This window comes from Natator depressus, chromosome 19 (assembly GCF_965152275.1).
Source record: "Natator depressus isolate rNatDep1 chromosome 19, rNatDep2.hap1, whole genome shotgun sequence".
NCBI classification, from domain to species: Eukaryota; Metazoa; Chordata; order Testudines; family Cheloniidae; genus Natator; species Natator depressus.
Window position 1 is genome coordinate 9,347,247 of NC_134252.1, and position 115,208 is coordinate 9,462,454.

Sequence of the window (115,208 nt, forward strand, 5' to 3'; positions counted from 1 at the left end):
AGGGTGGGTGACCACCAGGAAACAGACGGCATCATGCTGTTCCAAAGGGGGTCGCCACTCACCTGTGCTCCAGCACCATCACCAGAAAGCCACGGGAGGCCATTTCTGCACAGACAGCCGAGTAGACAGTTCTGAAAACATGAGGATGCAAAGGGAAAGCAGAATGAGGGCTCGATCCTCTGGCTCCCAGAGATGCTGAGCACCCTCCACCCCCACTAGACTCAGCAGAAGTCCAAGGCACTCAGCACCTCCAGGACTTGCTCCGCTCCTACACAAGTTTTGCTGCAAGTCTCCTCCCTGTTGAAGAGTGAGAGAGTCATAATCTGAGCCCAGCCACGGGAGTGAGGGACTCCTGGGTTCTAATCCCGGCTCTGACATTGACTTCATCTCTGGGACTTGGCAAAGCCACAATGGCCCCGTTTTCAAAAGGTGCTGAGCACACACCGCTTCCATTGATCTCAGCAGGGGCTGCAGGTGCTCAGCACTTCTGATAATGGGGGTACAGAGAGGCTCGTGACTTGGTTTCCGCATCTGTAAAACGGGCAGAATACCACCCAGGGGCTTTGTGAGGATGGGGTAACATCTGTAAAGTGCGTTGAAGATGAAAAATGCCAAGTGTTGTTATTACTAATAAAGCCAGATACAGAAACACTGTTTGTGCAGTGGCTGAATGTACGGAAAAGCTGCCTACTCCGGAGATCTATTAGACTGTGAAATAGTCTCTTAAGGGAAGTGGTGGAAGCCCCATTGCTTGAATCATTTAAAACTAGATTGGACAAAACACTAGGAAATACACAGTAGGGAACAAAAAGAAAAGGAGAACTTGTGGCACCTTAGAGACTAACCAATTTATTTGAGCATAAGCTTTTGTGAGCTACAGCTCACTTCATCGGATGAATGCATCCGATGAAGTGAGCTGTAGCTCACGAAAGCTTATGCTCAAATAAATTGGTTAGTCTCTAAGGTGCCACAAGTTCTCCTTTTCTTTTTGCAAATACAGACTAACACGGCTGTTACTCTGAAACAGTAGGGAACCAGTTTCCACTGCCCAGCAAGAGGTGTGAGATGATCTAATAGGATTTTGCTGTCCCTAGCATCCATGTTTATATATGCAGTAACTAGGGATGACTTTTTACGTCCAACATAAGGTACTAAGCTATTGGCACAGTATTAAACATAGATTTACAGCAGACGTCAGTGGCTCTGAGAGCCGGGGATCACAGGGTCTCATCCTACAAGAGTGGAGTTTTTGCTGACAATGCCATTGTATATCCTGGTCCTCGGCTTTTATAAGGGATTTGCTGTTGGGGAGGGAGGAGGGCTGTAATGGGACTGGGAGCCTTTCACCTCTAGGTCATCAATTTAAATCCAGAGAAATGGGCCAAAGGGGATTATCATCTGCTGGCTGTCTAGTGTGAAACAAACTGGTGTGGGCCTCCAGCCAGCTCCTTGTGGGAGGTGTGTCCACGCTGCAAAAGCCATCCTCACAACTGGCACCAACTGACTCCCACTCTTGGCTGTCCCAGGACAGGTGCTGAAGATGGAATTGGCCGTAAAAACTAAGCGCTGCTCTTTGCACTAGAAATGGTCCCTCTAAAACAGAAGTAAGATACTTCGGGCCAGATTCTCCGCTGATGTAAACGGGCAGAACTCCACTGCAAATGCTGATTTACACCAGTGGAGGATCTGGCCCATCGGCCAAGCAACATGGAGGCAGCTTGCTCTGCCCCTGCTCTGTGCACAGAACTCCTGTCTCCAGAGCTGCAAGCCTGGCATCTTTCACCAGCATTCCAGTCACTTCCTAAAACAATGACAAGAGACTTGCTTTGGGGGGAATCTGGGCGAGTCTCAGCCTGGGAGCAGGAAACTTTTTAGCCAATCCCTTGGCAGAAATGACTGAGAAGTCCTAACCTCAGCCTGTTGTCTGCATGCATTTAAACCAGCCCCTTGCTGACAGTGCAGACCAGCTGAAAGTTCTGTAAGCGTTATAGGAGAGGCAGCCTCATAGACAGAATACGCCTGAGATCCCTCTCCTCTTTCACCCAGGACCAGGGGTGTGGGAAGTGAGGCCGCGACTCTTACCGAAAGGCTCCCAGGCCATGGGAGAATATGATCAGCGGGTACCTGCTGCCACATGACTTAAAAGGCCCATTCCAGCTCACTGGAACTCTGTAGGACCCTGAAGGAAGAAGTGACAGATGTGAGTGGAGTGAGCCAAGTTGTCAGAGGGTTACAGCTCTGACTCCTGCAGTTGCGGGGCAGCCCCCACGCTCTCGTTTGGTTCTTGGGTTCTTCAGAATCCTGACCCCCTTCCAGCCTCATGTAACCTTCTGTACCAAGGGAACAACAGGAGATCGAGTGGGAGAGGAGTGAGCATCTTCCCAAGCCCTCGCAATTTTCTGTAGCCCAGAGAACATTTCTAAGGCACCCTCCATCCCAAAGCGCTTTGTCACCCTGCTGAAATGCAGCTACCTCTGAGGAACAGGACAGCAGCCAAGCAGTACGTAGCCCGCAAGTGGCGGGGGAGGGCAATTTTGGATGCCACAGCAAGCGTCCACACTAATGGAAAGTGCCAGGGGCTCCACTGTCCCCGTGGCTCTTGCCTTTGGACGTCTCGTTGGAAACTCCTGCACGTGCAGCAAGCTAAACAGTCCACATTTTACCTGCTGCAGAGACCCCGGGTGGGATTTGATCCCAGGTGTTCCAGGGAGTCTAGTTAGTTCAAACCTGAGGCTGTGGTCTCTAAACCACCCGCTATAGTGTTATATTATCCAGTCCTCTCCCTTTCTTGTGGCTAACCTGTAATCATGCTGCCTTATTAGCTTAGAACATAGACCAACCGCTTCCTCTGACTCTGGAGCTAAGGTGGCAGCATGGGGCCGTTTTCCTATGACCGCACTAATCGCATGCTGTTATAACTGCCTCCGTGCATGCTCCCAGGAGGCAGAGAGAGTCTGGGGCAGCCCCCCAGGGGCTGAGATCTATCTGAAGCCATCAGTCCTCTCACCAAAAGTCACACTGAGTAGAGGGGTGCACCACTTCCTGTTCCAGTTGATGTAGTCGGCCAGCCCTTGGCAGTACTCACGGCGCGGGATCCAGAGAGGCTGCTCTGCCCCCTCCTGGGGAAGGCAGGGGTAAAACAACCGGAAGAAAAGCCCCTAAAGAAAAGAAGGGAGGATTGCGGCTCAAATATCACACGTGTGAAACACCCCATCCCACCTAGATCTGAACAGAGAATGTCACAGATTATAAAACCAGAAGGGGCCATTGTGATCATCTGCTCTGACCTCCGGCATCCACCCTTCACTCCAGCATGCAGCCCACACCCTCAATACAGACGTCAAACCAGGTGATCCTCATCTAGCACGTGCCTCTATCCCTGCTCTTTGGCTACGCTGTCAGTAAGTTAGGGGGTTTGATTCACACAGCTCCCAGAAGGCCGGATCCACTCCTCTCCTCGCTCTGCCCATGCTACAGGCAGAGGGATAAGCCCCAATAGTGCCGGAGCTATGTGTGCAGAAGGCGCATGGGAGAAGGAACAGACGGAATGGAAAGGGGACATACAGGAGGAGTGTGGACAGAAAATGGAGAGAGTGGATCGGAGTGGGTGGGTGGGAAGGAAGGAAAAGGAACAAATAATGGGAGGAGAAAATAGGTATTCTTCCTCTCAGGAGTTAGTGCCCCATCCTGCAGAACCGGGACCTAGAACACTAGGCTGCCCAGTTGACCGGGCTGGTTCTAGAACCCAGACCAGCCAACCCACCACTTTCCGTGTGCCCTGATCATCTTCTGCCTACGTTACTGCAGCCAGCGTTCACATCCTTCTCCAGGACTGCTTCCACGTCGCGCCTTATGCATGGAACAACCTCCTCTGTCAGGTCATCAGGGCACCCCACCATTCAAATCCATCCTATTCCCTGTTGTTATAGTGAGGCAGGAGGACTACTACAGTCCAGGTTGAGAAGCTGACGGTAAGACAGCTGATTTCTCTCTGTGCTCACAAATCCACGTGTATTCAGCCGGGTTATATTGCCTGCCCTTCCTCAACTCCACTGGACTTGTATTATCAGCAAAGGCAGAGGAGTTTTGTTATATATAAAAGATCCCTAACGTTCAGCTGAATTGGACTCAAATTGTGCCCTCGCTGGACTGTGTCGCCAGGCAATCTTCTCGATATGACCTTTGCTCTTCCTCCCTCTGTTGGTTAAGCTAATTTGCATATTTGATGAAAATTACACAGTAAGCTGTAGGGGAAGAGACTATGTTGTAATGTGGCTGTACAGCAATGAGCACATGGGGGCCCTGACCCTTGACTGGTGCCTATGGGTGCTACCGTAATACAGATAAACTATAATTATTCACTTCTGTGATGCCAACAAGAAGTAAGTTCATCATGGCAATTTAAACACATCTCAAAGCAGCTCTGTCCCCAGGTTGCCCAGCATGTCCTGTTTACTCTGCATCTCAGGCCTTGTTGCATTGGGAATGGGCCCTGATTCCAGCTGTGGTGCAAACCCCGAGAAGAGACTAGGAAAGCTCTGATTTGCAGCAGCTGAGCTCACCCTAAGCTTGCCCTCTGTTCAAGCTGGGCTTAGCTGGTGCAAATTCTGGCTCTCCTTCTCTGTGCTCAGATGCTGCTACATCAATGGCTGGCCAGTGACTGCTCGAACAGGGGCAAATTCTCAATGCATACAAGAACTCAGACTGAGGCTGGGACACTCTTTACTTCCACATCTTGTACAGCACCAAGCACAGAGTCATGCTTAGTAAATAACAACTGGAGACATGTGCAATGTCAAAACTAACTAGTTTTAAAATGCAGCTTGGTCAGTTTACAAAGGGGATAACATGACGGGATTGGCTTCTATAGCAGGAGACGAGACTCAGTGACCCAGGAGGTCCCTTCCAGTTTTATATTCCTTTGTTCAAGTATCCAGACACAGAATTCAGTTTAAGGAGAGACCAAGAATCCAGTCGGGTCAGCAGGAAATCTGCAGCTGTAATCTCCTTGCTCACATGCCTCACCCCAGCCAGTCTTCAGAGTGACCCTGAGTCACACAGCAGGCAATCTCAAGTACCCCACAGGCTGCATTTACAGGGCTTGCTGCAAGATCAGTTCCAGCAAAACAAATAATCCAATAGCTGGAAACACCATTGCCTTCCTACTCGCTGATCCTCTGTTTCACGCTGGTACAACTAATGAGAAGCAAAACCCCGAGCAGCTAAGCAGTGCTCATTACTGTACCTTCCGGTTGTGGCCCACCATCACATCCGTGCAGCCCACTTGGTGAGGTCCTTTCCCTTGGGGCAGCCCGAGGGACTGCACTCCCCCCATGCCTTCCTGAGCGGGAGACAGTGCCTAGAAAGGGAGAGAGGAGGCTGCAGTGCTAGAACTGTTTCACCCAATGGCTGGTGAAACAGAGCCAGTTCATCTCACTTCCTTCATCTGTTTCCTGTTGAGCAAAACCTCCAACCAAAGCCCAACCTACTGGACTTTGAGAGCTGCAGAACATTGGCTGGCGAGCTTAGCCATCAGGCAGAGAGAGCAGAAGAGTAAGCAAGATTTTATCAGAAGGCCTATGCCACAACCCAGCGGGACAAGGGCAGTGCAAGGAAGCTGCCTTTTGACTCCCAGAATGATTATGGGCAGCAGGGGCAAAACGAACTTATCGTTCCAGCAGGGCACTGGGAGACAGGACTGGGAGATTGGTCCTGCTTCGAGCAGGGGGTTGGACTAGATGACCTTCTGGGGTCCCTTCCAACCCTGATATTCTATGATTCTATGATTCTATGACTCTAGGTTTCAGTCACTGACTCACGGTGTGACGGCAGCTAAATCATTTTTCTCCATGATTCACCTCTGGAAAGTGCTTGAGCTCCTCCAATGAAAGGAAATGCAAGTGCAAAGTACGGTATTATTATTTAATCCTACAGCCACAGAGATTAGAGATGGAAAAGACTCCTATCCATCACTGTAGTATCTAAAAGAGCCAGATTTTGAAAGGTTCCTAAAGATGTACATAGACACTAAGCAGGCTTCACAAAGATGACTAGTGCTCAAGTCCTCAAAAGTGTTTAGGAGCTTAACTCTTATTGATTTCCATGGGAGCTAGGCGCCTTTCAGGGTCTGGGCCATGGTGCCTAACTCCCACGGAGCGGTGCACGACTGTTCCCCATTGTGTATTTTCTAGCACTTTGTCCAGTCTCCAAGCAAAGGGGCTTTCACCACTTTCCTTAGGAGACCGCTGCACTGTCTTCAAGGCTGCTTATAACAATGGCTAACATTACAGCAGGATTTGACCTGCAGCCAGGACCAGGCAAAGCCCCGCTCTGCGCTGATCCCTCTTCACTCAGCCAAGCACAGCTTGTGCATTTTGGTGGCTTGGCAGGGCAGCAGCTCTTGTGAAAGTGCTTTTTGTTGGAGTATTAGCTTAGGTGCATCTTGAAAATGAATTTACAGAACACTTTACACCAACCAATGTCCTGCCCTGGCTGCTGTTTATTGTGGCAGTCGCCTCTCACATGCTTTTTAAGAGATTAACCTTACACCATCTGGACATCTGTAACATGCTAGGGTCGGGACAATGGGGTTCTGTGACTCAGACTGCGGGACTAGACCAGGAGGCAAAGGGTGACAACGCAGGCTTGCTTTTTTCTTTTAAATTGAGCGACATGAGTGAGATTTTCTGATTCTGGGAGCTTCACAAGAGCAATACCTGAGTGATAACACTTGGCTCTTTATATAAGACCTTCTATGTCGGGCTCTTAGGGTGCTGACACCAACCTACAAGGCAGGGAAATATTATCCCAATATGACAGGTGGGGAAACTGAGGCACCAAGCAGGACAGTGACTTGCCCAAGACCACCCAGACAGCTGGAATCGGAACTTCAGCACGGCCACAGGCAGCCCCCCACGCCAGCCCCCCGCAGCCCCCGGCCCTGCTTCCTCCCTCCGTCCCACTCTCCCCCCAGTCCCGTGTGCCCTGCCCCACTGGCTCTTGCTGGCTGCCCCACACCTGCCCCCCTTCACGCCCCCCACCTGTGTCACCCTCCAGCCAGACCTCTGACCCCAGCCCGGCTCCCTCTCTCCCCTCGACAGCGGCCCCCCCGGACAACAGGCCCCCCCAGACGCGGGGGGGGGGGGGAGCGGGAGCCGCCCCCGGGAGCTCAGCGGAAGCAGCAGGGGGCGCGCCCGGCCTGAGAGGGATGGTTCGGGGCGCGGGGCTACTAGGGCCACCCAGGCCGGAACTACAGCGCCGGCACCCACCTGGGCTCCCACCGCCCCAGGGAAAGACGCGGCCGCCCCCCTCCCCCCCGGTGCCTCCTGGGACATGTAGTGTCATTGCCACGCCCAGTGTGAAGGGTCCCGAAGCTCAGCACTACAACTCCCAGAGCTCCCCGCGGCCTGGACTCCTCCCCCCTCCCCCAGCACTACAACTCCCAGAGCTCCCCGCGGCCTGGACTGCCCCCTCCCCCAGCACTACAACTCCCAGAGCTCCCCGCGGCCTGGACTGTCCCCCTCCCCCCAGCACTACAACTCCCAGAGCTCCCCGCGGCCTGGACTGCCCCCTCCCCCAGCACTACAACTCCCAGAGCTCCCCGTGGCCTGGACTCCTCCCCCCTCCCCCCAGCACTACAACTCCCAGAGTTCCCCATGGCCTGGACTGTCCCCCTCCCCCCAGCACTACAACTCCCAGAGCTCCCCACGGCTGAACTGTTCCCCCCCTCCCCCAGCACTACAACTCCCAGAGCTCCCCGCGGCTGGACTGTCCCCCTCCCCCAGCACTACAACTCCCAGAGCTCCCCGCGGCCTGGACTCCTCCCACCTCCCCCCAGCACTACAACTCCCAGAGCTCTCTACTCCAGGGAGTTTCTCTCTTTTCACTACCTCTCATACAGGGCGCAGGGACAGTGAGTGAATGGGTTAGAGCAAAAGGCTGGGAAATAGGACTCCTGGAATCCCACTGCCCAGGAATATAGTTCTTAGCTCCAGGGAACTGGTCCTCACCCAACCCACAGGGCTACAAGCCCCAGAGTTCTGTAAGGCACAGAGACCTCAGGACTGTGACTCCCAGAATTCATTGCTGCAGGCCATATTTTTCTGCAGTCCTAAAACCGTCAGAGTGGGATGCATGGAGCCCTGCCCCCATCAAGGGTACCACAGCCACAATTCCCAGCTGTTTATGTATTCTCCACCTCTTCCTCTCCTCTTTTCACTACAACTCCCAGAGATCTTTGCATGCCAAAGTCTGGGCTAGTGAATGACAATGATACTAAGATGTCTATCTGCTTCTCACCTGTGGATCTCTGCTACCAGGGTTTCTAGGTGCCATGGCACTAGTTAGGAGGGCACAAGCCTAGTGCAGGCACCAAGGGCCATGTTCTCAAAGCGCTTCCTAGCCTGACCTGTAATATGTGCAAAGCCTTTGGGACAGGCAAAGGGTGTGTGAAATGGTTAGCTCAGCTTGAGTCCCTATTTGCATGTACTGTTACCAAATGGTCTTGTACATTGAGACACTGAGGGTCCAGGTGTGCAGACATGTTTCCAAATATGGCCTGGTTAGGAGCGCCTTTAAAAAATGTGGCCCACAATGTGCTGTGTGTACTAGTAAAAACCTTTCGTCGAGGGATTTCCACCTAAACTCTAGGGTACTTGCAAAAAGAAAAGGAGGACTTGTGGCACCTTAGAGACTAAGAAAGTTATTTGAGCATAAGCTTTCGTGAGCTACAGCTCACTTCATCGGATGCATTCAGTGGAAAATACAGTGGGGAGATTTATATACATAGAGAACATGAAACAATGGGTGTTACCATACACACTGTAATGAGAGTGATCACTTATGGTGAGCTATTACCAGCAGGAGAGCGCGGGGAGGGGGGGGGGGACGACGGACACACACCTTTTGTAGTGATAATCATGGTGGGTCATTTCCAGCAGTTGACAAGAACGTCTGAGGAACAGTGAGGGGTGGGGAATAAACATGGGGAAATAGTTTTACTTTGTGTAATGACCCATCCACTCCCAGTCTTTATTCAAGCCTAAGTTAATTGTATCCAGTTTTCAAATTAATTCCAATTCAGCAGTCTCTCGTTGGAGTCTGTTTTTGATACTTGGGGCTCTTTTGGTACTTGGGGCTTTCCCCCAGGCTTGGACCCTGCTTTTCATGCATCAACTGCTCTTCCTCTCCCATCCTCCTTGAAATCTCTTTTCAAGTCCCTTTTCATCACTTACCATTATGACTACCTGATCTCTCACTGTGTCTGCCTTATGTTTGTATATATAAGGGAGAACTCCCCCACTCACACCCCAACCTTTTCCTTTCCCACTTCATGTTCCTAAATACAAAATTATCTCTGTGGTCCCAAAATTGGGAAGCCGCTGCTCCCCCTTTCTGAGCCCCCTCTCAACTCTACCTGCTTTTGCTGCCTTCCTCCACAGCCTGGGGCTCTTTATCAAGTTACTATAGACTTGGCCAAACTGAGCTTGACCCTGTAGTTCTACTCGGCAGGTGGGTGAATCACAGATCGGGCTCCTTGTCTGAAAGGGTTCTCCCCATAACTACAGACGGCATGTGGGATTGAAATGCCTGTATGCCCAGAGTTATTGCATTGATGTCACTGAGAATGAGTATGCAGCTGGAATTTCCTGGCCCTTTGGCTGGTTCCGGAGACCCAGTGACTGACAGGGAAGGCTTATATATGTTTACTTTGCTTAGCATTTTTGTCTTTACTGAGAAACTGTTCATTTGAGGGAACTGCAGAAAGGGGCTCAAGCCACAGAATCTATCTTCAGCTCTAGACTCTGACTACCTTGGGCATTTTGGGGGTGATGACCTAATCCCTTCATTTCCAGCTCTGATTTTTATGATCTGAGACAATATTTTGAGCCCACATCCCTCTATTTTAACAGCCTGAACGTGGCCAAACCCAGTGGGAGTGGAAGACACAAATAAAAGAAAATGATTTTTGAAAACCAGCCCAGGTTTTCAGCTTCTAGCAGTGAGGAGCTGTGCAAAACCCCAGCAAACTCACTCTGTGCATCTGGGATCCATTTTCTCATTTGGCAGCCTCTGTTGGATTCATTTTGTGTGTGTGTGTGTGTGTGTGTGTGTGTGTGCAGAAAATGCTTAGCCCACAGTTAACCAGAGCACATAATAGAGTCATCATATGAAAGATGGCAAAACTAGTCAAGATAATTACATTTTGGACTTAATTAAAATCATGGACACTGATGGCAGCTTAGCCCGAACTTAGCCTGCTCTTTCCAGCTAATTAATACATTTCATTTTGCAGCTCGAAGTGTGCCACAATAAACAGCATGAACACAGACCAACGCAGAGTTGTATAGTGCAGAGCGTAGGTTAGTTCTTGGTAGCGACCTTCATTGATTATCGTTATTCTGATTATTTAGTATTTATCTTACTTATGGGCTCAGTCAGTGATTGTGCCCCATTACGTTAGATATCACCCCAAAGAGTTTAGTGCAGTCACTTTGCAGAGGACATTTCAAACTTGTAAAGTTTTAACCCTAAACGTTTGTGAATCTGGCCTTTTAAAAAGGAAAGGTGCAAAAAACGCAACCACCCACGACTGTTAATACAATAATAGCACAGCATTATTATTCCTAGATTTTTAAGGCCAGAAAGGACCCTTATGATCATCCTGTCTGATCTCTTGCGTAACAGGGGCCACCAAACTTCACCCCATTAGTCCTGCACCAGGCCCCTATCTTGTAGCTGAGTTGAATCATGTTTTTTAGAAAGACATCCCATCTTGATTTAAAGAATTATACACACGTAAAGCTGCCACCTTATCCTCTCTTAAATCCCTTCTTAAAACCTACTCGTACTGTGCTATCTACAAATCACTCCTGTCTGGACTGGTTAGGCAAGCAGCGAGCTGTGTCTTCTGCATTTCTGCAAAACTCTGTTTGTTTTATTGTTATCTTGGCCTCCCATCTCCCCATCCCTACCCTGTTTGTCTGGTTCATCCATCTGTTGCATTCAACCTGACATGTAGATTTGTGAACTCTCTGGGGTCCCTGATCCTTGGCTGGGGTTCATAATGCAAATAATTAACAACAACAACAATAGCAATGACCATGGTAACTGGTGCACAGAAATGCCCATCAGGGAGTGGGGGAGTCTGAAAGTATGGGAAGGGTGTAGACTCCACGGTAGGAGGGGGATTGTTCGGGGTGGTACATGGGGGTGTAACTAGCAGTAACGGGATGAAACGGAGCAACCAGAAACTGAAGGGGAAGTGTCCTGCTGTGAGTAAGAGGCTGAAATTAAGAGGAGGAAATTTAGGCCGATTATCAGGAAATACCTCCTGGCCCTGAGAAGCCCTGGACTGCAGATTCATCGCCAATCGCATGGGTACATTTAAACCAGCTCTGGAGAGAACACACTTTGTGGGATCCCTTCTTGGGACCCCACACCCATCTACTGGGATCTTGCTAAGGCCACCTCCCCAGTTAGTAATGTGGGAAGGGCAGGGAGTTGGTGATCCCCTAGTGTCTATTCACAGCCCTGCCTGGGTGTCACACCCCCACAATGAACCCATACCGTAGCACATTCCTGCTGAGGTACTGGGGGGGCTGAGCCTACTCGGTCTTTTCCTTCTTTGGCTTTTATGGTGTCATTTCTACTTTGCCATTTGTGTAAACTGGGCCAGAGACAGCATAGCAAGGATCAGATCAGTGCACTGGGTATTTGCCATGTGACTCGTATTGCGTAAGCCCCTTTGGCCCTGCGGTGAATGGTGGTATGAGTGGGAGGTTGTATTGCAGGGGATGATTCGATGAACCTGTATGGGGTCTGGTAGCCAAAGCAATGAAGAGAGAGACGTGCTAGACATAAAAAGAGGTGGAATTAGGACTATTATGGTAGTGGCTGATGAATGTAGCTACCATCTGATGGCTGTTCTGGGGATTGGAATTAACTGATTGGCCTCAGTCTACTTCCTGGTGGACAGGTGCCCTCATTTAAAAAAAAATTAAAAAATCACTAATAACTCCTTTGTTAGGCGACCCAGCAAAGAAGCCAAAACTTGAATGGGTCATGGAAACTGAACTGTGTCCCTGGCACAGGTGGTCCCTGCAGGCCGGGCTCATGATAGCAGGGCAAGGTTTGGAAAGGGTTAGTAACTTTAGGGTGACCAGATGTCCCGATTTTATAGGGAGTGGGACAGCCCCAATATTTGGGGCTTTGTCTTATATAGGTGCCTATTATCTGCCACCCCGTCCCAATTTTTCACACTTGCTGTCTGGTCACCCTAAGTAACATGTAGTCTAAGTAATAAAATCATAACTAATATTTAATAATTCACTGTGCTCTACAGTGCATTTCATGCAAGGATCTCAAATCATTTTGCACACACTGAGCTAGATTTTTCCACTACGTATAGGTCCAAGGGTGCCCTCAGTCCCCACAACTAGTCTTTTAAACACGCCCATTAGAAAGTGGCACCTGCCCCTGGCTGTGGGTTCAACAGGAGTTAAGGGTGTTTAGCACATCACAGGATCAGGGTCACAGAGATTAGAGATGGAGAAGGCATGTTAGGTCCGTCTGGCCAATTCAGGATTGTTCCCCCCAGTCTGCTCTCCAGGGCTCTGTCCATTCTGGTTTTAAATGACTCAAGTGATGGGGCTCCCACCCCTTCCCTGGGGAGCTGGTCACACAGCTGAACAGATTTTACTGTCAATTTTTACCTAATATTCATCTTAAATGTTCCCTTTCTTCACTTGAATCACTTACCCCTACTAATACCTCTTTGTGCCATGCTCGATAATGCCTCTCCCTCCCTGGCAATTAATCCCTTCAGATGCGTGTAGACAAGGGATGTCACATACCTGGATCCAGCCTGCTCGCTGTATTCATTTGGCCCATGTGACAGTCAGCTTCTGCACAAGATTATATTCCAGTTGATTTATTTTATAATTCTATGGTACAAATGAGAAAGTCAGCAATTTTTCAGTAATAGTGTGCTGTGACACTCTTGTATTTTTAGGTCTGATTTTGTAAGCAAGTAGTTTTTAAGTGAGGTGAAACTTGGGGGTACAAAAGACAAATCAGACTCCTGCAAGAGGTGCAGTTAGCCTGGAAAGGTTGAGAGCCACTGACAACCTAACAAGACATATGTAGCTTGCTGGCTTTAATCTTTCCTTGTTAATTCATTAAGCCTCCCCACCCCACTCTGATGTACACAAGCATTACTATAATCATGGGGGAACCGAGGTGCAGAGGGAGGTTGAGTCCAGGCTGTACAGCCAGTCAGTGGCAGGACTGGGTGTTCCTTCTCCAAGTCCACCCCTGCTTTGACTACTAGATCACACTCCCTCCCAGAACAGAGTCTAGAACCCAGGAGTGTTGGCTCTCAGTCCCTGTGCTAAACTCTGGACCTCTCTCCTTGTGGTGGGAAGAGAATTCAGGATTCCTGTCTCCCACCCAGCCCCCTACTCTAGACCACACTCTAGACCTCCAGCTCCCAGGTGTTAGGAGGGGTTCCAGCTCCATACAGACATGGCTGCTGTTTTTCCTGGAGCAGACAGGGTTCCAGAATGAATCATTGCACGGGAACATGTACATAAAGGGCAGACTGAAATGAATGTTTACTAATGAGAGCTGCTTGGCTCTCTGGAGACCAGTTTATGAAAAATAAATCACAGTGCCCTTGCTTTGGAAAACAGGCTGTTAATTACAGGCAGCCTCCCTTTGGGATGTTCACACTAGGAGGCTGAGAATAAATCGCCACAGTGGTGAAAACAGTTACGGAGCCCCTCAGAGTGGTTAACTGTTTAACCTCCACTTTGTCTAGGTTTGGTCTCTTCCTGGAAAAACTGTGGGGGTCTTTGATCCCAGAGGTTGGCAAGGGGGTCAGCAGCCTACAGCATCAATAGTAACGCATTGTGCCTTGTGCTTAGATACAGTGTTGCCTTTCATCTGAGAACCTTCTCAAAGCACTTTAGCAGCAGCATTGGTCCGGTTTTACAGGTGGGGAAACTGAGGCACGGGACGATTTGGCCAAGGTCAGACCACGCATCAGTGGTGGAGCCAGGAATAGAACCCAACAGCCTGATTCTCAGACACCCGGTTTCTGGGCAGCAAGTTAAGGTGGCTTGAAGCCCCCTTTGGGCTCCCTGGACCGTTTCCTCAGCTGTGTGGCTGTAGGGCCACTGATTTCACTAGAGCAATGCTGGTTTAGATCATCTGAGGATGTGGCCCCTTGTGCTCTGGGATCAAACAGGGGTCTGCCAGGCCCCTGCTGTAAGTTAGAGTAGCTTCAAGGCTGCTCTAACTTATGCTCTGATTCACATGGTCCCTGGCTGTAGTGCAGTGTGCTCTGGACATGCCCTTAGTCTGCCCCCTCTGCCAGGGGGTGGGAGTAGGGCTGATGTTCTTGCAGTCCTACACCCTCTGTGTGGGGCTGAGAGGGTGCAACCCAGCATAAAAGGGCCTTAGCTGAGAACCAGGCCTCCAGAATCCAGAGAGGGGGAACGGGGCACTGGGCTGATGTCAGAGCCTGAGGATGGGGATGCAGGGAGCATGGGGATGGGAGTGCTCTGGGGTCTCCCAAGTGTTTCTCTAGCTGCTTAAGGGCCAGCGTCACTGGTCTCTGGGGTAACCTGTAAACACTGGACATGAGGAGCCGGGTAGGTCCAGAATCCTAGTCCCTTGGTGCCTGATAAATTGTGTAGCAGTCTAGGGGAACTGACTGGATGGGTCTCAGTCCAGTCCCCACCCTGACCAGTATTGTCTCATTGTTTCCTGGTGCTCCCCCATCTCTCTGGCTGTATCCACCTGGTGTCTCTCATCTTGTCCTTAGATTGTCGGCTCTTTGGGGGCCAGCTCTTTGTTCTGTGCCTGTACAAACACCCAACCCCGCAGATTCTTGGTCCAGGTCGGGGGCTCTGAGGTGCTAACAGAATACAAATAAGAAGAAATAGTTTCTCGAGGTTTTATACTGCTGCCCATCCCCGTAGTGTCTGAATGCTCACCATGGTGTCTTCCCTGACAGTGCTCAGCCAATGTACCTCAGGCATGACCCCTAGGAGTGAAAGGGGAGTTAGGGTACCAAGGTTTATTCAGGCTGCCAGTCGAGAGCGAGTAAGGACTAAGGGGGGGGTGGGGTGGGGTGGGCACGATGGGGTCACCTGACCCTGGCACCAGGCCTGAGATCCACCAGCTCACGTCACATAGGTCATCAGAGAGGACAACGATCAGTCGTCGCCAGCCCAGGCTGGATTGAAATGGACTTATAGGTGACAGATCTCCATAGTCCATTACCAATATCCTGAACCATCCAGTGCCGGCTCACAGGTCCTGTGAGTACAAAGCAGGCTCAGTCCCTGCTGGCTTAGCGGGCTCAGGAGCCAGTGCCTGCCAGTCTAGGTAGCCAAACCCTAAGGGCCTTATTCTGACTGAGCCGGCTCCCGCTCAGGTGGAGTTTCAGGCTAAGGCGTGTGCAGGGTGGAGGGTGACTCTCCCATCTGATTCCTGCACCGCTGGTATGCAGCCAGCTGAAAGGCTAGGGAGGCACCAGGGCAGGGCACGGGAGTCACGAGGGGAGAAGCCAGCCCAAACCTGCAAAGTACACACAGCTCCTGGCAGGATGTTTAGAGAAACCTGCCCAGAAGACGTGACTGGCTTGTACGCGGCCAGCGAGTCCAGGCCTCCCTTACCCTGGCAGCTCTAGAGTGGCTCACAATGCCAGCTGTGTACACCTCCCGGCTTTTGGCCAGGGCCGAGCATAGGTGTCTGATGGGATGAGAGTGTCTGGCACTCCAACCTTTCCCTCTCAGTTTCCTTCCAATCCCCCCCCCCCAGCACAGCAACCTCTGGACTGTGTCATTCTGCCTCCCAAAAGCCATCTCTGCTTCTGTGCCCCGTGCAGCAGGTGCCTGGCGTCTCCCAGAAATCTTTGCAGCTGGGAAGCACAAAAGGATTGTGGGGCTCAGCTGAGCCCCAAAGGCAGAAATTGCAGGGAGGGAGCCAGAAACATACAGCTAGAGAAGGGCAGGTTGGGAGTGGCCTGTGAGGGTCCGTCACCCCACCCATTGTCACTTACAGGGGAACCCGAGTCACTGGGCCCCTCAGGCTGCCCTTGTCTCTCCTTTTTCCTGTTGGGGATGGGAGAGGACGGGAAACCCCCAAAGCCCCATTTCTCACCATGTCAGAATGATTGCATCCCCGTGGCTCACACTCAGCTCAGTAATCTGGGAAGCGTTGGTCCAGATGCGCTTGCTCTCTATCCCCAGGGCTTTCTTGGTGGGCACCCCTTAGCTCAGCAGTTCTCTTCCTCTTCAGCTCACGTGCAGGGAGAGGTGCAAGAGGCATTTGTGAGTGGGTTTGGGTTGGCATGATCATGTGTGTGTGTGTGTGTGTGTGTGTAGGGCAGGGTGGGGTGCCTGGAGGACCACACACATTGTGATCTTTACCAGCTGCTGGGAACGGGCTCTGAGCAGCATTCTAACTTGTCAGTTTCACCTAGCTCTTCCTCTGGGGCTGGTAATGTTGGGGAATGGTCTGTGTTTTGGGGACCAGTTGATTCAATAGCAATGGATAGGGCCTGATTCTGCCCCACCTCCTCTGGGTTTCTGCCTGTGTAAGTGTGCTGACTTCAGGGGGTTTGCACGCAAGCGTAAGCGACAAGAGGCTCAGAGCCTTTGGTTTTTATTTTGTCAGGATGGTGCGTGAATGTGTCTGTATGTGTGTGCACACCGGTGTGTGTCCACACCCTTGTGCATTGTGTGTATAAAACAAATGGTAAAATGATCTAAATAAAACCAAACTTTTTAGCCATCCCAGAAAAATGTGTCAGTGCTTAGGGAGAAGCTTTAATCAGGACACCTGTCAGTACACCCAGCTTCAAAGGACTTCTCTCCTCCTTAATTCCTGAAGCCTCACAACACCCTGCAAGGAAGGAGAGAAGAAGTTTGGTCTTCCCTTGTTTGGCAGATGGAGAAACTGAGGCATGGTGAGAGGAAGTGATTTCGGGGCTGGGATTAGAGCACAGCTCTGGGCACCCCAGGGCAGCCCTGCATCCTTGGCCAGGATGGAAAAGCCCGTGTTTATGAATGCCAAAGCAGAGTCTTTCATACGACCTTCCTGCTCTGATAACGAGCCCAGAACGCAGACGCAAGCTCAGCGCTGTGTACACAGGCGCGTGTGTTCGGGAGTCACTTTGTAAACAGGGGGCCGCATTCATGCACTCAAGAATGTCCCCCCCCCACTCTCCTCTGAATTCACCACTCCCCAGGTCGCACCTTTGTTTATACATTTCCCCGCACGGGCCTAAGAACAGGGCTCTGTCTGCTGGGCTTCGCCGGGCCGGGTCAAATTATTTTGAAGACGGCTGCTTCTTTGCCACAGTCTCTGATAGTTTCGGAAACAGGCTAAGCCTTCTAACGGAGCATAAGGCGTCAGCTCTGTACCCTAGTCCCTGAGGAGGGTCTGGGTGGCCCCAGCTATGGGGCAGGGGAGAGCGAAGAAGAGATCTGACCCAAAGCAGCAAGTACATGAGCCAGTTATTAATGAAGCCACACATGGCTTCAGTGAGGCAGGACAGTGCTATCATCCCTAGTTCACAGATGGAGAAACCGAGGCACGGAGAGGGGAAGCAACTTGCCTAAGGTCAACCAGTGAATCAGAAGCAGAACTAAGAACAGAACCCAGGTGTCTGGATTCCCAGTTGTGAGCTCTAAGCACTAGACGGCACTCCCTCTCCTCTGCAAGGGTGTTGCAAGCCAGGGGTGAGTGGGCCTGGCAGGCAAGGGTCCTCGAGCCATAGGAACTAGAGAGGAGGTTGCAGTTACAATGCAGGGATAGAAGGATAAGTGAAGGAGACAGGCAGCAAGTACAGAGCTGGGGTGGGGGGTGGTGGCAGAAGGGGAATAGAGAGCAGGAAGGGTGGGGATAGAAGGTGTATGAAAGCTCTGGGGAGGGTCAGAGAGGAAGCTGGGGGAGAGAGCAGAGGGATGGAAAGCTCAGGGTGTGGAGATGAATGGGAACGGAGAGTTGAGGGTTGGGAGCAAAGAACTAGTGCGCGGAGCAGAGTGCTGAGGGGTACAGAGAGCTGGGGGTGCGTGGCAAGGTGCTGGGGTGCAGAGCAGAGTGTTAGGGCCAAGGAAGGGAACGGTGCATTGGGGGAGGGGAGAGCAGGGTGCTAGAGTGCTGGCCTCTGCAGTTTTGTAACATTCCCTGCTTTCTTCTCTTTCCCCAGCTGCTGATTTCCCCCCCACCCCTTCCCTTCGCAGCAAGTATTTATGTGGCTGGTACACACCAAAGTAATGCGGTGTCGCTATAGATCATTCTCAGCACCATAAAGCTGGCAGGATGAAATGAGTTTAGTGCACAGGAGAGGAGAAATGATTGAAAATGTTGCAGATTTGTTCAAGGCCTCATCTCACTTTTGCCCAGAATGACTCCCTTCTCTAATCAGCCAGTCCCAGGGCGGCTTCTCTTCTCCCTGCTCTTGATTAAATCAGCCTCTGCAGTTTTTTACATATTTATTCCATGGCCAGGGGAGGGGATTTTGTGTTGTCCCCGGTTGGTTTCTAAGCACAAGGGCAATGGAATTGATCCTCTCTGTACGGGTAGGAGATAGAAGGGTGCTTGCTGCAGTTGACCCTTCTGCACTTTGATAGATTTAATACTGGCTGCGCAGCCAGAGTTCAATCTGCAGCAAAATCTCCCATGGAGGAATCAGTTTCTGTGTGTGTGTGTGTATATATCTATATATCAATATCTAGATATTGACATCGATAATGTCTTTATTGTTATTATTTGTATTAACGCAGTGACTGGGAGCCCCAGCCATGGACCTGCATCCCATTGTGCTAGGCGCTGTACAAACACAGAACACAAACATGCACCCCCCTGTGTGTTCACAGCCCTTCCCCTTGTGCTGGGATTGATCCCCCCGGCTTTACAAACACAGCCCTCGAGCTGTGTGGCAAATTACAAGTTTTCCCCTGGGGGGGGGGGGGGAAATCAATGAAAATTTCCCCTTTTTGTTGACTTTTTTCCAGGTTTTCATAAAGACAAACAAGCCCCCAAACAGAAACATTTGGGGATTTCACTGTTTGGATGAAAACCTTGATGAGGTTGCTGTTTCGCTGAAACTCCATTTTTCATTGGGAAAAAAAAGGGTTGACCAAAAAATGTCAAGCAGCCCTAACTAATCTCCCTGAGTCCTGGTCTGGGATGGGGGAGCTGCCAGGATTGGTGCTGAAGGGAGTGGGGTTGGGGACTCAGGAGGTGGCCCTCTTCCCTGTAAGTCAATGCTGAACCAGCGTTCCCTGCCCAGCTCCTGGTCCCCCTGCCCGGAGTGGAGTGCATTTGGGGTGGGGGGTGGGGGACTTTCTTTGTGTTTATGCTGCTGCTCACATTTCACTCACATAAGCGATCCTTTGGCATTTACAAGCACTTTCCTTAAAAGGATTAACTTCAACACATGCATTCTGGTCCCTTTACGGCATGTGATCTTCAGGCACAATAACGAGATTTAAGTGCCAAGGCAGATGCCAGTTTAGATTGGGCTACTGACTGGGATTCATTGATTACAGAAGCCAGGCCAGGCTCTGGCTTCTCATCTGATCTGTAGAGACACACAAGGGACAGTAAAATCTATGTGGATCTTTGACATCTATCCTCTTTCCAGTGAGACTTTTGGACATTATCTGAAGGCCTGACCATAGTGACACTCAGTGCTAATTGGGCTTCTGTCTGTGCCATGGAAACCCACCTTCCACTCAGCAGCTACATAATTGGCAATGCTGAGTATGTAGCTGGAGGACATTCTGCCTGGCAGCTCCGATGAGGAGACTCCTGGAAGCTGTTAGGTCCTGTTGCAGGGGGGCTGGGAACCTGCCAGCAAGGAGCTGAGGTGCTAAAGAAAGGAGAAAGCTGCCCCTTCCTAAAGTGCAGGGGCTGAGAGGTTTCCTAGTTGCGGGTCTCCAGCTATTAGCAATAGGATGAAAGCAAGCAAAAGGGAAATTAAAGCTGGTTGTCGGGAAACATTTCCTGAGAAGTAACAAGATCTGTTAGACTGTGGAATGGTCCCCCAAGTGGGAAACTTGCAGTTTCCACCGTTAAAAACTAGACAGGACAGTCATTTTTAACCTGTTTCCAAAATGCCACATTGATCTCACTTCTACTATAGCTCAGCTGAGCTAACAGGGTGTAAGAGGAAGGAGAATCAGGCCTCGGCTATTGGTTTGATTTCCTTCACACATTGGGGTTTTGAAAACCAGTTTAGCCTTTTGTTTTTAAGATGGCACTTAAAATATTGATAACGGTTTGATAACGGCATGGTGCCAACTGGCAAGGATGCCAATGTAACTTCCCTACAAATCAGGTCAATTGCGTTACCATGGTGAAGGCTGTGATCTCATAGAGAATGGAATTATCAGATCATGAGCAGCACTAAGTGGGGCAGAGATTCCAGTCAGAGAAAGAGAGCGGAAGGGAGGGAGGGAGACCAGGTGATGGGTGACGCCTCAGATTCCCGATATCCCTGTCTGCTCATGTTCTAATGAAACCAAACAACCCCCGCCCGCACCGGAAATCCTCCATCACTTCAAAGTACTGTTAGCAAAGGGCTCCAGGAAATGGATCTGACTCCTGTGCTATTTTATCTTTGTGTTCTGGAGCACTGACCGTGAGTATGGGTGCACACACAGCTTATTGTGACTTTCGTCTTCCGTTTGAAACCCCATCTCTTTCCAGCAGATGCTAGAAACGAGCCTCCTTACAAATAAAACTGCCACAGGGGATAGATAGATATTTGATCAGCATGGGTTTTGAAATCAATACATTAACACTAACCACACGTCACTTAAGTTTGTTAGGGGTGAAACAATGCTGATGAGGACTCTTCCTTTGCTGGTTATCCAATATGTATATTCCTTTCTGGGGCCCCCAGGCAAGGGGAAAAGGGGGCAGTAAAACTAGGTTCACCAGAAACCTGGTAATGCCCCCCGCATCTTGACCCAATTAACTATATCTACGTATCTATGGGCTTGGGAGACAGCGGTGGGAGAATGCTTTTGGAAAAGCTGGACCAAGATTTGAGCAGAGCCCCCAAATATCCTCAGTAGGTGTAAATCAGCACAACTTCACTGAAGTCAATACATTGATTTACACCACCTGAGAATCTGGCCTTGTTTTTAATGACTCCTTGTCTGCAAATCCAAAATGACTTTATATTCTTGCTAGAATTAAACATTTTTCCTGCAGGGAAAGACCATGCTGACTGACTCCATCTATTTCCCCCCACCATCTTCTCTAATTAAATTTGTTACAGTAATTAGTTGGGCTCCCTGTCTCCTTTTGCTTGAACAGGTTATACAGAGTGCTCGCAGAGAGGAAGGAGAGTTTTGTGGCTAAGGCTCTAAACTAGGACTCTAGACAGCCAGGGTCAGTTCTTAATTCTGCTCTGCCTGTGTGACCTTTGGCAAGTCACTTCTGTTCAGTGTTCTAGCCGAAGAAGAGGCAGGATGGTGCAGCATTCAGGCTTTATTCCTTCCTCCACATATACAGGCTTCTCTTTCCAAGCAGTTCCTGAAAGTAGAGGCCTCTAAGTTCCTAGACATTACCCTATACATGAGCATACTGTCATAGTATATAAGGGCCCGTATTACAATTTAGGCCTTCTGTGACGCATGGCTAGAAAGGGTTAGACATCCTGCAAAATAAATTACCCACAAAAGACTTGTAGGGAGATAATGTTTGTGTTTTTACATATGTATGAGTAGAGTCCACAATGTAATTAACGGTCCCTGTCTATGCTGTATTCTGATACTTGAGGTCAAAAGAACATCCTAGCGTTTAAATGAATTGTAAACATGGGATATCTCGGTATTCATCTCTCTTTGAAATGTACTGTGAATGGTGGAGGAACAAGCAAATGGCCTTATGTTAATTCGTATTGCTAAGTATTGGTGATGGACCTCCTTCAAAGTCATCCTAATTACCTTTTGTTCCTGGAGGAAATCCCAACTTGTCAAAGAGGACATGAAATTGTATAAAAGATCCTTGGGTCCTGATTCTGTCATCTCAGATCTGCTTAGACCTCATCAGGGGAAGTTTGAGTCGTAAGACTGAGGTCCCAGTTATGCCGGTATGCCCGGAATATAAGATTTGGACATTGGACTATGACCTATGAACTGAATTCTAAAGGAACTCTTTGCAACTACAAAGCTCACCATCTCTGCTATGAATCTGAACCTCAATGAATTGAACTCATGTCTGTACGTATATCGATCTTTTAACCAGACTCTCTCTCGTTTTTTTAATACATTTTAGTTTAGTTAATAAGAATTGGCTGTAGCGTGTATTTGGGTACAATCTGAAACATTCATTAACCTGGGAGGTCATGTGTCCGATCTTTTGGGATTGGTAGAACCTGTTCTTTTATGTGACGAAATAAAATTTACAGAAATTTTCATCATATTTGACATGTGTACCTGGATGGAGGCCTGAGGCGGGATCACTTTAAGGGAACTGTGTTGTCTGGACTTCTGAGTAACCAGTAAGGTAATAAAGAAGCTGTTTCATGCTGGCTTGCTGAATCTAAGTATTGGAATATCCAGAGCTTTAGGGGGATTGGCTGCCCCATTCTTCACAGTTCACCCTAATTGAGTGACCACAGCTAGCTCCCCATTGGGACCCCAGTCACACCTTCACACACAAGTTGGACTGCTTTATATAGACCAGTATTGTTAGTTACATAACCTTTCTGCAGGTGTTGTTGGCAGTAAAAGGATCCAGGTTCAATGATCATCTAGGGATTCTGAGACCTGGAATAACACTGGCTCAAGCCCCCACTTAGAAAACTGGGGAAACTAAATTAGCTTCCCTGGCAATACTTCCCCACTCACAAGCACTGAGTCCAGGGGGTTCAAGCAAAGCAAACTTGTGGGGGAAGGGGACACAGAGTTAACTTGGGAAAGCCAGCAATTAACAAATCAACACTTGCTATTGGGCAGGACAGACTCCCCTGAAGACCCCCCCCCCACCCAGGTGCCCTGGCAATAGTCTTAACCTCAGGCCTCCTCTCACAGTTGCAAGGGAGTAAAGAGGCAACACGTTCCTTCCAGCACTAGCCCCTGCCCTCCTCCAGGCTGCTCCACTTAGTTGGGGATTGGTCCTGCTTTGAGCAGGGGGCTGGACTAGATGACCTCCTGAGGTCCCTTCCAACCCTGATATTCTGTGATTCTATGATTCACTTACAGTTTGTCATCCAGGCTTGTTGGAGTCCAAAATCCAGGCAGGTCCACCTCCAGCCCCGAAGGGAAGCGTTGCTTAGGTACTCCAGGAGCTGCTGTACCCGACCACCTACCCCAGCTGAAGTGATGGACAGCTTTCATGCTGGGTAGGAAGGCTGACACCAGAGTCCTCAGTTTGAATGTAGCTCTCTGAGGTTTGCACCCAAGCCACCTTAGACTCATCCCCTACACAATTTATTACACATACTGAAATACAGCCTTTGCTCTATGCTATGTATCTAGAAATAGAGATCTTACCATGAAGAAAGCACTCCCCACAGAAAGTGACAACTATCTTCCTGCTATCTTTTGTTAGCTTTAGCCAGGCTCTGGTACCCAACCATGCCTGATTGTGATTTAGGTTAGGGTGACCCCTTCCTCATGCACTATGGGTGCCATTCCCTTGCCCCTTTTCCTCCTTGACAGGGATAACAACATTTAATTCCCCCCCAAATTAAAACTTAATTGAAATTTGATCAAAACACCCCCAAACTGCCATCTAATAGAAATGCAAATGAGGCCTGGCCTATTCCCATGTTTCCCCTTGTTTGTCAACAAGTGATGGCAGCTCCTTCCATGATGGAGCTTCTGTCCCTCTGGAGTTCTCAAGAAGCCGTGGTCTGTTCTTCCCCCTATTCACTCCCCAATAGGTGTCAAAAGCAACGTGGTGCTCCAAAGATGCAGGCTCCTGCCATCTGAGTCAGAAAGGAATCCCTTTTATACGTAAAAGGGATATTATTACTTAAAAGACAGCTTTAGCTTTTTTTTTTTTTTTTTTTGTGCAATGCACTTGCCGGAGAATAAAATTACCCAAGTACAAACTTGGCTTTGGATTCCTTTCAATATTTTATAGACATCAAACACAGCACTTCCAAAACACTGTTAATTAAAATCCTGATGGTGTCATTTACATCTCGTACTTCAAAGGAAGCGATGAGGTCAGTTTCCTTGTATCTTTAAAACAGCTCAAATGTAGCAGGGGTGTTAGGAGCAGCCCTGGTCTCTGGAGAGCAGAGGGGCTCCAGGATGGGACTGTGACTAGCCAGGAGCTCAAGGGATGCACTAATTACTTAGGGATTGATTTTCCAGGGATATAGGAGCACAAGTCCCCCTGACTTTCAGTGGGATTTGTGCTTCTAAACCCCTTAAATGCTTCTGAAAATCCCACCCTTAATCTGCCCAAAAGGCAGCAGATTGGACCTGCATTTATTTTTAATCCAGATGTTGGGCTCTAAAGACTACTGATCCCAGCATGCAAAGCTTCAGCTTAATCCAAGCGGCTAAGCCAAGACGGAGCATTGCACAATGGGACCTGTAGTCTCTGGGTGCTGCATCTCTGTATTAAAAACACAGTCACAGGCTGCACTGTGGAATTCTGTGGCCTGCACTGTGGCCCCCTAGAGGTGTAGATGTGGGCCAAACCCTATTCCCTTTGAATGGCAAAGAGTCCATTGATTTCAAGGATCTAAGATTTGGCCCCTTGGGACAGAGTTTCCAGATCTGGGCCACTAAGATGGGTTACCCGGTTCCATATATGGACAAACACATGGGGGCAGAGCTTGCCAGAGGAACTGACCCTGAGAGGTGCCGAACACCCAGCATCTCTCATGATCCATTGGAAGGTACCTATTTGAGCACCCAAATGTGAAATGGGCCCCTGACTTACAGTCCTAAGGATGGAAGCTGGACTCACTGTACCTTAATGCCAGCAGAGAGATCACACCTGCCCTCCTAGTCTGCATCACTCTGCCACCTGGACAATTGCCTTGCTTTCCAATCCATTGTTTCCAGCCGAGTCTTTCCTGTCCCACTTCTTTACTGCAGTGAGCCCTGATGCCCATCAAGCCAGCTGTGCCCAGATTTACTCCCATGCAAGTTGGATTGTGGCAAGTCTGTGAATGTCATTCCATTTTTTTTGTACAGCATGGAGGTGCCGTGGGGTCAGAGATCTATCTGTGAATTCACTGGGGCGGGCAGGCCTGACACTCTCTTCCTATGTGTTTGTACAGATCCTAGCAGAGCGGTCCCCATTCTCAGCTGGGGCCAGGTCTATTGTAATACAAACAACAATTATAAAAATAATTAACGTATTAGGCTAAACCAAGTGTTTGCTCAATAACCCCTTCCTATTGTGTGGTTTATCTGTTCTCTCGTGCTTACCTAAAATGTGGGTTTATATGTGGTTGGACTACTAATAATCAGCATTCCTCTGTTACCTTCCCTTACAGGATCTCAAAGCTCCTTCCAAACATTAATTAAGGCTCACAACTCCACTGTGAGGGACATATTATTCCCATTTAATAGCTGGGGAAACTGAGTCACAGTGAGGTGAAGTAATTTGTTGAAGGTCACACGTATAGTCAGTGGCAGAGACAGGAAGGACTCCCAGGTACTTTCCAGACCCTGGCTTAGACTGCTAGGCAACGTGAAACATGCATTTCCAAACTGTTAGATTATTTCCCTTTAGTGCTTCTGTTAGAAGCTGAGGAAATCAGCGGGTTATCAAAGCAGTCTCTTCTTCGTACCATTACAAATAAGGGCTGCTTCACATAAACATCATTGTTCAGTGAATGCCAGGGTTTGACGTGTGTCATGGGCTCATTCTTGCACTCATTGAAATCAGCAGCAATTGTCCCACTGACTTCAGACGGAGCAGGAGCAGCCCTTAGAAGTACAACAGTCCTGCTCGTTTTCTCCCAGACTCTGAAGAGCTGCAGCTTCCCATGTGCTGAGCTCAGATCCAGCCAACATGCAGGGAGGGTTTGGTTTGTTTTTTTAAAGGTGAACTTCAAAGGAGCAGTAAAGGGCATGAAGAAAAAAAAAAAAACATCTTTGCTCTGCGGTTTCTCTTTCAAGAGAATTTCATGCTCGTGAAGGATGCTGGCTTCACAGCCCTGGAGACCATGGCTCTGAGTTTATACCCCGAGCAGGTACAGCCCAGGCAGTGGCAGGGCAAACTGCCCCCATGCCATGCTGCCAAGGTGCCTTCACCTGGTTCTGGAGTGACCCCACATCTCAGGGCAAGAGGGGAATTCATTCTCCATGGCCCAGCCCACCCTTGGCGCTGCTGACACTTGGGAACCAGGGCAAGATGGGAAGGGGGGCAATTAATGCCAGTTGCCAAGTGAATACCTCTCTATTAGGAACCGGACTGAGACCTTCCACTTCATCTCACTCATGGCACGGAACAGCCTCAGCCGGTAGAGTGTGTGTCCCTGCTGGCACAGACTGTGAAAGCGAAAGGTTCAGTAGCCCACAACTAATGCCCTGAGCCATCCAGCTCTCACAAGCTAGCCTGTGTGCCATCGAATCAATGATGAAAGACCTCCCCATCCCCCAATTTTAACACAAGCCTTTCAACCCAGTCAGGTGGCGGCAGAAGTCGCAGAGGGTGCGGCACGATCCTTGAATCATCTTGGTATCAGCCGGTCTCCCTTACAAAGGAAAATCCCCACTGTGACCGGTGTGACCCTAGCAGCCATTCATAAAGGGACTTGCCAGGCAGGGAGGCTTGAGAAGAAAATGAGAATAAGGAGGATTAAGAAGGCGAATAGGAGCAAAGAGTGGAGATTAATGACATGGAAATAGACTGATGAGAAAGGCAGGAGCAGGGGATGGGAGCCGGGAGCCCACTCAGAGTGCTTGCAGCAAGAGGTGTGGGGGCAGCTAGGCAGCTGGATGGCAAAGATTTGATTGAATTAGCACCAGGGGAAGAGGCATGGGACGATCACTGCTTGAAAGGATAAGGAGGAACAGAGGACAGGACAGGGAGTGAGTAGAGCCAGGGACCCAGGATCTGGAGCTTGAAACCAGGAGATGTAGTGACACTGGGATTGCAGGGACACTCCACGATCTTTCGGAAGTACTGAGCTTTTGAAGCCTCGCTGAAGTAAATGGGAGCTGCAGGTGCTCAGGGCCTTTGAAAACCAGGCCATCATCATTGGTGTTTGGGATACCTGCACAGTCCCTGCCCCCACACTTTCCCTATAGGCCAGGGGGCCAAATTCTGCACGCCCCAGCGAGATAATCCCATTGACTTCACAGACATAGACAGCAGAATCTGGACCTGGGAAACTAACATCCAGGAAACTAGCCTACAGCCTGCAAAGACAGCGGCAGATTGAATTCCAGATCTTGTGAAGCTTTGCAAGGCGCTGGAAGGCTGGGAAGAGGGGGAGAAGGGAATTAGTAAAAAGGACAGAAGGGCATGGAAGACTGTGATCATCGGAGCCCAGGAAAGAGATGGGAGGGGATTCTCTTTCATCTCAGGATCTTGTTCCCTGATCTATTGACTGTGTATTACTTAAGAATTCCCAATTAAGACATGAAAAGAAAAGGAGGACTCGTGGCACCTTAGAGACTAGCAAATTTATTTGAGCATAAGCTTATGAAAGCTTATGCTCAAATAAATTTGTTAGTCTCTAAGGTGCCACAAGTCCTCCTTTTCTTTTTGCGGATACAGACTAACACGGCTGCTCCTCTGAAACCAATTAAGACATGGAAGTTTGGTGGGTCCTTGTCCCAAGGTCAGGCCCAGCATTATTAGAATTACTGGTTAGCTGGGAACCTCGCTGTCCTGCACGGTTGCCACACTCACACTTAGGAAAAACCTTCTGAATCTGCAATTGTCTTATTAACACAATTAATAAAGTCCCAAACCCAGCAAGGCAGATAGAAATCACACAGCATGTGTGTCTGAGCATCCACATCCTCCCCCCATCCCTTGCAAAAGGGCCTGAAGTGTCCGTCATCCTCATCCTTAACATCATCACCACCAGTGGTCATCATCTTGGCATCTCCCAAGAGTTACATCTCCCAAGGCACACAGGCCGGGATACAACTGTTAGAACGTGTTTATAATGCTGATGTCATTCTGCCTAGGGCACATTCGGTAGAGAGTTCAGCCCTTTCCCCTGATTTGTCGGTCCATTCCCTAGTAGTGGTGGGGTGCTCTTCTCCCTCAGCTTACTAGGCCTTTGCACTCAAGCTTCTCAGTACATACCTCGGTTACCACGGCACGCTTGTGGTCAGGCATCTGCTCATGTTCCTAATGTAAAATATCCCAGGCTGGTATAAACTAGCATCTTGTGGTTACCTGCCAGCAGTTTAGTCATTATACCATCCTATTTTGTGATATCTTACTCCTGGTTAGCTGCTTATTCTAAGGGTTTTGAGCCTTATGCCTGGTTTAGCTAAGTTCTTGTAGGCTTATTACATTACTGCCTTAACTTACACCCTTGTAAATACCTCTCCCTGTAGGCTACACTCTTAAGGCACTTTACAAATATTAATTCTCACAACTGCCCTGTGAGGCAGGTGGCGACAGTGGGTATTAAATATATATGCATGGTATCTATGAGGAAACTGAGGTTAAGGTGGGTTAAAGGTTAAAGTGTCAGTGGCACACCTGGGAAAATAGCCCAGGGGTCCTGACGCTCACTAGAGTCTGCTTCTTCCTAGTTAAAGTCTGCGAGGAACACTGGTGCTCCCACATAACAAACAAGGTGCTGCTACCTTGACTTTAGGAAAACCTGGTGAGACACCACTGGGGGTCTCTCATCAAATTACTTTCCAGTCAGGAAGGCAGCTCCCCAAGCCGGTGTAAACCAGAATAGTTCCCTCTGGCCCAGCGGGGTTTTGTGGGAATCCAAATGACAACACTGAACCAAAGAAACGTTATTATGAGTTGATCAGCAGAGAATTTAGTGTGTTAAACACAGCCCCGGGCCTGCATCTCCTCTCATGTACACCGGGGCAAATCTGGATCAACTCCATTGAGGTCAATGACATCACCTTGGTCAGATAGGAGAATCAGGTGCACTGAATTCAAGGGAGTTCACTCGGCCCAGTGCTTTCAGGGCTCCTATCTCTAAATAATCATTTTCCAGAAAGTTTGAGAGCTGATTCTTCCTCCCTCCTGCTGTGCCCAGAGCTCTGTAATCAGCATCAGGCTCCAAAAGGGAAACTGAATTGCTGGCACAGTGGCTGGCTGAGGGGAGCGCAAAGAAATCGCTGACAAGGCTACAGGAGTGTCTGTGTGGTGGGGGCAATGGGGCGGGGGGAAGAAGGTTGGATTTCCTGGCATTCTCTCTCCCTGATAAAAGACATCTTATGGGGACTTCCCTGCTTCTCCTCTAAAACCAGATCTCTGCTCTGAATACTCAGAGGCCATGCGGGATATTTTCCCTCTTCCTGCCTACAGTGAACGGCTAAGAAGATGCCCGGGGTGTGTGAATTTTTCCTGCTCATCCGATTCTGTGAATAAATCGCTGCCAGGACTCTTTGGTGGCAGGGCGTGGGGAAAATCCCCCTTACAAGCAAATCACTATTAAGTCACCTAGGAGGTGGTGGGGGTTATTTAGCTTTCTCTCTAAATAAAGCCAGGTCTGATTCCATGCTGGCTCGGGGGGACGGAGAGAAGATCCCCCTGGCACTTCCCTGGGCCAATCACATCACTGTAAGGGGTGCAGGTGGGGAATGAATCACCTGGATTCCCCCTATATATGAATCCCTGTTACGACTAGCCGGTGCGTGTGTGGCGGGGGGCGATTTATAGGCTCTCTCCCGAGTCCCGACCAATACAATGCCTTTGTCAGGCTTAGGCTCCCCTCCCAGGCGCCTACTGGAGGGGGCGGCTGCACCCCCATTGGGACGGGATGAGACAGGAGCAGAGAAGACCCCCCTGCCGCACACGCAGCCCCGCAGAGCCCCTTCTTGCGGGCGGGCGCCTAACAGCCAATCGGAGCGCAAGCCCAGGATCTTTCCAGGCCCCTCCCCTCTTTTGCGGCTCGGTTAGGAAGGAGTTAAGTAGAAGCCCCGCCCTCTGAGGGGCTGGGGGACGAATGAGAGACGAGTGGGCGGGGCCGGGATGGAATGTTGTGAAAGTGGCATTAGAACGCTGTGTAACAGCTGCTGCTTGGCAGCCTGAGAGGGAGAGAGGCAGAGAGAGAAGTAGAGAAACAGATGACTAGACCCAGATAGGTAGCTAGAAAGAAGCACAGAGGGATCAGAAAGAAATGGAAATCAAAATAAATAGAGAAAGAGAGAGCTCACGATAGACACACACAGAGAAAGAGACCAATGTAGACGTACTGAGAGACGAAAGGCGATCAAGCCAGATACATACCCAGAAAGAGAGCAGGATAAGTAGTCAGCAAGAGAAAAATAGAGGATTGGGGAGAAAAAGGTATAAATGTAGTTTAATAGAGAGTGATAGAAGAGGAGGTGAGTGGAGAGCAAGAAGAAATTAATCATGGATTAGAGAAGAGGACACGGAAACAGAGAGAAAATAGGCAGGCAGAGAGAAAGGTGACTAGGTACAGTAACTAGGACATGTTCTGTATAAATATGTACATGCCATACATGCACACAGAGGTAGAGGGGGCTAATTACAGAAGGTAAGATGAGAGAGCAAGTTCTTCATACACCCAGAGAAGTGGGAGGTAAAAAAAAACCCCATACACGTACAGAAATAACTCTCCACTCAGAGAGAAAGGGCTAACCAAAGGGGATAAAGAGAAAGAGAGAGCTTAATAACAGGCAGAAAGAGCAGAGAGCTTACTCCTAAAAGACCTCCAAAGACTCTAATGAGACTGAGGATGTCAGTATAACTCCGATCAATTAGTGACCAAGAGCTGCTTTGATCATCTGTGGAAAGGGCATGGGGACATGCCTTCAGCACTGCGATCTCTTTAACTGGAAATGCTCCCCAAACACAGCAAGAAGCTAGAAGTCAAAGCTCCACAGACAGAACAATCGAAGGATAGCAGATTGGAGCCCCGGCTGCTCTCTTGAAGCTCTTCAATGGCAGAGGAAGTGGTGATCTCTATCTATGGACCATTGAAGGTAAAGGGGAGACTGAGATTAAAAGCTGTCAGAAGCGGAAAGGAAAAGATTTCTAAATGAGAGCATTAGAGTGAGCCACTCAGAGAGACATTTATCTGCTGCCTGCAGGAAAGTGTAAACTTTTGATACATAGAGAAGTCTGAAGGGACTGGGGCAAAAAATCCTACATCTGAACTAAAACAGTGAAGTGTGGGGGAGCTGATTAAAATGACACAGAGTATTAACCCAAGAGAAAGGAATGGTGTAACCTTTCTCTCCAGGGGTTTAAGAGCCAGGCCAAGCAGTGGTAGAAAAATGATCATTGCTTAACACAATTTCATGCTGAAATAAATATTGCATTATAGAAGACAGAATCAGACAATTTGGAAATCTTATATGGCGTCAAGAAATTGAAGGGTACAGAACCGAATGGTGCTGGGGAAGCTTTGCTATTAAATCTCCATGGGAGGAGAACAGATTTTAAATAAGAAAAGCAAGAAGAGTCCAATTTGAAGTGTGTGGTGCTGGAAATGCTGGAAGAGCCTACAGGTTAATACAGTGCTCCGAAGTCCTGAAAAAGACAGGATACAAAACACATGCTCCGAATTGCTCCCACTCCAGTTCAGAAGCTGGCATTGGCTAGTGGACTTTGGATTGCGAACTGAGCCCACTGGAATGATCTTCCTTTCTGAATCTACCTGCTGATTAAATTCACCTCCTCCTGGTTCAAATGAGGAGTCAGGGTCCCAGATGAACATATGCAGACCAGGAAGAAATACATTTTCATAACTTTCTTTGCCTCTTGGCTTCTGCTTTTCTTCTTTGGAGGAGACCAACTAAGACGCCTGGCCTTCCTCTCCAGAAAGAAAGCCGCAGTGCTGAAGAACTGGCCCCGCTGGACGGACAGGTCCCTCCTCAAGAGCTTTGCAGATCCCAAAGAACTTCAGAGTGATGGAGGCCACCACAAACAATCCGCCAAAGCCAGAAGGGAGTCAAGAATGAACATCTATAAGCACAGCAGGTGCCGCATGGAAACTTGCTTTGATTTTTCGAGGTGTGAGAAACATGGTTTCAAGGTCTTTGTCTACCCCATGGAGAGAGAGGATCCGGTGTCAGAAAGTTACCTCAAAATAATCACATCCATTGAGGAGTCCCGATACTACACCTCCAACCCAGAAGAAGCCTGCCTCTTTATCCTAAATATTGATACTTTGGATAGGGATCATCTCTCCATCCAGTACGTTCACAACATCAACGATAAAATCCAAGGTTTCCCTCTATGGAACAACGGCCGAAACCATCTGATATTTAATCTTTACTCAGGCACCTGGCCGAATTACACAGAGGATCTGGGCTTTGACATTGGACAGGCCATCCTGGCCAAGGCAAGTTTTTATGTTGAGAACTTCAGGCCTGGCTTTGATATCTCCATCCCTTTGTTTTCGAAGGAGCATCCTCAGAAGGGTGGAGAGAGGGGCTGGCTGTACCAGAACTCTGTGCCTCCTAAGAAAAAGTACAAGTTGGCTTTTAAAGGGAAAAGGTACCTGACTGGCATTGGTTCTGACACCAGGAATGCATTACACCATATCCATAATGGCAAGGATATCATCTCCCTGACCACCTGCAAACATGGCAAAGACTGGGAGAAACACAAGGACACACGCTGTGACAAGGATAACTCTGACTATGAAAAGTAAGTCATTACTGATGTTAAGATGTACTCCAATCATTACTGATGTTAAGATGTGATTTATGGGTGAAATCCCTAGGGGATGGAGGAAACTCCATACGAGCCGAGGCTCTGGACCAAGATAGATAGTGCACTGGAATGTAGTTAGCCAATGAAAATGCAAAGACAGAGGAAGAGGGGAGGAAAAGATGTCTCTCCTGGCTGAGAATCAAATCCTCCGCTGATGTGAATGGCCACTGCTTCATTGGCTGTGATGATTTACACCAGCTGAAGATCTGGCCCTGAAGATTTCGAGTCACATAACAGACAGGGGTAATTTCTCTAGTCATCTTCCCCCTTCCCATCCCGCTGTATAAATCACTGCTTAATTTCCGTGATGGGAAGTGAAATGCAGGGCGTGCCTGTTCTGTATTAAAGTTCAAATAATCTAGTGAGAGCTGCTCTTATCTGCGATCAGCGCAGCTGCCCCCTAATAGGAGATTTGCTTTTTTCCAGAATTCCGGCAGAGAGGAATGATACTTTCTCCCCTCGTCCCCCGCCCCAGTATAAATATTTTTATTGGAGCTGAGCCCAGACTAAACCCTCAGAGCTGAACACCCCCTTAACGTGGTGGTGCTTGAAATCTGGATCCAGGCTTTCAGCCCTTGGCCCATAGCAGTGCCGTGGCTGGTGGAGAGGTTGTTTTATCGGAATACTGATTCTAGGCAGAACTTCTTAGTTTGGTAATGACGGGGATTACTGCTGAGCTGTTGCAATGCCGTGGTTGTTAGAGTCTTTACTCACTAAGATCACATCTACACTCAAGCTGGAGGTGTTATTACCAGCTCAGGTAGACATAAGTGCGCTAGCTTTAATTGACCTCGCGGCTAAAGATAGAAGCATAGCCATGGGGGTGAAGGCAGCAGGATGGCTAGCTGCCCCAAGTACAATCTTGCCTGGGACACTAGGTACTTACTCGGGTGGCTGGTCTGTCCTGTGTGCATCTGGCTACCCAAGCTGGAAATTCCACCTTCAGCTTGAGTGTAGCTGTACCCGTAGGTGCGTCTACACTGCCAAAAAAAACCCCAATGCCCCTAGCAGCAGTGAGTCTCAGAGCCCGGGTCTACAGACTTGGGCCCATGCAATGGCACTACGAATAGCAGCGTAGACGTTCCCGCTCAGGCTGGAGCCGGGGCTCTGAAACCCAGCCAGGGAAGCGAGTCTCAGAGCCTGCCCCTAGCCCAAACGGAAACATCCACACCTTAGATGTCATAGCGCGAGCTCGAGTCTGTAGCCCTGGGCTCTGAGACTCGTTGCCATGTTTCTGGGGTGGGTTTTTTTTTTTGCAGTGTAGACGTAGCCATAGAGTCTGATCCTGAGCGGTGCTGAACGGCTACGTGTCCCATTGACTTTACATTGAGAGCGCTTAGCATCTCTCCGGAGCCACTCGGCTCCTTGAAGGGCTGTAGCTGAGCGTGCACTGGTTCAAGTGGGATTTTCCAGCAGCGCTGTGTTGTGACGTCAGGCTCAGCTCAGTGCCACCGGGCATTCTTGTGACTGCAAATGATCACTGACCGAAGGGTTCCAGCAGCAGGAACATTCAGGTGAGGCGAGATTGGCTCCAGGGCATGAGCCACCCGCTAACCGATGGTGGTGGTTAGGCAGACTCCCCCTGCGGGCAGGCAATTCTATAATTGTTCACTTTGGAGTTTCTTGGCCCCACAGTGGTGCTGGTCCCCGTTGGAGACAGGATTTTGAATTAGATGGACCCCTGGTCTGCTCTAGTCCGGCAATTCCTGCATTTTAATTTTCCTCTGAGCTGTTATTGATGATGGTTGTCAACAATGAGTCACTCTCCTGACGGTCTATGTGTGTGCGCACTCCGATCCAAGGTTTCGGTTCAAGCCCGTTGCTATCAGTTAGCAAGACGAGACCCAGCAGAGGGAGTCATTAGACATAGTGGAATAATGAGAGGAGAATAAGGACTGTTTTGTCCCCTTACTTTTATACTCCATCAGCAGGGATCCCAGTGGGAGTTGTTCAGTCAGAAGTCCTGATGCCTCTAGTTTTAAATATAAGGGATGAAATTCTGCCCAGTAGATTCGAGTGGGCATTTTATACTCCACAGGCAGCCAGGCACATAGCAAACAGACTTCTGGCACTGGTTGACCACTACAGCAGTGCAGGTCAAAGTGTGCGATGGATCCCAGGATGCGCCTGCCCCAGCTGTGGGTAGCTTCAGATCAGCTCCAGAGGTTTGAGAGGCCATGTCTGTCCCAGGGGTGGGTAACTCTCATCTAGACCCGGCTTTGCAGTCTGAATGTACCTCATCCACCGAGCTGGCGCTCTGAGTCCCCAACAAACATCTGCACTGACCATGTTCCCTGCACTGCTCTTCCCTGTCTGTGTTCTCTCCATGCACCGTCCGTCAGGGTGTCCCCACATCATGCTACTCCCCGAGGCTCTTGGTGGCATCACTGCAGTGGTCCCCTTGCTACGCTCTCTCTTTCTCTAGCCTCCCCACATCCTTTTGCTTTACCTCCATTTCTGCCTTTGCTATGCTGCTTCTCTAAACCCTCACCCGGCTCCCCATGACGCCTCCTCTCCATGCCCTTGCTGGGGCACCTTAGATGGCTGAGACGGGATGGATGCAATGGCTTCCTCTGGAGTATCTCAATGCCACTCTGAGCAGCACCTAGTAGAGGTCATGGGGCTCTGCACAGAGTCCTAATGAGTGAGGCCCCTCTGGACTTTCATTTCCTCCCCTTTCCTTGCCCTGAAATCCTGCCCAGCACCTTCCACACAATCTAACTGAATGCCAAACTCGGCCACTTGAGCCCACCTAGGTAGCAGTTGCGTTGGTCGGCTCCTGCTCTCGTTGAAGCCAATGACAAAGCTAGCACGGGATGAAACCCTATACGTACAGCACACCAGAAACACAGCCGCCTCTGAGGCGGGGGGCAGCACCCAGTGTGCCGTGCAGTGCTGGGGGGAGGGAAAACGCTGGTTAAAGACCCCCTATCCTCTCTCAGAAATAGCCTGGGGACCTTTGACCTTTGCCAGCTCAGTTCTCAAGGACTGAAAGACCCTCACACAGTAAGGTGCATGGGACTCAGTATAGCTACCTCCCAAGGCAGAAAGGCTGAGACAGCCTTGGTAGGGTTTGAAGAGGTGCATCCAGGGAGTATCGCCATCCCAAACTGCACACCTAGCCTATTGAACTAACTCCTCCAGCTGGGGTCGGGGTGTCATTATGGATCATAACAGCGTCACTAGGTTTGCACATCCCAGGGATGGCTCCGCCCGTCCGCAGCAATTATATCCTTTAGTGCAGCACTGGGAAGAGTTTTTTTTTTTGTGGGGGTGGGGGGGTCCCATTCATTCTCCGCTCTCTTCCCCAAGGGGAGGGGACAGTTGGTGCTTGTCAGATCATAGGAGTCTTGGTAGTGGCAGCTCCCAGGGGCCACACTATGGCTGCTAAGCCCTGGGGAAGATATATACGTTGGTATTTTTTAAAGGTCTGTTCAATATGGTTTCATTAACTAAAGATCATTAGTTCCTCGAGCCGACTCTAGCTAAGGTTTAATAAGGCTACTGGCTCTTTCAAACACTGAGGATCTCGCATTCAAGTAGTGACTGGGTTCAGAACAACGATTCTGGGGGTTGGCTGCTATGGGTACAGGATAGAGTGCCTTCCTTTGCCTCTAGATCACTGGTTGGTAGGGATAAAGCCCATAACCGTCCGAGGGCTGGTGAGCTTCCTAGCTGTAGGACTCACACGGCTCCCATCACTGTCATGTCCGAGCAGCTCCTGATCTGTCATGTGTTTGTCTTCATACAACCCTGTAAGGCAAGGCAGTGCTGTTATTCCCATTGTACAGATGGGAAACTGAGGCAGAGAGGGAGGAAGTGACTTGCCCAAGGTCACCCAGGGAGTCTGTGGCAGAGCTGGGGATCACACCCAGGCCTTGTGAGTCTCAGGCTGGCACGTTAATTGCTGCCAAGCTCTCCCTAGTGGCCAAGTCTCCACATCAGAGCCCCCTTTGTTGGCAGTCTCAGAAGATGCCAAGGCTGGAACAGGCCTTAAGGCACTGAGCTACCTCCCAGGCTGAAAGGTGGGTCCTGTCTAGATCCGGGTGAAGGCAGCTAGCCTGGGAAGCGGGCACTTGCTAGTGCTCTAGCTTCTTTTGATGATGGGTAGAAGGCAGCGCTCACTGAGAATATGAGGCCTGGCACCAACACGGGCGGAGAGGATGGCTCTCTCCAGAGCCCACCAAGGCTTTCTGTCCTTGCCCTTCTCTGCCCAGCGACAGATGCCCTTCAGCAGCCTCATAATAGATTCGTAATATCTCCGTCTCGCAGGGAGATCGGATCAACAGGAAAGGCCTCTCAGGGCAACAGCATTAGAGCCATCGTCGGCCGCTAGCATTAGGAGGTAGCGGGAGGTTAATATGTGGCCTGCGTGTGTCATCAGGTGGAGCAGATTATCAGGGGCTGCAGGGAGACTCCGAGGAGCCAGGGAAATGAGAAAAGATCATCAGAATTCCAAAGGCGCCTGGCAGTCTCGCCCGCCTCGCAGGACGCAGTGGCTGAAGCAGGAACTCCATGAAGGCCTCTCCGTAGCCTGCCCCCGTGGGGGGCGTTTCCCTGTGTGGCTCAGAGGGCCGAGGCGACCGATTCTGTTAACTGGAAAGCCACCAGAAACCCAGCCTCCCAGGTCTCGTGCGGACTGGCGAGAGGAGATCGTGGATGGATCAGAACGGCAGAGACATCCAGGGCGGTGTCAGATCCTGCCCGCCAAGCGGGTGGCGAGAGCTGCCACATCAGGTCCCCGGAGCAGTGCACCCTGGTGAGGCTACCAGGTCCTGCAGCTTGGCATGGCAGAGGGAAAGAGGAAAGCAGCCCTCGCTGAGAAACAGGACCATGGAGCACAGGGCAGCCCTGATCAGGGTTCTTGCGTGGAAAAGACTAGAAGGGAAAGGGGCCCAGAAAAGGAGAACCCACTACAATGGAGTAAAGCATGACCAAGGCCCTGAGAGCCTGCAAGTGGATATGGAGAGTCGCCATGAAGGGGTCCCCATGGGAAAGGGGGTGCTGTGACTGGACAGGGCTGGGTCTTCCTGTTCCTGCCTCTGCCACAATCTCCCTGCGAGAGTTTGGGCAAGGCAGCTCTCTGCCTCATTTTTCCCCTTTGTAAAACGGGAGCAATAACACTCGCTCAGGGTGTGCACTGGGGCCTTGCAGCAGCTCAGCCCAGGCCAGGATTTGGCCCAGGGTCTAGAAATGACTGGTGAAGCCTCCCACTCAGAAGGGAATGGGAGCAGCCTAGACCCACTGCCAAGCCCGGTTGAGAATCAGAAGGAAGGAGTGGTTCTTCCCTCTCTGAACACAGACGGTGCTCACGAGAACCTCATTGCAGTCAATGGATTTGCACCAGTGCACGTGAGATCACAATCAGGTCAAGGGTGTTTGTGTCAGGGGAGCTTAGGGAGAATCAGGACAGGTCACCCCCTGATGTGCGTTTCCCGATCTATTTTCCAGGGGCTGGGGTCGGGATGCCTTTGAGGATACCTGTGGTCTTGGACAGGCACATCCTAGGGTGGCTAGCCCCCCGCCCCCGCTGCTTGGATAGGTCGCTTCGTGCTGGGAATCAGACCCGCAGCTCAAAGTGCGGATGTTCCTGAAGATCGGGGGAGGGATAGCTCAGTGGTTTGAGCATGGGCCTGCTAAACCCAGGGTTGTGAGTTCAATCCTTGAGGGGGCCATTTAGGAATCTGGGGCAAAAATTGGGGATTAGCCCTGCTTCGAGCAGGGGGTTGGATTGGATGACCTCCTGAGGTCCCTTCCAACCCTGCAATACTATGATCCTGAGTCACAGAAGGTTTAGGTACTCACCCTCTCTGAGCGCATCTGTGTCCTCCACCTCTGGCGAGCGTCTCTCTCTGCAACTATTTCAGGATCCCTTGTACTCCCAAGAGACAAAGCGAGGGTTTATTTCTTGTGCACATGACAGAGGCATTGTCAGCCTGGAGAGCTCTGCCTCGTGCATAATTAAAACACCCCTTGCCCTGGAGCGCTAGATATGCCTCTAGCTCAGTAATTGCTATCCCGAGAATTAAAATAAATGGTGTATTAGTTTAACTACCCGGCCACCTGCTGGATTTCACCTCCTGTCAGAGGCCAGGCGCTCTTCATGTCTCATCCATCACAAAGGGAACAGTTCCCCAGGAATTAAAATGCCAGCCCGGCAGGAAGCGTCCTCGGTACAAGGAGGAGAGCGTGCACGTGGGTAGCAGCTAACGTGCGTTGGTTTGGGGAGAGGCTTATGAGAGCATGAGTCCGAACGTTTGTGCAGAGGCCGCAGGAAGCTGGGACACAGGCCAAAGGAGTAATATGGCATTGATGTGAATGTCCCAGTGAAGGAAGGGAGTTGTTTCTGGTTCCTTCCTGAGAACAGTAAGCTCGGACTCCTGGGTTCTGTTCCTAACACACTGGGCAAGTCACGCAGGCCCCCATTTACAAACTGGGTGCCCAGATTCCCAAAGGTATTTAGGTGCCAACTGCCATTGATTTCAGTGGGCTTTAGGCACCTAAATACCTGTGAGGATCTGGGCCTGGGTGCCTAAGGTTAGTCCATATTTAGGCACCTGGATGAGGCCTAAATAGGGGGCAGGCCTAAATAGGGGGTGGGCAGGGATAGCTCAGTGGTTTGAGCATTGGCCTGCTAAACCCAGGGTTGTGAATTCAATCCTTGAGGGCCCATTTAGGGATTGGGGGCAAAAATTGGGGATTGGTCCTGCTTTGAGCAGGGGGTTGGACTAGATGACCTCCTGAGGTCCCTTCCAACCCTGAGATTCTATGATCTCACCAAGCACTGAGCCCCAGCTGTTTTCAGGGGGAGCTGCTGGGCACTCAGTCCTTTTGAAAAAACTAGGCCACTTATTTGTGCATCTAAATGTGAACTTAGGAAGTTGGCTTTAGGCATCTGCAGTTTAAAAATCTTGACCCAGGACTCCTGGGTTCTGTTTACGACTATCACCGATCCGAGGCAGTTCTTTTAGGCCAAGCTTGTCAAACCAGGCTACCTAAATGCATATGCAGGCCTGCTTTTCAGCCACACTAAGCACCTGACTATAAAATGTGGGTAGTATTTCCCTGTTTCATAGGGGCTTCATTCATTAGTCTGAGCAGGGCACGTTGAGATCCTCAGATGAAAGGCATCATAGAAATGCTAGGGTTAGTACAGAAAGAGAAAAATCACCGTTCGGACAGGACCAAGCTCAGATCTTCACCAGAAGGAGCTTTGGAAAGTGAAACGCCTTCCCCTCCCCATACTCAAGTAATCCAGTAAAATGGTTTGCAAGCACAAGAAGATTTACATTGAACAGAGGATGGAATTAGACTTATGATACATGGGGAGCACCTGGCCGACTGGCAGACTGACATATGGGATGGAGTGGAAGGGTTCACTCCACAGCTGGGATCAAGGTGACAAAGGGCTCTGAGAATGGGTAGAAGGTAGAAAACTTTGATACATTTCCTATTTCCCTAGCCAACAGTAACCCTTGCTGCGCTGCACACTTTTAAGAACTGGCAAGGTTAAGAATTGACATTTGCATTGCACCCTTCCTCCCTGAGTCCTCCCCAACATTGGGCCAGATTCTGGTGTCAATCCAGAAGAAATCATAGGATCATAGTAGTTAGAAGGGACCGCAAGGGTCACCTAGTGATACAATGTGAGGGAAAGGGGAGATTTTGACTAAGGAAGCTGAGGCAACCCCCCTGCTCCTCTGAAAAGTGCCCTGGGATCTTTAAAGTCCATATAGAGCAAATGGGAGCTTGGTTTTTAAAGGTTTCATTGGAAAGATCTGCACCCAGTAAGCTGCCTGGAACCGAATGCAGATCTACCCTGGAAAGATGAAGGGCTGAGCGTGTGAGGAATATCTAAGAGTTACATTATTTAACAGGGTTATCCAACAGCCATCCTAGGACTCTGCTGAGCTGTGGGCTCGATCCTGCACTCCTTACGGGGCCAGACTTCTATTCATTTCAACTGCCGCAGCAGGCCCTGTGTGAATGCTAAGTGCCCATGTGATCATGCACGGACACTTGCAAAGCAGAGCAAGTGAAATCTTCACATTGATACGGAGGGCCAGATTTTCAAAGGAGGCACAAGGCCAGGGGAGCAGCTGGAAACCCTATCCGTGCCTGTGGGCCAGCCCCCGTTTGGCACAGATTTGCCAGCCCACTGGGTGAGGGCTCATTGTGGCAGCACCACTCTGGACCTTCGTGATGTGCAAAGTTAGGCCCCAATCCTGAGCATCCCCCACCAACTTCCGTCGGTCGCAGCACCTTTGAGGCGCCGCTCCGCGCTCTGCAGGATCAAACCCAATTTAACCCAAACCAGATCCTTTCAAAAAACAAAACAAAAACCACCTGGGAAAAACAACGTACATAAAGAAAGACAAACATTTTGCAGCCTCCTGAACTAAACAGGCAACATGGGAGAAGGCCCTGGGAGAAATGATTGATTGAGCTTTATTTCAATCACAGCTGTATCGAGTTAATCCTACCCTAGCCTTTCTGATCCTCAGTGAAAGCCAGTGACGCCACAAACATGTTCACAAGTTGCTCCTGTCTTGGCAGGACAATACTGGACCCATAATGCGTAAGTATTTCTGTTAACAACAATAATTTGCCTTTATGCAGCGCTTTAATCCCAAAGGCTCTCATGGCACTTTGCCAGCTCTCTGGGCACTGCCTTGCAAAATCATCGGGGCAGCCAATTAGCCCAGGTAGAAGGGGGGGGGATGAAAACGTTACAGGCCTGGTTTCTTTTACACCAAAGCTCCTTTACGCCACTCTGCCAGTGTAAAGGGGCCTTAAAGTGGACATCAGTGTAATTTACGCCTATTGGAAAGGAGAATCAGGTTCCCCTAACACACTGTATTTCTCTAGCACCTTCCACCTGAGGACTTCAGAGCACTTCACTGGAATTACTTCACTCCTCTCTTTAAAAAAAAAAAAGGTCTTTGCCCTCTAGCTGGTGGGGATAAATGTTGGTTTTTAAGAACAGATTAAACACCTGTCAGGGATGATCTAGATGTACTTGATCCTGCCTCAGGGTGGGTGAATGGATCTCCATGACCTTCGGAGGTCTCTTCCAGCACTCCATTTCTGTGATCAGTGAATTCATGCCTACCTGGAATGTGAGGCTTACAACCATTTTACAGCTGATTAATGGAGGTCAAGGACTACGCTGGCCAAAGTGGCCTCATCAGATACGCCTCAGTTCTGGGTGTCCAACTTGACACCCCTTGGGCCTGATTTTCAAAGGTGCAGGGCCCCCGCAGTCCGCGTGGACTCCAGTGGGCCTGGGGGAGAGGGGGGAGAGGGTTCAGTGATTCTTAAAGTCAGGTCCCAGGTGGCCGAGGTTGGGTACTTCAAATTCGTGGCCATTTAAAAAGGGATTGTGGCAGCACCTCTGTTGACCCACTGCTTTGAAAAATGTAGGGTTCAATCAATCCCTACCATCTTCCACTCCCACAGATGTCAGCAGGAGGTAAAACAGGGGCATGTCTGTGCTGCATGCTTACCGCGTGTCCTTACACATGGTTTGGCCCAACCTCCCCAGCCACCATCCACACACACGCTTATGTGGCCTTTGAAGCCATGTTTGCTTGCCCAGAGCAGGCAACAAACCCCAGCTTTCCCGCTTCCCAGTCCCCTTGTCTTTGACTAGCAGCCAGACCATCCTTGCTTCCCAGTAATCAGTTGTATTGCGCTCACCTCGTTAAAATATCCTTCCCCGTGCGGGGATGGGTGGGAACAGGCAGGTCGACGCCGGTGGAATTTTGCTCCTGTAGCAATGCTAACAAAATTGCTTAATGGAAACGGCCTCACCCTGATACCACCCCTCCCCGCCCAGCACATTACACATAACTGCGCCTGGCAATGCATTTTGCATACTAGGGTATCTTTGCATGAGCAGCTGAGATGAGGCCAGGACCATTACGAAGGGAAGATGAGCAATCGTCTTGTCTGAGCTGGGAATGCGACGACGCTGTCCTCTGAAAAGAGACACTGTCCGTAGCACAGATTCATTAAACACCCGCAGATCATCGGCGTCAAGAATTAAAATGGGCCTTTGCTTGCACGTGAGTGCTGGAAAGCGCCGGGCTGCCCCTTTGGCTGACGTAACATCGGTACATGCCTTGTGAGCCCTGGTTTGAGTGAGCCTAAAAAACTCTTTGGAGGCTAATCTTGTGAGGCTTGTGAGGAAGAGCGGTGAGAGAGGCATGATCTAGCAGGCTGCATGCTGACGTGGGAGCCAGGTACTCCCGAATCCTAATCGTGGCTCTGACACACTCCTCTGTGACCCTGGGCAAGTCACCATGGCTCCCTGCCTCGGTTTCCCCACGTGTTAAATGCAGATAGTAACCCTAAAATCCTGACAGTCAGGAATCAGCTTCTCCAGGGTCCCTCTCCATCCCCCAGGGGTTATTGTACAGTGTCCTAGCTAGTTGTAGGGCTGGAAGTGCAGGGAAGCCAAGAGCCGGTCCTCAAAAGCCCTATTCCTCAGTGCCCCTCAGCAGCTTGGTGCCCCATAAACTCTAAGGCTACTCCTCACATGATGGCCTGGACATATGAGCATGATCATTGCTGGCTGTATCTGGGGGTAATTGGGTGACATTGGGGTCGGGGGGTCTGGGATCACTGGGTGCTGCGGGGTTGCTATTGAGTAGTTAAGTACTCAGTGAAGATAAAATGCATCTCATTACTGCTAGCCTGTCCTAGGTACAAGGCTTGATAACACTTCCCTGGCAGCTGGCCCCTTGGAAAAGAGAAATGTACCAGATTTACGTACCTTCTGCCCAGCCACCTGCAGAAACCAGGATATTAGTAACAGTCGCCATATGGCGTTTAATGAAAATATCACTTCCATTAGATCTAGGCAGGACACGCACTGGCCCGGCTGTGCTGCTTGAGGAGGCAGGCGGGATCAAATCAGGAGCTGGTAATCTCCAGCTACAGGAAGAAAACACTGATTAAAAACAAGAGCCAGGGCTGGCCTGATGGCCCAGTGTTCGCTCTTCCTAAGATGAGGGCTTGAGTCCCGATCCAGGGCTCGTGAGGTCTGAGCTCGTAGAGATGGGTGTACTTTGGACCCAGCACACTCAGTCTCTGGGGAAGGGGAGGCTGTGTCTGGTGACACTCATAGCAGTCTATATCCAGTGCAGGGGCATGGTGGGCTCTGCATGGACTCCCACCAGGACAGTGGCCATGTGACGTGACAGCCACAGAAACCAGCATGTCTCTTGTGGATGCCCCATAGCTGCTTGGAAATCTTCTATTGGGCTCCCTCCCCACCCTGCGCAGCTCCCTCTGCAGGCAGGGCTAGAGCACTGTTGGTCTCTTGGCATTCATAGAATATCAGGGTTGGAAGGGACCTCAGGAGGTCATCTAGTCCAATCCCCTGCTCAAAGCAGGACCAATCCCCAATTTTTGCCCCACATCCCTAAATGGCCCCCTCAAGGATTGAACTCACAACCCTGGGTTTAGCAGGCCAATGCTCAAACCACTGAGCTATCCCTCCCCCGCTAAAGCTATCCCTCCATTGGCAGACGGTGGACGTTTTGGCCTGTCGTTTTCAGCCGGGCTCCCCAAAAGTGGTCACAGAGCGGACAGCTGCGTCCCGAAGCACACCTGTGGCCCATCCATGAACTCTCAGCCCTCAATCCCGATCTCACTGAAACCAGCAGCCAAACTCCCACTGAGGTCAGGGGGACCAGGCTGAAACCCTCCCACAAGAATGGGTCCATCCATGGCAGTTTCAGTTCAATTTTCTCATGGTATCAGCACCAATGTTTCTGCAAACAAATCTTAACTCACCAAGGCAGCACTGGGTTCTTAACCTGTTTTGGTTTATTGAGCAGCTGCCTGCCCCAGACCATCGGCATAGAACAGCTTCATTAACCTGGTGCTTGAAAGTGGATGACCTAGAATCTGTGACTCATTGCCTTTAATGAGAAGAAAATGTAATGTGGTCAGAAAAACAAGGCAAAGGGGAGATATGGGAGGAAAAAAACCACTTTCCAGTTATTGAGCCTATTAGAATTTACTGTCCGCAGATTCTCAACGGGAGATGTGTTATTCCTTTTGTATTTTGTACATGAAAATACAGTCGAATTGGGTAATAAGGGTTAATCTGGGCAACTGCTCATTTGATTGTTAGGGCCAACAGATTGTCACCTCCAGAGCTGTAAAATAGTGATCTTTCCACATCAGCCACACATAGCTATGCAAAATCACCATCCTGCCAGGACCAGATGAGCTCTGCTGGGCATTTTAATGTCACGGCAGGTCAGTCCGGTTATAATTGGCTCTGATTGTCAGCTCCCGGAGGCACTAAGGTCCTTTATCTGCAGCCGAGGGGCACCCAGACAGGTGTGAAATTCATTCCCACCTCTGCAAGCATGGCAGAAATGACTCTCAGCCTGGCTCTCACAACTCACTGATTGGTACGAGGGAGGGGCAAACACCCTGGCTGTCACGGCAGGAAATGGCTGTGGGAATGTATGTTTGGTCTGTAGGGGCAAGTGGTCTCAGATGCATTTCTTTGACAGCGAGACAGTGAACTCAATGTAAAAGCCCAGTGGAGACAGGCGCTGTATTTTACCTCGATGTAGCCAGCCATGGTAAAGCCCAGGTGGAAGGTATATAGGGTTGACCTCAACTGGCTACATCAGCTAGCAACGAGATCTCAGATTTTCCCACTCGTGTCTGTGTCTCTTTTGATTCTGAGGGTTTTCTCCAAAACCCACAGGGCCAGATTCTGAGTCATGCTAAGGCCCCTTTACACCTCTCCGGCAGCGTAAAGGAGTAATCAAGTGTAATTTGCACCTACTCAAAGGCATCCTTAGGCTCCCAGGGATGCGCAAAGGAGCCTCAGGCCCTTAATTAGACATTTGAATTAGGGTGACCTGATAGCAAGTGTGAAAAATCAGAACGGGGGTGGGGGGCAATAGGCGCCTATATAAGAAAAAACCCCAAATATCAAGGCTGTCTCTATACAATTGGAACATCTGGTCCCCCTAATTTGAATGAAGTTACGTACGGGGGATAATCAGCCAGGGATGGGCAGCTTTAAGGTAACAGAAGGCCACAAAATCCACAGAACCCTTTGGGGGTCAAGGAAGAAGCCGCCTTTGCTGTCCTGGGGCAGCTTGGCCTGGCGGCTACTGCTGCTGCGAGAACACATGCCAGAGCAGCGAGTCCTGCATTGACCCACCGTGCCGTGTGGCATCCACCTGCCCGGCCATAATCCCTGAGGCAGATGAGTCTGTGCCCCCTGCCAGAGGCCCCCCCCGCCATTCGGTACCTTCTGAGCAAGTGCCATCCCCCAGGGCCATCCCAGAGTGAGACTGGGGGAAGCTGCCCCCTCAACCCCCCCAGGCAGCGGGAAGAGCCACCTCTCACCGTTCTCTTCTCCCTGCTGGCAGCCTCCTCCCCTCTGCCTCGTCCGGTTGGCGGGCCAAATAAAATGCTCTAGCGAGCTGGATGCGGCCCGCCTCAGCTGCCCACCCCAGCTGCCCACCCCTGATCTAGGATGACTGTGTGACTTAGGAACCTAAGTCCCATTTTCACAAGTGATCTGGGCCCTTGGGGCTGGATTTTTAAAGGTACAGAGACACTTAAAGGTGGGATTTTCGTGGCATTTTCAGATGCCCCTCATTGAAATCAATGGAAGTTAGGTGCTTAGGTGCTTTTGAAAATCCCTATATAAATCTTTGAAAATCTGGCCATTAGTTAGGTCAGTAGAAGAATCCTTCCGCCCACCTAGCTGTGTCTTCACCAGGGGGTTACGACAACCTAGCTACGGCGCTTGGGGTGCAAAATCTTTCCCAGCCCTGAGCGATGTAGCGACATGGATGTAATTTTTAAGTGTAGACCAAACCTTAGACTCCTCTTACCCTCCTCTGAACACCTCCCACCATGATGGTAAACCTTGGGCCTGGAATCGTGTGGTGCCGGGGTTGGGGAGATCTTCCTTCAGCAGGTTCCGTGGTTTACCAAGAATTGTTTTAGGTTTTACGTCTTAGAAATATACGTGTGGTCCTCGTTACAGACACTTACCCCGCCATAATAAAACCTCAGGGGTTCATCCATCATCTACAAAGAAAGCATTTCTCCGGTTCTTCTTCTTCTTTCGTATAGCTTGGGTAGGTAGCAACAGCTACAAATTTATATCTAAGTTTGATAGCCAGCACTTTGCTGCAGCAGTGAGCTGGTGAACGTCCTGCAGGGCCCCGGCAAAAGAACGAAGGGGACACTCAGATATGATATGCTCCATCGTTTGTGCCTGGTGACCACCGTCGCATACAGGTGTTTGCCTCGTTTTCCATTTAAAGAGGGTTTGTCCACATCTCCCATGAGACGTCCTGATGCTATTCAATCTGCACCAGTCAATCTGCACAAATCAAAAGCTGGTGGTTTCTCAGCAAGATCAACGATGAGCGGTTTTTGAGCGGTCGAAAAGCTCCATGTGACTCTCCACAGAGCCTCAGCGTTGAAGTTGGGCGTAAGGGTCTTGATACAGTTCCATAAATGGTTGTGGGGTTTTAATCTCATCTTTGGTGGGTTCTGCAGGTCATGGTACAGCAGGATCCTCACGTTTGCAGTGACCTAGTGGAGAAAGAGAGATGTCTGAGCAGCTCTTCTAATCTATGGAGGCTGGATGTGCAATAGGACTGGGAGCCAGTTGACTGGAGTCGATTTGAGCACCCCTGACACTATGCGCATGGCATTATTGAGTTGAGTGCCCAGGAGTTAAGTGTTGCTGCTGTCAGACACACTGGCACACACTATTCAGATGCAGGATATACCAAGGCAATTGTTGCAGTTCGTAAGGTCTGTGGACTGGAGCCCAATGATGTTCCCTCCAGTTTTCTGGTAAGCGCGACACAAGACCTGACCTTATTGCGGGTGTTCTCGAGGTGCCGTTGAAAGGTCAAACTCCGGTCCAGTGTAACGCCCAGATACTTTGACACTACATTGCACACACACCGGAAGGGGGCAGCAGGTCTGGTGCTAGTGGAGGAGGAGGGGCAGGAGGCTACGCACACGCTGCTCTTGCCCACAGGCACTGCCCCCCAGCTCCCATTGGCCAGTTCCCAGCCAATGGGAGTGTGGAGCCGGTGCTCAGGGCAGGAGCAGAGCACGGAGGCCCGTGGCCCCCCTGCCTAGGAGCTGGACCTGCTGGTCACTTCTGGGGTTCAGTGCGGTGCCCCAGGACAGGTAGGGACTAGCCTGCCACAGCGCCGCAGCACCACCAACGGGACCTTTAACGGTCCAGTCGGCAGTGTGGACCGGAGCCGCCAGGGTCCCTTTTCGACCGGAAACCTGGTCACCCTAACCAGGCCTCAGATCCAGGAAATCTTTCACCCATCAGCTTGGAGAGGTTACCAGGCCTACAGTCTCAGGGATCTTCTCTCAAAGGGCGTCTTCCTCCAACTGGCCTCTGGTAGCCTTTTATCAGGCCAGGTGCTCGTTAGTCAATTAACTGCCTAAGCAGCTGGCTGGCAGCTCATTGCTTAGAGGTGGCCTGAGATGGGCTGGTTGTCTTTAAAGAAGCTCTTCGTGGGCAGACCGGGCCCTGACACCCGCTTAAAGGGATCAGTCACCCACCCTGGGACAATCAGACATTCACCTAGAAGAGCAGGGTTCCGTCTTGCCCTTTGCTCTGGCCCTCGTTCCTTTACCGGTATGGAGCAGCACTGACTGGCTGCCAAGCAAGCTGGAGCACAGCACAGGGGAAAGGAGGAGCTTATGGGAGCCCTGCTAAAGCAGCCGGTGGTTTCACCTGCAGGAGAGCTGCGAGGCAGGGGAGTGAGTGGGAAGAATTAGCAACTCAAGGCTCCATAGCCTACAGACACCTCACCTCTGTGCAAACTCTCTCCTCTCGCACAAAACCCCACCAAGAACCGTTCTGCGGCTGGCGCCACGGGGCTGTCAAACCACTGGAGAGGTGATTAAGCCCACTTTGCCTGGTGGGGGAGCGCCCGAGCTGCCTGTGGACGGGCTTATTTGAGAGCAGTCCCCCTTCCCCGAAGCTATGAGCCCAGAGCAGAGAAACAAGTAGAGCGCTCCCGTTCGTGCGATTCCCAGAAAACACTTGGAGTGCTTGGTCGTCGTGATCTCAGCAGCTGCTCGGAGAACGTTTGGAGACCCTCACACCCCTAGAGCCCCCAGTAATTGTTCAGGTGGGATGAAAAATACTAATGCTGAGACAGCCAGCCTGGGCTAGCGCCTAGCACCTGGGTTCTCCTCTAGCTCACGTACTCATCTGGCCCCCGTTATTACCATGGTGTCTGGGCACCTCACCGTCTTTAATGTATTTCTCCTTGCCACACCCCTGTGAGCTAGGGCAGTGTACAACAGGGACGATAGAACAGAGCAAAGTGACTTGCCCAAGGTCACGCAGCAAAGCTATGGCAAAGGGACTTGAACCCAAGTCCTAGGCAAGCAGCCCAACCACCATGCCTAACACTCGCCTCTGCCACTGACTTGGGGGGATGGTGAGAATGGAAGCGTTCCAGGGCACAGGCCAGGCCATCCCAGATCCCTTTACAGCACCCGGTAGATTTTGGGTGCTCCTGTACTAATAAGTGATGAGGACCCTCGCAGGGCCTCGTTTTCCCCATCTGAACTGCGAGGATAATGGTACCTGGCCACCCACCTTTGTAAAGTGCTCCCAGCTCTTGGGCTGCAAGGTACTTCTTCTGTCGGCAGTGATGTTGTTCTCATTAGCTAGCCAAGCACATTTCATTGCAACCACTGATCCCGCAATGGTCTTAAAGGCACAAGGAGACCTGGGTCCTTTGCTCAGCTGTGGCACTGATGTAATCGTGAACAAGCCACTAACCTGCTCCCTGCCTCAGTTTCTCCATCAGTAAGATGAGAAGAATATGGGCTTTCCTCAAAGCGGGGTGGGGGTGGGGGGGGGGGAGAAGGGATCTCTTCCAGGTGAGTGGATAGTGCCTAGAATTCGTATGGAACGTGCACACGGTAAGATGCACCCAAGCCAGAACTCCATCTCTAAACACCCCCAAATCTTTGAGGAGGCTGAGATCAAAAGCAGATCACCACCATTATAGGGGGGCCTAGTAACCCTAACCTTGCTCAGTGCCCCATTGTGCTGGGTGCTGTGCAGAGACAGTCCCTGACCTGGAGAACTTACAGTCTTAATAGGTGGGAGGGGACGTGGAGATGAAGCAAGTTTCCCCTAGTCATGCCGTCGGTCAGTAATAGAGTAGGGAACAGATCCCAGGTTAGCTGACTCCCAGTCTGGGGTGCTAGTCAGTAATCCTCGGTCCTTCCCATTTGGCTTTCTTTTAGTGACATCAAGGACACCCCACCCATCTCCCCACATTTGGTGAGACTGGCTCAGAACTAACAACCCAGGCCCAGTCCTCTTGCTCCCAGAGGCCAGAGAGGGCTGTACCAGGCCCTCACTCCCGTTCCTGGTTCAGTCTCCTACCCTAGAGGTCTGGAGTATTTCCCCTTTCACCCTGCAAGCGAAGCGAGAGTAGATAAGTGGCTGCTCTGTTGTTAGCAGGGGAAACATGGGCCTAGCACGGCAACAAGCTGCCTGGCTCTAACTTTCCAACTGCATGTAACACATGCATGTTACTGCATGCATCATGTAACCTGCCTCCTTCCAGATTACGCTCCAAGCAGAGGAAGGGCTTGCAAGCAGCTCAGGCTCCCCTCTGCTGCAGGGAATTGCCTGCACAAACAGGTTCTGTGCCCTGATAAAGCGCGTCTTGTAGCATCTTTGTTCTGCTGAAGGAAGAACGCTGGTTTAAAAAAAAAAACAAAAAAACACCAACCCTGCCCCCCCCCCGATGCTTTTTGGAAAAGCTCTTCTCGATCCAATTAGTGAAACCCACCGTCATCACCCCCCTGGCCCCTCATCCTAGACCTGCTGTTTCGCTTCTGAATGACAGGAGCGGATGAACAGAGATCAGAGTTTATGTCCCTCAGGTTGTACGAAAACAGGGAAGCACTGAGGATATTATTGCTCGGAAACCACAGAACGTCAAGAGCAAAGTGTTTCCATAAGGCCTCAGCCCTGCCAGCATCGGCTGCCACTTTCTCATTTCCCTGGCTGATAAGGCTGACCTCTGACAGCCCTGAAAACACCCCCCTTTCCCGCTCTCTCTCTCTGGGTACAAATACCCCTTTTTCTCTGGCCCTGTAGAAGCATGAGATCTCCCCTTCTCTCTTCTTTCCATGGTATAAATTCCCAGCAGGATGGGAATGAGGGTAACAGCCAACTCCTGAGTTGCCACTTTCCTACCTGGCGCTTCCAAGTGAAACTTAAACCCCTCTTCCCTGCAGCTTTGCTGGAGCCGGGGCCTGAAGTTAGTTGCATGTTTCTGGAAGGGGAAATTTTTTACTTCTTAATCCGGCTATGTAAACCACAGGCTGCAGTCTCCTCAGTCCCAGTCTCCTGGGGCTCCGAGAGTGCAGAGAAAGAATCTGGGTTCCTTTCAGGCCGTCTTTGGTTAAAATTCAGCAGTGGCCAGAGCTGGCTGCTGCTTCTCTGGAGACTCACGGAGCCCTTGGATCTTGAGTTATGCCACAAATTGAAAGCATGGCAATGGCAGAACATTCGGTTTGGATGCCACGTCTTACAGAAATCGCCCTGGCTCTTGCATGTTTATAGCAACAGCTGTTTCATGCCCAGCGCCCTTTCCTCATCGAGCTGAAATATCACCTTTGTTGGGGTCATTCCTTTTCAGTGGCGAAACACCTTGCAATCGCGAGAATCGCAAGCTTGAACTGTCCTCCTTTGAGGGTTTTAAAAAAACATTAGGAAAGAGTATGGCCCAAAGCAGTGGTTTTCAACCTGACCATGTTGCGGGGGGAGGGATAGCTCAGTGGTTTGAGCCTTGGCCTGCTAAACCCAGGGTTGTGAGTTCAATCCTTGAGGGGGCCACTTAGGGATCTGGGGCAAAAATTGGGGATTGGCCCTGCTTTGAGCAGGGGGTTGGACTAGATGACCTCCTGAGGTCCCTTCCAACCCTGATATTCTGTGATTCTATGTCTAAGATTTCCAAAAGGGTCTGCACCTCCATTCAAAATGTTTTAGGGGTCAGCAAATGAAAAAAGGTTGAAAATCACTGGTCTGATGGCTAGCACAGTGGCCTAGGGGACAGGACAGCTGGGTTCTAATCCCAGTTCTGCTACAGACTTGCTCTATGCCCTTCATGCCATTGTCCGTTGTATCCATTTAGATTGCAAACTCGTCAGGGGAGGGACTGTCTCTGGCAGTGTTTGTACAGCACCTAACACAATGAGGCCCTGGCTTTGATGGAGGCACTACTGCCAGGCGAATAATAGGGCTGGAAATATTTTCCTATGAAAAACTTTGAACAAAAGGGAAACTTTTTTTTTGTCATTTCATTCAAAATTTTAATTCCACCGAGTTCTTCCGATTTTCAGTGCAATGAACATTGCCAGCTTGTTTTAGGATCTGAAAGAGGAACAGGATCCAGGGGCAGCTCTTTGATTGGTTTTATTTACCAGCTAATTAGGATTTTCCCCCGGAGGCGCGAGCAGCGGAGTTGAGAGAAGCAGCCCTGCCCGAACAGACTGCGGCTGGCATTTAAGCTTCAATCATTTTTGGGGGGGAGGGAGGGAAGGAAGAGAGTTTCACTTTTGTAGCCTTGTAAACAAGTTCCGTGATAGGCTCCGTCTGAAATGTAATCGCCGGCACCTACACAGAACTTTCTGCCTGAAGCAGCGGGTACTAGCCACTGCTACTGGCCTGTGGATCACTGGGTCCAGGCGGCAGGACGAGAAGGAACGGCACTCTACATCCAGGGGCTCCATCCCCACAGTGGGTGGGCACCTGACAAATGTGGGTGATTTATCTTGGGGCTGTATTAGTCCTGCTTCACAGGTGGGGAACTGAGATTAAATGATTTGCCCCTCTTGGGGGAGTCTGGGGCTGCACTGGGATTGGAACCAAGCCCTCATAAGCCCCACCTGAGAGCCTTAGCCCCAAGCTCATGCTTCCGTCTACAAAGCCTTCACCCCCAGCTCACTGGTTCAAATCCCATCCCCCTCCACAGCAGCGAAAAGTCATTGCCCTCGGATAGCTGTTTAGTGGCCTATTGGAACGGAAACATAAGATGCAAGCCAGTTTCATCTGAACAAACATCATCACCAAGCCGCTGCCAGAACAAGGGGTGCTAAGTGGCTGCGTTGTTGGCAGTCCAGGCCTTGGGGCCACGCACGCCACGGAAACTGAACTCCCCGCTCAGCCCCACAGATGAGCCGAGGCACGTCGGCGGGGTACGGAGCGCCTGCTTCTGCTCTGAGGAGCCCTCCAGGGCTGTTACGCCAGCATCTTTCCCCAGCCTGGCATTAGCATCTCTTTTTAAATAGCCAGTTCCTGGTCTCAGCTCCTCTTTGGAGAGAGACTGTAGTGGGGTCATTCTGATTTACACGGGGTCATGGAGAGCAGCATCCTGCCAAGCGGGGAGCGGGTGTAGCGTGGACACAAGGGGACAGACTGTGTGCTGAGCAGAGGTGCACCTGCCGCAGAATCGTTGGGACGGGGCTGGAGCGAGAAGACGCGACTTCTGCTGCTGTCTTGAAAGGGGCATCAATGGGACGCCAAACCCTCTGTGAAGGGGATACGGCTCCCTCTGTGCTTCCCCAGGGTGTGTCTACACAGCGATAAAACCCCACCGCACCGAATCTTAGAGCCTGGAGCAGCTGACTCAGCCCTGCAGCCTGAGCTTAAACACAGCAGTGAAGACATTTGGGCTTGTGCCGAGCCTGGGCTCGGAGACTCCCCCGCTCTTGTGGGCTCCCGCCCGATCCCCAAATATCTACACTGCCATTTTCTAGTGCCACGAGCCAGAGTCAGCTGACCTGGGCCTGCCACAGCTCCATGGCCATGCAGACGTAACCCCGAGATTCCTCGTGACTTGGTTGACTTCAGGCAGTGGAGTATTTGGCCCAAGTGAACTAAAATAGGGCCTCAAAAATCATGCCTGGTGTTTGCAGGGAATTGGGCAGAAACGCCACTGGACACGTCAGTATTTACACTGGAACTTGCCTTGAGCTCAGTAATGAACTGGTCACCCACACCGGCGTATAAGGGCAGCACGGACATTTCTTCTAACACAAGCGATCAGAATTGGGGAGCCGGCTGGATTCGGCTTTTAGTTACACTGGGATCGTTTCAATGGAGCAGCTCCCGAAGGACACGGGTGCAACTGGCCCAGGACGTAACATAGCCAGTTTGCCACATAAGTCCCAGCATTCAACGAGGGAAAGTAGCTGCAAGCCCAGAGATGCATCCGGGGGTTTGAGAGAGACTCTCGCTCCCGAGGCTGTAGCTGTCCTTCGCCCTGGCTTGGGAGCTGTGGCAGAACAGAGGGGGGCAATCAGCAGAGAAAGCACCGACCTTGGCCTTTGCTAATGACATTTCATGGGAATGGGATTTTTGTTGAGAGCCTGTTTTAAGTTACCCTCCATCTCTGCAGGTAGCGCGAGTAAGAACAGGGTTGTTAATGAGCTGAAATGAGCCAATGGGGTTTTCAGCATCTATCCGAGGAGTCTGGCTGAATTCCCTGGAGGTGGTTTTTGTTCATAAACTTTATGCTGTCAATACATCAACTCCCAGCTGGGGCTAATTTACCAAATCCAGCCAGCTGCCTGCAGAACGTGCTTGGGACCCGCTGACAGGAGCCATCAGCAGGGAAGGGTTAGGCTGATGCAGATTTAAATGAGTGAAATGGATTGGGCTGTCAGAGGGAAGCGCCCCTCCGCTGTGTCGGGGTGGGGGCATTCTGGGTCTGTGAAAGCCTGCCTGGCTGTACGGTTCCAAGCTGAACGGGGTGTGCAGAGAACGCCTGCAGCCCTATTGGGTCCCCCAGGAAAAAGTGCACAGCAGCCAGGCTTCCAAATTCCCAAGGGGGCTTTGAATCCTAAGTTATGGGGTATCTGGAGGGGAGCTCAGGCCTGTTATATAGGTAGGGGGGATTTTCAGATGCACCAGTGTGGCTTTCAGGGGGACTTGTGCACCTAAGTCACTTCCGTGACTTTGAAAATCTCCCTGCCCTGTATCACGCCTGCCGGGCGAGCACGGTCCTGCCAGCGCTCCCTGCCTCAACTTCCTTCCCCAAAGTGGCTTTTCTTGGCTCTCCACACACAGCTCAGAGCTGGAGCTGTGGCTTAGCCCTCCAGCCAAGTCACAAACACCCCAAACTTCCTCCCGGGAAAGCACAGAGCCACCTAAAAACAGCCCCAACAAACAAAAAGGTCCTTGTGGGTCTTCGGCGCTGGGACCAAACCCTTTTAGGGCCCTCTGTGAGTCTTTCCCCTGCTCTGGCATGGAGCACTTAGTCCCCAAGCCCGGTTTCCTAGAGTCCCGGTGTTCTCAGACCATGGCCTGCTTACCTCCCGGAGTTCAGCTCTGCTCTGGGAGCATCTGGCTTCCTACAGCCCCTACCCAGCTCAGAGCCTTCTGCAGTACTAATGCCCAGACTTTGCTCCCTCAGTCCTTTTATAAGGCCCAGCTGTCCCTTCAGCTGTCACCTGACCCTCCTTCACCCCACCCCCTCAGGCTGGGAAGCAGCGAAATAATTATGACACAGTTGTGACTGGCCCCATCACCCTTGTGACATCACCCATAAGGGCTAGCAACAAAAGGTATGTCTATACCGGAGGTGCTGACTCCGTGGGTGCTCCGGGGCTCAAGCACCCCCTGGAAAAAAATAGTGGGTGCTCAGCACCCACCAGCCACAGCTGTTCCGTGGTGCCGCCGATCAGCTGTTCTGCGGCTGGTGGGAGGTGCTTGGGGGAGGGTGGAGAAGCCATGTGCAAGCCAGGAGCCTTGGGGAGGAGGTGGAGCAGGGGCAGGAAGAGACAGAATGAGGTCAGGGCCTTGGAGGAAGGGGCAGAGTGGGGGTGGGACCTCATGGTGGAGCGGGGTTGAACACCAATAAAAGTCCGTGCCTATGGTCTGTGCTGCAATCACAGGATGTAATGACAGCTTGGGCTGACATTCCAGAGCTAGCTTTAATGTAGCCACTTCGAGTCCCGGCGTGGTGAAGCCATGGCCGAGTGCGCTTCGGTGCAGGTGGGACAAACCCGCCCAGAGCCCCGGGTGATTGCTCGCGGGGCAGCCCAGGGTGAAGCAGAGGCAGCTGTGGCTTTATGCTCTGGTACCTGGGCTGGCTAGATTGAAGCGAGTTCGGGTCCATCTACTCACGCTGCAGTCGCTCCCTGCGATTGCTGCACAGACAGACCCAACGTTGGGAGGTGGCTCCAAACTCCTTCAGAGCTCAGAGGCATTGGATCCATCCAGGGCTCTGTGCGTCACCGAGACAGGAGCCTTGACAGGACCCGGTAACTTTCCCTTGGCTGCAATCCAAAAGGCAGCTCAGGGCCATATGGATTTAAAGAAAGCAAACTGTTGATCAGGGTTGGAAAACCTCCCTGAGCAAGGCTCCAGCCAAACCCGCAAGCCAGGCCAAGAGGAGCAGACTGCTGGGCTTGCCAGTGCTGGGACTGTTCGACGCGAGCGGCATGAGAACACCGGGTAAAGCACTGGCAGCCGCAGTAGGAGCTGGAGGCCCTCCAGCCTGGAGCCCTTTCTCATGCAGTCTGCTGGGGCAAAGGCAGCAAGGACCAGCCCCGGGGCGTTCTCTGCCGCTGCACCAAATCACCAAGCTGCTGCAAAGTCAGGGCAATGTCTTGGTGCCTGCCCAGTGCTCTCAGGCAAAGGGACGGCCACAGCAGGACTTGGGGAGGGATGGGGAATCTTTCAGCCCTGCTTCTTGTGAGCACGGCAGAGATAATGCGGGTTTCTGGGCAGCGTGCTTGAACAGGGTTATCCCAGCACGGTTCAGTGAATGCAGACAGCAATGCTGTTTGCTAGTTCAGTGAGCTGAAACCTGCGCTCGCCCAGCCGGGCTGGAGCCTCAATCCACCCTTCTGATCTATAGCGTGGGGAGCGTAGAGGGCTCAAAATAGCCCTGCCCACACTCGAGCCCAGCCAGCAACGTGAGAATCTGGGGTCAGCTACAGAGTGGACAGGGCCTGAGTGGGAAGAATGGGGTCCTAGGAAGGGGCAGGGAAAGACGGTGGGGATTTCCAGGGACACGGGAGACTGAAGGTGATGGGGGGGTCACTGGTGCAAGTGTAACAGGAGCGGTGGAACAAGCCACCTTGGTGTGTGATTTGCTCAGATCCTGCAGTGAGACCTGGGATAACACAGCGGCGTAACAGAAAAAGGTCTGAGTGTGTGTGTGTGTGTGAGAGCGAGAGAGCATTGACTTGTTTATTCTCGCTTGGGTGAGACAGGGATACATGATTTTGAGGCCAGTGTGCTGTCATCACTACCTATTGCGCAGGCCACTGTGACATCATCCCCTAATATTTGAGCAGGTGTCATATCACCATGAAATGCTTCAGTTAGTAGCATGACATCACTGTCATCCAATTCTCAGGGTGGAGCATTGCATCAGCACACGATGCTTGGGTGGGTGCAACATCATTGCTGGGCAATGCTAGGGCAGGCATGATGTCGCAGTGGAATTCTTGATGGTTGTGACATCATTGTTATGTAGTGCTAGGGTGGGTGTGATGTCATCCCTGTGGAATGCTCAGACGGGTGTGACATCATTGCTATGTGCGATGTCATCCCTATGGAATTCTCAGCTGGGTGTGATGTCATTCTATGCAGCGTTGGTGTGGGTGTGATGTCATCCCTGCGGAATGCTCAGACGGGTGTGACATCATTGCTGCATGTGATGTCATCCCTATGGAATGCTCAGCTGGGTGTGACATCATTCGATGCAGTGCTGGTGTGGGTGTGATGTCATGACATGTGGACTGCTCAGACGGGTGTGATGTCTTTGCTGATCCCCTAAGCGGGAGCACAGCCCTTTTCTGGCTAGGCTAGAGCAGGTCCTTGAGTCGGTCCCATAGAACCCTTCCAGTCCAACACACCCCTGGATGTTACATGCCAGAGGTGTATTCCCCCCCTTCCCAAGCTACCAGGAGCTGAGCTCGGCGCAGCCTGGGAAATAGTGGCTCCTTGTTCTTTCTGCCCCTTCCCTCCTTGTTGGTGGAGCTTAGAGAAGAAACAGAAAGGTGGGTCTGTCCAAAAGGAACATAAATATTGGATTTTCCGGTGCGGTTGCAGGGACCCAGCCATGAATGTGCCTCTCACAGGCCAGCTGCACAGAAACCTCTTTCATAGCGAGGGGCTGAGCTTTGGAGAATGAAACACTGAAGGGGAAACAGTCACCCTCAAACCAGGGCACTTCAGGCACATTAATGAAGGGGGAGTCACCTGGAGGAGGCACCGGCCTTCGGCCTCCAAGGAATTAGCCGGGGGTGGGGGAGGCGGATCATGCTGGGGCAGTGCTTTACCTTTGCCAGGGCTCGCAGGGAAGTGAGCACGCAGAGAGAGCGGACAAGAGGCTGAAGAGCCTGGGACTCATACATGAGGATCCAAGAGAAACAGCGACCGGGGGGAAGGCTTGGGAGACGGAAGCAGCAGGCTGGAAATACCTAGACGCCTTGGAACACCCACAGTCGGCTCCCAGCTTGCTCGAGGCGGGTGGAGGGTCTTACATGAGACGTGAGCCAGCGAGGTCTGAGGAGAGGCCTGCTGCCTTCATCAAAAGCAATGAGGGTTTTGCCTTGGGCTTGGGAGGAGCAGGGATCCCCCAATTCTGCCTCCGCCCTTACGTGGACATTAAATATCCTGAGACAAAGGGATTTTTTTTCCCCAGTATCCTCAGCCGGAATCTCTCCTCCCCTCCTCGCTGCTGCCGTGCCAGCTCTCACACGGGGCAGCTTTTGCTTGGGGTTATGCCCGGGTACAGGTCACCCGGAAGGTAACTCCGCTGAAGTCAGGGGGTGCCTTTCGATTCACACCAGGATAAGCAGGCAGAGTCCGGCTCGGCTGATTGACGGGGGTGGGGAGTGACTGTAAGGAAAGGGGGGCGGAGGAGTGGGGGAGCACTGGAAGGTGAGTGTGCAGGGAGGGGGGTATTTAACCTGGGGTGTGAGAAGTGGGATCGGGGTGGGACGAGGAAGCCCCTGGGGTAGTTTTGTTCCAGGCAGGCCGTGCCGTGTAAAGAAACGTCACCAGAGTAAATGGGGCCTGGACCAGCCTGAGTTCTGGCCTCCTTCCTCCTGCTCTCTCCAGAAACGCTCTTCCTCCAAAGCTGCGTCTGCCCCAGACACTCTGCCACCCCCCAGAATCAACTCATCTTCCGCTCCGTGCCTTAGATCTCCCTGCCCAGGCAGGCAGCCCCGCCCACCCAGCAGGCAGCTGGCAGGCCCCCATTCCTCCCCATGCCACGCTGTACCTCCCACCGACCCAGGGGCCCATGTACTGGGTCCCACTCCTGGCTCCGAGTCTGAGTCCTTGGAGTGGGGAACAGAGTCAGGAGCACGTGCCCAGCTTGCAAGAAAACTCAGCTCGGACATGTGTTCATTCCCGATCTAGGCATCTCCATGTGCAGGGGGCAGAGAAACCACCTTGCTTTATGGGGCTGTCCTGTCAGGAACGCTCCCAGGGCCTACCCAGCAGAAAGCTGCACTGTGCCCCCGTGCACGGGGCTCTGGGAGGGGAGCGCACGGCTCTGTGAACAGGACTGTGCTGAGATCTCTGCCTGGCTGCATCTGCTTAACAATGTGTCCCGCATGGCTCTGTCTGCGAGGGTTAAGTACGCCCGGTGGCATGAGGCTGCGAGGTGTATAACGGGCCTCATTCTGATCTCGCCGCTTTACACTGCTGTAATCCAGAGTCACTCCTCTGACGTTCCCCTCTGAGTGGAAGGGCCGTCCTATGGACTGGCACTTGGGAGATCTGGAGTCAATTCCCTGGCTTTTCTACAGACTCCTGGTGTCACTTTGGGCTGGTTGTTGAGTCTCCCCGTGCCTCAGTTTCCCCCCGGAACATGGGCTGATAAGCAGGGTCGGTCGGAAACAAGACATTCTGTTTCACAACAAAATTTGAGGTTTTGACTTTTGTTTTAGTTCCGTGGCAGAGGGAAAACAAGGCCTTTTGAAATTTTTCGCAAAATTAATTAGCGCGAGTGAGCGCCACCCCAGAATAGCCAGTTGCCTGGAGGTTAGGGCACTCCCTCGGATGCAGAAGGTTGAGGTACAAGTAATCTGGGTTTCCCACATTCCAGGCGACTGCCCTGACCACGTAGCTATTCTGGGGTGGTGCTCTTGCTCCCCCGCCCCCCCAATTCTATCCTGGACCTGAGAAACCTTCTGAATGAAGTGGCATTTTCCAATGAAAAAACATTTCATCAAAAACTTCCCATCCGGCTTTACTCATAACCCTTCCTTGTTCTTGTCTCTTTCCTCTGAGTTCTTTGGGACAGGGACTCTAGCTTCCTGTGTGCTGCAGCGTCTGGCCCAATAGGGCCATGATTTCAGCCGGGCATCTCGGTGCTGTTATCATGGTACTATTAAAGGTGATGGGTGTGACCAAGCACATTGGCCCACAGTGAGCTCGCATCCTGTCTGCCTTTCGGGGGTGTTGCTGAAGTCATAGAATCACAGAATCATAGACTTTAAGGTCAGGAGGGACCATTATGATCATCTAGTCTGCCCTCCTGCACAACGCAGGCCACAGAATCTCACCCACCTACTCCTGCAACAAACCCCTAACTTATGTCTGAGCTATTGAAGTCCTCAAATTGCGGTTTAAAGACTTCAAGGGGCAGAGAATCCTCCAGCAAGTCACCCGTGCCCCGTGCTGCAGAGAAAGGCGAAAAACCCCCAGGGCCTCTGCCAATCTGCCCTGGGGGAAAATTCCTTCCCGACCCCAAATGTGGCGAGCAGCTAAACCCTGAGCATGTGGGCAAGACTCACCAGCCAGACACCCAGGAAAGAATTCTCTGTAGTAACTCAGATCCCACCCCATCTAACATCCCATCACAGGCCATTGGGCATATCTACCGCTAGTCCTTAGCCACAAAACAAGGATTGGGATTCCCAGCATCCCTAAGATAAAAAAATGCGGCCTATGATTTACATTTTACAAACACGGCTGCCCTCCAGGAAGCAGCGGCAAAGGGCAGGAGCCAGCAGAGGAGCCGTCCCGGCCCCTTCCCCTTCAGGGTGTGGAAAAGTCAAACACGCTCCCCTCTGCTGTGTGTCTCGTCCCTTCCACTGCACCGTGGGGGTGGGGGGGAGGCATAGAGGGGGCAGTTCCTGAGCTCTCACTGCAACAGGCTGACAGATTTCTGCGTAGACTTCTGTGCCCTGCAGCCACGCCTGCTTCTGACCCCCAGCTGGTTAGGAACGGGGGGTCTGGAGCCACTGGCAGCACAGACTCCCCATGTCCTTGTCCCACAGTGTTGCAGCTGGCACAGGGGGGCAAAGAGGGACCCTTGAGTCCCTCCTCTCTGTGCATGCAGGCAGGGCCAGTTACAGTCTGAACTTTTCTCAGTAGCAGCCAACAGGACAGCTGTGTGATGCTGTCCCTGGTGCCTCTGGCCCCTCTGCGTGCAGGTCACATCTCCCTTTCTACACAGCGTTCTTATTTTTTATACTGTGTTAGCCCCCCGCTCCCCCAAATCATGGACAAGGACCACACTTTGCAAAGAGTTGTACATCACACTGAGGATCATGCTTTCCTGTGGCTCACTGAGATCAGGACCCTCTGATAAATGATCCCCTCCTGCTTGACAAATGTCTTCTATCGTTTCCTCATGTATCACGCCTCGCAACTCAGCTTGTTGGCGTACGCCCGTTGGGTGAGCAGCTTCCCGGGATTCAGCATCACATGGAAGAAGAAGGGCTCACCTTTCTTTGAGGTCTGTAATATCACAGTCCAGATCTGAGGGCTCTCTGTGGGAACAGGGCTGGGAAGGAGAGAAACTCCGGCCAGGACAACGCTGAGAGAGTTAGGAAAGATGAGCAGAGTCTGGTTTAAATAGGGTGGGACTTGGAAGTTCCCTTAGGGGCTGATGCCACTTGAAGAGCCTGAATCTGGAAGTTGCTGAGTGTCTCCTGAGAGGGACTGAATGGCCTCAATCCTGTTGGCCTGTATTAGATAGTCACCTTGCAGGATCGGGCCCTGAACATGGTTCTACTAAAAACATCACAAGAGATAGAGGGTCAGAGGAACTGCACCTACTCCAACCCAGCATGCCGCCATGGTGACACAGAGAAGACAGCATTTGGCCCTCTCACCCCTGCTGGGGATTCTCCTGGCACAGGGGGCAGGAACTCCCTAGTGCATAAAGAACCAGCGTAGTTGGCTCCAATACCATGCAGGCACTCTGTTCGCCCCTGAGGACTGTTGCCAGATGGTGCAAATTGGAGCAGCCCCCAGGCTGCTCTAACCTATGGAGGCTCACAGGGCCCAACGGAGAATCAGGGAGTTGATTACAGTAATCAACTATACCACCCACTGCACTGACTGGAAACTCAGCACAGCAGAAAATCTGGCCCAGTATTTTGAGCTCCAAGAGTAACTTAGAAGGGTTTAAGAAATACGAATACTGTCACTTGTGCTCTCAGTGACACCAGAGATTATGGAAATTGAGAGAATTTGTACTAATTGGATTTACTTTGACCAATCGATTCCAGTTCTTTGCTGTTTGCATTTTACTCAGCTTGGACTGTGGAAATAGCCTGGTCAACTTCACTCCGGTTTAAGTCAATTGCACTTTCAGGAGCAGGAGGCTGCAGGGCCGGCTGGGTTTCCAACACAGCAGAGGAATGTTTAGCTTAGACAAAATATTGTTTTCATTGGTATTTAAAAAAAAAATCAAACTTCATGAAACCATTTGCATTAATATTAGGCTTTACAAACCTAAACTCTGGGCTTCAGTTGGCTGGGCCATTGTTTGTGTAATGGTGACAACCATACAACCAAGCCTGGTTGGGGTTTTAATGAGCAGCATCTAACTGATACACAAATGGGCGGATGCTGCCAGGCTGGCTTTCTGCATGCGTCTGCTCATTGCTGGAGGCGATGTGATCCGAGTCAAACGCTCCAGTGTAAAAACTCACCACAGCCTCCACACCACAGAAACCACCCTGGCATTTGGCACTAATTGCCCCCCTCTGGTGGGCAGGCTCTGGGGTAATGCTGAGGACTGATCTGACCATGAAAACTGAACTCCCCTTTTATCCCCAAAGGGTGGTCTGTTTCCAGCTCAGAGCTGAGGCATGCTGGTAGCAGGGGGAGGGTGGGGGGGAGAAATGCAGCAGTGAGGGGAAACTGGCCTGATGCAGATCATATTGTGCTTGTTCTGTGGAAACATAAAGTACTTCAGTCTCCAGGGCTGATCTTCGATCGACTCTTCACCACACAAAATCAAACAACTACAAACCGGTTCTTAAAACGCAGCCCAAGTGACGCTGATGTCTGATGAGAATTCTGGACTCTCTCCCCTTCTAGGGATTTTCCGGGCATGGAGGGGTGGGCATTCCCGAGAGTGCATATAGCCAGTGTAAGTGGCTTCAATGCCATCCTTTCTGCAACCCTTGCTGCAGGGGGCACTCCATTGGCAGGTGGTCCTTGGAGGGCTGGGTTCTCAAAGCTTTCCAGACTGTGACAGGACCTCCCTGTTAAATCTAGCTAAAAGGAAGGGAGGGTGGACAGCCCCCAGGTGGAGAACCCATGCCATAGGCTGCAGGGCTGGGGCGGGGGAGGGCACTTTTTGGTTGGGCCAAACCAGAGTGACCCTGTGCCCCTGTGTACCAGGTGGCAATGCCACTCATTCAAATGTAGAGGGGGTGGGTGTAGGGGCTCATGAGCCGGTGGCAGGTCAGGCTGCAGAGGAAAATCTGTGCTCCCTGCCACTTTAAATGGGACTCCGCAGCCCCTGACTAAAGCAACATACAGCTGAGATAGGCACAATAGGTCACTTCTGGTCACTTGGCCCCTGTCAGGGCTGATTTCCCACTCTGGCACTCTGAGTGCAGAAGGTGGGGGCCCGCAAGGAGTCTAAAAATTAATACCGGCTACTCCAGGCTTGTATTAAACTTCCGAGGTTACAGCTTTTCTCTGACCTTGGATGGGCAGATGCTGCCACCACCCAAGTGCAAAAGACCCCTTTTAGGATCCAGGAAGGCGCTCCTGGGAATTCCTTCCTGTGGGGTACCCTCAAGCCCTTTCACCCCCACTCCAGGGAAGAGCTGAGAAAGAAAATAAAGGAAATCAGCTGTTACCACCAGCTAATTAAAAAATGTGCACAAACCTCTTAAGACACAAAAATTCAAATCCTGTTCTTAAAAAAGGTAAATTTTATTAAAAACAAAAACTCAGGCTATTGCTAGATTTTAAAGGAGCAATTTCCAAAAATTAAGCACCGAAACTAGCTTTCTTGGGGGTTCAGCTTGAAGGTTACAAGCAAACAAAAGCATCTGGGGTTAGCACAGAGGAGTCCACTAGCCGTAAGAAATAAACCTGATCGCGTCTTCCAAGACATTTCCTGATCGACTTACATAGCTGAGTTTTCAAATAAGCAGTTTCTAGGTATGATTCTGATGATTTCATACCTGGCCCAAGCTTCTCACAGTTCCCCTCTTCCCCGGAGAACAACAACAGACACAAAGGGGAAGTTTTTCCCCAATTTTAAAAAGTTCTAGCCTTCCCCTTGGCTCTTTTGGTCAGGTGCCCACTCCCTTTCTTTTACCTATGGACTTTTTTTAACCCTTTACAGGTAAAGCAAATAGAGAACAGCTACTAACAGGGATTTTATAGCTAACTGGCTGGCTGGGTGTTCATAAAAGGGAGCCCCCTTCATTTATCACAGCCCCCGACACCAGGGTGTCTGAGCACTTCACAAGCACTGATGCATTTAACCTCACAACACCCCTGGTTGGTAGAGAAGTCTCATTAGCCCCATTTCACAGATGGAAAACAGAGGCACAGACCTGCCTGCAGTCACCTGCGAGTCAATGGAGGAGCCAGCCACTAAATCAAGCTCCTCTGAGTTTCACGCCAATGCTTTTTCCACACAGCCATCTCCTCTCCAGCATGCTGTGGTCATATGCCTGGATGATCACAGGCCGCCGTGCCAGAGGATCTAAACACACTGAGACCCAGGAACACCTGGGTTCTCATCCTAGCTCAGACACTGACACCTCTCTTTAGCCTTGGGCAAGTCACTTAGTTCTACCTCTGTCTCAGCTTCCCCCTTTGTCAACTGGGGACAATGATAGTGGCTTTGTGCGTGGGTGCATGGAGGGGGGAATCCTGAGGGTTTGACAAACACTAAGGCATATTAAGCTTTCCAAGGCAGCCCCCTCTGGGGATAAGAATGGAATTTAGGTTGTAAGCTTTGAGGCAGGGACCGTCTGTTTGTCCAGCACCTAGCGCACTGGGGTCCTGGCTCATCACTGGGGCACCCAGGAGCTATGGTAATACAATCATAATAATGTAATGCTTAGCCCTGCCTTTCTTGGCTTTGGTTTCTGAGTATTTATTTACAGCATTTGTGCTGTCACCACACTGAGGTCATCGGCTCCGGCCAGTGAACCAGCTGCATGTGATGCTGGCTGGCACGCCTCTAAAAGAGATCTTTGTGGCCCCAAGCATCTCCGCTACATGACACCCGGCTGATAGATGGCACATTATCGACTGCTCCCTATTCAACAGTGTCCAAAAGACCAGCATGGTGCCAAACATTTTCATCCTAAATAAATGTAACCATCTCGTTAATGCCCCTTCATATGACTATGGCAGTGGTCAACCATGGTGCTGTTACACGTAGTCTTACAAGATTTCTTTTTTTTTTTGGCAGACAAGCGTTTAGTCTTGGAAGAAACCGCTGTGTTATGTTTTGTGATGATGTTTCTTTCTGGGGGAGCTGTAGCAAGCAGCGGGGAGGGTGCTCCCTGCCTTAGTCTCTCCAACTGGAGTCAATTCTGGAGGCGGAGGTGCTCCCTGGCAACAGCGCTTTGGTATTTGGGCTCAGATTTGTGACGGAGAGGATGCCTGCATGCTATTTGTGACCACCTCTGTTCTAGGAGTGACGTATATGAGTCCTCGAGGTCTTGCCACTGAAATACAACCACAGCGCTGAGGACACTTAAGTCGACAAGGCAGGTGGGGGAGCTTTGGGGCACATGGAAGGAAAAGAGAGCACAGGTTTCTAACCAGAGCTGCATTTTGTTCCCAGGTTTGACTATCAGGAGTTGCTGCACAACTCCACCTTCTGCATCATCCCCCGCGGCAGGCGGCTGGGCTCCTTCCGCTTCCTGGAAGCGTTGCAGGTACCACTGCGGGCAAGACAGCAGGAAATGTCTGTAGTCAGTCCGTGAATTTCCCTCCTCACCCCAATCCCAGGGCACAGGAGCCTCTGAGAATGGAGAGAGAGAAGCAGGGCAAGAGCCTGAGCCTTCCCGCACCCCACACACTTATCTCAACGTCTCCAATTCTGCTCCTCAGAGATCGGTGCCCCTTCCCCCTCCTCCTTCCTCTTCGCTCCTTCTACCCATCTTCTCCTCTCCCACTTCCATCCCCTTCCCTGACACCCTCCACTCCCCCACCCCCATCCCCTCCCTCTGCCGCTAGCCCTTCCTGTCTATTCCCTTGGTAGAGAAGCAGCCATCAGGAGGGTCCCTGAGGAAATCATGCCTGCCTCAGGCTGGCCGTGAGCAGGGTTAATGCTCCTAGGTCTTGGACAAAAGCAGTCTTTGAAAGGGGGCTCTCTAGAAATTATTTGGGCTTCCAATACCACTAGCCAGCTGCTGTGCGCCTCCCTCGGGCCTCCTGTTTCCCCCACCCCCGTCAGACCCAGCAGCCGGGCTGTCGGCCCCTGAGCTGGTGGGTACAAGGCTGACTGGCCTGGGTCTCATGGGCGCGGTTGTCTGCTGTTTCTCATCCATCCAGGCTGCTTGCATCCCAGTGCTGCTCAGTAACGGCTGGGAGCTGCCGTTCTCTGAAGTGATCGACTGGAGTAAATCGGCCATTGTCGGGGACGAGAGGCTCCTCCTGCAGGTAACGCAGCGCCTGGCACAGGGTGGCACAGCAGACAGTGCCATGGTGTGAAGTGCCTTTCGTTCACAGCACCGGAGAATTACTGGCCATCGGATCTCCCTGTTCTGGTGGTGGACGGGTGGATCGCCCCTTAGCCGACGGCTGCAACAGAGCCGGACAGGGCAGCCAGCCATCAGAAATTGGCCGACCAGTCGTCCCCTCTCCCAACCCTTGTCCCCTATCTCCCGCGGCAGATGTGTCCTGCCTCACCCTCCCACAGCTGGCTTAGAGCCCGCGCTGCTCCCACTGAAGTTTGCTATTGACTTCGGGGGAGGGCAGGCAGGACTGGAAGGCTCATTAACACCCCACAGGGGCGGCTTAAGGGAGGGAGCTAGAGAGGCGTTAATCAAAGGCCTGAGGGGACACCAGAGAAACTCGCTCATTGCTGCAAAATGCATGCCTGCAGGTAATGGAAAATGATGCCTGGCTTGTGCCCTTGTCAGCGCAAAACAGTGGATTTGTGTAGGCCCTATATAAACAAGCCTGCTGTGCACATCTGCACGGAACATTAAAGGCTAGATTGTACCTTTAGGCTCAGTCCTGAGCAACGGCTGGCATTTAAGCTCCCCCCTGCCAGGAGTAGCCCTGGGAGGAACCAATCCCTTACCCCTTGCTCCGGGTGTGTAATAATTTGCTACTGGCCTATACCAGCAGCAAGTTCCAGTGAGCCCCAGGACAGCTCAGCTGTGCTGGCTGGCACGCTGAGGGGGAGAAGCCAAAGATCCACCTACCCACTCCCCCACACCTGCTCCACTGGGGGTGGTAGGGTGGCTGGATCGAGGCCTGTTTTTGCTTAAAATGTTTTTAACCCTCTGGCCAGGGTTAGGGCCTGGCTCCCCAGCACCACAATCAGAAGGAGACACTTTGCCTGGCTGCATAAACCTTACTAACCCCGTCCCCTCTCTCTGTCTCCCCATTTCCGTGGTTTTTGTCCTGCTCAGATTCCTTCCACCGTTCGCTGTATCCCCAGTGACAAGATCCTGGCGTTCCAGCAGCAAACCCAGTTCCTGTGGGAAGCATATTTCTCCTCCGTGGAGAAAATAGTGCAAACCACCCTTGAGGTGAGCCACAAGCTTCTGGTATCTCTCCCACAGCAGCTCCCTCGGTGACCGTTCCACGTAGTTTGGGTTTTTTTAAACAGGCAAGCAGCAGCAACAACAGCTGGGACCAACAACAACAGGGTGGTGGCAAATCCCACCCCGTCTGCATCCCGTAGGGGGAGAGAGCAGATCAGGGCAGAGGGATTGGCACCCGCTCAGTGCAGGAGTGAGTAGACGGATGGGAAATGTATCGCTACGACAGTGCCAGCCACTAGGGGGCACTGTAGGGAATGGGGCAGGAGTGCTAGTTGTGGGGGAGTGCCTAGCTACTCCAGTCCCAGCCTCTCCCAGCAGGGTGCTGTGGGGTGTGGGGCAGGGGTGCTGGCTGATGGGCTTGCCTAGCTCTACAAGAGGAGCGTGTGCCTGTGTCAGCCTCATTGGGCAATATTTTGGTGGACTTTTCTGCACAGGGCTGGGAAAGGCTCAGAGCTCTGGTCCCTGTGTTAACAGCTGCGATTGGACAGAAAGATGAATTTGTTCAGCTAAGTGGAAGGGGACAATAACAGATGTTGCCCACGGACCTGTTGCCTTCTGGCTTCAGGGCAGTTCAAATCCCTACTGTCTCCACTCTGGGCACTCAAACTCACATTTTCCTGAGTCGCTCAATGGAAAGAAAAGACTTTAACTGGACATGATAAGCAGGATGCCTTGACCACAGGAAGCCAGCTGCCGCACAGCATCTACCAGGGCTTCCCAGCTCTGCCCCATGGTTGGCTTCTAACCCAGTTTCTTGCTGGAGTGGAACATGGGCTATTAGCCCTTTGTCTGCAGAGAGACCACTCTCTTCCTTTCAGGCATCGCTGGATGGCTGTGGATAAACCAGTAAAGAAATAGGTTCTCTAGCTCATTATGTACCAAGCTTCCTTCTCTTGTCTCCCTCTCTGCCTTTACCCTGTTCTCCTCCCCTCAAGACCACAGGTTCAAATCTCACCCAGCTCAGTTATGACCAAAATTGACTATCTGCTGGTTCTTCAGCGGCACCTGTGAAATGAGCCTGGGGGGTCTCAGCGCAGCTCCCAGTGGACAGGTTTCCACCCCAGAGAGACCATCCCAAAAACTGATGATCTCAGCAAGGCCAGGAGCTCAAGCAGACCCAGGGCCAAAGTCATCCTCAGTGTAACTCCACTGCAATCAGTGATGTTGGTGTTGGTCCTGCTTTGAGCAGAGGGTTGGATTAGATGACCTCCTGAGGTCCCTTCCAACCCTAATCTTCTATGTTGCACCAGGGATGAATTTGGAACCCTGATGCTCTCTTATCTATCCCAACAAGCCCCTGACACACGGGCAGGGCAGGGCCGGGGAAGCTTGCCCTGCCTTTGCCCTGTGGTGAGGCAACTGGTGGGCTGAGATCGCTGGCCAACATCTCATTGTTTCCTTGAACTGTGCAGTGCTCCCTCCTCTCTGTCTTTCTCCCCCTGTTATCTCTTAGCTCACACTTGCACGGTGAGCTCTTTGGGGCAGGGGATATATTTCGTTCTGTTTGTACAGTGCCTAGCAGACCAGGGTCCTGGCGCTCCTGGGTGCTACCACAGCACAGTACATAAATATAATAGTCATAGAATATCAGGGTTGGGAGGGACCTCAGGAGGTCCAACCCCTGCTCAAAGCGGGCCCAATCCCCAACTAAATCAAATAATCAAATAATAACAGAGGCCTTCAGGCCCCAGGGCCATGCATGCTGCCCCTCTGCCGAGTGCTAAATTCACACACAACAAAGCTGTCAGGCTGTGAGTTTTTCGAATGGCATTTCCCCTTTGGGAGCAAGACCCGGACTCATTGTTATCTTTTACACAAAGCCTCCCATCAGAAAGTAGAGGTGCGCGATCATGTCAAGATCCAGGGCTCAACCCCCGCCGATAAACAGCAAAGAGTTTGACATCTGTCTGGCATCGTCATTTCTGAGCAGCCTGCCGGCATGGGCCGCAGGGAGGCCGCGTCTCCCAGTTATTCCGGTTGGGTTGGAAGAAGGAAGTGCCAGGAAGTCTGGTTTTGTGCCGTTTCCAGCCCTGTTGTTGCTGCTCAGCAAGGCTGAGATAGTTCAAAGCAGAACGTTTGGCCGCTCAGCCAAACCAAAACCTCGACTTTCTGAGGTCTGCTCATTGCTATAAATAGGGAGCGAGGTCCAGGGCCAGATTTTGTACCCTTGGGGAGGTGCCAGCATGAGCAAAGGGCTCAGCATCTGGATCCAAAGTGCCCTGAAATCCTGGGGGGGCTGGTTCATCTCAGGATAGAGATGGGAGATCTAGCAGTTCAGTTCTAGAGCCCATCTTGGTTTCAGCCCATCTCCTAGTTACGCATTTAGCCTGTATTCTGCTTCCACTCACTGGTGTAAATCAGGAGGAACGCCACTGAAGTCAGTGCAATTAGCCTGGGGTAAAGCTGGTGCGGCAAGAGAATCAGGGATTTATGCATTGACCACTGTACAGTATAAGCAGGACCCCACCCACCACCCCAACTTTCAGGACTGAGGGATGGTTTCAGGTGGAAGCCGGGCAAAATTCAGTGACAAGGTCGGGCAAATTGTGGTGGATTTGAATCAGTTTCATGCTGATTTGAATCTCAGGACAAAAACTCAGGGGTATGATCCCTCCCTCCCCAAATCAACCCCCCCCCCCAACTCTGTTTGCACAACTCCCTGGCCAGCCAGGTCCTGCCGCGCTGCAGAGTGCAGCACACCCTTTGTTTGGGTGACGTTGGGGGGCCTGGGTTGCATTTCCCCAGCCCCGGGTTTGCAACTGGATGTTGTCTCCTCTGCTGAGCACTGCTGGCTTGATGCGCCTGCTTGCTGCTAGGGTGATGAAAGCAGTCTCTATCTCCCACCAGATAATAAAGGATCGGATATTTCGTCGAGAATCCCGCCCCAAGTTCTTGTGGAACACCCTGCCTGGGGGGCTGCTGGCTCTGCCAGAGTATTCCACCCACCTCGGTGACTTCCCTTTCTACCACCTGCAGCACGGTAGGAACCGCTCCCTCCGCCCACCCCGGGTGTGCCCTGGCGCTTCCCTTGGGAACCCCTGACTGATCCGATCTCTCCCTTTTCAGGGTCCAGCCCCTCTGGCAAGTTCACAGCTTTCATCCGGGCCGTCTCCCCTGTGGTCTCCCTCTCCCAGCCCATCCTCAAGCTCATCCAGACTGTCTCCAGATCCCAGCACTGCGCCCAGGTCAGGGGCAAAGGTTAAACCCCACCCTCCCAGCCACGCTCCTGGGTTCTAGCGCTGCGGAAGAGAAGGCGAGGGCCCAAGCTACTGCTTTGTTCTCCCTGTTAGAACTAGAGACAGGCCCGAACCAGATACCCCTGGGCTTTGGGAACATTTGGATTGGATCTGAATCTCTCCCACTGAATTGACTGGAAGGGCCCCCATTGACTCCCGCAGGCATTGGATCTGGGGCCATGGTGCCTTAGACCCACTTCTGACAACGGCACATAGAGACCCAGAAAGCCATGGAAAGGCCCTGGTAGATCAGCAGAGGTGCTGAGCCCCCGAACCTCCACCAGAAAGTCAGCCCACAGCTGGCGGAAGTCAGCATAGCTCCATTCGCACCGACGGAGCAATGCTAATTTACACCTGCGGAGGATCTGGCCCCACTGATTTCAATGGAGCGATGCCGAATCGCCCCATGTGCGGATCTGACCCACTGACACCCATGGCGTGACACTGATTTATGCCAGCTGGGGGTTTCGGGCCCATTGACTCCAATGGAGTGACACCGGTTCTGGAGCTGGCCCCAGCACCTCTGGAAATCAGACCCAAAGGGTTTATCTGGGGCAAAGGGATGGGAGAGGGAAGAGTTTTATGTACCTTTATTAATCACCCTCTTTAACTAGACCTTGCCCCACGCCCGCAGCCCCGGGCAGGGGCGTCCAGCCTTGGCATTACGATTTGTAATTTCGAGCTGGGAGAGTACTTCCAGGCTCCAATTAGAAGCTATTTGCATAGCAAGTAGAAGTTAAAAGCAGCCACAGGTGGGCGGTTGGGCCCCTAGTGACGCCCGGGTTTGTTTGATTAAAGCGAGGGTGGTAGCTCCGTGCCAGGCTCGAACTTTCCAGCTGGGTGGGAGGACTGGGAGGCTGTGGGTTTGGGGCACACCCTCCCGCCCCCTCCTAGACACACAGAGCCACCCACTTGTGCTGACCTAGGCGCCCTCGGGTTTGGTTTTAGATCCTAGTCCTGTGGAGCTGCGAGAAGCCTCCCCCACCGAGGGGGAAATGGCCCCAGACAGCAGTGCCTTTGACAGTCATTCACGGCCGGCGGAAAGTAAGCAGTCGCCGGGTTGGTTTGTTTGTGGGCCTGCCGCCGCGGGATTTCTCGGGCGGGACAGGGAGGGCTGTGAAGGGGCTATGCACCCCCCAGGGCACGGTGGGGCTGCTGCTCTCCGCGCTGCGGCAGCTCGGCCCTCCCAAGGGCCAGGGGAATGTGCGGCCGGGGAACGTGCGGCCAAAGAACCGCAGCCCGGATTTGTGCATCAGGGAGCGGCTCAGCAGTGGCCCAGCCGGGACTCAGCGGCAGGCGCCCGCTGCTCTGCACTAGCCTGCGCTCTCCAAGGGATGGGGAAGGGGCGGGAGGGGCTCTGGCCCCCTCCCTGACTCTGCTGTTCCCTCTCGCTCCAGGTAAGCGACCGTTTCTTCCCGTACTCGGCCATCGGGACGGATGCGGTGCTGAGCCTGGATGAACACACCAGCCTGTCGACCAGCGAGGTGAGACCCGGGGCTGGAGGGACCTAGATAAAGATGCCTCATGGGAGAGCAGGGTCTCAAGGGGCTTCACAAGCTGTCCACGGATTAGCCACTGGGCCAACAGGGCCTATCCCGAGCGGCTCCAGCCAACCGGGGGACCCTGGGAAAATGAGCGCCCCCGTGCCCCAGCTCACTCTGCCCGCCCGGTGTTCCTGCCCTGTCCGGCTCTGCCAGCCCAACCAGTGCTCTGACCCCGTGGGGTAGGGGGTGGGGTGGGACTGCAGGCAGAATGGGTGGGGCTCAGGGCCCCACAAAACCATAATCCGCCTCTGTACCCAGAGCACCATGGAAAGTGCAGCCACCTCTCGGCTGGAACGTGGCAGGAGTTCAACAGGGTACAGCAACTCTACAGATCGTGTGATGTGCTGAGTGCCCTCAACTCCCAGGGCCTGCTAAAGAATGCTCACCATCGCAGGATCAGGCCCGAGTTGAGGGCAGGAGGGGCAAATAAACTATGGTGGGAATAGACCCTGTAATAATAATCAAGCTAGAATCTGGTCAGGACGTTGGGGTTAATGCCCCCCTCTTACAAAAAGTGCCATGGCCCCTGAGCAGCCAGAAGCTCTGCTTTACATCTCTCCAGCACAGCACCCCCGCCAGGTCGTTGGCACTTACCACGCTGGGGCACCAGATCTCCCAGGCTAAGCAGGGCTGGGCTGGCTGAGTACTTGAATAAGAGACCTCCAGGAAAAACCCACATGGCAGCATGCCACCTGCTGAATCACCCACGTCTCTCGCTGAGACGCCTGGCTGTGCCCGGCAGGCCCTCCACCCCAGTACGCGCCCGGCCCAAGGGCGCTTACCGCGTGTGATCCAGTAGGATCACATGGCAGCAGGCAACCTGGCTTGCAGGCGAGGATTGAGGCATTGCGTTTCTGCTCTTAGCTGGTTGGGGTGTGGCTTGGGGGAGAGGATCCATGTCCTTAAAGGGAGTAGGGAGGTGCAGGTTGCATGGCACAAGGTGTCGAGGCTCGGAGAGGTACTGAGGATGTTTTGAAGACGTGCCCGTTCTTCGCAGAGAGTAGCGATGGTGGTAAAGATCGAGCGGGTCAAATCCAGACGGGCTCTGTCCTAGCCAGGGTAGTTCTGCTCTCCGCAGTGTTCTCCTCCAAATGATGGAGGTGTTTGTCTCCGGATCTGCTGCTAATCGGCCCTGCCCTGGTGGTGAACTCTCTCCGTCTGGCTCCCCAGGTTGACTTTGCCTTTGTGGTGTGGAGGAGTTTCCCTGACCGCATTGTTGGGTTCCCCATGCGGAGTCACTTCTGGGATTCCAACCAGAGCCAGTGGGGCTACACCTCCAAGTGGACCAATGAGTTCTCCATGGTTCTCACCGCAGCTGCGTTCTATCACAGGTAAAGCACCTTCTCCAGAACTTCCGGCCTGAGGGTCCCAGGCAGAGTGAACGCTGGAGGGCTCTGTTCTTCCACCCAAAAGCTCCACGGGAAGATGAACTAGCTTGAAGCCACCCAGTGGTAGGAACCGTCTATAGCCCAGACATGGAGGCTTCAGTCATAACAGGCCTGGGGTTAGATAGCACCTTCCAGCTGAGGATCTCAAAGCACTTACCCTCGACTGAGACGGTGGCTGCCATTTGCTACGTGTCTGTGCAGCGTCCAGGACAACGGGGCCCGGCCTGGCCATGTGCTGGAAGTGGTCCTGCAATGTAGTAACGGACTAATCGAGCCCCATGCCCCGGGAAGGAGTTCAGTAGGGCTAACCTGCTTTGGTCCTGCTTTGAGCAGGGGGTTGGACTAGATGGCCTCCTGAGGTCCCTTCCAACCCTGATATTCTATGATTCTGTGAACCTCCATTTGGACACCAGGACAGGGAGGGAGACCTAGGCCAAGCTTTTGAAAAAGAGGAGGCTAAAGATAGCTCCCTAAATCCATAGGCAGGGACCTGAAGAAGTGGCCGGGATGCAGGGAGTGCTGAGCACCCAGCCCTGTGCATCCAGGAGCGCTTCGACTGGTGCCCGTTTTAGAAAGTCATGGCCTGAGGGTCGAGGGCGGGAGGAGAACGTGGGTCTCCTGCTTTCAGCTCACAAAGAGCAGCCTTCATCCGTGCTACGGATGAAGCTGCCGAGCCAAGTGGCTGGTGCATTAGCCTGAGCGTCCGTGGCTGGGGAAAGTCCTCTGGAACAGAGGAGAGGCGAGGAACACAGAGCGAGGACAGGGCCTGTCTCTTCCCCGGCCTGTGCCGCCACGTGGAAGGAGAGAGCTGCCGGGACTTGCATTGTGGCTGTAGGAGGCCTTTGGCCCATGGGACATGCTCTGGCCACCCCCAGCCTTGGGGAACGGGATGGTCCCTCGGTGGCAAAGCCAAACACAGCGGAAATGTACAAGGAGGTCCAGCAGGCTCATGCTCTTTGAGACACCCCTCCCGTCTCTCCCTCCTCCCCCGCCGCAGATATTATCACAGTCTCTGCCTTGCTCCCCCCCCCCGCCAGGTATTATCACAGCCTCTTCACCAATTACCTGCCTGCCAGCCTGAGGAGCCTGATCGATCAGCTCTCCAACTGTGAAGACATTCTGATGAACTTCCTAGTGTCTGCCGTCACCAAGCTGCCTCCCATCAAAGTGACCCAGAAGAAGCAGCACCAGGAGGTAGGGAGCTGAGAGTGGTGCTTTGGGGCGCCACCAAGACAGGAGCGTATCAGGCATGGGGGACGGGGGGAGCATAGAATCCTCGAAGTGAGGGTCCTCTTGGGCCCCCTCGGACAGTGCGGATGGGTCCTGCTGCCTGGGCCCCGGTGCCCTGCCCTCTTCAGTCCTTAATGACTTAAGCAGCAGAGCTGCCTTGTCCCCGAGGGAAGCCATCCCGCACCCGGGTAGAGCTCACCACTAGGCAATGTTTCCCAATAGCCTAAAACATCCAGGCCTTACCTGCTCAGTGCCATATGCCCAGGGGCCACCCTAAATATTTCCTTTACGTCCTCAGGGCCTAGCCCCTTCCAGCACCCGCAGAGAGCTCGGTCTGCTTCCCACCCAGCCAACTCCCTTCAGAGCCCCCCTCCTGGGGCAGCATAGCTCCGGCCCCCGGGCCTGCGGCCACGTCCAGAGCACAGGGCTGGCGGCAGGCAGGCTGTGTGCATCCTGGAGGAACCAGTCCCAGCTCAGCTCAGAGACTGCTGTGCCCTGTAGGGCAGAGGGAGGGGGAAGGAACTGGAGATGGGCAGTCCCCTCAGGCCAAGACAGCAAAATAAAAGACAGATACTTACCAGATGGGCGGGAGGTGCAGATTGTAACTGTTAGGTGCAAAACGTTCCCCCTAGAGCTGCAGCAGCTTGTTTCTCCCAGATTTAAAGGGCCAGCTCCAGGAAGGGCATTCTGGAAAAGGCTCCTATCAGAGGGCGACCCCACTGGCCACTGCTTCTACTTTCCTCCGGGGCCTGGTCTTAGGCCACATCCCCTACAACGAATAACAGGAGCAGCTGCAACACGGCTCTCCCCAGGGGGTTCATTGCTCTGGGTGGGATCTCTCAGAGAGCTGGGGAGTGCCTGGTTCTCCGGCTTGTTCAGGGCCAACCTGTGATGTAGGTGGAGAAGGGAAAGCTGTGGAAACTCCCAGCTCTCCCTCTGAGCTATCAGCCCCTTAGCTCCTGCACCCCCACTTCTCCTCTCTCGTTGCCTGCGGTTCGCTCGCCCATGTGTTCTGATCACAGTTCTCCGTCTACCTCCTTCTGTGGTTTTGATGGCTTCCCCTCTCCCTCCTTGGGGGCTTACAAATGAGCTATTGGGCCAAATGCCTCTAATTTAGGGTCTGCTCCTCGTCCTGCTGAAATCAATGGCAAAACCACCAGGATAAGTCCCTAAGTCTGTGCAATAGCCCTGAGCACTCTCTTCTCCTCTTGCGCCCCGCAGAGGTCTAAGAGCGCGGCCGTCTCCAGCGGGAACCTGCAATTCTCCCAGCACCAGGACTGCCTCAACCAGTTCGCAGCCTGGTTTGGCTACATGCCACTGGTGCACTCGCAGCTCCGCCTGGACCCCGTGCTGTTCAAGGACCAGGTGTCCGTGCTGCGCAAGAAGTACCGGCACTTAGAGAAACCCTAGCGCCAGGGAGAGCCCAGCGGAGCCCTTGGGAAGCAAAGCTGGAGAGGAGGCAGCCGCTGTGCTGGATGCATTATTCCCATGCTCCTAGGATACCGGACTGAGCTGGGATTCCAGTGCTACAGACTTTAACGTTACTGATCTAGCCGTTGTTACAGGCACGCGAACGGGAATCCCAGTGGGGCCTGGGGCAACATTCCTTGCTTAGACCTCCCTAATGCTGGGCTCTGAGCGGGATACACTCACGTTAACGGTAGCTGGCGAGATACTGGAAGGAATTTCCGTCTTTATTGGGTTTTACCAGTACAAATAAAGGTTTCCAGGGATGCTGGGCGCTTCCATTTCTTGACCTGCCTCTGGAGTCTCAGCTGGGTTTGAATGTATATTCCATTGATTGTCCTGGTGACAGCCACAATCCCTATTTCAACTCACCAGAAATACAGGAGCAGAAATAGGGTCCTGTGGAAGTGCGGGAACACAATCCAGGGATCATCCCTCCCTCTGCTGCCGCTAGGGGTCAGCACCTGTCCGTGATACTCACACTGGGGAGCTGTTGTAATGTTTGCTGCCCTGTTAGGAGTTTGATCTTCCATGAATCCAAACTCATTTAATCTGGAATAGGCATCAAGGGTCTGTTTTATACCCATGCATTGAACAGCTCAGACTCAGCACAAGGCTGAGAATGAAGCCCAGTCATCCTCCCATCAGCAGACAAAACTAGTTATTGTCCTCAGATAAAAATAACCGTGGGTCCAGTCGGATGTGCCTCAGAACAACTATTGTGTCCGGTTCTGGATGTGCCACCAAAGGGCCCAGGGAGAAGTCTAGAAAGCTCCTGTGTCTGCGACTCGCCTTGTCTACCTGTTCTTGCCAACCCACGAGGTCAAAAATCATGAATCAGGCCACCAAAATGACGAGAGATGATTTTTAAGCCCGAGAGGTAAAAAAGTAGTAAATGGTGCATTTTTTTCTTTGCCTTGGGATGATGGAACATTTAGGGGGTCACATTTTTCTAGGTTTTCTCTGCAACCAGGAGAGCTAAAAACATACTTTTTTATTCCCAGTGAAAGCCAAGAGTCTCACATAATCACCTGATTCCAGGAGCTGGGGCTTTAAAACAAACATCAACTATCATGCGATTTCTGATTAAAATCGCTAGGGTTGGCAACAATGGCTCCCAGGCATGTTCTGCTCAACACAGCGGCACTAGTGTAAGGCTCGCGGGGTTAAATCACCTCGCACGGCAATCGTGTGCACTCAAGAGGGACTTTATTGTTCTTCCTGATGGAAACCTAGCTCAGGCTCTCAGCGGGGCAAAGCAATTACCTCCAAGCCTGTATCGTTTCTACGTGTTCCCCTAAAACGCCTCCTAGCAGCGTTCTGTATTAAGCAAAGCCGTGCAATGGGAACCAGGACACCTGGCTTCTACTTCCAGATCTAGCAGGGAAAGCTGTTGAGTAATCAGAGCAGGGAACAGTGAGGCAGAACGCCTGGCTTCTCATCTTAACTCAGGCTCGTTTTGGCCCAAGGTATTCCGGTACCTCACATCGAATCATAGAATCTCAGGGCTGGAAGGGACCTCAGGAGGTCATCTAGTCCAACCCCCTGCTCAGAGCAGGACCAATCCCCAATTTTTGCCCCAGATCCCTAAATGGTCCCCTCAAGGATTGAACTCACAGCGGTAAGTTTAGCAGGCCAATGCTCAAACCACTGAGCTATCCCTCCCGCACATAACTTTGAGGCTTTGGCCTTTGTGACCATGGCAAAGTCACTTAGTGAGCCCTTTTAAAAATATAGGCCTAATTATGGGTGCCCAGCTTGAGACCCCTCAGGCCTGAATCTCACCTTGTGTCGAGCACCCCAAATCCTGTTGAATCTAAGGGGAGCAGCGGGTCCTGCAGCTCAGGCCCTAGTGTTACAAGTTGGGTGCTTGACAAATGGACACCAAGTTAGCAGATGCTTTTGAGAACATAGGCCTTGGCTGCTCTGTGCCTCAGTTTCCCATTGGTAAAAGCTACTTTTCCCTAGCTATACTTCCTTATCTTCAACCACCATTCCAGGGGACATGCTGATGATGGGTTCTGCTCAGAGAGGTATTGTGGGGCCTAACGTTTGATTAGCTAACAGCCAGTTGGCTTTTGGCTCATGCACTAAGCTCCAGAGGTCCCAGGTTCAATCCCACCCACACCCACTGACGACCAGGGTCTATCATGGTTACTTGAGCACAAAGGGTTAGCTCTGTGTGCTTTGGCCTAAGAAGAACTCATGCGGGACCATTGACTCAGCAAGACAGGGCACCGTTGTGCAGAAATTCACGCTGTTAAAGCACTGCAGCAGCTGTTGCCAAAATTCTTGTGGCACTGCTGTGGGGAAGTTCGCAGCAGAGTCATATTGTTCAGTTTCTGAGCTGAACAAAGGCAGCATTATTAGCGATGAAACTGACAACCTGAGCGCTTGCTGAGCAGAACCTGTCAATGGCAGAGAAAGAAAGAAAGGCCAAACGGAAGTCATTAGCTCCTAATTAAACAGCCATAAACATGAATTTGGACCAGCCTCAAACAAGAAGATAAATGAGACACAGCAGCTGCTTTTGAAGCAATGTGCCGAGGAGGCAGTTAGGTTGCTGCCGGGGTCTCCAGAAGTGCTTTGGTTAAGGTTCTCAGGATTATGGGCTCAGAAAATGATGCTTATAAATAAAGCTGGAGCGAGGCTGGATGGAGACAATGAAGTCATAAAGAAATCCCGACGGTGGATTTCCCACTGGAATTTCAGCTGGGGTGATCTGAAGGAAATAGCCGAACATGCTGTGAAAGCTACAGGGCTCCCACAGCATATTTCTGATCATTCAGCCTTTAATTGCTTCCCTATGATACAAATATCTCGCCTTTATCCCTCTCCTGTGCCAGGTTCCGCAAAGGGGAATTGCCTCACCCACCACTGAAATGCAGCCTCCTCTGGGGTGGAATGCAGTGGTAACTGAGCAACACACACCAATGGCACACAAGATTTTGCGGAGGGAAGTGAAGAATACCACTTCCAGCTGAAATTGTTGGCAAGCTTTTAGGGAGGCAGATGCCCAAATTGGAGTTTAGCCAGGGCACGGGGGAGTTAACATCCTGTAATTCTTGTAGAAGGGGTCCAGGACTGTGTAAATAGCTATGAATGGTCAGGGTGGCTGGCTACCTAGCAAGACAGTGTTGCCTAGTGGAGCTCAGGACTAGGACCAATGATACCTAGGTTCTAGTCCCAGGACAGCTGCTGGGTGATCTTGGGAAGTCATGGTGTCTTGCTGTGCCTCAGTTTCTCCATCTGTAAAATGGGGACAGTAATAGCTCATTCATAACTGATGTGTGTGAAGATTAATTAGTTAATATCAAGTAATTTTCTGTATAAGTGTACTTGTTTTTAAGTCTCCCAGTCAAGTCCTAACCAAGCCCAATCTTCTTAGCTTGGGAAGGCTGCTCAAAATCCACATCTGACACTGACCCATTTGACTTACAAACCTATTAAAACCCTCTGGTGAGGTCAGCCTGACTGTGAGAAATGAATGGAGATTCCTACAGACAGGACCAGATCTTCAGCAGGTGTAAATGGATGGAGCGCCACTGTCTGCAGCGCTGCTAAGCTGATTTACGCCAGCCAGGCCCTTGTGAAGCTACGCTGATTTACTGCAGCTGAGGATCTGGCCCGACAAGGTGAAAGCGGTTTCTTTAGCAGAGTCATTAAGGCCAGGGCTTTCCTTGCCTTCGCTGCTTTGAAAAATGACAGCTCCACCCATCGCCCGAGAGAGCCCTAAAAACGTTCCGAGCAGTCTATAAACAATGGGAAGCCAAGCCCGTCAGGAGTGATTATTTCATAAAGAGGGTGGCTCGTAACCTCCGTGTCGTAAATATCACTCCACCGCGGCTGCATAAATAACCCTGGTTTTATTTCCAAGCCGCACTGTGAGCGGCACCGTAAATAATCCTGGGACAATCATTCATGCAAGGGAGCAGGCCTCGTTGCCCATAAAACATGCCTATGGGCACAGGCTCCCTCTCCCTGCGGGGGCTTAGCTCCCTCTAGGCGGTGCTGAGCACCCATAACTCCAAAGATGTCGATGCCCGGCCCGCACTAAATCAATCTGTCACTTGGGCATCAAGGAACTGACCTGATGGATCTTTCTGCCAGCGCCTGCCACTAGCGACTGACCAGAGGCAACCAACCCACTGAGCTGTTCATACCCTTCCTGCCACTGGCTGCAATGCACCTCACTGGCTGCTGCTGGCCTTCATGCGGCACTGCTGTGAGGAAGCTCGCAGCGGAGCCACGTTCAGTTTCTTTGAGCCTAGCAAAAGCAGCGTAGTAGAGATGAGCTGCTGAAAGCGTCCATCATCCCAAAGTCAGTTACCCCACCCCGCCCGCCCCGCTCCGCTCCTCCTTTCCGCTCTGCATGGTCACAGGCAATCTTCATCAACAGGTATGAGCTGTTAAAACCTGGCTGGGCAGGGAGGGGTGGGATAAGGAGTTGTCATAAGCACCAGCGAAGGCAGGATGGGGCCTGACCCCTGAGGTTTGCACCGTTGGGGTTGGCGGGGCTGAAACTGCCCCCTCACCTGCGTGGAGACCCAAACGCACCCGCCTGGCTGTAGCTGGTCTCTCTAGTGCCCCCTGCAGGGCCCACTGGGGTAACGCAGCACCCACTTGTCAGGGCTGTCCTCTCAGGGCGGGTTGACACGGCAATAAAAAACCCACAGCATGGAGTCCTGGAGCCCAGGGCAACTGACTTGGACTGTGGGGCTAGAAATTCCAGCGTAGCCATTCAGGCTGGAGCCTGGACTCAGCAAGAGACCCGCATGGGGTTTCAGAGCCTGGGGTTCCAGCCCAAGCCCAAATGTGATTATGTCCCCCACCCTTTTATTAAGAGCGGGAATTTATTTTTCTGTCTCTCAGTGTTCAGCATTTGAAAAATAATCACTTCCCATCCATCCATCAGGTTTCACTTCCTTAGCATTCGGCTATCGATGCCATTGCTTACCCAGGCAGAGAATCTTGCAGGAAATGCGTAAGGCTGCCAGTTCTGCGTAAGGCCCCCAGCGACTCTCCCTCTGGTAGCGTGTGCAAATGACTGATGGGTGCAAAAAATGGGGAAGGGTGCAGAGGCTCGTGAAGCACGCAGGTCTTCCTCATTCAGGGGGAATGGGGCTGCTCGAAATCCTAGCAAGGTCAAAAAGCCAACAGCTGCCTACAGCAGCATCACATGAGCTGGGCTCATGTAGAGCTGGGGGTTGTGTGCACATCTGTCGGCTGGGGGGAAGCAGCAGTGCGGGGACTGGAAGGCTTTTGCTCTCAGCGATGGCTTGCAGACATCTGTCCCTGTTTGCAGTGCTTTCTAGGGGGGCTTTTTAGAGCTGTTGGTTTTGAAGTGGAAGTTTGCAGGGAAAGAAAATGGAGAGGGACAACTGGTTTTGGGGGAAGCAATGTAACTGGGGTCTGGGTTTATTCTGGTGGAGATCATTAGCTATGCCTTAAGGTAGGGCTACACTGAAATTAACGACCTGTAACAGGGCTGCTGGCTGGCCCTTGTCAGCTGACTTGGGCTCACAGGGCTTGGGCTAAAAAGTGCAGTTAAAATTAAGTAAAATTGTGTTTTTAGTGGAGTGAAAAACAATTGACTAAAATAGAGTGGGTAATGGCAGTAACAGTGCCTGTTACAGAAAGTAAGCAGATTTTATTTATCTCTACTAAAGAGAGTGTACAAAGTATACACGTGTGTTTCTGATATCTACGTTAAGGCTCCAAAACTGATACCTGAAGGCTTGGGAATGGGAATATCTTGCTGTATTATCTCCTGATTGTTCTAAACTTACATATACACTTAAAATATGGCTTTAGGTGGTGTTTGTATATATATGTTTTTCTTTCTTTATATAGGAATTAGATACAGTGTTCCCGTCAGCTAATTTCTAAGTTGTTAGTGGCAAAAAACCTAGAGTTCTCAGGTGCCTATGTTGCACCGCCCCCAAAATGTGAAATGGCGCCCCTGGATCAGACTAGACGTTCCCGCTGCTCCTACGGCAAACCAAGCAGACGAGAGCACGCTGAAGAGTGCACGGCTCTCTCACACAGAGCATGAAGCCAGAGGGACAGAATCGTTTGATCTGCTTTATTTTCAGAATATTAAAAGTGATGCTCCCTGTTTGGGATGGGATGAAAGTGAAATAAAAAAAGAAAAGAAAAGAAAATGTTACTGTCTCTCAAACACAGCGCAGGAGAGAACACGGTCATATCACCTCATCCCAATGCCCCAGGGACTGGCACCCTGCTGCCTCCGAACGGGCACTTGACCACAGCGTGTCCTTGTTCGGGGAGGCGGCAAAGGATCTCTGAGGTCGCAGCGTTTCCAGGACTGTTGGTCCACAGTCAGTCACCGATTCCTCCGCCCCGTGCAGAGAGGCGCTCAGTCGGAGGGGCTCTGGCACTCCTGGCAGTCTCTCATGTCCTCAGAGTAGTTCTCGATCTGGATGGTGGTGGTGTGGAAGTTGAACGCCCCTTGCAGTTGGGAACTAGCCTCCTTCAAGATTGTCTGTGCGTCGGTGTTTTCATCTGGAACGAACACAAGCATGGAAGCTGGAGAGGTCACGTAATGGGGTAAAAACTTGGCCTTTGAGCCTACCAGGGTGCACTACATCCATAGACCCAGATAGAGCTATCGTCTCGCCAACAGATACCAGTGCTCCAGCTCAGTCACAAGTGCCAGGAATCGCTGGATGAAAGGCTAGCTGCTGCATCATACAGGGGGTCAGAGGAGAGGACCACCATGGTCCCTTCTGGCTTTAAACAAAAATAAAGAAAGCTAAAAGTGATTTTTTTCAGGACACAGTCACTATCTGGAGTCCAGTCGGGTCTGCCTAGACCAATCAGTTTGCAGGATCAGGGTCTTAAACTGTATAATCTGGGGGGTACAGGGAATCACATTCTCTTATCTAAGCGAGACCTATGCAAAACCCAGCCAAACCACAAAGGTCTCTTGGTATGGAAACTTGTGCAAAGCCACCAAAAAAGAAAAAAAACAAAAAAAAGGGCCCCAATTTTGTACTAAAGGATCATGAGCTTCTGGGTGAACCTAAGCAGAGCTCTGAGCTGGACGCAAAACCAGGCAAAGCTGGTGCAGCATCGAGGAATCTCCCATGATCCTCCACGTCCAACAGCTTTTCTGCCAAGAGCACTTGACGCCTCCAAAGCGGATCTTCTTGGAGCACGCTGCTCTACCCCCAGGGTCCGATCCAATGCCACTGAAGCGACGGGAGCACTTCTACCAGGTCCTAAATGTGTGCCGTGTTGCTGTGGCCAGGTTGGTTCCAGGATGTTAGACAGACAAATGGCTGAAGTGGCATCTTTTACTGGACCAACTCCTGCTGGTGAAAGAGACGAGCCTTCGAGCTGACACAGACCTGAAGAAGAGCTCGAAGGCTCGTCTCTTTCACCAGCAGGAGTTGGTCCAGTAAAAGATATTCCCTCCCCCACCTTGTCTCTCTAATCGGCAGGCAGGGTAGATACTTACTGATAGCTATATGGACTGACAGCACTGGGTGCGAGACAGTCAGGGCCCAGATGTGGAGGCTGTGAAGGGCTTTCACACCATTGATGGACAGCAAGATCTCCTTCACGTTGTTGAAGTCCACCCCTTTTGGGGTACCTTCAAGACAGCAAGAAGCACACAGGGTCAGAGCCCCACATCAGCCGGAAAGGGAGGTACCCTGTAACCCACAGGAGAACATACCACAGGGGCAGGACCGGGTTAACTACCCTGCTCTGTGAAGCTCCTTACCTTCCATCAGCACAAGGACGACATCCCGGAGGATGGTGAGTGTGGTTCCAAGGACCAGGATTGAGAACAGGAAGGTACAGATGGGGTCTGCGTATTTGTACTCTGGCTGGTGGGAGGAGGAAAGCGGTTACTCAGTATATTTAATGTAAAGCTCACAAATGCCTCATACTCAAACAATGGCCCTCAGACTCCGCGTAATCTCATTACACAATGCTCAGTGGTTTCCTTCCTGAGCTACTCAGCTTCATGCCAAACGAAAATTCCATTTTTCATCTGCAATTGTACTGTGTGTTGTGACAGCTGAACAGATCACAAGCTAAGCAGAGGTGCAGCCTGGTCACTGCTTGGATGGGAGGCCTCCAGAGAACATCCAGGTGCCAATAATTCAAAATGCTGCACTATTTCCTCTGAGTAAGGGTTTGCTGGTATAGGAAAGAGTCCAGCGGAGGGCAACAAAAATGATTACGGGGCTGGAGCACATGACTTATGAGGAGAGGGAACTGGGATTATTTAGTCTGCAGAAGAGAGGAATGAGGGGGGATTTGATAGCTGCTTTCAACTACCTGCAAGGGGGTTCCAAAGAGGAGGGATCTAGACTGTTCTCATTGGTACCAGATGACAGAACAAGGAGCAATGGTCTCAAGTTGCAGTGGGGACGGTTTAGGTTGGATATGGAGGAAAAACTTTCACTAGGAGGGTGGTGAAACGCTGGAATGGGTTAGCTAGGGAGGTGGTGGAATCTCCTTCCTTAGAGGTTTTTAAGGTCAGGCTTGACAAAGCCCTGGCTGGGATGATTTAGTTGGGGATTGGTCCTGCTTTGAGCAGGGGATTGGACTAGATGACCTCCTGAGGTCCCTTCCAACCCTGATATTCTATGATTCTAGTGTAGAAGCAATTTATAGTGTCAAAAAAGTGCATAAGAGATCCTGACACAAGCACTTTTTTGGCAGCATAATTGTACATGTGAAACTCTGAGCAGTGTAGTAACGTTGCAAATAAAATCACATCCCTTAGCGACATTACTATGCAGACAAAAATTTTCAGTATAGACCTGGCCTGAGTGTGGACCCCAATGCCCCAGCGTAGCATCACCGGACCTCCTGCCTCCTTGCTGAAGAGAAGAGAAGCAGAGATCCTGACCATGTGTGGACAATAAGGATCATATAGCACAGAGCTGAGGCATCAGTGTCTCCGCTAAGTTCCAACTTGGATAGCTGCATCCCTGCATTCCCCTGAAGTTTCAAGTTCACACAGAATTCCTCAATTCCTATCCTACATGGTTGTGCACTGCTGCTAGGCAGCTGCTGCATGCCATTCCAGAGGTGGCTGCATTTCTGTGGTGGGTGAAGTAAGTGAAATGCAATTGAAAAAAAAAATTCATATATAATCTGTGTTCTGCCACTAACTTCCTCTGTGTCCTTGGGCAAGGCATTCGGGGAAACTAAGGCAGAGAGGTTAAGTGACTTTCTCAAGGACCGAGAAGGAATTACCAGCAGAGCAAAGATAAGAACTCAAGAGTTCCTGGCTCCCAGTCCTGTGCTCAGACCACACCTCTTCCTTCCTCCACCTGGGACAGCACGCTTCATGCTCCAGCTTCCATGCCACAACAAATGAAAGATCCCTCGTACATCGCGCAGTGGGGAGTTTCCAGCCCTCTGTGCTCAGACACTCTTAGCAACAGAGCCCGTACCTTGAAATATATGATGTATGCAGCTACCAGGATGCCAACGCTCTGCAGCAGGTCCCCGACCACATGGATAAAGGCGGCCTGGACGCTGGTGTTCCCCTGCTTGCTGTGCCCATGGTGGCTGTGCCCATGACCTGACTGGTGAAGAGCGACTCCCATTCTGCAGGGAAAGACGGAGTAGCAAGGTCACTGAGCGTGGCACCTCAGCCCACGGCCTCCTCCCATGCCTTCTGCACCAGTCGAGACAAGCCCTGCCTGCAGAGGGGCAAAGCCACCTCCCCTCCATCTCCCCGTGCAGGGTGCAGTGCGAGGTTCCACCCTGCTCTCGCTGCCAGCTTCCAACCCAGACTGCAACGTACGGCGCTAACCACAGACGCTCTGGCCTGCATCACTCTGGCTCAGTAACAGAGGGCCTGGAACCCTGACACAGAGGGAGGCGCAGATCCTCAATCCTATGCCCCACTGCTTGGGTTAACAGAACCCCAGTCTGGTAGTTCCCAGTAGAGGCCGAGGAGACAGCTGAGAACCCCGCAGCCCCCTTGGTGCCCTGGATTCTAGTGCGAGCCGCGTGCAGCGGACACTAGCTCCAGGGAGCGGGGGGGTGGGAAGGAGGGGAGAGGAGCACAGAGCCCTTCACAGCCACTTCCAAACTCACTTGCAAAATCCCTGCTGGCATTCTACCAACCAAGGGCCTGCCCCTGCTCCCAGTGGAAATCAACGGCCAGACTCTCAGGGGCTTCCAACGGGAGCAGGATCGGGCCTCGGGAGACCGCTAATCCCCGGATTAATCGCCTGTTTGGACGGGCAGGCCTTTCGGATTGGCCAGAAGAAACATTCCAGTGTGAGGGATTAACCTTTGCAATTTGACCAGCAATGAATGACCCTTCCCGCCCCATCGCCTTGGAGTGTTCTCAGAGGAGCTAAGAGCCAGTGACTCGGCCAGACGTACATGATATTCACCGCCACAGCACAGGCGGAGGTGATGAGCATGGCGTCCCCTTCGATCTCGTAGTTGTTTGAGAGCAGACGCTCCGCGGCCAGATAAACCAAGACTCCGGTCACCACCCAGATCGACAGCACTGAGACCAGAGCCCCCAGGATCTCTGCAGAGACAGCCCGGCACACGCAGGGTTAGAGAGCAAGAAACACACAGCAAATCTTCCTCCAGACACCCAGCACTCGCCACCCTGCGGGACAGCGGCCACGGAGCCTCATGCAGGGACTTCTTGGCTTCACGGCTGCCTCCCCAGGGCTGCACAGAATCCCAGATTCCCCCAGCGCCAGGGACTGAGAGTGCGGTCTGTGGTGAGCCACTTCCGCTGGCCTTATGCAGCTCCTGCACCAGGGGAAATTGCAACTCCTTTATGGTCCATATACAGCACCGGAGCAGCATATAGGGGCTGGAGCTGGGAGGGGGGTGTGCAGAATTGACCCCTAAAGGCTGGTTTACATGGGGAAATATACTACATAAAACTCTAGCAGAATAACGATTCTTCCACTCTAGCTATACTGGTCAATTTCCCCAGGTGGACTAGTCCTAATTATGTTTAACAATTCTAAGTCACCCCCTCATTGTTAGTTGCTTCTGATCCACACCTTTCCTCCAGCCCCTCGGCTCGTCAATCATGCCACCTTACCCTCCCCTTGTGCCCCCCTCTGAAACATAGCTGACGTGTCCTCTCTGAATTCAGCTCTCTGGGCACAAGTTGCACCTCTGTACTCTCCCAGTCTAGTTAAAGCTACACAACCCCGTCTAGTGTGGATGCAGTGACGCTGGTATAAAGGTGCGTACCCCTGTATCATTTATACCTGTAAGGGAAGGGGCATAAGCTATACCAGAACAAGGTCTGATCTACACAGATTTTGTACCAGTTTATTTCACTCCGAAGTGTAATTTTTTAAACCTAGTTACTCTGGTACAGCTGCTGGTGTGGATGCAGTTATACCTTCCCATATGGAAATGAGCTATTTATTAGATAAGCACCTTTATACGGGTAAAACCGCATCCATACTAAGCGGATACCATTTTAACTATCCCAGGATGGGTAAAGCAATACACCCTTTGAGTTTAGACAGGGCCCAATGGACCTTTACCCCAAGAGAGCTACGTGTGTGCTCAGAGCGGTACAGATGTAACTATTTCAGTTAAATGCCGCCTCCCCGCACTGAAATCATGGTAGCCTATTTGATATGATAGCCTGTAAACATCTACTTACAGACCAGGCCTCAGTCTGCAAGTCTGGTGGTCCGGCACTTTCCACAGCACTAGCTCAAAGTTAGGAAAAAATTAATGACCTCAAGATGACGACAGCAGAGAAACACCGTGGAGATGGCCGGGACTGGAGAGGGGAGAAGGGGACTGGGTGCCTCACAAATGCCAGACGGAGGGACAGACAAAGGGAGCCTGGCAATGGGAATGCTAACAGACCTTTAACAACTGCAGCACTAAAGAGCCTCTGTAAGAATGTAGAGAGCAAAGGCAGTTGGCGGTTTCCCCGCCCTTGGACAGATAGTGGGCTGAAATAAATCTACCCAGCACGTGGGCTTTCAGCTGCTGCATTTCGCAGGAGGCTCTCCTTGGTGTCAGCAAAGCTGTTCCCCTGGTTAGAACTGCAGCTAAGTGATGAGTTAACTCTCGGGTTGTCCTCAGATGGAAGTTAATAGGGGTGGCCCTTAAAGGAAGGAGGGAATTACTGTACCCAAATATCAGGTCAGAACAAGGAAAGGGGAACATCCCATTCCAGCAGGAGTGCCACGGGGCTGGTTACGACTGGACCCAACATGATGGGGAAGTACTTGCTGCCAGAAGGGCCCAGTGGCTCAGCATGGGTGTTTGCTGGGGTAGGGTCCCACAGGGGTAACTAATGATCTTAGAGCCAGAGGTGCCAACGATCCTGGAACAATGGATCCACAGGGGCAGTAAAAAGGGACAATAACAAGGCTCACCTGCTCGGGGGAGTTGGGTTAGCAAACAGCTTGCACCCAGATTTCTGCGATCCCCCCTGTGCATTCAGGTGTGTGCTCCGCAGGGTTGGGTCTGTTGGATCCCAGTTCTTAGCCTGCACTGGCCAGATGGGACTTGTGTGGGATCTGGACATCTTCCCCATCCCCCACTGCTCTGCAAGTGTCCCTCCCTCCCCTCTCCATTCAAGAGCCTTTGCAAACCCCACACCAAGGAAACTCCCTTCCTTTCAGATAAACCCAGCAGCAGAAAGGAGCATTGTTAGATGTCACCACACCCAGTGTTGTTCTTCCATTGAGCACCTGGGCTTCATATCCTGCCCTGCAGGGGAATACACTCAGCAAGTTACCTGCTCGGTGCCAGCCAAAGTTCATTGTTTTGGTAGCCGGCCGCGAGGCCATCCACAGGGAAAACAGACTGATCATCATGCTGGCGAAGTCCGTCAGCAGGTGGGCTGCGTCTGTCATGATGGCCAGGCTGTGGGACAGGTATCCCCCTGAAGTCATGGAGGAGAAAGAATGAGTCAGTGAAAGGATGGAAGCCCCCAGGAGCACCAGTACTGCCCCTATGCCCGTCACAGATGGGGCACGCGACCAGTGCCGAGGAAACCCTGAAGAAAGATCAGAGTCCATGTGATGGCGGGCTCCCGAGACCAGAGGGGCTCCTGGTTATAACCAGAGCCTGCTGCAAAATACTCATCTGGGTTTTCATTGTGTCTGCCACTTTAACCCAGGGCCCCTATGGCAGTTTTTGTCACCAGTTTCAATGGGCTTAAGATCAGGGCCCTAAGGTTTGATCCTACCAAGTGCCCACCTTGCCGGATGAAGCCCTTACCCAGATACACAATTATATTTTTGGGATTAGCTGTTTGAACAATGAAATGCAACCACTTCTAGGGCAGACCGTGGCAGCTGTTTAATAGCCACACATAATAGTTTAGGGAGGAGGTGGAGACAAATCTCTTGTCCAATCTAGCTGTTCCAGCATCTTGGCTCTTACCAGCCAAGGAAGCCATACAACATAGGCTACTTTGGCGTCTTACCTACGACTTCTCCTGTCATGAAGACCAGGCAGATCACAGATGCGATGTAGAGTTTCCTTCGAGCCCGCTGCTTTTCGGAATCGTAGTGGCTGCCAGCAGCCCAGTTGGAATGACAATGCTGGTTCCCCGGGAGGCCGAGCTCGATGGAGGACGTGTCTGGAATGTACTTGAGCATGGAATTATGAAAGTTCTTCTCGGAGATGCTCAGATAGGACCTGAATGACAGAGAGTCACCGTTACTGACCACTTTTGGGAACTGCTGGCTGAGAAACTCGGGGAGAGGGTCTGAAAGGGGGAAGGAGATTTCCAATTGAAATTAAAATGATGCCCCTTTGTGCCCAAGGCCCTTCCCTTCCCACCCCCCAAAGGAAATGTGCCCCAGGGTTTTCAAGAGAAGCTAGGGATTTTTGGGTGCCCACCTTGAGACGCCCAATTCTCAGACAGTGCTGGAGCACTCACCCTCTGAAAGACAGACCCCTTGGTGGCATCTCATTCTGGGCACCCTAAAAATCACCAGTCACTCATGAAAGCCCTGGCCCGAGCCTAGCTAGTCTCCCCTGCTTGAAAACTCCCCTCCCTCCAGGGAGGACTGGAAGCTCTAAAGCAGGAGATTCCCTACCCCTTCCTTCTTCCACCCGTCACTCATTCCCTGTCAGGCAAGCCCTCCTTCCCCCCCCCCCCCAACACTAAAGGAACCAGTTATTCCAGCTGTAGCCCCCATTTCCAAGTTCCTCCCAATAAGGGGCAGCAGATGGAGACAGTGGATTGGTTTGGTCCCCCAGACTAAATTACTGGGGGGCCCTTCTGTGCCAGAGACACCCTCTCCCCCCAAAAGGGCAGAGAGACACCAGAGCCAGGGAACCTGTTGAGCCAGAAGCAGGTGCCCTGGAACCCAGATCCTCAAAGCTAGGTAAGTGCCGAATGCCCATTGGCACTGATGGGAGCTGGGCACCTAAATACCTTCGGGGACCTGGGCCTGGCAGCCTGGAATGGGGGAGAGGAGGCTGCAGCCAGGCTGGGCTCTCTCCCTGGGGTCCCACAGTGCAGGGGGGAGACAGGCCAGCCTGGGGAGCTGCAGAGCTGGGCTGGGGGAAGCACTGGGATCCCCTGCAAGAGATGGGGGAGACACAAGGGACAGTGTAGGGGGAGGGTGCTATGGGGGAAGGAAGGGGGGGGACTGGGGTTTGTTACTGGGAGGAGGATCAGAAGGGAGGGGGGGTTACACGATTGCCCCATGGAGGGGGTAACTGAAGGGGGAGAAATCGCCTCTCACCTGGCTCCGGGCTCCTCCAGCAGGTGCCGCTTCTCCTCCCCGTCCCTTTGCGCCATCCTCACCTGCCGGGGCGCGCTCGGCTCGGGCTCTCCGCGAGGGTCCCCCTGCTCCAGCCACACCCACCGGGCTCGCAGCTGCCTCTTTATCTGGCCCCTGCCGCGGCCCGTGTGAAGCGCCGGGGACTCGTGTGCAAAGGGCCCGGCGGGGGCGGCGAGCTCCGGCCAGGCCGGCTGCAAACTTTGCAGAGCTGCCTCCCTCCCCGGGGGCCGGGCACCCCGGCAGCCCGCCCGGCGGGGAGCCGAGAGAACCCCCGGCTGGCCACTCCCGTGCGCTCCGCAGGGCGCATTGCACCTGGAGAAGCTGCGCGCCTCCCCCCGGGGCAGCCAGGGGCTTCACCCCGCGGGGCCCAGCCCTGCCTGGGGGAGGGGGTCTGGCCATGCACCCCCTTGGCATGCTCCAGCTCCGAGTCGCCCCCTTCTCGGAGGGCGGGCTCGGGAATGAGAAGGCAGTGGGTCCCGCCGTGCCAGTCCCCCTTCCCGGTGTGAGCCATGGGTCCAGCTGCCGCCGCCCACCCGCCCCCCGCTGGAGCCTGGCTCACTCCACGGAGCAACTGAGAACTAGACCCGCAGCAGGAATGCGAAGCTAGCTGGTCCCGCAGCTCCGTCCTGCCCTGAGCCGGTCACCTGTCCTGGCATCGGGGCGCCCGGGCAGCAAGACTGCCATGGGGCAAACTGGAAACCTCCGGCCACACAGAACTCAAGGAGCGTAGCAAACTCCCGAGCCAGGTTCCTGCGATCCCGCCCCAGTTCCTGCTGCAGCCCGCTTCCCCACACCTTCGCCCCCAGTGCCAAGAGGAAAAAGGAATGGGAAGTCTTGACTGAGTTAGACCGTGGAGCAGTTTTAATGCATATCTGCTTTTAAATCGATTTCGTTGAACCAGTGCAAATCCCTGTGTGAACCCTCTTAAACTGGTTTTGAACCTGGTTCCTTTAATTGAAGTGATTGAAGTTAAGGTGATTTGAATTTAATTTAAAGATTGTTTAAATTAAGGTGGTTAGAGTTTAAACTAAGGGGGTTAGAGTTTAAACCTGGCTCGAATTTGAACTGGTTTAAATCCATTCAATAGCGTCCACATGGGTTTCACTAAATCAGTTTAACAGCATATCTTTAGTTAAACTGGTGACACTTTTAATAGAGACAATCCTAACAGAAACAGTGGTAGGGCTTTTGGGATATTCATGTAGCCATCCAATGTAGCTTGTGTTTGAAATGCACTGATCCTGCAAAAACGTATGCATGTAAGTAACATCTGTTGAGTTCAATAGGACCAACTCACCTGCATAAAATGACTTGTGTCTATAAGCTTTGCAGGATAGGGCCCCGGATTGTAAACTCTGGAGCACAGATCCCCTTTCCTCTATCAACTGTACAGATGCTGCTCAATAAATAAGTGATCTCCTCTAATGTAACTTGGGGATGCACCAAGAACCAACGTGCTGTTTTTAATCTCCCTCTACGTCAAGCTCTTTGGGTCTGTTTACTGTAGGACCATGGTCTAAGAATTCTTCACACAGCTGCACAGTCAACCTGGGGAACTCCTTGCCAGAGGATGTTGTGAAGGCCAAGACTGTAGAAGGGTTCAAAAAAGAACTAGATAAGTTCATGGAGGATAGATCCATCCAGAGCTGTCCCATCCATAGGGCAGACTGGGGCAACCGTGCCAGCTCCCGCCCTTTGGGGGGCCCGGCGCTTCAGGAGGATGTGGGGGGGGGGGGCAGGGCAGCCCAGGGGACTAGCAGGAGGCCTGGCGCCAGCAGCAGGGGTCAGGCCTGCACCCCGCACTCACCCCCCGGGTTCCGGTTTGGCTCAGTCTCTGTGGCAGCAGCAAGGAGCGACCCCTCCCCAGCTGGCTCCACTCTGCCCAGCTCCCAGAGTCGCCTGCCGCCACAGGGTCCTAGTGTCCCCCAAGCACTAGTGCCAGGGCAGGCTGACCCTGACCCTGCCCTTCCGCCTCCGATGGACCCTTTCCCTTTCCGGAAGGACCCTCTACCAGCGCAGGGGGGCCCCTCACCCCTAGCACAGGTGAGTGCCAGCCAGTAGTCTCCATCGTCCCTTGCCTGTCGCCCAGTACCCCACCTCCCCCTTCCACTGCCCTTTCTTCCCTCTCCCAGCGCTGGGTGGGGTCCTCCAATGCTACCCCCAGCCCTTACCCCCCTGCGTCAGGGTCCTCCTTGCCTTTCAGCTCTCCAGCCTTGGGCTCCCTCTCCCTGCAGTACCAGGACCTGGGGTCCCACAACTCTGCTCTCTCCACCCCCACCAGGACTGGGGTCCTCCATCCATCTGCTTTTCTGCCTCCCCTCCCAGCCCCTAGAGAAAACAGATCCTAGAGCTCCTCTTCCATCATGGAGGAGGAGTTCTAGGATCTGCACTGTAGGATCTGCTCTAGGATCTGCGCTGGTAGACACAGGCATTCCAGACACAGGGATTCCTTGCCCCGGTCCCCAAAAGAGACAGCTCCTTTGGCCTGGGAAGGGTGGTGAGGGCTTGACTGAACATAAGAACAGCCAGACTGGGTCAGACCAAAGGTCCATCTAGCCCAGTGTCCTGTCTTCTGACAGTGGCCAAAGCCAGGTGCCCCAGAGAGAATGAACAGAACAGGGAATCATCAAGTGATCCATCCCCTGTCACCCATTCCCAGCTTCTGGCAAACAGAGGCTCGGGATACTGTTCCTACCCATCCTGGCTAATCGCCATTGATGGACCTATCCTCTACAAATTTATCTAGTTCTTTTTTGAACCCATCTTGTCCTTCACAACATCCTCTGGCAAAGAGTTCCACAGGTTGACTGTGTGTTGTGTGAAAAAAATACTTCCTTTTGTTTGTTTTAAACCTGCTGCCTATTCATTTCATTTGATGGACCCTAGTTCTTGCGTTATGAGAAGGAGTAAATAACACTTCCTTATCTACTTTCTCCACACCAGTCATGATTTTATAGACCTCTATCATATCCCCCCTTAGGCGTCTCTTTTCCAAGCTGAAAGTCCCAATCTGATTACTCTCTCCTCATATGGCAGCTGTTCCAGACCCCTAATCATTTTTCTTGTCCTTTTCTGAACCTTTTCCAATTCCAATGTATCTTTTTTGAGATGGGGCTACCAAATCAATATGCACTATTCAAGATGTGGGAGTACACTGGATTTATATAGAGGCAACATGATATTTTCTGTCCTAACATCTCTCCCTTTCTTAATGATTCCCAACATTCTGTTCACTTTTCTGACGCCACTGCCCATTGAGTGGATGTTTTCAGAGCACTCTCCACAATGACTCCAGATCTCTTTCTTGAGTGGTAACAACTAATTTAGACCCCATCACTTTATATGTATAGGTGGGATGATGTTTTCCAATGTGCATTACTTTGCATTTATCAACATTGAATTTCACCTGCCATTTTATTGCCCAATCACACAGTTTTGAGAGATCTTTTTGTAGTTCTTCACAGCCTGCTTTGGACTTAACTATCTTGAGTAGTTTCGTATCATCTGCAAATTTTGCCACCTCACTGTTTACCCGTTTTTCCAGATCATTTATGAATATGTTGAATAGGACTGGTCCCAGTACAGACCCCTGGGGGACACCGCTATTTACCTCTCTCCATTCTGAAAATGGACCATTTGTTCCTACCCTTTGTTTCCTATCTTTTAATCTTTAATCCGTGAGAGAACCTTCCCTCTTATCCCATGACTGCTTACTTTGCTTAAGAGCCTTTGGTGAGGGACCTTGTCAAAGGCTTTCTGAAAATCTAAATCCACTATATCAACTGGATTCCCCCTTGTCCACATGCTTGTTGACCCCCCACAAAAAATTCTAGTAGATTGGTGAGGCATGATTTCCCTTTACAAAAACCATGTTGACTCTTCCCCAACAAATTATGTTCATCTATGTGTCTGACAATTTTGTTTCCTTATTTTTGTGTAGTCCCCCTTTCTGAAATTAAATGCTACAGCATTGGGCCACTGTGGTGTTTTTCCCGCCACAGGGATGTTAAATTTAATTATATTATGGTCACTATTACCAAGTGGTCCAGCTATATTCACCTCTTGGACCTGATCCTGTGCTCCATTGAGGACTTAATCAAGAGTTGCCCCTCCTCTTGTGGATTCCAGGACTAGCTGCTCCAAGAAGCAATCATTTAAGGTGTCAAGAAACTTTATCTCTGCATCCTGCCCTGAGGTGACTGGCCAGCTCAGTGCTTTGGCATCATTATCAGCTCTGGCTGGAGGTGTCTTGGGTTGACACTCTCAAAGCCTGGCATGATGTGCCATGGCTGGGCATGCTCTGTGATTGGCATGAATGGTGGTTGCATAAGCAATAGCTGGCAGTTCTGTGGTTGGTGTGTTCAGGGGGCTCCCTGGTTTTCAGGGCCTGGCATGCTCTGCAGTTGGCATGACCGGTAGTTGCATAAGCAATATCTGGCAGCTGCATGGTTGGCATAGTCCAGGGTTGGCACAACCCTCATTTTCATGTCCAGGAGCTGGCATGTTCTGGAGACATTTTGCTCTGCGCTGGGCATGAACTTTAGCACAGTACTTGGTACGACCCAGTGCTTGGCATGATCACTGGCTCTGTAGTTACCCTGGTCAGTGGCTGGCATGCTCTGCGGTTGGCATACCTGTGATTTTCAGTGGCCAGCAGGAGTCACAGCTCTGGGGTGTGTCAGAAGCTGACATGCTTCTGCAACTGACACAGTCAGCACTTGGCATGAGCAGCAGCTGTCGTTGGGGAGGCCAGTGCTCTGCAGTCTCTGTGATCCATGGGTAGCATGCCCACACTTCGCACAATTGATGTTGGGCAGCTGTGCAGTTTTCACTAGCCATGACTATCAGACCGCCCTGCTTCCCATTCTTCTGCAGCCGGTGTGTCTCGCGATGCACGCGCAAACAGCGGATGGGTCTGAGAAGCCAGACATCCCAGCCAATAACCCGTGGGCAGGGAGGATGGTGGCACCTCCCTTTGAGAGAGAGGGGCACCGTGGCTGAACCCACTCAGGGACCCAGCGCTAGAATGAGTGTGAATAATTCCCCGGTTTCCAATCCAGATCCTCCTGGGACCCTGAACTGTGATTGTAAAACCTCAGTGCATGTGCGATATTAGCTCTGGGGTGTGTGTGTGTGTGCGCAATATTAGATCTGCGGTGTGTGTGTGTGTGTGTGTGTGTGATATCAGATCTGCAGTGTGTGGGTGTGTGCGATATTAGATCTGCGGGGTGTGTGTGTGTGTGTGTGATATTAGATCGGGGTGCGGGGGGTGTTGATATTAGATAAGAGTGTATGTCTCATTGGATTTGGGGGGTGTGTGTGTGAAAGAGTCATATGCGATCGGGTGTGTGTGTCAATCATATTAGCTCTGGGGCATGAGTGTGTGCGATATTAGATTGGGGGGATGTCAGATCTGGGGGGTGTGTGTGTGAGAGAGAAAGAGAGATTAGAGATTAGATCTGGGGAGTATGTGTGTCATATTGGAACTGGGGTGTGAGTGTGTGTGTGAGAGCGATTAGAGAGATTAGATCCGGGATGTGTGTGTGTATCAGTCATTAGATCCAGGGTGTGTGTGATATTGGATCGTGTGTGCGAGTGCATGTGAGGTGTGCGTGCACCAGTCAGTAGATCAGGTGTGTGTGTGATATTGGATTGGGGGTGTGTGTGCGTGTGTCACATTGAACACGGGGAACGGTGCCCCTGGCAGGGCAGCGCGGCAGCAACAGGAGGAGGGTGGGGGAACACAGTGAAAATATTTTCCACGTCTTGGCCTGAAGTCATTCTGGGATTTCTGAAAAAAACGTGCTGTATATTTTCAGGGCTGTGCATGAGTGGCCGGGATTATGACTAGCCCACTTTCCTTCTGCCAATGGTGGCTGATTGACTCAGCTTGTGTGAAAGATCATTATTCACCCAGGGGTCAAACCATGCTAAGAACTTTCCACTTGTACAAACCACAGATAAGACCAGATCTACTTTATTGTGACAAAGTGCAACATCAACCCTAATAAATCTCTTGTGAGTTAGGACTATGCATTGCAATGCAGAACTTTCTCTTCAGCTGCCTCTTTCTAGTCCCCCAAAACCCTTTCTTGTAGCTAAAGTTACTTCTGTCTGCCGAGGTCTGGCACGCCCCTCAGTGTATCCCCTACAGGTTGCAAAGAAACTCTTCAATTCTCAGAGTCAACATCTTCAGGGCACGACAAACTGGTTAGCAAAAGAGTTTTCTTTTCAAAATACACAAAATTCAAAGTCCTGTTACAATTATATACAAAATAATAGAACAATATAAAACGTATGAAATATTCTAGTTTGCACCCATGTATAAAAGTGAGCTTCTATGTGCTTCGGTCAAGTTTTCATCCTGAGTTAGCAATACTGTCGTATGGCCAGGTGGTGCCCGACCTTTTCTTCTTCAGCTGGGACCCCAGCCCACTCCTCCCGTAGCTCCCATGAAGTCAGAGCGTTTACCCCCACCCCATTGCTCCCAATCACTCAGCCCTTTGGCACTTGGGGAGTTTCTTCTGGCTTGGGAATTGCTTCTGCTCTGTTATTGAGGTGCTGAAAGAGAGGTGGAGGAGAAGAATTTCAGTGACGCTGATGGGAGAAGGAGATTGGAAGGTGTGGACAGACGGGAAATGCCTCCCTGTGCATTGAGGTAGCACATGCCCCACTAAAGGGGCTTCCACCACTTCCCTTGGGGAGAGTCTTCCATTGTGAAATAGATCTCGCTGTCAGGAAATGCCTTCAGCTGCATCCCATTGCTCCTAGTGATAGCCCCTAAATATGTTCTCCTTTTGCTCCTGGATACCTGTCCCATATTTGTGAACAGCACCACGTGCATCCTGAAGGTGAGCCATGGTACCTAGGAAAGCCAGGTATGCTGGCTCCAAAACACCACTCCCGTCCTGACCCTCAGAGAGAGAACATGTACACATGTGCTTTCGAGTTATGTTATTTGCTCTTCACCTTAGTGTCCTGTTTACCGTAGGCCTTTGCAGCTTCTTGGTGGGCGGGGAAGTGGGGCGTACATTAATTACACAAGGAAAGCAGGAGAGGGTCATCAGTCTGAATGGGGGTGCAGGAGCTTTCTCCAGTGCAGAGCTAGGATGTATCAGTTTGAGCCAGCAAGATTTTAAATCTCTCAATGAAACATACACTACAAATTCTTTCCTAAGAGAGATGGGTGCTCAGCTGAAGCCTGATCCACAGCCCATTGAAGTCAACGGAAGACTAGTCCCATTGATGTCAACCGGTGTTGGATCAGGTCCCGGTGCTGTGGACATATTTTCTGTCTCTCTCTGGTGAGAGTCACACCAGAGCACAAAGAGTTAACACTTTATATGCTTTTCATTTCCCCTGGTCAAGGTGGGAACAATGCTGGGGAGCAGACATAGAGGCCACAGGTATTTTAATGATGTTTATGAGGTTTTGGATAATAATCACACAAAGGGAACAGATCCAGCACCAGTGATTGTGGCACCAGACCACTAACCTAACTCAGAAGGATTATTACTATAGTCTGGGTTCTTGTACTGCTCATCCCTCATCACCAGGGCTCACAGAATCATAGGACTGGAAGGGACCTCGAGCGGTCGTCTAGTCCAGTCCCCTGCACTTCTGGCAGGACTAATTATCTAGACCATCCCTGGCAGGTGTTTGTCCTACCTGCTCTTAAAAATCCCCAATGATGGAGATTCCACCACCTCCCTAGGCAATTTATTCCCGTGCTTAATCACTCCGGCAGTTAGGCAGTTTTTGCTAATGTCCAACCTAAACTGCCCTTGCTGCAATTATGTTGGATCATATTAAAGAAGTTCTGTATTAAAATCACAAATGAGTTTGATTCCCCATAGTTTAAATTCCAGGGTATTACTAATTAAGAGGTCTCTTGGTTTTTGGTACTGTTTCTCTCCCTCTCTGTGTGAAACTTGCAAGCTGCTAATTATGTTAGTACATTCTAAGACAGAGTCTGTTCTCAAAGCAATTCACAGAGAGAGAGACCCAAAGCAACAGAAACAGCACCCAGAGACTCCCCGCCCTTTTGTTGTACTAACAATTGTGACTAAAATAGAGATAGAGGATGTATGTGGATGGATGCTTGGTGTGGATAATAACTGAATGATCAGGGAGGTGCCAGCCTAAGAATCCAGTGTCCATCGGCTGAAGAAGGCGTGAAGTGGAAATAACCAGAGGACCCCCAGAGGGCAGACTGGAATCCACCCAACAGCCTCAAGAATGGGAGAACCAAAGAACAAGATAACATCTAGCAGCACGGAGCCGTCAGGAATGTGCTATCTGCTGATTGATTCAGCAACAGCATGATGAAGCAATTCCCATAGACTGGCATAGGAAGAAATTCCTATAAAAATAGACTCTAAAAAGTGAGAACTTTGGGGTCTGATTCTGCAAACCAACTTCCAGGAGCATCAGATGTGCATCTGACAAGGCCCTGCTCCCTCCTCATGTCCAGGCCACCTGGCCAGTGGCTTGGCATGAGCAACTCTAAAGCTGGTAACTATGATAACAACCTTGCAGAACCTGTGTGTGTGTGTGTGTATGAATGAATGTGTGAATAAATATGAGATTGAATGGAATATTATAGCTATATCTATATTGTAGTTATATAATTATATAGTTATATATAACATTATAGTTATAGATTTACTTCTTGTGTCTTGCTTTCAACACTCCTGCTAATACACCCTCACTTTCTGTGATAAACAAAAATTCTCTGATAAAAAAAACATTAAAATCTACATATTTCCATGATTAAAATGAAAAGCTGAACTTTAGTTTCCGCAGCCACAGTACAGAGGAACCCCATTTAGCCGATCTAATTGGGACCGGGCCAAATCGGATAATCAAAAATTGGGATAATCCAGAGACCTTCAGCCCCGGGTGGTGGGGCTCGGGCTGTCAGCCTCAGATCTGTTAATATGGAGAGCCAGATAATGGAGGCTCAGATCAACGGGGTTCTACTGTACATGTTTTTATTTTTTTCACAAAATGTAAAAACTAAAGATTCTCTGTAAAAACGCAAAATCCGTGTTTCTTCGTGGCAAATGGATTTCTAGGATCCCTGCACATCACAAACCCACTGCATTTTTTCCTTACCTTCCACTTTCCTTTCTTGAGACTCCTCCTCTTCTGTTTCTTCTTCTTCCTCATTTAGCTCTTCCTCTTCCTCATCTCCAAGCAAAAGTAACGTGATTTAGAAATGGAGGAGGGATAGCTCAGTGGTTTGAGCATTGGCCTGCTAAACCCAGGGTTGTGAGCTCAATCCTTGAGGGGGCCCTTTAGGGAACTGGGGCAAAAATTGGGGATTGGTCCTGCTTTGAGCAGGGGGTTGGACTTAGATGACCTCCTGAGGTCCCTTCCAACCCTGATATTCTATGAAAGCTGAAGCCCCACCCCCAGAACTGTATTTTCAACACAGGAGGCCACTTATAAAAGGCAACCTCTAAACACAGCAAAATATTGTCCATGCACTTAGGAAGTAGGAGAGAAAGATGTAAGTCTAGGGCTGAGTACAAACCCCAGGGAGTCAGCAGCACTAGAGGGTATTAGTCCCAGCTTTACCAGTAACTTATTGTCTAGCCTTGGGTGGATCACTTTGCAGCTCTGTGTCTCAGTTTCCCTATCTGGTAAATGGGTATGGTGCCAAGACTGAGCATTCCCAGTTGCTATAAACCATGGGCCCAGCACAGTGTCCACTGACTCTGGTAATATATCAGCTTCAACAGGTGTTGTTGGATCAAGTCCCAAATGAATAACGGACCTCAGATCTCGCCAGCTAACTAACTGGAATGAGCTGAAAGTGTTAGAGCAGTCTCCTCTATCAAAGAGGGGAAGTGAGTCTAGTGGGTAAAGCACAGCGCTGGGAGACAAGAAATCTGGTTTCTTATCCCTGACCCTGACTTGCTGTGTGGCCTGGGGCAAACCACTTCCCTTCTCCGAGCCTCAGTTTCCTTGTGGGTTGTGAGGCTTAACTCGCGAGTGCTTGTAAAGTGCTTTCAGATGCTCGAATGGGAGGGGCCAAAGAAGGGCACAATATTATTATACCTGTTCCAAAGTCGATGGCTCTCAAGACTTCTGCTATGTGCTCCAGGTCTAGGGTGAAGTAATCCAGATTTTCAAAGCCTTGCTCGATCTTCCCCAGACGGCCGCCCTTTGAGGCTTCCACAATTCTGGGGGCGATAGACATAGGGTTCGTTTCCTTACCCGCTGTTCCTCCAGAGGAGAGAATTACCAGCTAGAGTGACTGCATGTGCTAGCTGGAAAAGATTATGATCCAGGGAGCAAGACCCAGGGAAAGCCCTCTCTGAAATCCTCCCTCTCACACAAGGTGCTCGAGAGATGTTCCCACCCTCCCTTTGACCTCTGCCACAGGGCATTGTATTAACGCCTTCCGAATCCCCGGCGATTCCCAGCTGACTGCTCTAGACACCCTCTTTCAGATGATCCCCGGGCACCTCCCAGCAATCACGGAGCCTGCATGCCGAGGGAGGGTAAATGGACTGCAGAGGAGCTGGAAAGGCAGAACTCTTTGGCCTCTGGACGCAGGTGTAGTTCAACAGGATACACACACTGTCTCCAGGTCACACTTTATCCCTTTCTGGGCTTTTGGCTTTATTGGTAACTCAATTAACAGCATCAAGCCCAAGCCCTAGCTTTCTCCTGAAGCTCAGCTGGTCCTGCATTCCCTACAGCACCTCTCTATCCAGACTCTGCCTTACCCAGGGCTTGTCTCCAGTTGTGCCTGTTTCACTAAGGTGTGGTTTTAAACCAGCCTAGGTAAACTGGTACAGCCGCCTGTGTGGACACTCTGATTCTGGATTGAACTCCGTGTATTTTGGTTGAGCTAAATCAATTAGGAATCAGTTTAAGCTAAAGTGAAATTAGCGTCCCCACAGCCTTTCGCACCAGCTTAACTAGCTCAGCTTAAAAAAGCCATTTAAGTTAAACCAGTGCAACTTTCTCCTACGGCCGAGCCTTCCCGGAGATGTTCTTTTATATCCCAGTAGGAGCTCGTGTGATCCACCCACCGGTGTGACTCTGGAGTAATTGTACTGCCCCCTCTTGCGGAGTTCACACACCTCAGTTAGACAGGCTCACCAGCGAGCTCAATTGCTAGGGCCCTACCAAATTCATGGTCCATTTTGGTCAATTTCACAGTCATAGGATTTGAAAAGTCATAAATTTCATGATGTCAGCTATTTACATCTGAAATTTCACGGTGTTGTAACTGTAGGGGTCCTGACTCAAAAAGGAGCTGTGTGGGGGCGTGCGGGCGTGGGCAGGGGGGGGCAAGGTTATTGTAGGGGGGGTCCGGTTCTGCTACCCTTACTTCTGCGCTGCTGCTGGCGCCGGCACTGCCTTCAGAGCTGGGCAGCTGGAGAGCAGCGGCTGCTGGCCGGGATCCCAGCTCCGAGGACAGAGCCGCCGGGAGCCGCAGCGCAGGAGTAAGGATGACATGGTACAGTATTGCCACGCTGCTGACGGCGGAGCCGGGCCCTCAGTCAGCAGCCGCCGCTCTCCGGCTGCCCAGCTCTGAGGGCAGCGCAGAAATAAGGGTGACAATACCACAACCTTCCTAAAATAACCTTGCAACTCCCTTTGGGGTCAGGACCCCTCGTTTGTGAAACACCGGTCACCCCCCGTGAAATCTGTATAGTATAGGGTAAAAGCACACAACAGACAAGATTTCACAAGGGGGAGGCCAGATTTCATGGACCGTGATGCGTTTTTCATGGCCGGGAATTTCGTAGGGCCCTATCAATAGCCCGAGAACCTGCCATTCTATTCCAGTCTCTTGCTGGTCAGAGGGGATCGTAACAGAGAAACTTTACAGCAGCTCGGAATTTGCTTTCCCCTGGATACTTTTTAAAGGACCCGGGCTGCTATTGGGAAGGGGTCGGGGTGCTAACCCCCGTTATTTTCTGGGAACAATCCTCAGGTGGATTTTGACATGGCTGTAGAGTCTCAGACTGTGGCACTGAAGAAGCAATTGAAAAATGCAACCCCGGGGACTTACGTTTTAATGAGCTGCTTGGCATTCTGTGAAGAGAGCAAAGGAGAGGGAAAGAACAAGGTGAGTAGCAAGTTACCAAGAAGGTGATAAAAGCAGCAGTTCAGGTTAGTATGAAGCTGGCCCCAGGTGTCGGGTCGCCAGCGCTAAGCAGGGTTTGTTATACCAAGTGGGGGCGGGGCTGTGATTTGGGGGCTTTGACTAGCAAGCCTCTGCCCCCTCCGCCAGAGTTAGATCACCCTTGCCAGCCGCTCTTGGGAACTCTAGGTTATTCCCTCTTGCTGGGTTGAAAGCCCACTGTTCTCCCTAGAAACCCAGTCCACCCAGGGACACACAGAGGCTGGATCCTTGGTGAGGATAAAGGGATGAAGCGGAGGGTCAAGGTTGGTGAGGGGGCAGGCTGATTTGGGCTGAGATGGGAGGAGACTGGGAGTCAGAATCTTGTGGGGTTCAGGAGGGTGGACCCAACGATCTGTGTAAGGAGCAAACCACACTGCTAGATCCAGGCTCCATCCCTCCCTTGGCTGGAGAGGAGCCACTCACTGTGAGAAAAGTGGCCCCTCCTGTCTCCTCCAGGGACTGAAATGCTGTGTCCATCAGCTTGGTGGACTCCTCCAGCTGCTCTTTGTACTGCTGGATCAGAGCCTGCACCAAGCTAGTCTTTTCCTCCTGCTCCTTGGTGACCTTCTCCAGCAGCTCGCTCTTCTTCTCCTCCAGGATTGCAATGAGGGCATTAATCTTCTCGCACAGCTCCCGCTTCACCAGCCGGCCGTTCTCCTGCCAACGGACAAAAGGCATGAGCATCTCGAAGCAAAGGGGACAGGCACGCTCCCAGATCTCCCCCAGAGGCATCACAGCCGCACTGAACGATCCCTGCCGCAGGCATTCAGTGATTACAAATGCACAGAGCTCAGATCTCGGGGAGCCCCCAGCGGAACTCAGACCTAGCCCTTCTCTCTGGGCACGGCAGTTTCCAGAGGCTCCCTGCCACGTGGCAATCCCGATTCTCTCGCCGATGGTACAAATATACTGGCACTAGCAACAGTGGAAACGGAAACCAGTTTACCTGTTACTAGTGGAGGCCATGTTCCTGGTGGTGAGAGCAGGGCACTGGAAGCCAAGATTCGGGGGTTCTACCCTCAGCTCTGGCACTGACCCAAGACTAAGTTATTTGGGGGAGCGCTCATCTGTTTGTTCTGTGATTGCACAGCGCAGGGCGCCATGTGGTCCTGGCACTCCTTGGCACTACCATAACACAAGAAATAACAACTGGCTAATCCTGGGCAAGTCACTTTAACAGGGCTGTGACTCAGTTTCCCTGTCTGAAAAATGAGGCTAAAAGCGCCCGTTTCACAGGGAGATGTGAGGCTCAATTAACAAAGGTTTGTAAATGGCTTTGTGAACATCACATGGAAGACAGAATGCAAAATATTCCTGTTAGTGTCAGCAGATACCCTCCCCCTGGGGCCTGGTAGGATTACTTTAACCAATTCCAAACATCAGATGATGACCACAGTGTGACCATCCCCTATTTTACCAACTGGACCCTTTAGAATAATGCTTTGCATATCCATCATGCTGAGAATCTCAGAGAATCATTAAATTAAACTGCAGTTTTATTAACTCAAATTTTGCAAAATGCTATATGACCTGAGGGCCAGAGCGATGATGTGGATGCCTGGATGGGATGGCATGAGTCTCATGGCTGTGTGAAGACCACAAAACATGGAGGAAGGCTGATAGCCAATGGCTCTCGTGTGTTGTTTACTGTTCATTTTGGTGTCACGGTTTGCACCATGGGAGAATGTATGTGTATATATACATATATATACACACACATATATATAGTCTAAAGTGCCTCTGACCTCCCCATCCCAAGAGCAAGGTGCTGGCCATTCTCCTTGTTTTACAACAATTTGGGGTGTCCAATGAAACGTGGGTAAGAATTGAATCCTGCTGCATTATTATCTTAATGGGGAAACAGACACAGGTGGGTTAAATGACTTGCCCGTGTCGCCCAGTGAGTTTGTGGCAGGGCTGAGAATGAAGCACAGGAGTATCAACTCTCAAAACTTTGCTCTAATCATTAGACCCAGCACCCCTCCCAGAGCTGGAAAGAGAACCCAGGAGTCTTGCCTCCCAATTGCCAGCTCTAACCACTAGCTCCCCCAGTCCCCATCTCTTTCGTGTAAAAGCCCTCCCATTGAATTAAACAGGATTCTCAGTCGCATGGACTAAGAGGGAAGCTGCTCCCGACACCTGCATTAGCCATTCAAGGACATTGCTGGGGGTTGGATTTCATTTCTGCCACTCAGATTTCGAAGGGCTCGGTCATTTTTCCCATTCCTCACCTCAGTGGTTTTGCATGAGTCCTCCAGCTGGCTGATGATCGTCTGGACTCTGTCGTTCCCAGCCACCAGCATGGAGATGCAGTTGCTCAGCTCCATCTGTGAGAGGGGAACAGAAATAGATTTAACCCTTACCCTTCCAGGCACGGGTGAAGGCCTGTAGTGCTGTCTTGAGAGGGAGAGAGGGCGTTGGTGGGCAGACAGGACGGTGGGCCCCTACACTGAAGGCTAATCCCTTTTCAGGAAGAGGAGAGGTAGGCGAAGGGGGAAAGGCCTTGGCACCGTCTGCAGGATGGGGCTAGAGAGGAGGAACACAGTCTCAAGGCTGGGGATAGATGCACAGAAAGCAGAGCCTCAAAACTGTCTCCATGTGGTGGGGATGGAGCCAGATGGGCAGACTGGACTGTGCTGGGCACCTCTGGTCCTGTTGGGTGGGTGGGGCAATGGCACTAGATGATCAAGGAACTTTACCATTGGGGCTGGGAGGGAATCCTGAACGGCAGGAAAGGATGGTCCGTGGAAGTGCATGTGGGGAGAAGGAGGAAGGTTTGGCTCTGGGAGTTTGTGACACAAGGGACCATCCTAACCTACCCAAATGGTCTGGATTCCAGTGAAAAATGGACATCTGTCTGCTTAGGGCTCCCGGGTTTCTACCCCATTCAACAGGGAGGAGGGTGCCCCGGTGCATGCTGGGGGAGATCTTGCCATCCATGGATCCCACCCAAGATACCCTGGGAAAGACCTCAGCTCTTATGGGTCTGCTTCCAGCTGTAGACACTGCTCCCTGCGGGACTGGTGCTGGCCCTTGCTCCCCAGCTCTCAAGTGACTCTAAATATAGACAGGTTACTGCTTCACGACGACAGCCCCTATTAATACCCCAGTGCTCAGCCTCGGAAGCTATTCCTGAAAGGCCCAGCTCAGCACATCCCAGATGCCAAATAGGAGGAGCCCATCCCCTCGGAGACCTCATCTACATTCCAAGTGATCGGATGTGAACCTCAGCTAAGGTCAAGGGGCCGCAGCCCCTGGCCCCGCTGTGGAGCATCCAGTTGAGGCCAGGCCAGGGTTTAGCACTGGCCGATGGGCTCCTTTCCCCGGGGAGAGGGAAGCAGCAGTGACCCACTGAATGCATTGTACATTGAACTCAATGTACAGTGTACAAAAAACATTCGGTACCTTTTGCCCTTGGAAGACGTTCTGAAGGGGTGCAACTTCACAGTCTTTGTGAGCTCCGAAGACTTTGCACATGGAGCAAGTGGGGATCTCGCAGGTCAAGCAGTAGATGTTGATCTTCTCGTCTTCATGCTCCTTGCACATGGGGTGGTTTCCTTTCTTCAGGGGCCTGCTGAAGACGGCAAGAAACCGAACAGGGTTAAACAGCCTTGAGTGGCATTTAATCACATTTGAGCTGTGGCAGATACAGATTGAAACACCCACCGGACGATGATAGGAAGCAGATACCGGGCTGTGGTCTACACAGCTGAAGAACGACCAGCACTGGCCTTCTGATTTATAAGGACAGATCCTGATTTAAGTTACACCAGTGCAAACCCAGGCTAGCTCCAGGGCAGTCACTGGGTTCAGTGGAGTTAATCTGGATTTACAGTGGTGTAATGGAGACCAGAACCTGGACTTCACTTTGTACAGTGGAGTTTGGATCAACTCCCAACCCGTCTCTAATGTTACCCTTGTCAGTGATGTAATGTTTAGAGCCAGCGCCTGTATGTGCCAGGATCTCTGATCAGCTCGCTCTGTCCAGGCAGAGCTCTGTATTTAATCACAGCAAGCGAACCCTCCAGGACCTTCACTCCACAGCACGGAGAGCATTTCTGGTCCAGGCGTCCCGGGAGAGATTTTTACTGCTCGGGGTCAATCCCCAGCTTCTCTGTGGAGATCTGTTTAAACAGATAACTCTCACCGGCTGCCACTTTCCAGCAAGCATCACTCTGTCACCACACACCAGTGTGGCAACTGGGACCACAGACAGGCCTGTCGAGGGAAATTTGGGGCCCCAGTGCATCATGTTTGCTGGGGCATCATGTTTGCACCATGTTTGCTGGGGCCCCACCCCCTTCCATGTTACATTCTTTACACAGACATCACAGACAGCTTTGGGGGCCCTCTAAGCTTGGGGACCTTCCCCCTCCCATCAGCCGTGACCACGGAAACCACTGGGTCCATCAGGGTTACTGAGCCACTAATGGCTAGATCCAGGATTCAAGGATGATGCGGAATACCCTAATTATAGACACATGATGCAAAGGCTCACTCTGTCCTCTTTAAGGCAAACCCTCTGGTGCTGCTGGCTCCTTATTTCCTTCTGCAGAAACCTACCGTACATTTAAACACAGGCGGTTGGCCAGGAACTTTGACCTGCTTTCCCCCCTTTTTAGGCAGGGTGGCTGCAGCTGAGAGCTCTTTAAAAGAGAAGTTAAATAAAGTCGCTCGGACCAACTTCAGGACGGAGAACCCAGAGCAGCCAAAAATCACCAGTCAGGCTGCCAAAAGTCACGGGTTTGGCTTAAAATCATTAGACTAGAACAGGGGTTCTCAGACTTCACTGCACGGTGACCCCCCTTCTGACAGCAAAAATTACTGCATGACCCCAGGAGGTGGGGGGACTGAAGTCTGAGCCCGTCCAAGCCCTGCTGCCCCAGGCTGGGGGGGCCAAAGTCTGAGTCCCACTGTCCTGGGCCGGGGGCCTGTAACCTGAGTCCCACCACCCAGGCCTGAAGCCCTCGATCTTCGTCACCGGGCAGTGGGACTCAGGCTTTGACCCCGCGTGGTGGAGCTCGGGCTTCAGCTTCAGCCCCGGGTCCCAGCAAGTCTAACGCCAGCCCTGGTGACCCCATTAAAATGGGGCCACAACCCATGTTGGGGTCCCGACCCACAGTTTGAGAACCGCTGGACTAGAACGTGGGGTGCTTTTGTTGGCTGTCGGGGTTCTGAGCATTTAGGGGTCACAGTTTCAAACTTTTCTCTGCAACCAGGAAGGAGACTCGCTTTTTAAAAATAAATGGAAGCTGAGAGTCTCCTGTAATCTCCTGGCTCCAGGAGCTGGGCCTCTCAGAAAACTACCGAATAATGCAAGACTTGTGATACAATCCTGAGATGTAGCAACCCTGCAACTTGGACACGTCACTTTCCATCTCTGATGCCTGTTTCCCCTGCCTCAAAGGGAACTCAGTCTTGGTTGAGGCTTCTAAGTACTACAATGGGAGGCATGGATCAGCATTCACGTCACACTCCCTGTCAGTGCCCAGCCCGGGGTGGGGGAAGCTAATGATCCAACCAGCGGATCAAATTCGGTGATGAATCCTGGTCACGTGCCACCTGAGGCATGTTGTGCATATGCTAAGAAGTACTAGGATAATAATAAGCATCGGGGGCGGGGGAATATGGTAGTGGTCTATAAACTCATGACTGTTGTGGAAAAACTGAATAGAGAAATGCCGTTTACCCTTTTCCACAATACAAAAACCAGGGGTCACCTGATGAAATTAATAGGCAGCAGGTTTCATACAAACAAAAGGAAGTATTTTTTTCCATGCCGTACACAGTTAACCTGTGGAACTCATTGCTAGGGGATGTTATGATGGCCAAGAGTATAACTGGGTTTTAAAAAAAAAAGACTGGATAAGTTCATGGAGGATAGTGCCATCAGTGGCTGTTAGCCAAGATGATCAAGGATGAGACTCCCTACTCGAGTGACCCTTAACCTCTGACTACCAGAAGCCAGGGGTGGAAGACGGGTGGATCACTCCAAAATTGCCCTGTTCTCCCTGAAGCTGTGGTACTGGCCGCTTTCAGAGACAGGACACTGGGCTAGAGGGTCTGACCCACTATAGCAAATAACAGAGCCTATCACTGTGGCATTGTTCCACCTCATCACCTAGCCTATTACCATGGCCCTACATTTATGCTCATTTGGCCAGTTATTATCTGTGCAACAGAGCTCATATCCAAGCCAATCTCAATTCTTTTCTCAAGTAGGACCTTGAGGCAAGGGGCCAGATAGATCCTCAGCTGGTGTCGATCGGCCCTGCTCCATTGACTGCAATGGATTGATGCCAATTTGCAGTAGCTGAGGATCTGGCCCAGGATATCCCATGCTTCACTAACAGCTACTGCATTAACTCCCTCCTCTCTTCAACGTGTTTTTAAAAGGCGCCGTCAAGCTGATCTGGGCATGATTTGTTCTTTATCCGTAGCGTTAGCTCCATTACTTCACGATTGGAACTGGATTTAGCAGACATCCCGCAACCCCTTTTTAAAAACACTGGTACCATATTTGCCCCCCATATAGCACCTGTCTCTGTCTCCATGACTTCCAAATAATATTGCCAGTGATTCAATAAATTCATCTGTTAATTCCTTTAAGGCCTTGGAATCCATATCTGCACCTGCTGACTTATAAATACTCTCTTTTTCCTATTCCCCTGCCTGCGTGTGTTATCAGCACCTACATACTGAGTCATCACTTCCTGGTCATTCACGCTTTCTCGCTCTCGATTTCTGGTTTAGATCAAGTTTTAAAAATGAAGAGCAGGTCCCTGGAATCATTGCTGATTTCACACCCTTCTTCGTTTATGAATGGATCTATTTTCTCTCTCCTGTAAGTCCTGGTCGTATTCCCTTTAATCAGCTATAAACCTGCTGTCCTTATTTTTTCTCCTACAAACTGACTGTGACTTTACATTCCTGGTTGGTCTCCTCCCCACTTCTCCAACTAGCATAGAACCTTTCCTTCCCTTCAGACCACTGAGCAATCCCCGCTGAAGCCCCGGTTGCAATTTCTGATTCTTTGTATTATTCCTTTTCAGGGGAAGGCTGCATGTGGTCTGGGGTGAAGCTTAAACTTATACTTCACGTCTGTACGGTGCCCAGCACAATGGAACCTGATCTCTGACTGGTACCTCTAGGTGCTAAAGTAACACAAATAATAAGGAATCATAGAAGTCTAACTTTCTTCTACAATCCCAGGGCTTGATTGTCTTCTGCTGCGGTGTAAGGCTGGTGAGATTTCAATGTAGCTAATATCTGGTGTTTTTCTTAAAGTTTTGGCTGTTGGAATCAAGAGATAGCATGAGAATCTTGGCTTTTATTAACACTCCTCTGCCCCGCCACTAGATGTCTAGGGCTTGTGATTGTGGAGAAAAGCTGAGTGCATTCCAACAGCTCTGAACACAACAGGCAAATAACAAAGACCAACCATCTATTTCCTCCATCCCACCCCCCAAATCATGAATGTTGAGCCCATCTCATGGCTTTTCAAGGCTTGACACAAGATTTTTGACTGGGGTTGGCAGTACTGAGTGACTCCTGATTACACTGGGGTGAAAGCAGAATTAGGCCAGGGAATTGTCATGCTTCTTCCAAATCCACCCTGGTCATCAGTTTTCTGAAATCCCCAGAATTTGCTCTCTTGAAATCCAACCACGTTGCACCGCCATTCTCTCTGACTCCACTCCTTTGCAGGGGGAGATCCCAGGAACTCAGTAGGACCAAGCTTTGTTATTACCCCCCCCCCCCCCCCCCCGTTCTCACTCATCTGGTTCATTTGCTTAAGCAAACTGACTGGCTGCTGGAAAAAGGAAAGTTTCTTTCACAGGTTTGGGTCAATAGAGAAGCTTGGGATCCAGGGATCAAATATTGGTGGTGTCAAACGACTGTCCGGTCAACATGTGACATTTGATTTGCGGTGGTTTGGATGAACATGGACTGGGGGAAATTATCTGGATTAGTGCAGGCTGGATGTGTGAGATCTGTTTCAATGTGGCCATGAGGGTGCTCTGCCTGGGAGAGCTGGATGAGTGCCAGGAAGAACAGGAATTGAAAATCCTTCATCCCTGGGAAGTCTTCCCCATTAGCTCTTACCGGAGAGAAACTGTGGAAGATCATTCCACCTCCGCTACTGAGAAACACTGGGGCTGGACAATGCAGACAGAGGGGAGCCTGGCTAACCTGGAGTACTCCTGCTTGTAGATGTCAATGATGTTCTCCACCAGGAGATTTCGCTGCAGCCCGTAGACTCCATGCCGGTCCAGGATCACTTCATGACGGCAGGAGGGGCAACGAAAGCGCCCCCCGGAGAGGGTGGTTCCCCGGCTCTGCCAGTACGGGTTAGCAGCCTGCGAGTAACACCAGCACAAGGTCAAAGGTCAGTGTCTCGCCAGGCGCACAGACACTCGCAACATCCTTAAAACCCCCCATTGCGTTGTCGGAGACAGTGACATGGACTCATTTAAACATCACCCTGTCCCCTCAGCATTCCCCCGGGACAGAACATGCATCCCTGATGTGCCCATCACCAGAGGGTCTCAGAGCCCATCACGCTTTGCATTCATATAAGCACCTTCCATCAGAGGATCGCTAAACACTTTATGATCAGTGAATTAAGGGTCACAAAAGCCCAGTGAAGGAGGCAATTATCATCTCCATTGTACAGCTGGGGCACCTAAGGCAAAACCAGATTAACGAGATTTGCCCAAGGTCACCCAGAAAGTGCATGGCAGATCTGGGAATAGAACCCAGGAGTCCTGAGTCCTAGACCTCTGCTTTAGACACCTCCCTCCCCACCCACCCCTGCCCTTTAGAAAACGCTTTAAGAGCAATGTTAGTATGTAAATGATATTTCCCTATCGCGTAGGGGAATGTTGTGAGGTTTACTTTATTAACGTTTTAAAAATGCTTTGAGATCCTCAGATCAAAATTTGCTCCAGGGGATGTTAAAAGGTTTATCAATGGACCAGATCTCAGGGTCCTGACCCAGTGCCCACTTCTCCACTGCTCTGCACCTTCTGGGGTCGCTTATACCTGCGGGGGAAAAAGCCGTCCAATCAGAATTTCCCCCTTGCACTAGCAGGAGCGGGCTACGTTGACCATGCACACGTGTGAACAGGCACATCAGGCGTGTGGCAGCTGAGAAGCTGACTCTTTTTTTGCAGAGGCAAAATTCCCAATGAGGGGTTTGACTTGAGACCCCGACATTCTGCCCATTGTCCTTACGAGTAAACAGAAGCCTGCCCATGGGGGAAGTGCCCTCTCTGTCCATTTCAAGAACCAACCATTAATTAGAAACCAGCTGGGACAGCCCCCAGCTCCCTGCACAGCTGCCCCCGGCCCCGTATGGGGCTTTGGGGAACCTGCATCCCTTGAGTCCGTTCCAGCAAGCAGGGTCTGATTTCACCCTCCGGGCCGGGTTTTCTCCCGCTTTCTCTTTATTACTGGGAACATTTGACACTAACCACAGCTCAGCAAGTGAGGGAGCAAGATGGGGCCCAAGCAGTCAGTTTTATCAGCTGGCTCCTCCCCCGTCTAAGCAGAGAGAGCAGACTCTTGCAGCAGGGGAGAAGGGTCCATTCTGGAGCCATTTGCCAAGCAAGGCTCAGATGCCATGGTCCCGATTCAACTCCCATTGAAGTCAAGGGGATTCTTTCCCAGGGGAGGTGGCTCTAGCCCGATGGTACCAGCATACATAGCGAGAAGCCTCACCCACCTCTGATGGACAAGCACAGCCTAGAAGAGGGCAATCTACTGCACTTAGAGCCAGAATTTCTGGTCTACCTAGAATCAGGTCTGTCCCAACCCAGCATCGGTATCCCCAGTCCTCGGAACATCCCCAGCCAGGGACCACACATGGAAGACTGGCCACTCCAGCCACTTCCCAGCTCCCACCCTCTCTCAGTTCTCCCGCAAGCAGATTGGCTTCAGAAGTTTGATCCCCTGTGAACGCGCTGTAGGTTTAACACACAACTGCCCAAGGATTACCACCTGCGGCCAGGCTTCAGGAAGCAGCCTGTTTAAACATCACAGGCTCCGTTTGCAAGGCACTGACCTGGAAGATGTCGCTGGCACATTTTCGACACAGGTTGTGCTGACAGGGAAGGATCACCACGGGCTTGGTGAACATTTCCAGGCAGATGGGGCAGATCAACTGCTTCTCCAGGTTCTCCATGGGGTTTGAGTCTCGGATAATGCTGGACTGGTAATCCATTGTGCCGGCCGACCTCTCCAAGTTATATCCCACTGCTGGCTCCTCCTGGCTCGTTGGCAGCTTCTCAGTAAACTGTCCTGGCTCTCTCCTGGCTTCTTCAACGGGACCACGTTCTGAGCTCAGCTTCTTGCTCCTTTCCTAAAGGCTCCTGCCTTTGTCTCTTATGACATGTCTATTTATAATTTATCTCAGGGTCACATGTGCTTGAGAAGGGGTCGAGTTTCCAGCTGAAATGCCTGTCACATGTGAGAATGAGCAATCGGCCCTCCAGAGAGCGAGAGGGCTGTAAACAGGGCTGAGGACAACCTGTTCGGGGCTGGCCGCAGCTACATTTCCAGGGATTTTGTGGTGTCTTTCAGAACAAAGAAACTGGAGTCGTAGCTGTAAACAGAGTCATCACCCTCCTGAGCCCTCGCCTGTCCTCAGCCTTCTGCATCACGAAGGGTTAACCGTGAAAACCCCCCTTGCTCCAACACACTCCCCGTTCTCATTGCTCGGCCTCTGGCAGGACCTCTTGATCCCTGCTCAGCATCCCAGATTTCCACACAGCCCCCTCGCAATTCCCCGTCTCTGAGTGCTGTTCTCCGAGCTTCACAGCCACCCAGCCCTGCTCAGCTCCAGGGGGCCTTGCATCTTCTCTGCTCCTCGGGCATCTTCATGCACTGCATGAGTGCAGGGGACTGGACTTGATACCTCGCGAGGTTCCTCCCAGTCCTACGATTCTAGGATTCTAACTTCTGTTAAGCCTCTAAATGCTAATTAAGCATGTCACGGCATTATAGACCTTCTGCAATCTTGTTATCATTAATGCAACATGACACTACAAATGATCACTACCCAGGGTGTATTTGAATTGTTCGGCACACCAGGAACCCTTATTAAGATCAAGTTTACAGCTCCTCCAAGCCGCTTCAAAGAATCATAGAATATCAGGGTTGGAAGGGCCTCAGGAGATCATCTAGTCCAACCCCCTGCTCAAAGCAGGACCAATCCCCAATTTTTGCCCCAGATCCCTAAATGGCTCCCTCAAGGATTGAACTCACAACCCTGGATTTAGCAGGCCAATGCTCAAACCACTGAGCTTCCCTCCCCTCATACTCTCCTTGGGTTTTGTCACCACGTTGATTGTCTCCCACCCTGAATATCTTGCTCATGTTGTCATTAGTCATGTTCTCTCTATATATACATAACAGATTGCAAGTTCTTTAGACGTAGGGCAGGGGTGGTGATCTGGCCCGTCAGGGCTTTGGATCCGGCCTGCGGGATTGCCACCCCCATGGCGCCGCGGGGCTAAGGCAGGCTCCCTGCCTGC

The 115,208-nt window shown here is 51.4% G+C and overlaps 4 protein-coding genes across 5 annotated transcripts in view; 1 reads left to right on the top strand and 3 right to left on the bottom strand.

Moving 5' to 3' along the window:
- The window catches only part of PAFAH2 (platelet activating factor acetylhydrolase 2), a 16,770-nt gene extending 9,482 nt beyond the window's left edge, over positions 1 to 7,288 (bottom strand). Inside the window, exons 1-5 of one of the 2 annotated variants that reach the window (XM_074934254.1) lie at positions 7,269 to 7,288; positions 5,246 to 5,359; positions 3,008 to 3,158; positions 2,083 to 2,179; positions 63 to 131 (exon numbers count right to left, since the gene is read on the bottom strand). In XM_074934254.1, coding sequence (XP_074790355.1) covers positions 63 to 131; positions 2,083 to 2,179; positions 3,008 to 3,158; positions 5,246 to 5,335 — 407 coding nt within the window. In that variant the 5' untranslated portion in view covers positions 5,336 to 5,359; positions 7,269 to 7,288. Of the gene's footprint in view, positions 1 to 62; positions 132 to 2,082; positions 2,180 to 3,007; positions 3,159 to 5,245; positions 5,360 to 7,040; positions 7,072 to 7,268 lie in introns of those variants that run through there. The other variant, XM_074934255.1, reaches the window with a different exon arrangement.
- Positions 7,289 to 30,141: 22,853 nt separating this feature from the next.
- On the top strand, positions 30,142 to 77,053 carry EXTL1 (exostosin like glycosyltransferase 1). Its single transcript, XM_074934412.1, has 11 exons — positions 30,142 to 32,787; positions 65,967 to 66,060; positions 66,680 to 66,787; positions 67,768 to 67,887; positions 70,750 to 70,882; positions 70,969 to 71,087; positions 72,087 to 72,182; positions 72,536 to 72,622; positions 73,853 to 74,013; positions 75,108 to 75,264; positions 76,522 to 77,053. The coding sequence occupies exons 1-11, from the start codon at positions 31,853 to 31,855 to the stop codon at positions 76,708 to 76,710; spliced, it is 2,199 nt and encodes a 732-aa protein (XP_074790513.1). The 5' UTR covers positions 30,142 to 31,852; the 3' UTR covers positions 76,711 to 77,053.
- A 5,801-nt stretch (positions 77,054 to 82,854) lies between these two features.
- SLC30A2 (solute carrier family 30 member 2) lies at positions 82,855 to 91,521 on the bottom strand. The gene is made up of 8 exons (XM_074934278.1): positions 91,482 to 91,521; positions 90,209 to 90,423; positions 89,516 to 89,662; positions 87,154 to 87,307; positions 86,208 to 86,364; positions 84,518 to 84,623; positions 84,251 to 84,385; positions 82,855 to 83,292 (listed from the first exon to the last, which is right to left on the bottom strand). Exons 2-8 carry the CDS (start codon positions 90,381 to 90,383, stop codon positions 83,147 to 83,149), a joined length of 1,020 nt encoding a protein of 339 aa, XP_074790379.1. The 5' UTR covers positions 90,384 to 90,423; positions 91,482 to 91,521; the 3' UTR covers positions 82,855 to 83,146.
- Positions 91,522 to 97,500: 5,979 nt separating this feature from the next.
- TRIM63 (tripartite motif containing 63) lies at positions 97,501 to 113,975 on the bottom strand. Its single transcript, XM_074934197.1, has 9 exons — positions 113,738 to 113,975; positions 111,865 to 112,031; positions 107,077 to 107,245; positions 105,903 to 105,998; positions 104,095 to 104,328; positions 103,558 to 103,580; positions 101,586 to 101,710; positions 100,638 to 100,712; positions 97,501 to 98,081 (listed from the first exon to the last, which is right to left on the bottom strand). Exons 1-9 carry the CDS (start codon positions 113,894 to 113,896, stop codon positions 98,071 to 98,073), a joined length of 1,059 nt encoding a protein of 352 aa, XP_074790298.1. The 5' UTR covers positions 113,897 to 113,975; the 3' UTR covers positions 97,501 to 98,070.
- Between the last annotated feature and the right edge of the window lie 1,233 nt (positions 113,976 to 115,208).

What these genes read in the sequence shown, in the direction of transcription:
- SLC30A2 (XM_074934278.1), bottom strand. Translation starts at nt 90,383, where the DNA reads ATGCTCAAGTACATTCCAGACACGTCCTCCATCGAGCTCGGCCTCCCG. An exon ending in GCTGTGGCGGTGAATATCAT is followed by an intron (nt 86,365 to 87,153) that starts GTACGTCTGGCC and finishes CTTTCCCTGCAG; the next exon opens with AATGGGAGTCGCTCTTCACC. An exon ending in GTCAGTCCATATAGCTATCA is followed by an intron (nt 83,293 to 84,250) that starts GTAAGTATCTAC and finishes TGTTCGTTCCAG; the next exon opens with ATGAAAACACCGACGCACAG.
- TRIM63 (XM_074934197.1), bottom strand. Translation starts at nt 113,896, where the DNA reads ATGGATTACCAGTCCAGCATTATCCGAGACTCAAACCCCATGGAGAAC. An exon ending in ACTCATGCAAAACCACTGAG is followed by an intron (nt 104,329 to 105,902) that starts GTGAGGAATGGG and finishes GTCCGTTGGCAG; the next exon opens with GAGAACGGCCGGCTGGTGAA. An exon ending in GAGGGGCCACTTTTCTCACA is followed by an intron (nt 103,581 to 104,094) that starts GTGAGTGGCTCC and finishes CTCTCTTCACAG; the next exon opens with AATGCCAAGCAGCTCATTAA.
- EXTL1 (XM_074934412.1), top strand. Translation starts at nt 31,853, where the DNA reads ATGCAGACCAGGAAGAAATACATTTTCATAACTTTCTTTGCCTCTTGG. An exon ending in ACGAGAGGCTCCTCCTGCAG is followed by an intron (nt 66,788 to 67,767) that starts GTAACGCAGCGC and finishes TGTCCTGCTCAG; the next exon opens with ATTCCTTCCACCGTTCGCTG. An exon ending in CCAGCCTGTCGACCAGCGAG is followed by an intron (nt 72,623 to 73,852) that starts GTGAGACCCGGG and finishes CTGGCTCCCCAG; the next exon opens with GTTGACTTTGCCTTTGTGGT.